Source organism: Echeneis naucrates, chromosome 4, assembly GCF_900963305.1.
Source record: "Echeneis naucrates chromosome 4, fEcheNa1.1, whole genome shotgun sequence".
Taxonomy (NCBI): Eukaryota; Metazoa; Chordata; class Actinopteri; order Carangiformes; family Echeneidae; genus Echeneis; species Echeneis naucrates.
In genome coordinates, this window is record NC_042514.1 from 18,085,990 (window position 1) to 18,210,464 (window position 124,475).

Sequence of the window (124,475 nt, forward strand, 5' to 3'; positions counted from 1 at the left end):
TCTTTGAGTTCTCCAAAAGGACTCAAGCAAGCACACACTGTGGCCCCGCACCATCCAAATGGGCTTCACTCCGCCGGTTCTTATGCTTCACGCTGCACACTTGTCTGTCCCAAGTGACACAGTTAGAACTGAGGCTTGCATTGCACACAACTGAATGAAATTATTGTATCCTATTCTATCTCTAGCATATTCTTCATGGAGGACTCACTAAAGTGGATGTTATTAAACAGAAGAATTGCATGACAAGTACACAAATTTTGAAAAAATAAAGGTTCTAGCTGTGTGGCAGGTTCTGACATGGGAGTCAGTGATTAGATCAGTTATTGATTATGGCTGCGTATGCATGATGTTCAGCGCAAAGTCAGAAATATTAATATTAATGTGTGCCATCAACATCATGGCTATGGCGGAATTCCCCTTCTTTTGGGCATAATTTCTTTTTTTTTTCTTTTTTTTAGTTAGCGGTTCCAACATGTCACTCACAGTTCACTTTCTTTTTTAGGAAGAACAGCAGGTATTGGATGTGTTTTCTGACTCACTATGTGTTTATGCTCTTCGCAGCCGTAGCCGTAACAAAAAAATGACTGCCTTGTGAGTTGTGACTCTCCATCAGGTGGTGTATTTTAGTTTGTGCTTCGGCTGCACCACAGTACCTGGTGTAGTCAGTCCAACTGTGCCACCCAAACAAACAATACTCCTACAGGGTTGCACCAATAATCTCGAATGGCATTCAGGCCAAAGAAAGAGTTGTAATGCCATCCATTGTCACCGTTTCACCCATTAACAAAACAAGGCACGAGAAAAGGAGCCTTTAAATACAGCAGAATAATTAGGGCCAATAACAGTATCCAGAGTCACAGCTGCCCAGTAGGGCTAATGTACAACAAACCACCCGGCTTTACACACGTATCACAGTCCCTGTGCACACAAAGAAGCTAAAAACCAGAATGAACCCAAAAGAAATAAGAAAATAAAGTTGAACATTTCATTACTACATCATTATTTGGGTTATGTTTTCAGTGTTGAAATGCTAACCTTAAATCATTTTTGGTTCAATACGCGCCACATATCAGTTTAAATATTCGAAACTAAACGAGAAAAGGAAAAGAACCGTTTTAAGGGGTTGAAGGAGACTTTTATTTTTCAGAAAGTGCTTTTTCCCCTGTCATACGCAACTTCTTCTTGCTTTCAAATGACAAAGCGAAATTCCTTTTTATGAAATGAGAAAACCACTAAAAGTCATATTTAAGGAGAAACTATAAAATAATATTCAGCCGTCCCAACTGCCAGACGTTCTCATCAGCTCTCACCAACCTGTGGGGAAGGGGTGAAGCCTTACTTATACTGTAGCTGAAAGTTGGCAGGCCAGAATATTCAACTGCTTTAGGTTAGCGCCACTTGTTCACGCTAAGATCAAAATGTTTTCTTAAAATATGAACCAGTGCCATTACCTTGGTGTCGTTGCAGTTAATGCTGTAAATGGTTAGCTAAATTCTAGCTGACCATACTAACGTGGCCATATTAGCTTCTTTAAGGTGCTAATGTTACTCATTGGCATGCATGATCAAATACCCCCTTTTTTTCCTGGTGCCACATCCAGGAATGCAGACGCATGATAAGGTAACATTGCCCAGTGTAAACAGTTAATATCAGTTAAAGCAGTTCACCTATCATATCATTACCCTCGAACTGTAGTTGTACCATTAAATGTCACCTTCACACCAGGCAGTGTCTGAACTTGGTAACTGTATATGTCAATTTTCATACTTTTAGAGAAACAGGATCCTTTGGAAAACATTTTGAACACATCCCTTCAGTTACAGGGAAAAAAAATCTTTTCCCAGATTCCTGTTGATGGTATTTAAATTTGAAACGGGTTTTCAAACTGATGGGAGCTAAAAGATTTAATTTGCACCTGTCCTTGTTAATGATGCTATGTGAAATCAATTTTATGTAAAGACAAAGTTTCTTAATATTTTTTGGTCTTCGGGATGACTAAACCACATACCTATTTATTTCAATCATTATTCTACCTGTTTAGAAAACATTTATGCATGTTTGATTAGACAATGACAGCCTGAATGGAACACGCAGTCCAATCGGCTTAATGGCAGCTTTTTTTCACATGCACACCATTATCACAGGTATTTATTATGCAGACGAAGCTTAGAGGGCTTAATGAAGATAATCATGCATTTCTTTACAGTTTATGCTACCCCTTAAACAAGGAAATATAAAATGTAAAAGCCCAATTCACTTCCATTCAGAGTATAGACAGGTAGGTTGTTTTAAAACAGAATAAAAATAAAGCAAACCACACACAGCTGTTGTACAGCTCAGCACATAACACAAAAAATCTGAAATCCTACGACCGATAACAGCAAATGTCACTCAGTTTAAAATTATGGAGTCTGTTGGTTTTTATACTTTCCATGTGTTATTTATTTATTTATTTTTTAACTTTGAATGATGTCACACTAAAACTTAAGTGCAGGCGGACTTTACCTAGACTGTCAAAACAAAGCAGCACCTCAAGCTAATCCGATACATGTAAGCAAGCTTTGACGGGGTGTGTGTGTGACGGTAACATGGTCTCAAACAATCTCAAAAACACTCCACATGAGTCATCACCACCTTTACGCTCTCAGCTTTGTGGGTCTGGAACCACAAAACTGGAAAGTGGAAAGTGCACAGGATGATGTGTGAGGCTATAAAACTGTTCAGCAAAGGCACAAGATGAGCTGGAACATTTCTGACCAGCTGAACTGAGCAGTCGTGCAATAGAAGCTGGATTGTGTCCATGGACCGCTCTCAGCGAACGAGAAAGCAAACACACGCTTCTATCGCCCACCAAACCTTGAAGTGTGTGATTCCGAGAGAGACTAGATTTCAGTTGGATAAAGAAAAGCTTTCAATTTTCAGCAGGTTAAAATCGATTTTATATTGCAGGCAAGCAATCGCACATTGTGATTCTGTCCTCTTTTAGCCTGATTTAGCCTTTAACAGCAACAAAGCCCTTCTATTGACAGCCCTTGTGTGGGCCATATGTGCCATACTAAACATAATAAAAACAAAATAAGGACAAACAAGTACACAATCAGGCATGTGTTGCACATGTTCAACTCCAAGCAATTACTGTTCTACTGCCTAAAATCCAGTATCCTATAGATGTTTTTGCTTTAAATACAGTCAAACTACAATATTGGCATGGAAAAGTTCCCTCCATCCTGCATTTATTGTATATTATATAGTATAGTGTATTCCACTCAGTTAAACTATGATTTTCACAGAAATGGACAGGCATTGCAAATGGGGAGGGGGATGCAGATGATGCAGTGAACCCAATAATATCTGTCAGCCATTTAATGATGCCTGAACTCGCACAGAAACTGACTTGAGTTGTTCCGCTGATTGAAGAATGCGTAAAGTGCTAGCACATTTTCACAGGGGTGCAAGGAAAATCAGAACACAGGATGTGATGGACAAGAGCAAGAAAAAAAAGCTTTGGAGCAGGACAGAAAAATACTGAGAAGATGTTTTTGTTTTTTGTTTTTTTTATGCCACCATTACTCTCGCCCTTCTGTCTGTTTTATTAACTCAGACATCGTTGCCAACTTTTAACAAAGAGACACCCTGTCACTGTGCTGTGGCCAGTGCAGAAAACCTGGAAGATCTTCAAAGAGTCCTCCAGAACCCCGATCCAGTAAAGTTAAATGACTTTTACCATGCATGGTTGCAATTTTTAATAATCATGTCAGGCTATAAGCAAAATGAAGTTGATGGGCATCAGCAGCCAAAGTCAAAAATGATCTCAAGACTTGATCAGCCTCAAAGTGTCTTCCAGCCCTGACACCTCTTTCACTCCTCTGAGGCTCCTTATTACAATGGAAACCATGTGAATGCAGCTTAAGTGAAAATGATACGGCTGTTTAAACGCTAAATTAATAAAGGATGCCTCAGAAGGAGCTGATACATGTCGTACATCGCCTCACACGTAATCAAACTGTAATCAGCCATGCCTAATTTACTCCGCTTTGGCAGTTATTTTGTTATTTTGTTTCAATTTTCTCTCAGTGTGATATCACTGCAGCACAAATGGCCCCTGTTGTGTTCATTCAAATATCACATGAAATTACACGCATGCGCAAACAAACGCTTTTTTTATGCTGTCCAAATGAAACTGAGATCGTACAAAAAAAAATTATTACATTAAGCTACAAGTTAACATATTTCAGAGTTCAGCCCATTATGCTGACAATTCAATTAAGTAAAGAATAATGTCATGAAATTAATAAGAAATAAATTAAATAAAAGTTCCACTTTTTAAAGAATGTTATCCAACATATTAAATTGAGAGTGGACACTCAATCGTCATTAACAAATGAGCTTCAGTTTCTATTTACACGTTGAATTGCTAGAATTGACCACAATCCATCTTTTGATCTGAGCTTTTTGGCAGCTGTTGGAAAACCGCTGTCTTGCATCCCCCAACCCTCATAATCACCATATTCTTAATTGCCTCAACCACTGAGGTAACGGTAGGCCAGGGACAGATGACCTGTGAATGGAAGTTTGGAAATTTGAAGCGCTTATTCCTCCCATCTCACACTTGGACGCAATTTTCCATTGTACTGGCTAATGGTTTAGCCAGTGTCCAGGCAGCAGACTCTGCCGGCATGTCTCCAGGGATGACTCTGCATGTGTACAGAGGAGAAGGAAGGAAAGATTTTTTTGATTAGCACTTCCCAGGGGGTAGTCATCGCCAAAGTCCTGGACCCCTGCGTCGGATGAGCAGCAGGGATATCACAGATGTAGCTGTGACACGTGTGAGCAACCCGGCACACACACTCTCAGATCGTCAATCAAATAATAATGTGGTCTAAAGCGTTATTCATACATGCTATTTCTTCACTCCTTTAACAGTTAAATCAAAACATACTTCAGAGAGATGATATTTCCCCTTAATGAGCAGGGGCAGGTCACAATATGGGAGAACCGGAGATGCAAAATTGCTACCATTCTTTTCCTGCCCCCAAAATGCCAGTATTAGTCTTTCAAAGTGTGCTGTGTGCACGCACACACACACACACACACACACACACACACACACACACACGCAGAGACAAAGTATGTGTCAAAAGCCAGAAGTGAGCAGAGTAAAATGAAACAAGGTGTAGAGTGGTAGAGGAGAAGGTGAGGTGGGTTAATAATACTGTAAGGCTCTGGAATGAATAATTGTGTAATTGTGTGTGTGTGTGTGTGTGCGTGCGTGTGTGATTGTTCAAGGAACAGGAAACCTTATTCTGCTTCCTCCACTCATCTGTCTTTGTCTTTGTACCTGCAGTGTATGGATGGAAATAAAACAGCATTCACCGAATTAAACATTTGGATTTGGTTCATCTCATTAGCACCAGATGTATCATTACCAAATGATGCAGAAAGATAAATTCTGATTGGTTAACATTCTCATCACTGCACTGTATTTCAGCAGAGTAGCGGATGTGCGCAGTAGCCCACAAGGCGGCTTGTTTTGGGTCATACAGTCCCCTGGTACAACATTTAAGCTCCCTTACCTCAACAGCAAACTGAGCAGCTTTCTTTAGGCTTTGTCACATTTTGAGTTTGACTTGGAGTATTAGAATATGCTCCCTTTGGTTTGGTTAAAGAGTCAACAACATCCCAAAAGCAAATGCGTTGACTGTTTTGTTTGTTTGTTTGCTTGTTTGTTTTTTGCACTCGTGCTAATGGAGGGACGAAGTGATCAGCTTCAGATCACTAAATCATCTTTCAGTTTACCATAATGTCCATTTAGTGGCTGTTCACTCCTAACCCTCTCGGCAAATGGAGTTCATTTAGATGGCAGAAGAGAAAAACCTATCTGAGATATTCACTTTTTACAGAAGCAGGTGGACGGAATATGAGCAGCCTTCCTCGTTCTCATCATCCACGGTGTAATCCACCGATAAGAAAATCCTGCAGATAGGGTGTCTTTTGCGTTTCGGCCATCAATATGTCCAAACTTCAATTTCTGTCAGGACTTCACTTCTTGTTGCTGATTGATTCGTGATTGGTCCGTGTGGAGAGCCGAGGTTCAGTCTTGATCTTCCGCAAGATCTGTTTTGCGGAATCTCATTTCAAATCCTTGAGTTCTGGGTCATGCACACTTTGGATCCAGCTGGACTGTACGTTTCTGGGACTGACCCCGTCAGCGGCGGCCCTCCGGCAGTCCCGGAAACGAACACGTGGTGGCGACACTGGGCTGATGGGAGCCATGTGGCTCCTGCGGGCACAGCTCCCCTCACTAAATCCGGACAGTCGGAGAGAGAGACGGAGTTGGGGAAAGTGAGCAGGGAAGAGACAAACCAGGACAGTCGGAGACAACCTTCCTCCAGACGCTCCCATTTTATTTTTTATTTTTTAAACCACAGAGACAATCTCTAGGTGCGCTTTGAGACAGAGCGGCGGAAACACAACTTACTGTGTTTACAAGTCGTAGGATTTTTTTTTTTTTATTATTAATATTTTTATCGTTGTTTTTTTGTGTGTGTTTGCTTTGGAGCTGATTGAAATTAAATCGTCACTTCAGTGGATGTGAACAAAAAAAAACGGACAAGGGGTTTAAGACACAACAGGAGGAATGTATCCCACTCGGGCAGCGGCGGCTCAGCGTCTCTGGAGATGTCCATCCTGCGCTCTCTGGATCGCCCTGCTTCTCCAAAGCGTCCTGGACTTAGGCGCGTCTGGTGAGTCCCAAATATCCCCTCCTGTTCTTCCCCCCTCGATCGGCTCCGATCCTCTGCTGGCTCTGACCAACTCTGAGGTCCATTTCGACACGCGTGACTCCAATTACGTAATCTGTGTGGATTTGTAGCGTGTACCTGAGGCCTGCGGATCCAGTGTGACTTTTTAATCAGACTACTTGGAGTCATCCGGCGTGGCTTTGGAGGGTTGTGTATCTTTGTTTTGTGTGTGTGTGTGTGGGGGGGGGGGGGGTGCATTGAAAGCATCTCACAAGCGTCCTCAAATTGTTGTTCTACCGATGCAAAGCCGAGGTGTTTGCCGTTATTCAGTCTCCTCTCACATGCAAATGCTGCCCAGTTTTCAGATGATCGTCCCATTGTGGCCCTGAAGCCTCTGCACGGGGAGAGACTTGACTCCGCTGGCGGACAATAGGGGGGCTCTTAACCTGTCAGCTGGAGGGCCATTGTGCTCCTTCAACGCAACCACCAATAATCCAGGCCAATTTAAAGATAAGGGACACATAACATGCTATTGTAAAGGCAAACAGCAGCTGCGTTTGCCATTAAGCTTTGATTGAGTGCTCATTGGAAGCCGTTGGGTGATGATTTAATTATAAGAAGAGAAAAACAACAGAATGCTCTGTGGTGAGCTCCTTTCCCTTTTCATTTGTCTGTACATTGTGGTTGTAACGAAACAGCTTGAAATCTCAGGAACTCCATTTCCATGACCTCTAACTTGTGCCAGTGTGTGGTAGTCATATCTTAAAGAAAACAGTTGTCTGGTATTATATGTGGTGGCTTTTGGTTGGCTAATATAAGTATGATTGAATCCAGTCTGAAAAAAGGCGCTTGAGATTTATTTATTTATTTTTTTGTCCTCTGGCTTTGAAGTGTATTGTAAGTATAAAACAACTTCCCCGTCCCTGATGGGTAGTGATGAATTAGCTCCGGAGATTTTCCGGGGGTTTGTTTGGATTATCTCTGTCCTCCTTAAATGGCTTTGGTGGTTATTTACAATGTAGGTGTACTGTAAATGCTGTGTTCAACGTAAAGCACTTTTCTGTGGCCTTTCTATTTTTCAGTCACTTTCCTTTCTCTATCTTCCAGCATCTCTTCCTTGCTCCGAGGCAGCGAGGAATGTTAATCCACATGACTTAACTTGGAAGAGTTGACTATAACTTTTTCAAATGGAGCTTTAGAACCGCATGTGGAGTGGCAACGTGCTAAGGCCCAGTTTCTGGAGTTACTTCATATTTTGAAATGAATGCATCCTTTTTCCAAATTCAGTGGACTTCTTCGCGTCAAAGGTCAGAGGCCACTCTGACTCACGTCTCATGTTAGTCACAAAGCCTATAGACAAAATAACCTCCTGGAAATTACACTTCATTTCATGTGCTCAAGTCAGGAAATAAAACAGTTGCCTTAAACGCAACTGCTAAAACCGCGAGAAGAGTCAGTCTGTATTTGTTGGTGGTAATCTGCAGGTGACCAGTGACATACTATCATCGAACTTGAAATAAGTGTTAGCAGTTGCGGACAAGAAAATGATCACCATCTTTGCTCTTCAGCTGCACCCACAAACCTGGCTTCCTATGCGGCAAATGACGCAGCTCCGGGATGCGTTTGTTGATGATGACACTTTGAATCTTGCCTCTCTTCCGCCTTGCTGTAGTGGGAATGGTCAGATAGAAACAACAGAGCGGTTCAACTGAAATCACATGCGAGGGGACGGGTGTGGCACCCTGTGATCAGTGGATTTAAAATGGCTGTGTGGTAGTTATGACAGAGTAAATGTGACAAGAAAGAAACTGAAAAGGGCTGCTGTCTCATTTAATCGTCAGTCTTTTCAAGCTTCCAGATGGAGGTCAGAGGACGGCGGACTGTCACTGTGGTTCAAATGGCAGTATTTAAAGGAACAATTGGGACTTCCCCTGCCTACAGCAAGGAAATTTCATTTACATGGCAGATTTAAAAAGCATGTTCGTACACTCCCAACTGCTCACAACACCCAGTATTGCGATTAACGTTCTCAGTAAATCCAGTCCAAATTGTGTTGTGTTGACACTTAAATACCTAATAAAAAGCAACATTTCCATGCTCAAACGAACAGGAGTCTGATGAAAGTTAGCGATCAGGTCAAGGCAGGAAATTACATCAGATGTTGGTACTTGTGTTCCCTTTGCCAAAAGCAGTCCAGGTATGACTATCAGCCCTCCAGATGCTTATCTAAACAAGGATGGGACTGTGCAGCACAGATCATGAGCAGATCATTTGGAGGTCTTTTTCACGCATTTATACACACAATTGAAAAAAAAAAAAAAAAACCCACGGGTAGTTTGATAGGCCCCCCCTGGCAGGAATTTGACAGTTAGGTTTATTCTTAAGAAGTCAACCTGAAATTGAACCCACATTTTGAAAAATGTAGGTTTTTTATTTAAATACAAGACACTCAATGTGCAGCGTTTTTTTTTTTTTTTTTTTTTGTTAACATAGTCACTGTCAGTCCATCTATTAATCTTTGCTCTTGAGCAAAGTTATAGTCGGTGACATGTTCATAAAATTATTTGACAACAATGTTTTCTTTTTATATAAACTGTGTAAATGTTTCTGAATGTGGGACATTCACCTCTGAACGTAAAGGTTCGTCTGCAAAATGTGAAATTTGTTTAGAGTTGCATTTAGCCTTTTAGTAACATTCAGGAAGGCCATAAATCATGTTGGGTGGAACTGCCTCAGTCGAGTTTTCACCAGGACACACTGTTGACACTAAAGGCACTTCACCTCTGGGAAAAAAAATCTTCCATCCGACAGACTGAGTGTGTAGGAGCTTGTCCTGCTTTCCCTGCTACTGAGATGTCTATCTGTACTGTTATATGTCTCCTAGCATTTTATAAGGCTCGTGTTAAGGGAGTAATTTCCAAAGAGGTAAAAGAGATGTCAAAGTCCACAGTCAAACCTTTCAGATATATCTTTATTAAATTTGTGCTTATCAGCACCCCCTCAGGCAATTTCTACTTAGTTCTAGTTACTCCGCTTCGTCATTGCAGGTTTTCTATGATTTCTCTTTTACCTATAATTCCATTCAGCTTATTGGTATTTTATCCAGATGTTCTGGGAGATCTTAGTCTGAGATGTACATCTCTTTCAGATAGGTAATTCTTCTGCGTTCAGAATTAACTCCCACTCTGCACAGTTCACGCTATACCAACTCAGCCATCAAGTGGTGTGCACCCCTAAAAGTTTTTGGCAGACAGAGACGAATGTGGCAGGAACAGTATGTGTGAAACAGATGTATGGTCTTTTTGTGGGATGAGGGGGTTGACTCTCTTCTTTTTTTTTTTTTTTTTTCAAGAGTTCGACTCCACCTTTAGTATGTGAAATGGCAAGAAAGTTTGTAGACATTAATTGAATCAGCACACATCCATACTCTATCACGTCACCCATTTAAAAACACTGATGTGTAAACCATGTTATGCTTTAGCTGGTAACTTCTTCTCATTCATTATTAAGCAAATGTGTTTGCCAAGGCTCAGTGTGCCTCAGTGTTGCCATAGAACAAAATGCTTTGCAAATATTACTCATTAATTGTTTAAATTATGGAAAGCAAGTGGGCCATTTGCTTTCCATCTGCTAAATGATTGCCAGTGCTTTTTTTCTGCTTGGAGGGTTTTTTGTTTTTTTTTTTTTTGTTCTCGTGTTGTAGTTGTTCTTTGAGAACCAGGCCTACTCAATTGATACCTGAAGAATTCACCAAAGTTATGATTATGATGAGGGCAGTACGGTGGCAGAGTGGTAAATGTTGTTGAGTTCACACGTTCGGTTCCCAGCCTGGGGCCTTTCTGTGTGCAGTTTGCATGTTCTCTCCATGTCTGTGTGGGTTTCCTGCAGGTACTCTGGTTTCCTCTCACTGCCCAAAGACATCATGTTTGGGTTAACTGGTGACTCTAAACTGTCCGTATGTCCGAGTGTGAGTGGTTGTTGGTCTCTGTCTGTCTCTGTGTGTCGGCCCTGTGATGGACTGGTGACCGGTCCAGGGTGCACCCCACCCTCACCCAGAGTGAGCTGGGATTGGCTCCAGCACCCTCCATGACCGGGAAACAAATAAGCTGTTGACGATAAATAAATGATTATGATGTGTAGGCCCAGTAAGCACTACAGTTGTTTTCTGTTGAGTTTCTGGCTGGAATGTAGAATAATATGTTGCATGGTTGACAGAGGAATCCTGGAAGTAGCTCGATTTAGGTTCTCGTTTGTAGATTCAGTTCACGCGAAGCCAGGAAAAAGCTTTTTCTCTGAATGGTACGAAGTGTAAATTTTCCTGCATTTGCGTAATATTGGCAGGAAAACGTTTTTATTTCCACTAATCAGAGTCGCGCGAGGAACACACTTGTTTTCTAGCGGTCTGAGTTCCTCGGAGAGGCAGTGTTTAATCAAAAGCTAAACACAGTTCACTCTGATCCACGTTGGAGATGTTTGATAAAGTTTCTGCCACTACAAGCTGTAGCCAAGCGTGAAAACCTTTTTCCTGCAATTTACTGTCTGCACAGGAGGCCAGTCTGTTAGAGGGAGAAAAAAAAACCCTCTACAGGGTTCAGTGAAATGCAGCGGTGGATTAAGTGAAGGAACAAAAAACACTGGTTGGGTTTTAGCGATGCAGCTGAGAGGACCGTGTGTAGATCGCAGTGTGGCACCTCAATGATTTTAACAGAGGAAGAGACTTGACTGACTGTAAAAATAGGTGCAGCAAAGTATAAACTAAACTATATAAACTCACTTTACAGGTGTATGGTACAGTAATGGACTAAAATTGTCTTTGCCCTTTTCCTTCAATTGCCCTATCAACTATGATTTAAATAGCCGTCCATATCTTTTATTCAATATTTTCTAGGTTGATGTCTTTTGACTGCTGTCTGGAAGACAAATTACACCTGCCACATAAAAAATGTGCTCTGCTGTACTTTATAAACGCAACACAATGAGTCCTTTGCTGCAGTTGTAAGGCACGCAGTAAGTGTAAGAGCGTGCTGATGACAAAGTGACACTTTAATGAGTCTAATGGAATAAGCCACACATAATGCATATCAATTTCCCATATGGACTTGGCGCAGTTGAATGTTGAGTACTGGAGGGAATCGCACTGGCTTAAAGAAGTCTTAACTTTCATTGAGACCACTCATCATTGCAGTTTTATCAAATTACTGCTTTGCTAGCACCCTTCACGTCTAGCTTTTCTCCAGCTAAATGTGTGGCGATCATGCTACATTTCATTTAATAGGAGGTAGGATGAAACATGGATTGTTCAATTCCCGTATATGTGTCAGAGTAAATCTTTTTAAACTCAGTTTGCGTAGCATTAAGGACTTCAGAAACTCCCAACGCAAGCAGACAGGCAGATCTCCGTCCGCCCACAATTAGGTCTTTGTGCAACACCACAATCCCTCCAAGGTATTAAATACCTCCAACTTTATGGTCTTGCCTGCCAAAAATATTAGAATTTATTTTCCAGAAAATATGTGAAGTTTATCAGTCAGGGCAGGGTTTTATTTCATTTTAAACTGTTAGTATAAAATTGGAACTTTTTTGTTTCCAGAATTTCCATTATTTTCTCAATTCTCTTTCAGGATTTTTGGACAAAACACTTTTATTTGAGTGGGTAAATTCCAATTATCGAACACCAATGACATCAACTCGTGTATGGTAGATGGAAAATTGTAAGGTCTGAAGAAGTAGTCAAGTATTGGCTGTTTTTTGAATATATGTGTATTTTTATTTATTTTTTATGAACTCTGCATACTTCTTCAACCCCTAAAGTCAACCCTTCCATCACATCTATCAGCATGACATCAAAACGGGCACAAGACGAATGCTGGCACTAGCTCTGTGTGTGTGTGTGTGTGTGTGTGTGTGTTTTGGCTGTAGTTGGTGGCTTACACACACACACTGTCCCTTTCCCTGTCTGTGTCTGCAGTACATTCTGGCTGTTGAGTGGCTCCTCCACTTCGCCCTTCTGGCCTGCTTGACTGACATGCTGCTTTTGGCTGCACTGTATATGTTTACTCAACAATAACTGAGAGCATGTTGGGTCCTTACCAGCTCCTGCTCTCTTCAGCGACTCATACTATCCCTTGGCAATGATTTGTCAGTATTTGACATTCTCAATTTGAGCAGCATATATCTTTTGTGATGTAACCTGACGTAGAAACACTTACTTCATACTTTTAGTCCACTCATTCCTTTTAGTAATGTCATGATTATGAAAGGGAAGTATATGGGGATGAAGTTTAATCAGGGTTTGGCTTCCTCAGTATCAGCTCAGATATGTCTTTGTGGCTCCACGTTCTCTCTTTTGCCCGCATGATAATGTGGTTATGCTGCAAAGTCATTGGACCATCAGTTCCTCTGAGATACTTATACAAACTTATAACCCCGGTGTTATTAATAGAACATCATCACACATACATCTCTTTTTTTTTTCACAGTTGTGGGTTTCCAAAATGATTCTTGGCAACTTCATCATTCATGTGTTTCTTTGTCTTTGTTTCTGTCTCTGTTTGTGTTTTTATACCTCCAACATACACGAATGATGTAAACAGCACATTTCCCCTATTGTACTGTGTAATGTGGAAAGTGTAGCTTTCAAACATCACCGGCTTTATTAAACAACAGAGTGCGGGGAATTCTTATGGAGCATCTAATTATTTGTGTTCAGTGCAAATTCGCTCAGTACTTCCCCTCCGAGTCTGTACACTTGAATGAAAATACATAAATATGCAGTGCGTGTATTGTGGGCTTCCCTGTTCCCTAGTTATTCACCTTTTTGTGTTACATTCAGACACAAGTGTCTCGAGCTGTGTTTTGATGCTTTGTAATTACAATCTGTTACAAACTGAAGTTGAGGAATTCTGTCTTTTGAGGATTAGTTCCTCTAAATGGGTTTTATTTTCAAGCTGCCACTTTAACAAGTCTGCTTTGGCCACCAAACAGATTTGTGGATCTGCTGAAGTAATAACAAGATGGGGAACAACTAAGCCTTTTTCCCCTTCATTGTTTTCAGCTGGAAATGCTGAGTTGAGATGTGCAATGAGCCTACAACCTCGGGGACTTTTGATTAAGGCCCCCGTGTCTTGTTATTATTACATATATTATAAACTAATCCAAATATTTCTTTTTATTTGGCCTGCATCCATATGCAGATTATGCAGTTTCATCAAAAAGTCTGTTAGAATATCTGCTCTGTGTTGTAATAGATCTTGAATTAGTCATTGCCCTCGTGTTGCTGACCATCAGAAATATAGTTTTGTTTGCACTGAATGTATGTTGTTCATTTGGGTTTGTCTGTTCCTATTTTATTCCATTGGAATATTTAACCTTTAAATGAGATTTTCATGATTCTTTACTTTGCTCAGTGTTATTTCTTAAAAACAAACATCCAATCTGTCAGACTGTCAATCCTGAAATATATTATTTTAACTGTCAGAATGTGTGGATGAAATTCTTAAATTAAATCAGTGTATTAAGGAATTTACAATGGCTTAGAGTCAACCCTAACCCTGAACTGTGTTTTCTGTGCTGTCACACTGCAACCATTGCAAAATGACTGTAATACATTAACATTAGCCACAGGATAAACATAAATATAAAGCACATCAACTTATTCTGTGATTGTTATTCAGGAATTGAAACTACAGTGTGCCAAAAATTAGAGGGAACATGAATTTAGGGGGCTCATTGCAGACACTCAGCTGTGCTTTTAACCTTCTAAGACCCTGCATGCCCATATGAGGACATTACATTTTGGGTTCTCTTCAATATTAATACTTAATTTGGTTAACTTAGACCTGTGAGCACTTTACAGTGATCAGTCTACAGTCAATATGGCCAGCACGTCCCGCCGACATGCATATCAAACAAAAGCTGGGGAGGTTAAGTTTATCACCACGAGAGTGGACGTGGACTTGTTTGTTTAAAGGCTTTGTCACATTGTTCTATAAGTAAGCTCTCTATTGCCCAGCAGCTAGTGTTTGACCAGCCACTTGATTCCCCACACAAAAGACTCGAGAGGTTCTGCCATGATCTAGTGACTCACTTCACAATAAGCAGTACTGCCTTTTACCCTGCAGACAGAACCAGCCAGCGCAGAAGTTTTGCTATAAGTCGCCGTTAAACGGTCTCAAACTGAACATCCTCCATGCCAGTACATTGTCATGTACATACATATTCAGGAGCAAAAATTTGCGAGAAAAACCAGAAACCGTAAATAAACCAGTGACTTAGCATGAACAGAAAAAGGCATCAAAGGCCATACGAATTTTGACTTAAATGGAAATTCCCTTTCTATCCATTCTAAGCCTTTGTGACCACACTGACCAAGGAATCTGGAGTTAAAGGTCTGACTGGCTGTAATTCTGAAGTACTGTTAGTTAAACGCTCATCTTGCAAACCACTGCTGGCTAGCCATCGGTCTAACTCTGCACCAACGGCCAAAATAATTTCATGTGTGGCATTAGAAGTGGTCAAGCATTGTCTTCTGAATCAGGCCTTGTGATATGGACCAGGAAAGAATCTCCAATGACCGAGTTAGATTTTGGGTCAAATTGAGATTACTTTGCTTCTTGCATTAGCGTTTTTATATTCTAGATGAAGCTCATGGAGGATTTTTTTTTTTTTTTTCTGTTCCAGAAACTTTAGTTGGCGGTATGCAGTGTGCAGATGATGGTATGCTTAGCACTAAAGAGCTTTGGCAAACCCTCAAAGCTTTCTTCAGTCTGTTACCATAACCGCACAGTGGTGGCCTCTTATATCCATTTTGGCTTGATTGCGTTGCCATAAGGCAGCTTCTTTCAAGGCAAAGTTATTGACCCCGACTTAGCCAAACTCTCCAGATTGCGAATCTGTTTTAAATGGAAACAAAGGAGTGAAAAGAATAGCAGGATGGAAGGACGGAGGCTGTCGTTCTGCACTAGTGACTGTCCAGATGGTTTAACCAGAGGCTCATGGGATCGCAGAGGGAGTTGTGTGCGTCTTGACGACTGTGAGGATTCAGGGTGAAATCTGCAGAAGTGATAATGTGGTATAGACTATTCAGTGCAGGAGTCTGCCTTTGTTTTACTGTTAGGCTATCTTCTTCACCTTTGTGTCCTTCTTATTCACTCAGGGTTTAGCTCATGTGAAGAACTGGGATGCTCTGAAGCAGGAATTTCATACATTTATCGAATCCTGCTCTAACCAGCGGCTCAATCTTTCTCGATGATGTGAACAAAAAGAAAAAAAAAAAAGATGGCAAGTGTAGTGGGAAAGTTTAGTTCATCCATTAAAACAGCCCATTTTTCTATATTTTCGTACTTTTATTTAACTTCCAGGTTGATGTGCCGTCACTGTGAGCCAGAGTTTTAGTTTACTCACTGGTGTGGTTGTGTCCTGCACAGCAACAGTCCCTTCACACTTCACTGTTGTTTCCTTGTCTCTCTATATATCTGTCTCTGTCGTTCTCCGACTCCCTCCATGCTAACCCCCCCTCCCGGCTTCTCTCAGAGAGCATTGATTTCAGCAGGGCAGGAAATGAAACTGCGTTGCCCTGCGACTCTCAGCAGGAGAGGGGGGGACCTGGGAAGGGAGAAGGGAAGAGGTTCACAGAGTAAACGAAGTCCAATGATGTGGTTTTCTGTTCGTTTTTTTTTTTTTTTTTTAAAGAAAGGGATGAAAAGACTGACAGTGTGAGGATGTAAGAGAGGACTGGAATTGGAACTGGTTCTGCACGACGAAAGCCGAGAAAGCCAAGAAAGATATTGAGATGAGAAAATATTTTCATAATGGCGTTTGACTGACAGCAGGTTTAAATGAACTCTTATCTAGCCATATGAACCAAGACTCGGAGACGTTTAACTCATGGAAAAACACACGTGGAAGGAAATAAACAGCCACCATGGAAGAGTGAGGGAGACTCTCACTATTCAAGGACTGGTGGCCCCTTTATCTTTGACAGCTCCTGACCTTCATCCCATCATCAGAAGTCAATGATCTTCTCCTCAGAGGGGCCTATATAAGAGGCTTAGACCCGCGTGATCCTGCTGCCTGTTTGTTTAACCTCTGCGTGGCTGCTTTAGCAGTGCTAAGCTTTGCCCGCAAGAGCTCATTACCTCCCAGGCTCTCTGTCTCTCTCTTACTATTTCATCCAGCTGTCATATGTGGGGTTTAGAGTCTGAGACTAAGTACACTGTAAAAATAGAAGTTAAACTCACATCAACACTTCTGCTTGAAATATGGGAACATTATCAGAATTAAATTGGGAAATGCTGAGCAGTACATGCAGACAACAGTTTCTTCAGAAGAAAACGGGCTCCCAACAAATCACTGTCCCACAGTAATCTTTAGTAGAACATAAAACCTGTCATGTCATTACAACCATAATTGGAGCAAAGGAGAGATGGCACAGCTTCAGCATTTTTCCAGACGTTCAGCCGCAGTCCCGCTGCACTTAAATGGAATATTTATTGAGCATTTCATTGAAATGAACAACTGTTTATACTGTTGCATGCATTGTGTAATGATGTTTTGAGACAAGGCAGGGGCCCTTCCATGTTAACGTATGCTGTCTGGAGGGTCCTGCTGCAATGACATGGGAGGAGAATTGGGGAAAAAGATCCAGATTAAAGGTATTGTGGCTTATTATTCCTGACATGCTCTGCTGAAGCACTGATTCGAAATGGACCAGTACTGATAATTCAGAGGGGAACATCACTATGGCTGCGATTCATGACCATTTGAGTGGGAGTTCAAACAATAATGGAGCCAGTCTGCAGTTTCCCCTGCTGGCACCAGTCAATTGTTTGGACTACCGTCAGCTCACGGCAGGAACTTGGTAGAATTTGGAAGGACAAGAGTTTATCTCAGCTTTCTTTCTTTTCCACTTCTTTTTTTTCCTGCCCTGTCTTGGGACTCTCGTTCGCTCTTTATTCATCATCTGAAAAGCTCGTCTAAAGCAGATTGTTATGAAAAGGTGTTTGTATTCAAGTTATTTTAGTTATATCCCGGAGCAAGTAATGTACTGGCTCATTGTCGTTGTGTGTTCACAACCAGACACCACACTGTCCTCACTGTGCACCCTACGCTTTGTTAGCCCATTTACTCTTTAATTTAAACTTGATTAAACTTCAGCCAGCTGGCTGACCTAACCTCAACCCATGATAGCCCCAAGCAGACATGGACATTATCTTGATATTTGCTTCTGTGTGTGTTTCTGTGTTTGTATGTGTGAGCGTGCAGACGTTCCTTTATAACATTCATGTGGACGGTAACAAATTTATTGTATAGTAAATATGTAGTGAAGCCACTTTACTTCATGTAAAAACCACGATTTACTTATTTATTTATTTTAAATGCAGGTTGCATCGGCTCTTCTGGCTCTACAGCAGTCGAACTTTGAAAGCAGTAGTGAAGAGGGATGCAGATCATAGCAGAGAAGCCTTGGTTTCCTAGCAGATAACGGCATGCATGTTTGCTGTTGGCCTGCCCTTATGCAAGTAATGCAGCCAAATTGTGATCGGTGGTATGCATTTGCAAATGTGCACACCCCATGTCCCAGTGTTGGTGGTCTTGGAAAGCCACCAAGATCACCCGGCTGCTCTGTAATGTGAAAGCAATTAGCAACCAGCGGTTTTACGCAGTGGCAGTATGTGTGGGATAACAAAGGGGAATGTAGGTCAACCATGAGCCATAGGTACACTGTGTAGCCAGTGTACTTTTGCGGACAGTTGTGTAATTATTTCGAGTGTGCAAGTATTGTGTAGCTAACTTGCTATTTCCTGACAGACATGAGTTCACTGCAAGAAGACTTGCTTGCCAATAACAATTAACGTTAATATCCTTTCAAGAACAGAATAGTTCCATACAGCAACAGGAATGCAGCGAAAGTACGTATTTCAAACTTTTCATCTTCCAAAAAAAGCTATTTTTGGATTCTGCATTGACTTCATGGTCAAGTCCTTGATGTAAATGGTTTTGTAGCAGGTTTAAACCCAGATTTGTTCAGCTCCCGACAGGCCTCTTTGATGTCTTCACCCTCCGTTTATTTCATCTGACATTCATTTTAATGAGACGGAGACGGATAGAGATCTGCCTCTGACTTATGTAGGAATACAGTAAATCAGCACAACACGCACTTTCACATTAGTTTTAGAACGAGTTACCTCCGTGTGTAAGAGTTTTGTTTTGTGTATGCGTGCGTGTGTCTGTTTACAGTGTGTCAGAAGGGTGCATGCCCTGTGTCACATCTGGCAGCTTGTGGTTTTTTTCATGACCTGCTAAATGAGGGGAAAAATACTCCCAGCTGCCCTCAGGAAAACTCACCTGGTGCAGAGACGCTCGAGTTCCATGTTTTCCCTCTTACACTTTTTGGTGCTCAGAGCTCTCCCTCTTTCACGTTGTTCTCAGCAAAACATGCCGACATAGTGACACAAGCAGCCCGCTGTGTTTGCATTTTTCACTTTTAATACCACAAACAGAATATGCCCACCTTTTCTTTTTATTTTGCCCAAATTAAGAGTGCACAAGCATGAAAACATGCATATGACCGGCAACTTTATTCTGAAGTAGGGTATTCTGTATTTACGTCCTAGCTTAACCTCAGAATTCTGATTAAGACAAAAAACAAATGTTTAGCAAGGCTACATGCAGAGCAGGAGCAACCCTCAGCCTCCTCACATGGTAAAATCATTTTCACCTCGGCCGCTGTGGGAAGGAGGAGGCCAGAGGCAAAACATCCATCCCTCCCACCCCTCACCTCAAACTTCCAGCCAGCATATTTCGGTTATCTGAAGGGAGCAGTGCTGGGAGATATCAGTCCCGAGAGCTGAAAAGCAGCTTTTGTCTCAAGTGATCTTCCAAACTTCTGCCTGACTGCTCTATCAGTAAATCATAAACTATATGACACAACTAGAAACCCAGAAGTTTGTGCTGAGCGGGGGGAAAAAAAAACAAAAACAAAAAAACTGGAGCGGAAGAAAGCAGAGAGAAAAATCAACAAGGGCAAAGACTTGAAGTGCCAAGCAAACAAAACGGAATAGCTGCCAGCTATAGATCAAACACTCACAGTCATATAAGCCTATGCATGGTGGATATGATGACCTTGAATGATTAAACAGAACAGCAGGAGTCTGGCTGTGGATCTGAGACAGCGTTACACGTCGTTTTAATCCTCTCTTATTCCACATCCGTCATTGCTTCTAGTGTCGTGCACGCTTTATATACTGGGACGGGGATTTCACAAGTACCTCTGCCCCTATCCTTACTAACAGCACCATGATACACTATCAGTTTTCTGTCTACGATCTGGACCTTGCCATTTAGCACTGACATCCAGAGACGGGAGGCCCCATCAGCGCCTATCTGCACCTCTTAACCTTTCAGGCTGCTTACAGACTGGATTGTTTGCTGTGGCCATGCCGTTCTCTTTTCCGTTATCGTCATCGCTGCAGCCTGCAATGTTTCTGTCATTCATATCCCGACAGCCTTGCTCCGCTCATTCACTTACCGGTTTGATGTAACTTTTTTGTAATTTCCTTTCTCATCCTCTTCTACTCTTTTTCTTGCCCCAACAGGAAAGCTGTTGTCTTAGCTGGGGAGTACCTGTAAGTTTGGGCACCATGTACAGGGAAAACAAGACTCACAGCTGAGATTTAGTCGGATTACCGCCTTTCACTCTTAACCCGTCATTTCAGGATTTCCAGGTCTCACAGAAGTGGCTACTGAATAAACAAGGAAACAGCGTTGCTGACACACAACAGTTACTGTTACAAGGAAAGTAAGACGAGATTTAAACAACAGTGTGATCCCGTGCTGTTGTTTTACACATGTACACCGATATGTAACGTTCATGTATTCCAGTTATTGACACAGTCAGCCAATATCTCAAGCATGTAATCTCATTATTAGACCTAAACAAGACGTCAGGGATTTATTAACACCTTATTACACTTATCTTATTATGTGCAAGCAAGTGCAAGTCAGTTTCTATCCCACGGCTAATGTTCTTTGTACACAAGAGCAAAAGTAAAAGGAATTTGAAGATCTCAAGTGCAGCTTCCCGTTGAATATTTATTTGTTTTTTTAAAGGAAGGAAACAACCCTTTTCTATCCTTGTTCAGTCTTTTTCCGTTAAATGTTACAGCCAAAATTGCCCTCCACAATCTGTTCTTTCTTGGTTTTATGTTCTGCCAATCAAACAAATCCCAGCCAAGTAAAGTTTTTCTATTTTCTACTGATTCTAGTTTAGTCCTGATATTGATCTATTCTTTACAGAGATGCTACAGATCTGCTCTACTTTACTGCTATAAATATTATTATAATTTTTTTTTTTGCCTTCGCACCGCCTGTTATGAGTTAAAACTGAATCGTGTACAAGTAGCTTAGCTCATCATTTGTCCTGGTGGTGTACTGTAGCAAGTAGGAAAGCCCCTGTTTGACCACAGGACTGGAGTTCAAGAGCTTGTGTTGGTGAACACCCACGACCCTCAAGTATCTCTAAACAAGACAGTGAACGCCTACCAGCGCTCAGAGACCTCTTCAGTAACTGACCCTACACTCTGATATCCCTGTAGGGTGGGGGGAAATGAAAAGAAAATGTCTCTACTGGGATCTATAAAGTAGCCCATGCGAATCGGTAGACTTCCTCAAAATCTGACTCAGCCTGAAGTGCCACTGGCCCACCAAGCTTTCAGTTAGACCTTCCCTGGGACTTGCCTCCAAAAGCCTTAGATAATAAGACATTACTCAACTACCTCTATTTTTCTTTTCAGCTGAATGCTAAGTGAAGTTATATGACTAACTGCATAAGGCGGTATCTTAGCCAATACACTCTACACAGGCTTATTTCCTTTATTAATAAGCATGTATTTCATTTCTTTTTGATGTGCTCCTTAAATACATTTGTGTTCCAACACTTCCAAAAACTCTGATGTAAGTTTCAACTGATTAATTTAATTTGCTTGTTACCTCGAATTTGCTTCCAATAATAAAGCTGTGCAGGAAGGTTTTGGCTTTCGCTAATGTCAGTCCACACGTCAACTATTTTCTTGGTGTATCTTTGACTTTGCTGTTTTAAAGTGAAGAGAGAGAGAGAGAGATTGACAGAACATAAAAGCTGCTGGAGTGCCAGACTCAAAGCATCTTAGTGCTATCTTTTTAATAGAGTCTCCCTTTGGGATGAGCTACTGTATAACACACCGTTGAGGGCCAGTGAACCCTCCAGCTCATGTTGTGTTTATGAATATGTGTGTGTGTCTCTTGCAGAGGCTCATCTACAACGTATCCACTATAGTTAATACAAACAGAAACGGCGGGATATGACTTGCAGACCGGCTCTGCAGATATGGGGCTAATGGCCGTGTTTTCAGCTCTATCTTTAGTAACCATCCATGAATGGAAAGAAAAGGAGAGAGGCCAGCAGAGGGTAAAAGGAGGCATGCGGAAAAGGGGCAACAGCCAGACAAGAATGGGAAAGATTGGATAAAAAAAAAAGGAAATATCTAAATGTGGTCTTGTAGGTCTGATTGTGTTGATATACTTTTGGTGACTGTAAGTCACACTGAAGCCCAGCAGATGGAGGAAGGAGGGTTTATGAGGTACTGAGCTGAAGAGGTGAAGAGAATCAGTTAGAGGAAAAGGACTAAATGAAGGGGTGGGGGGAGAACAAAGATGAGAGTGAAAGAGAGAAGGGAGAGAAAGTTGGGAAGCGAGTGGCAAATCCTTTATGAGGCATGGAAAATTGATTGAAAAGAGGAGAGAAGGGGAGTTGAAGTATGCAGTCGGTCTGAATAGGGGGACCCCCGTGTCCCCTTTAATGTCAAGGGAATAACTCCTGACCTAACACAAGGCCTGTAATTGGTATAACCAGCAGTCATATGTTGTTCTATGGTGGCTATATTGTGGGAAATTGAGAAAATAGTCAGTTTCTGTCATCACTTTAAAAATTAGGAACTGGAAATTAAGTGTTTGTGAATGATGACGTCATATACGTGTGTGTGTAAAGGTGACGCAAATACTTGATACTGGATCAGTCCCCAGAAAGTAAATCAGCAGCTGTTTTTGAAACGTCATTGTTTTTCCTTCTGCTAACCTATGAAGGTATGGACATGTATGATCCACGGTTGTATAGTTTGTACCTGTAATTTCCTTCTCAATCTAAGAGGTCGATGTGAGTCAGTAATAATATTTCTTCTTCTTCTCATCACAGGTGTGGTTTTTAAAAAAAAAAAAAAGCTTGGCCCATTCCCTTCTAGGTGTTTGCCCAGAAAGATCTCAGAATATGGAGACCTTCCGTGTTTGGGGAAAAACAGAAGCTTTGGGCCTGTGAGCCCGTGAATGCTGTGGCGGGTTTGGAAGCAGCGGTGGTGGCTGAAAGAGGCAGCTCAAGCAGAAAGAGAGGGAGAGGGGTTAAGTGGAGGCAGGTGTTCCATGACAAACCTTACAACCCCCCACCTCTCCCATGCTCTGGTTCCCTCCACCAGCACAGGTCCTCTGAGAGTACTGCAATCTAGCCCAAGAACAGACACTTGTTAGTCATTTCCCTCTTTCTCTGTTACCTCCTTTTGTTATCCCTCATCCGACCACCTTATCCGTCTCATCTAATCTATCCTCCCAAATTGCACCCTTTTGCTTTCATCCCAGGATCCCTTCCACCGTCTCATCTGTGTGTTTTTCCCCATTGCTGCAGGACCACCTGGCTGTGTGGTTTGAATTGTATAAAACTTTGGTTGCTTTCAACAGATAGACAGCTTTTCCCGCTGCTCCAATATGCCTGGCCCAGCTGGCAAATTAATTTAGATTAGATCGACATAAAAATCGCAGTCTTTCATCGTGTTCCAGGGGTTACTAAGCTCCAGCTCAGCACTACAGCACGATAGTACACAAATCCAGTTTTGATTGCTGGAAAAAAAGGGAGAGCGCCTGATTGATGTCATTTTGTAATTTGGTTAAATGAAATTAAATTAGTCTGTGATTAAACATCTTGCCCTTTTTAAATTTCATGTGGGAAGCGTCTCTTCCAGTGGTGCTCACTTTTGGCAAGTCGCTATTACATTTTAATAGATTAATATGTATAGTCTAGGCAGTTATTCTTGATTAAGGTCCCCTTCTCTTTCTCTTACTTAGTCCATCACATACAATATCCCAGACTTCATTCATCGCACTGCTAATGTATGCATCTATGGAAAACCACAGATTTCTTTTGTTCCGTTTTAATTTCATTTCATGGGCGTGTGTATGTGTAAGTTTCGCTATTGCACACAAAGCCAACATTTGCATTAAAAATTGTAAACTTACCAGTTTTGCGAGGAGCTTCAGCAGTTGTTGTGTTTTTAAATGAGGAAAATAAGAGCGTTGCATAATTTCTAGAGGTGGTGAGTAAAGAAATGAAGCTTGATGGTAAACACTGATAAATAAACAGCTGTTACTATAAGAACTATAGTATCGTCGCTGTAAAGACAGATTTTTAATAGCAGACATCATCGCTTTCAACTCCCCCCCCCCCCCCCCCCCCCCCCCCCCCCCCCCCCCCCCCCCCCACTCCAAGTATGACACACAGAGCCTCTATTGTGTGAAGGATGTGTGTGTTCCCATTTTACATGACTGGAACGCTTGGAAATGGGTCTGACAGACAAGTGTGCATCTTGGGAGTTGCCAAAACATGGCGTGTGTCATAGTTTAGTCTGTGAAATGCTATGAATGTTAGTCCTGTGGTGATGGTAGTCCTTGCTGTGTCCTCGAGCAACTTCAGTGAAACATCTGGAAGAAAGACATCGCGCAGTATTTGGTCTGATTATCTAAATCACCACACATAACACCGCCAGACTCAGACTCACACTGAGATCATCAAGCCCCAACACACAGCCATACCCACAACCACCTCTGGTTCACTTTCACTCGGCCTTTCTTTTCTTTTTTTTTTCTTTTTACAATAGTGACTTAATTAAAGAGTTGCTCTTGTGGTTCGTTCTTGTTTGGAAGTCTTTCCCCGTCTCTATGTTGCGTAAAAACGGGTTACAGACTTCGGGCCAAATGAACCCTGATTAATCTGACCAAATAATCAGAGTAAAAGTCTGGCCCTGCAGTTCAGCTCAGACATCTGGTACTGCGAGGGGTTCACAGACCTCCATCCTTAAACCTCCTGAGCTGCTCGCGAGTTTATTTGGGCTGAACCGAAAATATCAAACATCCCTGATACTTAATCAAAAATCAGTTCTGGGACTGATGCTGTTGCCAAACAATTAAAAATTTTGATTAAATAACGGAAGGTTATGCATGAATTACTATGGCTTACTTTAGCTTTAGATAAAAACATGGATCTATCATCATTATAGCCTACAGTCCAAAATAACACTCTCACTAGCACTTGTTGTGATGATCCAACATCTCACACTCCCCCACCCCTCACGTTAGAAGCTGTCTCGAACCAGGCCCATTACGCATACTTTTTAAATGGTGGGAATTGCCTTTTTAATGTCTTACACGCATAGACACACAGTTAAACACACACTGAGTGAAAGTTCAGTCAATGAGCTACTTACTCGACGACGGAGTCTTCACACTCTCCAGTCCTCTCCAGAAGAGAGCAGCGCTCATAAACACAACTGGATAAGAGGGAGACCAAAATAGAAGCGACCGCAAATATTTTACCACACGAGTCAGAGAAGAATGCAAAGTCTCTTGTGGTTGATGGAAGCAGCACCCACTGTTGGCACATATCGATGTTGCTGTATCAATGCTATTGTGTTGACATTATTAAAACAATTCTAGCGGTTTAACATCAGCATCCAATCTCAATATTGATAGCTGTTTACCGCTTGTCCCAAATTTGTCTGAAAGAAGGCACAGTTATCAGTCTTTTTAATAAATTCCAATGACTCGTAACTGACTCGTATTTAGTTTGTTTGTTTTTTTTTTCCTTTAGCTGTTGTATTAACGTTAAGGCTTGTGTGTTTTGGGCCTCCCTCTCTGTCTTAACACACACACACACACACACACAAACATACACATGCACTTAAGGCGAAATGGTTATCTAAACTCAAATAAGACAGTGATAACAAGGTCGCCACTACATGGTTGCTACACTACCCTAACTGGTGCCCAATGGTGATAATGGGAAAGACCTTATCTGGGTTATCACTCACAGGAAGAGAGGCAACGTGCCAGAAAGCAGTAGTTACAGAAGAGGCAGATGGAGACGGAGATTATTTACAAATTTCTGTATGCATTAGAAACGGCCGGCAATAATTCACTCTTCGCCCTGCTTTTTTTTTTTTTTCAGGCAATGTTCACTGTATGTGATGTTGATTTTCCCCATGAAACAATTTTCAATACATATAAAGTCATCAAAAACATTTTTGGTTGTTGAACAAGCAATAAATTGTGTTCCAATATTCAGGGTAAGTGTTGTTTTGGATCTATAAGAAATAAATCCACCTCATCCCCGAGGCGGGGCAATACACACACGCACACATACACACACACATATATATATATATATATATATCACTGAGCTTCATAAAATGGGACAAGATATCAACTAGGATTTAAGTTTTGGCCAAGTTTCGACCTTTTGTTTTCCTGTACGTACTGTGAAGACAAGAATCAGATTTCCTGATGACATTTGCATGCTGAGTCGAGTGAACAGTGAATGCCTCTGGGTTTCATGCCTTCAATGTTCTATTTAATACACTTTGTCTTGTGAAAACACCTGTAAACCTGTCTGAAGCATCATCAGTTACACTGTAGAATGATTTAATCACCACAATCTGTATGAAATAACTTGGCAATATCACCCAACCTCATGTGGTTTGATTGGCACGGGGAAACAAAGACGCAGTGACCCTTCCCCCTCCAACATGTATTGGTAGGCCACATGCTTGTTGTCGTAAACAGATTGTGACCAAAGATGAGGAAGGCTTCTGGAAGACCTCCAATGTGTGTGAGAAATTTGACAAAAACTGACTAAAACAGGAGGAGTGGTCAGCAGAATACACACTTGATGTGTGAATGGTCATGATTGGATGTGTTTTATTTCTGTACGCTTGTCTGGATTTGAGACTGTGGTCTAGTTGTCAGTGAGTTGGCCGTCAGAAAAGTAACATTACGTCAGAAAGCGTTGAGTGAGGCAGAGAGCGAAGGTTGAAGATGAAGTGCAAGTGAGAGCCGATGGTCGAAAGCCAGGCACCTGAGGTGGCTGTGATGGAGGGACTCAGAGGGCAGGAGGTTATTTGATTTGCTCTGGTCAGTTCCAGAAATGACTTTTCCATGACTGCAGGTATTTGATCCTGGCTGAGCCCGGGGATATCCTCTGTTTATGCTCAGGCAAAGACCTGCAGATTAGGCCGCCTGGTATTCACCTGATTAAAATGACCTTCTTGTGTAAACTCAGCTTGAGAGCAATGTGCTCGATCGCGAACGCACATATACACACACACACACAGGACCTTTTTGAGACCTGGACAACATATGAACAATTTTGTGTAATTAACACACACACACACACACACACACACACACTCGTGTCCATACTGCAGCAGGTCAAATCACCATGGAGATTAAGATGTAAAGCCCTATGGAAGAATCATGGTCTGAATAAAACTATTAACCTCTCTAGTATTCAACACAAAGAGCTAAGGGGGCTGGACTTTTATCTGAAACAGCAGTGCGCCAGTACTTATCTTTGTCCACACTATAGGTCTTTGTGTGTTTTCTATCCTGTGTGTGTGTGTGTGTGTGTGTGTCTGTTGAGACCAGGTGAAAGGATTAAACTGTGATAGGTCAACGCCCGAGGCCAGAACACTCTTTTTTTTTTTTTTTTTTTTTTTGGGTATCCATCAATCATCTGTCTCCTACTCATCTCTGCTCCCTCTCAGGTTACCTTTTACCATCACCGTGCTATACCATACCCTTTGCTTCAGTATGTCTGTCTTTTACTATCTTATCTCCCCTGTAGCTGTTCTTTTTCTCTCTCATTTCCTCCCTGTTGTCCTTTTTATCCTTGTTTTATGTGCTGAGGTCAAGTAGTGTGCATGCACAGACATAAGCATAGATCAGAAAAACCAAATCCCACCATCTCCAGACTTTGTTATACAACTTGTGCTTTTCAGGTTTGTGTGTGTGTGTTTATATGCATGGTGCAGCTATATCCAAATGGCTTGTTCATCATGGCAGATATCTGTGATGTTGTTTTTTATTGCAGCAGCTATACCTATGATATCCCTATTTTCCCTGCTCTTGTAAATCCTTTGTAGTCTCAGCCTCACTATAGCTTTTAATGACTGCTTGCATAATAGTTCTTGTACAGATGTAATCACGATATATGAATCCAAAGCGAGGCCCCAGCTATGTTGACTCCAATAATCTAGTTAGCTTTTGTTGAACAAAAGGAAAACCTTAAAACTGAAGTCTTTCGAACAGTCTGTTGCTGTTGCAAATGTGACGGTCTGTAACAGGTCATATTTAGAATAGAAGTCAACGTTAGGTAGCTAATGGTTACAGGAGCTTGATCATGCGAACATTTTTCTGGAAAACATCACTGCATACTATACACGAGAAAAAGCAGATGGCCCCAGTAAACAGTTTTCTTGTTCAAATCTGTCTGCCTTTAAAGGTTGGCTAAATCAGAAAGGCATTTTGCCGAGTGAACAAAGCAAACATTTGATAATTAGACTTGCAGCCAAAATGTGGAGAGGCTCAAATGTCAGATGGAAATATTCAACAGTAAATTCTTTTTATTTCACGTTGGGAAATGGCATTTGTTGGAATGGATGTTTTTCTTTTTTTTTTTTGGTTGTGAGTTCAGAGGTCAGAGGGCTTCAGAACAGTGGGGAGGTCTGTTAAAATAGGTTCATGTCGTTAAAATTTTGAAAACACGACACCTAAGAGTAATAGATTTAGTGAATGACTACAACAATATGCAGGCCTCCCCCGATGGGGCACAGCAATCTGTGCACAGTGCAGCTTTCCTCCATTTGAGAATGTGTATCAGTTACCTCACCCTCATACAAAATCTCACAACAGGCATTAGAGATGGCAAAACTAACTCCAGATCAAAGTCGCTGCAGGACACCCCCAACCTCAGGTCTGAATTGGAACAAGGCTGCAGCTCTGCAGGCGTGACCTTGTCTAAATGTTGGTAGTATTGAGCCACCAGCCGCTTTGACCAACCAGCAATCCATCAGTGCATTATATATGGCTTTATTGCATCTGTCTAATAGTGATATGATGTCATAGATAAAATGAGTTACATTTGATGGAGGGGGTGAAGGAGAGAGCCTGTTGCCACTTTATGGAACAGTCGGTCTTCGTGGTTGGACGCAGTGCTGCAGAGGACACTGGGAGGAGTGGGAATGTCAAGACAAAGACTACCAGTAGAGAAGGAATGTCGGTGTCCTGCTGAGCTAATCCTAGCTGGAAGAAAAGAGAAATGTGGAACGCGAGGGAGAGAGGGAGGAGACGAAAGATGGCAAAAGGAAAGTCTAGGGGTTTTGGGCAGAAATGGAAAAAAACAATCCTCTTCCCATTCAGTACTTTCTCCCTCTAACTTTCACCTGCTTTCTTTCTATGGCTTTAGGGTGTTCTCTTTTTCGCTGGTGGTCCGACTGGTCTCTGCTCAGTTATCAAGGCATTTGGAGTTAATGAGACAGCTGTACTGTTTGAGAGGTGAAGTCCTTTAGATCAGCTTTTCTCATTCTCTATGGCCCAATGATCACTTGTCTTTTCAGTTCTGTCGGTGGTGAGTAATGCCATTTTCACCCTCAAGGGCCATTTATATTGAAACAAATACCTACCTCAGTCTCTTTGTTTCTGTCTGGATGGATGATTTTAGATTAGATCAGACATTTTCAGTGAATCCAGTTAATGATAATTCCTTGTTCACATTTAGTAGGCTGTGCTGAGAATCTTAAATCATGTCCATGTTTCTGATCCTGAGATATTTGAAGAGTAGAACTTGGCAGGTGTATCTTTTCTTTTTTTTTTTTTTTTTTTTTAGATACCCTTACTTTCCCCCCCCCCCCAAATGGGCACATAAAGGTTATGGATTTGCTGTCAGGTAGTTAGATTGTTGGGCTGGGAAGCGTGCATGAGCAGTTATGTTTTCAATCCAAGCATGAGAATAGACAGAGCGGGTCTGAGCCTTTTGATTTAAAGCAGATCTTCAAAGCCCCTGTACGAATGCTGGAGACGGCCACAGCATCAGATTGACCCCCCCCCCCACCCCCAGATAGGAACCAGACCACTGGGAGCTAAAGGAACATGGACCTAGACTTATCATGACCTAGGGGAAAAAAAGGGCAGGCAAAATCGTACCATTTTTTTAAAAAGTGATTTTGTGAATATAACATCTGATAAGACCTGGAAAAAGAAAAGTGCTACTCTGTCTACTTTCCAATCATGTTTACTTTAAAATAAATATATCAAACCCCACTCCGCTTCCAGGAGAAACCAGCATGTTGCCTATCCGTCTGAATCCAAACCATTTCCTGTCCAACTTCCTGCACCAGGCCTCCTGGTTTTGTCCTGTCTGGTCCAAGCTTGAAGCAATTACGAGCGGCTCGAGGGAAATCACCTCCCTCCACTACGCCTACACTCTGGCTCATTTTTCACAACACCGGCAACTCTTTTAAAGTGTTGACAGGGACATTAAACATATAAAGGTCTCCGTCACCGACACCAGGTTTCAGGACAAAGGCAAGTTCATATCAAACTAAGACAGAGGATGACATGGAGATATTCAATTTCAGGGTAAGTGACAGTGAACAAGAGGCCGTTTGCCATCAGTGAGAATTTAAGCACTGTCAAATCACCTTTTATGGGGGAAAATAATAAAATGAGTGGGAATGTTGAGTTGTTTGATAATGACAGCTATTTGTCAGTTTAGAAGCTGTAGGTCTCCTTTGACATTTTACTTTTTGTTTTTCTTGTGAAATGCACAAAAATACATGGTGTATTGTAGGAATAATGCAAAAAAAAAAAACATGCAGAGCTGTTATCGTTCATTTTGACTGCAAGTAGAGAAGATTGAAAGGGTAACGTGCACAGAGAAAGTAGAGAAATGTGATTCATAGGGTTGAATGTTTGTTGTGGTGACTGGTAGAGACGCATTTCCACAGCAGATGGAAACTGAAGAAAGGATTTTTATGGTCCCGCCACTTCTCACTCCTCAAAGTCCATCTCACACAAAACAGAGGTCAGCTTTTCCTTATCCTCACTGTCTCTGCTTTTCTTCCTTCTCTTTCCTGCCTGTCTTTTTTGATTTCTGCATTTCTCTGCCTTTTTTTTCTTTCTTTCTTTCTTTTTTCCTTTGCTTTTTCTTTTCTTGCTGCGTTTTGGCTTAGGAAATTTGTCTTACTTAAATCCAGAAGGCCATATGATTTAAAGCCCTGTCTCTGCTTTAGGCCAAAAGCTTGTTTAATGTCTTGTTCACGATTATGTGTAGGCAGGAAAGAGGGAGTATTGTCCATTATTCCCAGGATTTGAAAAAGAAGTGTTGTCAGGAACATCTTGCCATGGTTTTATCCTTTCGTTGGCTGTGAAGTTCATATAGCTTGAGGTGTGCTCGCTCAGATGAATGAATTCCTCGATGAAACACAAATCTCAACAGGAGGAAATGTACTACCCGGATGAGGATGTGAAGAAAAGGAGGAGGACGAGGGAGGGGTGGTCGGGGGTGTTCGGGGCTGGGAAAAGCTGGTGAGACACAGATTTCATTAGAGGTCCCTGTGTGAACGGTCCTCCTCCAGGAGAGAGGGCATTGTTCTGCTCTCTGCCCCCAGCTCAGAGCTCCTGCCACAGGCAAGACTTGTTACAGAGACAGCCTCCTGGAGAGGAGGCTGGACAAGGGTTATCAAAGGACAAAGGGGCCTTTTGCTGCGCTGACAGGCAGACAGGTCAGATGGTGTGTGTGTGTGTGTGTGTGTGTGTGTGTGTGTGTGTGTGTGTGTGCGCGCGCTAGGGTGCAGGAATCCCTCTTTTGCATGTTTTTACGTGCTTGCTCACAGCAGTTAGTGTGAACAGAGGTTTGTTGATGGACATTGGACTGATCAGCTCCCAGGAGACAGACATCCTGTGTGTGTGTGTGTGTGTGTGTGTTTGCTTATTTCTGATGATGTTGATCAGCGCTGTGGTCTAATAAGAAGAAGCCTGTGTCCTGGAAATCGCGCATATACACACTCTAACAGCAAATATGTTCAATCAAGGGCAGTCACAAGAACTGGCAAGGATGCGAAAAGTCTGAAACTTTGTCTTTGTTTTTCTACACATCACAGGTACAGCAGATGTCATAGCAGGGCAGTGTTCTGGTCCACCAAAGAGAAGGAGTAGACAGTGACAGTAAGCGAGAAAGCCACACAGAACAGCAGTACAAATGGGTTCAGCAACAAGTTAAAGCCAGCGTTATTTTCCTTTTGTTATTTAAAGCCATTACAGGCGGAGTTATGGATACCTCCAGTCTCTGGTGTGACATCTGCTCCGACCAGCTCCCCGTGAATCCACTGCTTTCCATCAATGTGCAGCTTTATTCATTAAAACCTTTGATCGCCTCCAACAAAATGCCTCTGCTGGTGCAGCATAGTTGTTTATAAACACTATTTCTACGCTTGGATAAGGATGACAGAGGGAAAAGTTAAGGCGAATCCTTGTTTATCCTACCAGCAGCCAGAATAAATGGCGTGATCTTCCAAACAGCAACAATAAGTTAAAATCACACATCTGCTGATGTGTTTATTGTAGGATCTTACCCCGCACAGGCCGTCTAATTTTTTTATTCTTTCACAGAATAAACAATAGAGCAGCTGTAAACTGTCAGTCTTAGAACAAGGTGTGGTAACAAGAACTGATTGTAATGAACTAAATTCTTATTTCTGCTGGACCGCTGCAGGAGAATCCCTTCGACTGGTTGTTTCAGGTCTCCATGCTGCTAGCGGAACATTAAAGAAGGAGATTTCGACTGATCAGGATGTTATTCGTTGCTAAACGAGACTGTTGGAAATACTTTGGCCTGATTTAAGTTTTTTATCAAAAGTTCACTTTTCACTTACCAGAAACAAGACTCAGCAGCGTAACAAAAGTCGTCATCGAAATTTGCTCTCATGTCTCTCTCTCCGTCTCCTCCTCACTTTTTTTTTCTTGTCTACATTTGTCCTCACAATTTTAGACCATAAGGACTGTCAACCTTTTACGCAATTGATGCAGCTTAAGATTTCAGAATTTCTGGGCGTGTCTGTGACCACCACCAGCCCCCCCTGGTGGCTAGTGTGTCAATGTTTACTGAGGGAAAAATCACTCAGCGCTACATCACTGCGAGTCCAAAGGCGAGAAACAAAGGAAAGATGGGAACGTCATAAGATGAACTAGCGAAGGGAAGCAGACAGTGCTGGTAGTATATAGTGAAGGTTGCTCTGCCTTTTCCTGCCAGCCCCCCTCCTCCACCCACCCCACCCACCATCTTTGCCATCTTACTGCTCACTGGATCCCGTCACACTGCAGATATATGGCCAGTAGTTTGACCAGCCAAGTTCAACCTAATTCTAGGAAGGGAAGTGACTTTTAGTAATCTCATTTGGTTTTGATTATGTAAAATCAACATTCTTTTAATTGATTTGATGGTTATGAAAATAGGGAGCCTGCTTGTTAACAGCTTGTTTTACAGTCCACTGCTGCTGTGTGGTGTGGTATGTGCTTCCAGATACAAAATACCTCAATGCTTGTGCTTGGACATTTGTGTTGTAGTAATTTATGTTTCTGGTGTTTTTAGTTTGCAGACATTATGTAACTAAAAGATTTTGGTATGTATCTCACAACTTATTTATTTAATTTCCTTACTTGTCTCCTGCTATATATATATATATATATATATATATATATATTTTTTTTTTTTTTTTTTTTTTTTTTTTTTTTTTTCGCAATGGAGCTTTGTGGCATTTGTAAAACTGTATTTTATTTTTTGTTTCCGGACACCAAAGGATTCTTGTGTAACTCTGTGCAAAAATGTTCACATTTGGAACATAAATAAATAAATAAATAAATAAACAAGATTAGTTCATATTTCCATGTTCCTTCTAAATTGGTTTATTCCCCAGAAAGGCGGGGGTTGGAAATGTCTGTATTAATGGATCGTTGACTGTAATGGGATTATATATTATAATTATAGGGCAGACCCATGATATGACTGGCACACAATATGTGTCTTAATCCACAAAGCCTTAATTTGCTCTGGTTGTGTATGAAAGCCTCCGTGCCTCCAGCGGTGACAGCCTTCAGTGCTGGATGCTGGGGCACATTGATGGATTTGGTATGTTATTGGGGGAGACATGGGGTGTTACAGCCCTATCCTTCCCGCCATTGCTTGTGTGTGTGTGTGTGTGTGTGTGTGTGTGTGTGTGTGTGTGTGTGTGTGTGTGTGCGCGCGCGCCTATGTGTATATGCATTAAAGGCTAGGATTTTTCTCTGCCATATTTCATGCTCATTGCTGTGAAATGGAGCCATTTTTTTTTTCACGACTGCTGAGAAAGACCCAACCACTTTGGGAAGGTTAGTTGCATTTGATCCCATAATAAATTTAGCAGGTTTCCAAACTTCTGGTGGCAAACATTTATTATCACCACAAGATCCTGTATGCTTTTTTTAATCCTTTTATAGCCTATTTTAATGTGACAGAGGAGAGAGTAACTAATTTTCATGTGAGCACAGTGCTTTTATTAGTGCTGCTGGAAACGTAGTTCTTTCTCGCAGTAACAACAGACTTTCATTGATCCTGATTTTTTATTTTTTTTTTTCTGTCGCCAGGTTTTTCTTCTGTCTTTCATATACTGTTGTCATTACAGCTATGAATTATGGATGAAGGTTTAAATTAATACCATAAAGGAAATAACTGACTCACTTGCGGGAAGTAAGGGGGGAACTTAAGTGCCACAAAAAGTGTTTGTTTGTAAATCACTGAATCACCTTGCGTTTCAAACTTAAACGTAAGAGCTGCCCAGACCCAAAACCATTGTGGATTCCTTCTCGGAATAAGCACAATCCCGTAAACCTTGGTGTTAAATCTCATGCCCAATCAGTTGCATCAAGAGTGATTCTCATGGGGCAGAGATGTGGACTGGCTTTTTTTTTTTTTTCTTTTTCAGTTGTAGATAAAAAAAATAAAAAAAAATCTAAGTCAGCCACAAGATTATTTGGAGGTTGTGGGTTTGGTAAAGAGTGCTGTATGTTTGCAGATGTTTCTTTTTAGGGTGAACGCCTGTCAGGATGTGTGCTGAGCTTGAAGCAGAGGTTAAAATCTTTCCTGCACTGCATTTACCGTTTTATGTCATCCTCCAAACCCTGAAGAAGCAATGCATGGATAAACATGCATGGATGCAAATATGGATCTAACATGTCAATTCATGGAGGAACATCAGTAACGTCACAAAGTATTAAGAAGTTTCAGCTTAAGATATATGATCTTTAACTCATTGTTTGATCGTCAATATCGTTTTATTTTTCATTCAGGGACAAAAGGGAAGAAAAAGGACCACCCGTAGTCATCAGATAAACATGCCTCTATATGTCTCAGCTTCTCAAAGCAGACGTAAAGGATTTTCTCTTTTGGCATGAATACTCGTGCCAAAAGAAACACTCGTGACGGGATTCATTTAGACAACCTTACAACACTGATAAGAGAATAGATGTCTCTTGTGTACACACAATATGTGTGTTCACTCATACATGATGTTAGACATTTAAATACAACATCGTATACTCAAACATTCAACCTCTTATAAACACATGGTTCCATATTTGCCAATCAGCTGATTTAAGAGCAACTGCTCATCTCCTTGGTTTACCTACTGAAGGCAGACTGGAGTGCCAAGCGCCTTCTGCTGCAGCACGACCCCGGCATGCAGATACTTGACAAGTGGTTTGCAATGCATATCAGCCGCGAAGCATTCAACCATCACTAAATTTCACTGCAAATCTCACAAACAAGGAGCTGCTTCGCTTCAGGGTGGGCCGTGATTGGCCGATCGCATCGCTGCAAAGCAGCACCAGGAAAGAATCAAAATATCACAAAGCAATGCAGCATGTTAATGTCCATGTGGGGATGTGAACTAACAAGGTTAGATTTGTGAAATGAAAGCAGTATGAAAAAACAGCACCCCCCCAGGTTAATAGTGCTGGGTGCGAGATGAAAAAGTGGTATGAGAAAGACCAAAAACAGGTTTGCAGCCCAGAAGTAGCTCCAACACTCACTTAATAAAGATTATTATCACATGTGATGTTTCAGGCCATGGCTCTTCATCAGACAATAGACTTTTTTAAATGCTAGTAATTATTTTAATTGCTGAGCTCACAATTTCAGCTACCAATTATGTGTTGGATCATTAGATTAGTTGTTTTTCTGTGGAATGCTGGAGCATAATATAATCCTTTAATTATCATCTGTCAGAGCTATTAGAATTCAAATCTATTTAGTGTGATAAAGAGCAACAACAAACCTCCCAACTGAAACCACCGACTGATTGGTATTTGAGATAGGAAAATATTACTATGAGGGCTGGGCTTAAACAAATGCATGATACAGTAATTCATCTTCAAAAGTTGTCCAAGCTTTCTTAAAATTGACTGTTTGTAGGAAAATTGTTGTGATCGCAGTGCAAGAGAGATTTCAATTTGTCCACCAATAACCCGACTGCAGAGCGGAGAACTAGGAGGAAGAGTTTTTATCTTCCATACACATACAGACATTTACTCGCCCCCATAGTCAATATTAATAAGTGTGCCAAACCACAGCTGCAGTTGAAGAACGAGCAGCGAGAGAAAGTTTCTTCTCCTGTCTACGATATCCGCCTCTAAGCTCCTTTCTCCCTCATCTTATCGTTTTTCACGTCCGCCTCTTGTTTCTGCGGCTGTAGCCGTCGGAGAATTGTTTTAGCAGTGCGAGTGGTGCTGTCATGTCACGCTGAGGGGCAAGCAAACGCAGCACAGCAACATGTGGCCTGCACATGAATTTCAAGTCATAAGACCTTATTATGCTTCTTCTTGCTTTCAAATCTCTCTTGCTGTTTCCCTCTTGCCCACTTGCCCCCTTTTTTTTTTCTCGTCTTTGTTTGATGGCCCTCTGAGGGTGTTTTTCAAAACAGGCATTATTGACATTGAAGCCATAATCAAATGCAGGCATTTCTGCCTAACTGAAACCAGGAGGGTGGGTCAGGGGTGGGGGGGGGCTTGGACTCAACCCTAAGAACATAAAGCATAACAAGATTTTCAACACAAGTTGGTCAAGTGTATCCAAGATCTGTCACTGTTTTCAATTGTAGAGGCATCATATTTGTGCTTTAGAGGGAATCGTGTTGATCTGGTCGTGGGCAATATGGCAGTTTTATATTGGTATCAATCTTAACGTCCACTTTTCAAGGAAACCACTGAGAACGGGACTTTTTTACAATTGTACAAACTGTACTCAGCTTGTGGCTCCACCCCAAGTTCTCAAAAATGATTTCCTACTAAAAGACTGTGCTAAATTATTTCATGCGTTTTCATAGAATGGGGGGGGGGGGGGGGGGGGGCGCAGAAAAAAGGAAAGCAATGTCAGCAGAGTGGCAGTAGCCAAAGATATGGGGCCCTTTATCGATCCAGATTTTTGATATGGGGACTGATACTTTGACTTCAGATTTTTAACAAATTCATCAAATGAACAAAATGAAGGTTTGATGCAATAAGAAGTCACTGAGTTTTGTTCCTATCTAACCTACACAGTGTTGGATTTTAGAGACTGAAACACATGAATCAATTTTAATATATATATATATATATATTTCCTAAGGGATGCATTTATAAAGAAATCTGAATAAAATCTGGACAGCATTTCTTTGGATTCTAATTCTTTGTTGAAAAAGAATGATTTCTGAAATGCTGAACTTTTGATGAGACAAATTCACAGTGGGGAAAAAAGTAACGGTTTGTTTTACATCCTGGAATCATTTATTCATTTGGAGGTGTTTCATCTGATATATACCTTTTCATAAATCAAAAATATCTCATGTTGTGACTTCTGTCCCTGCTGCATTTCCCCCTTTTCTCTTCTCTAAATACTTTTATCCTTTTGGGAACTCGCTCAAATTATTCGAATTGATCACTTTTAAGCAGCGTTCAACATATTGCACCGACCTCATTTGTCCTCATTTAATTTTACACAGTTTGTTTTCTAAGTTAGAGCCACTCTAGATTTCGCTGCACAGGGTGTTACAAGAGTCTACAGAAAAGTCTTGGCAGAGAGCTTAGCAGTTAGCGGACAAGTATTTCAAAATGGCAGCAACAGGCAATAATGCTGAAGGCGTTTTTTTTTTTTTACATCTTGCTGGTCAATTTTTATTTATTTATTTTTTTACCCCATTTAAAATTAAAAACTTTTTTTTTTCTCCCAGATGGCTAGTTTCAGGGTGAAAACAAGTGGGGAAACTTTTGATTTATGTGTTGGGTGACTCAGTGAGAGATGTGATAGACCCAAAACAGCATATGTTTTCATAAACTGCATCTTCCAGTGGGTTTTTTCGTCTTTGACAGTTCATCCTACTGTTTTGGCCTCAAAGTGGGACTTATGTGACATTAGAGCTTTGCAGTAGCCATAATGTAATGTAATGGTGGGAATTTGACTGGAACCCTGACACACTGAAGAAACCCAGTGCTGAGATATTCCTCTCAGGGTGGTAGACTGGTCAAACTGTAGATTCAATCTAAGCTCTCCCTGTTTGGTTTCGCATCGTCTCACAGTTTATTGACATTGCCGTGCATGCCTTACGCGGTATAGAGTACGGCTGCAGAGACGCACACACACTGCTGTTTTTGTTGGACTTGGTGAGTCTGAGACCTGCAGTGTGTCACTGTAACCAGGGAGGGAGAGAGAGAGAGAGAGTGAGAGCCAGAGACCAGGTGCATTGTGTCCCTGTATGTTTGTGCAGAACTACGAGACAGATAGGCCTGGCCTTGTGCATGCGTGTGTGATCTCCTGTATTCCCGGTCCTGTCTCGGTCAGAGAGCACACTCAGGTCTCCCACACAGACATATCTTTCTTTAGCTCGGTTATTGACCTGAGCTGTAGCAAATAAGCCCGACATTAATTTGCCTTCACGGTATTCTGCTTTGTATCCCTCTCAACTCAGACATAGAGGCACATACGCATATTTTTAGGCACTGAAATCTCGGCTGTGTGTGGGGTTAGGCGTACAGCTGGACATTAGTCAGTGATGGGGGGGGGGGTTATTGTGTTTCATTACATTGAATACAATGCAGTTTAGCCTGAACACATGGGGAACACCTTCACCTGCTTAAAAAAAAAAAAACACCTCAACCTTTGCAAAGGAAAGCAGCGTTACATACATAAACTACACATGACCACATTTACAAGCCACTTCAAAATGGTTCACATTATCTGAATTAGACACACTTTTTCCTCACTGTACAAAAGAGTTGTTCTTATATGCTGTGTTTGTTTCTTTGTTTTTTTGTTTTTTTTATTGGGCCCCCAGCATTGAGATTATGGCTGCAAAGGATAAGTAAGGGAAGTAAAAGTATGTTTTAGAAACCACACATACGCAAACTTCACAAGCTGTGATACCCCCCTCCCCCCAGCTTTTTAAGCTTTGGTAGAGAAAGTAATGAGTGTGAGTATGTTGTAGCTCTGTTGTGAGCTAAATGACAGGGTGGCAGAGCGGGATGACAGCGGGCTGTTTGATAGATGGGATGTTAATGAGAGGAGAGCAGGATTAACGCTGGAAAACAAAACTCTACTACCGTGCTCGCATGAGACCAGAGCTGCAAGAGCCCTCTTCCTGCCAATGGGAATTTCATAACAGGAGCATAGCATAGCAGGAGAAAGGATTGCTGTAACGGCAGAATGTCAGTAAGTTTTTATACATTGATACAAATTGTAGAATTTAAAATTCGGAGAGGCAGCTATATTGGACCCAATCTGAGATAAGAGGGAACATGCTTTTGGGCTTTTCTCATCACGTATTGTTCAATAAATTTGTGACTCAAACAAAAATTTTGTGCATTACAGTAATAAAGACACAACTTGGTGATGTGTCTGGGGAAATTGTGGAAACATTGTACAGTATGTGTCTGAATGTATGCATTTGTTGTATTTAATTGTAAAGAAAAGCATTACATTAAACAGAGAGTGCCTTGACAGACTGGTCCTCTGACTTTCTTTCTAAATGTTTCTGATACCATTGATTCGGTAGCCACACTTGGCCATCAGCCTACCTGTTTCTGGTCCCTTCCTCACATGACAAGTAAAGACATATGCTTTTAGTGTTCTGGTTCAAAGGCAAGAGACTAAATGTCTCCTCTTGGTCTAAGGCTGAAAAAAAATTTTTTTTAACAGCCCTCATATTAAAGGATAAAAACAGTGCTTTAGTATGGTGAGAACCGGGCTAGGACTCAACAGTACTGACCACATTTTGATAGAACTGCTTATTCTCTCTCTGATACACTGTATAAAGATTCATTTAATGAGAACTCTGTGTATTTTGAATAAAAAGTCACCTCACTACCAAATAAAGGCAATATTGCTGAATGCCAATCTCAATCTTTGTTACCTGTATTACTTATTTACTCTCCCATGTCTTATTTAACCACAGACGCCCCTCCAGTGGACTTGAGGCCATCCTCACAATACACTCCTTCAAACCTTTTCATTTTTTCCAGCTTTGCAATAAATAGTTCAAAAAAGAGCCCTGGAACTAGTTTCTGGAAGTAGTTCGTCTTTTTATAATATATGAAATCGTAAAATGCAGGGCTATGATCAGTTTTGTGTATTCATCTGTGCAATGGAAAATAGCACAGTCCCAAATTACAGTTTCAACAGCTTTAATAGGTTCCATATCTTTTTTTGTGTGCGTGTGGGGGTATTTCTGAAAAAATCGAATTGCTGTATATGGTTAAGAACAACACAGACATTTAACTCGGAGCAGGAGGGTCCAATAGGAGTAGGGGATGGGCGCTTGGATGTTTTCACGGTGTTTGTGGCAGCGGTGTTGACAGGGGTGTCATCTGTCCTCTCACCCCTCAGAGGCTTTCTGAATCCTGGTCACAATCCCCATAAAGAGCATGCAACCACTGTCTGTCAGCAAAATCGCTTATTAAAAGCATGTCTAACTTTTGAGAGCAGCCCCAATGATCCAAGACTAAACTATAGAATTGGCAGTGTGTTTGGTCGATCCTTTCCTGAAGCATGCTGGATGCATGGAAATACAGAGTGAAGTTAAAGAGTGAAGTTTAAAAAAAAGAAAGAAAGAAACCGTGGCTGTGCTGTTATCGGTCTGCTATTTTTGGCCATTCTGTGACATACAAGCAAACATCCAAGACACCTGTAAGAAAGTAGTGTGTTCAAAATAGTTTTTTTTTTTTTTTATGTATCACATTAGCCATTACTGAGGGTGAGAGTGGCGTTTCACCTGCCTGCTGACATCTCCTCTGATGGATTTAAGGAACAAGACAAACTTGCACTGATGGACAGCTCAAGTAGGGGCCAGGCAAACGGAGGATATTTGTGTTCTCATTTTGTGGCCTGGACCTTGTATTTGCATGTCATTACTGACCCCCACACTCTACAAAGTATTCATTCATGCTCGCTGTCCCTCTCTGCACTGCACAGTTACTTCCCTTACACCGCTACCTTCCTCTAAACCCTGACTCCGAAAACCACCATGCCCAAAGGCAATTAGCTCTTTAACTTCCACTTGTTTTCCATAGGAATGGATTATAACTCTTTCCTGGCATAAATCATTGGAGGCAACTTATTATACTGGATATTCAGAAAATCTAGAAGTCTGTTGTATGTAGGTCAAGGGCAGGAGATGCAGCCACTGGACAGGGTTGATATTCAAACCGCTTGTGGATCTGTACAATGTTGACAGATGACAGATGAGGCCGGAGAGGTTCTGGTTTTCCAGTCTAATTGTTTTGCTAGCCCCGGAGACATTAAGGCTCTTTGACCCAGAAGCCTCCGCCCATGCATTCTATGGAGCTCTTCTCTAAAGTTTGTCTCCTTCACTGTCTCCTGTCTCCTGTCTCTGCCTGCCTCTGTTGATTGTGTGTGTGTGTGTGTGTGTGTGTGTGTGACAGCTGTCATTAATGAATCTAAATCTGGCAGAAGGCTGGCCCTTAACAACCGGCTGCTGGCGGGTAGAGTAAAAGCGAGAGTGCCTAGTTAGCATGTCGGATCCAAAGTGCTGAAAACGGGCTGGCTCAGAAATAGTGCCCCATATGAAACTGCGACCACTTCATACAAATACAAACAGGCTGAACACATGCGCGCGCGCACACACACACACACACGCGCGCCCATAAAGTGGTTGACGGCACTTGTGGACTGAGAGTGCTGTGGAAAAAAAGAGGGAGAGTGTGTGTGTTTGCATGTGCATGCATGTCAGGCTTGCATGCTGACTTGCATCACGAGTGACCAACATTCTTCTACGGTTGGCTCATTTAACTGAGTTAATGTTAGCACAGATGCAATACTTCAGCAGTTTATGACACACACGAGTCCGACTTACACCTCAACAACTGAGCTTGTTAAGATACCAGGATTTTGGTAGGACCAGAAGGTTTTAATATTTTTTGCACTGATTTCATAATTTTGGGCTGCCCCTCGGAAAATGCAGCATGAGCCAAAGAGTCAGCATCGGGCGTAAAATTAGAAGATGTGACGATTACTCACTGTGTTTAATCTATGTTTAAATGACCTGCTTGTGTTCTTTGGTGTTACAGAGGGTTGGACCGGTATTAAATCAGTGGTATCGAGGCAGAGGTGCCCCGAGGAAAGAAATGTGGGAATAAAAGTTGCCTGGTTGTTCAGAATGACGTCAGTGAATTATTCTGGCCTCTGTGGCCTTGGGGGGGGGGGGGGGGGGCTGAATGATGAAGGAGACTGGAAAGAAAAGAGAAAAATGAGGAATCATTCATTTTTAAAAACTGAATAATGTTTTTGAAACATATATTTTTTTCCTGTCGCAGCATTAAAATTTAATCAGAAACAGTGAAAGCTGGACAGTTTTGAAAGAGAGTTATAATCAATAATATCGACGTTGATCGGAATTCCAAATAAATACCAGTTTCACTCCAAACATATGAAATTTGATGCTTTGATGCGCAGTTACACAACTCCCACCCCCTACCCCCAACTGTGCTTTCACAAGAGCGAAATGCATTACATTCTCCATAAAAGAATAATAAGAAAAGAAAGCATAATAAAACGTGCTTTCAGTTTGTCAGTCTCACATCCAGCTCCTCTAACCTCGTCTTTGTACTTTCCAGCCTCAGTAGCTCAGAAGTCACACAGGCCTTGCAGGTCACGCACCAGCAGTGCTCAGGGACTAATGAGCTCTCAGTTACCAGCCCCAGGGTCAGTGCAGCAATCAAATGGAGTTCCCAAAAAGCCAATCTGAGGTGGCGCTGGCCAATTAGAGAGCCTCGTACATACACAGCTGCACACATGGAACATTCCACAGGCAGGTGGCAGGAGGGGGACCAACACCGTGTCTTAGTCGAGGCCAGCTGGGGTGTTGTGCTGTGTGGATGTGCCGTGCTGCCGTCTTAAGCATGAAGAGTGGGTAAAATGGCCACAGAGTCTCTGTCGTCCCCATTTCAGACCCTTTCCACCCCGGCTGCAGGGTGCTTTAAGCTCTGTGGCCATGTCAGCTCTTTCTAAAACTGTTACCGTAGATGTTATGGATCCCAGTGTATGTAATCTACCAGGCTGAAACAGGCCAATGTTATTTGTTTCCTATGTCAGTTCGCATGGAGCAGCAAAGTCTTCTTGCCATCTTGAGGGGCCCTTCGTGTTTTTACTGTAACTGTGACTAACCACATCGAGTTTGTGGTTTCGTCAGAACTAACTGAACCAAAGTGACCTGAATAATGGGAACCAACTATGACAAGTGTGGCAATAAATAGTATTTCAAAGCAAAACATATTTTATACGTATATATTGTGCAAAAACGCACACTGATCTATGTCTTTCAGGGGCGTGAGAGCATTCTTATTTAAATATTCATGCTGTTATTTTATGACATACCTTTCCCTTTTATAGACATATTTCATACACGTGTGTGTTTGTGTGTGCATAAGCGTTTGAGCACATTTATTGCTGTGTTGGAAAATTAATTGCGGCAGCTAAAAATTGAATGTGCAGCTGTGTGCCTTTTCCAAATTCATATCTTTTGAAACACAAGTTCCTATAGGCAGATTGTAAATGTTTATTAAAGATGTGGGATCGTGTAATGTTGGCAGCAGCGTGCTATAATGCAACGTCAGTGCTTAGCTGGGCCAACACAGGATCGCAATAGAAAGAAACCCAGGTTGATCATTTAGCCATATTTAATGGAAGATGTCTGGAAAAATAGATAGTAATTGTGGAATGACTGACAAATGAAGTGGAATCCCAAACCAAACACACACACACACACACACACACACACACATATTAACACATACATCAGAACATTCAGTGTCATCTAAGAACTGCCCATGAGAGGCAGGCAGGTTTGAGTCAGGCACTCTGCACCTCCCTTAGCATCTATTTACCTGCTTATCTTGATGTGATGTCAAATCACCATTCTTCAACATGAACTTAAGAGCGTCAGGCTGAACGCCCACACATCATCTGGAGGGCAGAGTGGATGGCGTGGATTATGGGTAATCAGAGTGAGCCTCAAGATAGAGACCGAGGATGAGCGGGAAAGGAATGTAGGAGGGAGGGAGAGATGAAAGAAAAAAAAAAAAAAGAAGAGGGAGAAAGGGCTGTCAAGGATAATGGAATAGCAGCATTTATCTGTCTCTGGATCTGCGTGCTGGAAGAAGGGACAGAGAAGGAGGGAGGTAAGGACGGGGAGATGGATTTAGGGAGAAGGGGAGGGCAGCTAATATGATGGGTGAGTGAACAAGGCAACACAGAGGTCAGGGTTTGCTCCACTGAGGTTTTTCTCAGGTTTAACAAGCCAAAGAAAACTGTGTGCTCATGTTTTAGATATGCTGTTTGTTAAGAGACTGTCAGTGTAATGGAGCTCATCACCGGGGATTATTATTGTTGCTTTTTTTTTTTTTTTTATATGAATAGGTTTGGTCTATTTCATCAGGCGTATTTCACAATAAGTTTCCTTAAGCCCAGTGCAATGTAGTCAGACAATCTATTTTTTCCAATTACCAGACCAAAGATTGTGTTAAAGATGGGAAATGTCTGCCCATGTTTAAGTATTTATTCTCATTATTGAAAATTTTCATGATCATTGACTGACAAATAGTACCCAATTTAGTCTAAATCATTACTCAAAATAAAACTGTCTGCTTTTAATTTCATTATTGGTTCATTTATGAATTATTTTACAATTCAAAATGACAATAACGATTTTCAAGAATCAGCTGACATGTAATGACATTCATTGTTTTGGCCTGTAGATAAAAATTGAATTTACATTTTAGCCCTTTCAAAGATTAGTTCCAAAGATTTTATTGTTAAAAAAAACAACAAAAAAACATAATTTGCTTTAAGTAAATATCAGATGGTGAGTATAATATATTCACCTGGAGGCATTCAGTTTAAGGGAACGTAAAGGAGCCAGTGAAAGTTTGGGAGCATGGGGATGAGACGGTGACAGTCCCTGCGGTCTAAGAGAAGAGAGCCAGTCACGCTGAGAGATGGTGGAGGAATGTGAGTGAGCGGGGAAGGCAGTGACGGATGCTGAGTGTGTCAGGGTGTGTTTTCCCAGACCTCTTGGTGTCCCCTCAGTTTGACCCTGTTTTATGGCTCTTTTACAGCCCTTGCTTACTGTAGCTGTCCAAATTCACTTCATCTACTCTCCTCTCCTTTTGACTCCGAGCCTCAAGCAGGGTCAGATGGCCTTTAACACTTTGTCTCTGATCCGCCCCCCCCACCCGCCCTTTCTGATTCCCCTCTAACTCACACCAGATCAGATATGAGCCCCCCCACCCGTTTTCCTCCATTGCTTTGAGCCAGCATCTGAATGACACGTGCTTTCTCAGAGACTCGTTTATCAAGACTCGGGCCAGTAAATGTCATTGGAAAGCAAGCAGGTGTTTCTTATATTGATCCATTAATATAAATGAATTGTTCAGTTTAGACTTTCGTAAGTAAGGAAACTTTATAGTTATTCGCTTTGTGTGCAGTTGAGTTTCCATCCTTATCCATTATCTGAAATGTTTTGGCAGAAAGAGCTGCAGCAATAGAACATTACAGTAATAATTCAACTACTGTACTTCAATACAAATGTCAAGTGCTTACAATTAACTGAAGTATTTTTTTTACGTTGCTCTCCCACTTTGTTTTTTATCAGTCCACAACATGTATTTGTGAGACATACCTAATTCGAAATACTTATAAAACCATGCTAACAGATGCTTCCAATGCTGTTTCTTCAGCCTAATAGTGCTCATTTTTATTTCATGCTTTTTTTCAATTTGCAGTTAAAAAGCCTCATACAGTTGGGATGTATTTTTGTACATTATGTCCATATGTATATGAAACAATTCTCCTATTTCCTCATGGAATCATGTTGCGAAGGTCCCCCAGCCTTTACGCTTCACTTATTCACTTACTGAGGATAATTTATGGGCTTTTTCCGACAAAGGTCCTCAGCTCACAGTTAGATGGAGTGGACCTAGATCTGGAACAGTTGATGAACAGACCTCAGTTTTGTTTTTTGGATGTTTTTTGGGGAGAGGGGTTATGTCCAAAGGCTCATGCACTGATAAATTTAGGTGCTCAAGGTCTAATTTGATCCAGTACAGACTGATGGACAGTTCAGCGTTGTGCATGTGTGTTAGAAAAGGCTCCACTCATATTTATCCCTGCCATTTCTCAGACTGTACAGAGCGCTCCCAGTGCTCTAGTCTAAGTTATAGCCTGCTCACTTTAGCCCTCACGGAGTCTGCTTTAGTCAGTGATCCAGGAACAGTCCCAGGGGAGGATTACTAAAGCACAATGACCTGCCTGCGCCTGAAATGTACTCATTTTAGCCAATCCAAAGTTTGAAACAAGCTGCAGATACAGGGGGTAGCTCTTTCTCACAAAACTCAAGCGGTGCACAGTTAAAGGCTAAAAGCTCCACTGCCGATACTGTATAGAGTTTTTCCTCACAGTCTGTAACCTCTCCCCAGCGAGCTTCATGGTGCAGAAACGCCCATAGCAAAACAACCCCGGCTCTCACGTTTAATAAGGTGAAAAGTGGTTGGGAGGAAAAACCCCCTTTTCCCCTCCAAAATGAGTTTCTTGAAAATACAGAGAGCGCATGCAGTAAATTACACTAACAAGGGAAGGCCATCCCCTTATCCTATCTTAAATCAAAGCTGGCTGTGCGCACTCTGGGAACAAACCAATTAACAAATACATCTCAGCAGGGGGAACAAACAGCAAACAAAACCAGGCGCGCACTCTCACAAACGCACACATGCATAGAGGATATAGACATGGGTCCACATGAGTACACAGTGCTTTATAGCAGCTCTGACACATATGGGGGTATTGAATGACTAAAGGCTGTTTTGAAATGCAACTCATTTTTACACATGTGCACACATCCGTGCGTGCACACACACACACTTTGAAGTGTGCAGTTTCTGCTGCAAAACAGGGGGATTGTGTTATGTTACCACACATTTTTATCACATTCAGATTGGATGTGTTCATGGATGCCACACTTTGCTGCATACATTTAGAATGACTGGAGTAATGCCAATGGGAAGTAGACAAACAGGGATGCAGAAGAGGAAGTGATTCCAAGACTTCAGAAGGATTGTGCTGCCAAAGAGTTATATCTACTTATTTCATTCGCTTACAGTATGTGGACTTCTAAAATCAGCTAATGCTCCTCGTCCTGACACGGTGATTTTGCGCATTAACTTTTTCTTTGCCACTCTCTGTGACGCACTCACCCTCTAATCCACTCGGCTTCACACTCCCTCTCTATCTCTCGCCTTATCTTGTCAGACCTGTCCTCTTCTCTCGATCTTCTCTGCCCAGTGAACTCCTGCTGACCTCCATGATTAATGTCCCCCTCCTGTACAGCTCCTCAACCCACTGAGGGGGGGAAAAAAAAAAACACAGCCTTAATGGAGTCAGGGATCATAGTCTGATAGTTTGCTCCATAAGCTGCTGATAGATATGAAAGGCATAAGAGAGATGAGGTTGTACAGTCTGTGTCTGCACTTATTCAACTTAAAATTATTAGCAACTATTAGATATCACAATGAATCTTCCCCAGTTGATTACTCATATTTGTCTGAAATATTAGTCTATGTCTGATGATCCAAAGTCTTCATTATTTACTGAAATATGCATCCATTCCCGTTCTGAACAACTGGGCTGAAATGATTCCTTGAATTATTAAATCACAGAAAATGTTGAGGCAATTTTCCTTGAACTGAAGCTTCATTTAATTCATTTCACTGGTATGATATGAAGTGCTTTGCTTGCATTTCACACGGACGTGAGAACACTGTGCAGTGCATCCACTGTATTGGAACTTGCAAACCTTCTTCAGTGATGTAACACTGAAAGCACTGAAGTCCAAAGAGCAAACCAAACATAACATCACACAGACATGTTCATTACTTTTTTTTTTTGGTCCCTCTGTTTTTACCATTGCTTTTTAATAAGGCGAAAGAATTTATTTGATTATGTCAGACATAATCAGACCTGAAATAATAAATACAGTACTCAATTACAAAAACAGCACGTAGCTCAGCGGTAGAGCACATGCTTTGTATGCGGAGGCCGCCCGGATAAATGGGGAGGGTTGTTAAATCAACCATGCAAGTTTCGGAGCTGACTTGCTGTGGCGACCCAAAATAGAGAAAAAGCTGAGAAAGCTGAGGGAAAGGAAAAAAAAAAATCCCATTCACAAAAATAATCGATAGCTGCAGCGTTACTGAAGAATGGACAAAGCCACTTTAATGTAAGAGTCAAAGCTTTGTATAAATGGGGTTTTGGAAATTAGTTTTTTTTTTTTTTTTTATCATTTCACAAATCAAGATAAAAGAGCAAAAATTCCATCTCTCTGAGTGTGTGTGTGTGTGTGTGTGAGAGATAAATCAGGCCTTCAGTGGTCAAACTGCTCAGTAAGAACCTTCAACAGTACCACCTTCAAAATGTAAATAGGAAAATAATAGGAGATTTTGTTGGTTTGTGAGTGTTACTGATGTGGAGTGGGCCAAATGGGAAAAAAAAAAAGATGACTGAGGCAAGCTGTCTTGCCTCAGTCATCTTTTTAGAGGAAAGCTGAACAATGGCAGAATTATCAAGCTGTCCTTCCTCTCTTAGATCGAAAGATCGAAAAAATGATCAGAATCCTTCACTTTAGGCTGCAGCTGAAGTGAGTGTGCTGCATTGAGGTGTGCATGAATAGCAGGTTTGTGAGGGTCCTCTGATCTCACACAAACACACAAATACTCTTGAGCACACATACCTGCAAATATTCCCCGTCCGAATGCCAGCCCTCTGCCGTCTGCTCCGTCGCGGCAGAAAGGGCTTTCTCTTTTTTCTCCCGCCGTGGTTGCTTTTAAAGAATACCAGACCACCTGTTGGCCGGACTTCAGACATTGAGACAGAAAGGCTGTCTTTAGGTTGACATACACGTACACACTAAAACGAAGACAAGCAGATGGAATATCAGCCTGTCTCCGATGATCCTGTTACTTCAATAGCCAAGAATGTTAAAGAGACATTTCATTTCTACTTGTGTCCAAAGAGGAAAAGTAGTTCACCTCTGTTCATTTAAAATATGCACTCTGAGCTGAACTACTCACTCCACTTCTTTAAAGGTTTGTGATAAAAGATTGATTAAAAATGAATAATTGTGTATAACTGCCAGTGGACTTTGATTTTCTGCTATTGTATATGGACAAGACAGTAGTTTAGTGAAATTACTTGGCCTCTCGCTCACCACAACTATTTGCTATGAAATGCAGCACAATATCCAACATTACATTTGGATTCTCATTTTGTTAAATACTCGCTCCTCAATTCATATAAATAGCACTTGTTCCTGCTCCCTTGAAAGCACAATGGCTTGGAAGTGTTATGTTTCCTTCTGTTTATTTAGCTCAATGTACACCCATTCATATATATATATATATATATATATATATATATATATATATATAATACATAGACATTGTTTTGAAGTGTAATCCCACAATGTATCCCATCAGGCATCACCTGTGCTTTTCCCTGAAGCCAAACACTTGGAAAGTGTTTCACTTAGCTCTGATTCCTTTGACCCCGCAAAGATCCCCTACACTAACTGATGGGACATGACGCTTCAGGCCTCTACGGCAGACACTGACAAGGAGGAAGTCCCGAGACAATTTGTCCCCCGTGACCCCAGCTAACCTGTAGTGGCAGGTTTCACATAGCTGGAGGCCTCTGATCTCCCCCACCCCCTTTGACAAAGCTGCTGCATCCCCCTCCTCCCCCCAGACTCCAGGTTGCAGCAAGTAAAGAGAGGGTGGAGAAGTTTGTGACGAGCTGAGTTTTTGTGAATAAGGTTTCCAGGCCTGAGTAGAATGGACTGACTGCCGGAGGAAACAGCTGGGGGAGAAGGCAGAGATAAAGGCTAAATAGATTGGAGAAGATTTAGTAGCGATCGGGGAGGTAGAAGGGTCACCTTAAAGCTTAGAGATGAATGAAACTCTCTCCCGCTGCATAAAGGTTCAGTCCATATTTTACAGCCTGGCCTCTTCTTAGAAACAACTATCTCCTTGCAAGCCACAGTCGTGCTCTATTGTTACGTGAGCGCTAGTTGCCATCATAACTACAACGGGAATGAAGTAAGAAGTTGGTAAAAAAAAAAAAAAAAAATACAGAACAATGTGTACTTTCTGAGGAGGTCAGGGTGGATGGATTTCAAAGAAAGAAATGAGGGACAATCATCACGCAGCCAATGGTCGAATTACTTATTTTATCGTTAAGGGAGATGCAGCTTCTTCATGCTAACTCCATCGAACAAGACACTGAATCATTCATTTTAACAGAACATTGACGCATTAAACTTTGAATAATTCATTGCTTACCTCCTGAATGCCTTTAAACACTTTTTTTTTTTTTTTTTAATCTGAAGACATTAGAGTTACAGTAACGTGATGGGAATTTCTCATTATTATTGACATTCAGATTATTAACAAGATAAAATGTCATCTGCTGAATGTAGGACATCAGCTGCCTTTAGCTGTCCTCCTTGTCATTCTTCGTCTATTTGTGTGCCAGAACAAAATGATGACATTACCTGTCTTAGAGATACATCTAAATATAACAGCCCTGGGTTTATCCAGCCCCGATGTACCCAGGGGTATTGGACTCCAGAAACCACTTAATCAGCTTATGGTCACAAGTGCTTTAAACTGAGTATTTGTGCAGCTGCACAACTTGAAGTCGAGCCAGAAGGTTTTTGCATTGCATATTGAGTGTGATTGGATTTTACAGTGTAATGGAGGCAGAGCAGGACTCTGAAAGTGACCAGGACTAATTTGCTCACAGAAAGGGGATAGATGATCCGTCAAACCATGCCTGCACACACGCACACACACACACACACGCATGCATGCATGCACCGCATCAACATGCAGCAGGCATATGGCGACAAATTAGCATCATTGCACGCATGTGAACACATATAACCACATTCACGCATATTGCCGCCATCGCCTCGCTCCCTCCGTCTTTCTGTGTCTGTCACCACCAGAGGATTATAGAGTGGGATACCTTACACCACTGTAACCAAAAAAAAAAAAAATGTAGCCTGGAAAAGCTCTACCCTGAGTGAAAATACAACCATTCATCTCCCTCCATCTCTCCGCTCCCTTGTTACTCCCGCACTCTTTCTTTTCCACCTTCTTTTTGTTTCTCCACACTTTTCACCGTCTCAAGTTCTCTGTGGAGCACCGCAGATGGATCGCTGCAGTGGAAAACCTATCCTGTTGTTTTGTGGATGCCTATTTAGTTACATGGGCATTTGGGAATACCAAAGTTTAGATTAGTGTAGTTTCGCTGTGCTAATTATGCCGATGTCAGGCTGTGGTTTAGTGATGATACATGAAGGGGTTACACCAAAAAGGAACATAATTATGACTCACTATTTAATTATTATACGCACACACTTCCACTCACATACATACATACGCATGAAAAACAAGGAAACCTGCACGCTGCAGTTACAGCATCTGTCTGTATACTTATTTAAAGAGGCCAGCACATATTCAGCATTGCATTTTTCTCATTTTTTCTGTATCTGTTATATCTTCATTTCATACTTTCAATCAGGTTTAAAATATTATGCAGCTGTTCAGTAATAGAGAAGAAAACAATTTGTGTGAACAAAAATCTAACATGTTGTTATTGTTAGCCAAACCAACTGCAACCAAAATGATCATACAAAACAATGAAATGTCAGCACAAAGATGTAGCTAACATTTTGACAACTTGGGGAAAAAAAATATTGAAATGTGTTAATAATAGCACAGAATTCCCCAGAATGAGGATGTTCTCTTCCTCTAAGCAGCTGACACACATTTCTTTGTTTGTCTTTTGTCGGTTTTCTGATGGAAAGCAGTTTTTCTAAACGCAGTGGATTTTTTTTTTTTCTTTAGGACTACCCATGAAACATCTGCAACATCTAAAATCACACCCAGCATGATAACTGGCATGTGTTCCTAGCCCAGGGCGCCCAGAGAGCTTCTAGTTTCCTTATGTTTGGTTATGAATGCTGTGACATGGTCTTCACCCCCGTCTCACTGAACTCTGCCTATTCAAAACTTGGAGGGAGGGAGGGGGGGGGGGCGGTGGTCTGCCCAGGTAATCTGTAAAATCTGTCTAAGAGCAGTAAATCATAGATGTGTGTGTGTTTGTGTGCGCGCATTAGGGGGGAAATCATATCCAACCCCGAGGTGCCGTCTCAGAGGCATAACAGACAAGTCCCTGCACATATCCCTCTCTGGCTTTCACACAAACATAAACAACGCGCGCACACATATTCACACACACAGTGTTCTTCCTCGTTATCCTCTGAATCTCACTGCTGGACGCCAGGGCAGACCTTAGAGCTGGAAACAGCACCGTGATAAGGTCACTGTTGAGGGAAGCACGCTGACAGAAACATGAATTGATTAGCCCCCATTATTTTCCAACTTCTCAAATGCCTTTTGTCAACCTTTGTCTAACCCAACTAACATCTACTCTCCCAATGCCTTCTTTCTCATGCTCTCTTGGTCTTCTACCCTTAAAAAAAAAAAAAAAAAAAAAACATACACAAACACAAACTACATGTGCACAGAGGAATTCCAGGTATGTTGTGTCCATGCAGGCCAGAGAAGAAGAGCTCTGTGTATGTGAGTGGAGCTGTCCTGCTGCTTTGGGCTGTGATATGATGAGCAGATAACAGCACAGCAAGATGAAAGCTTGGAAATGTCTTTATCTCTGTTGCTTGTTCGTAGCCTACATGCCTTTGTTCTTGCCTTCCACTCCACAAGTGTAATGGAAATTGTTCGATGTAAACATCAGCGCGCAGTGTCTGTTTTGTCTTTCCATAATATATATATTTATTTTCCATTCCAAGTTCCTATATATATATATATTTGTTTCAGAACATTGTCGATGACTGCGCATTAAGCTTCAATAATTTCATGCTATTACATTTCAGTCGATCTAGTGTTCATCAGGGCAAAATTTCAAAAAATAATTGTGTAAATATGCATACAACCAGAATAATCTGACATTAAATCAAATTCATACTCATTCAGTCCATACATGTGTTTCAGAGTATACACACACGTTAATAAAATACATTTGTTTTACAGGTCAGAAAATAACTATTAAGATAGATAAAGTGGGTTGATATGCAAAAAGATCTAAAAGATCTAACTTCGTCAGTAGTGAAGGTATCCAACTATGAGAAGCTTAAGCAACAACTCAAGCAGAGTTTCACTCTTCACAGGGTCTTTCTGAGAAACATTTGACCTCTGCTTTAAAGCTCTGACCCAGACAGAAGCAGGCTGACATGAGAGAGAAGCTCTGTCACGGCTATTGGCCCCGGACTTATATGGAAACTCTCTCAGACATGATTAGAAAGTTTAAATGGTACAGCGCCCCACAACTTTCATTCATATCTGAACGTCATGCTTTTGATGGTACTTTACAGCTTTCCCTGTCATGATCTTAAGAGGGAATCTCTTTGTGCGCTATCGCCTTTCTGTTGCTTTCTACTTTTACCACTTCACTCTCCTCGTGGAGCGAACTGACATCCTTTTCTCTGCTGCTGCAGATTGACTAGTTAGAGATCCGGTTATGATTAAACTTGAATTAATAGAATGCCATTGCTGCATTCAAGTTCTCCTCAGGCTTTTTTTTTTTCCCTGCTTGCTTGCTACCAGATGGTTACTGACCATAGCCGGCAACAGAAAGACATCTGCTGCACCTGTATGCTAAAGCTAGGGAAGTGACACAGTAAATGGCCCATCTATGAACTCCTGACCTGCTTAAATAGATCCTTATATTGTTTGTATGGTTTGTTAATGCATGTGTGTGTGTGTGTGTGTGTTTCTTGTTTTGTTGTTTTGAGTGCTGGAAACTGATCATTTCATGCTGGTGGTGTGGTGTTTTGGCATCCATCAGGGACTTGATTGTGGCTGGGGACTCTTTTTATGTATTTATTTATTTTTCTTTTCTTTGGTTGGTTTTGGTTTTAGACTCACTCAAAAAAAAAAAAAAAAAAAGAAAAAGTTCAAATGGATTTCCCCAACACTACTTAAATTCTGATTAGGCCTGGCGTCGTTGCATTGTTATACAATCAGTTTCATACGTTCTTAATAAGTAAAAAAAAAAAAAAAAAAAAAAAAAAAAATTGAATGTTTGTTTTTCATGTCGGTGTGAGTCCAATAGGGAAGGAAGAAGGATAGCAGGACCTCTGTTGGAAAGTATCTCCAAATAGATGAGGATGAAGCACTGATAGGAAACAGTCATATCATATTTGCAGAGGCACTCTTGGACACTGACACATGTTAGATGAAAGGGCTGGCTGAAACAGATGATCTGTTTTAACCTTGTCTTATCCGTCTCCTTGAATCCCTCCTGACTTACCTCCCGGCAGATACGGTATTGTACTGCATGTGGACATCTGAACCTATTTATCCATGGTCGGTTCCTTTCAAAATATGGTAGACTGCAAGGTTAAAATCAAATCGAATCAAGTTTATTTATATAGCGCCAAATCACAACAAAGTTACATCAAGGAAAATAGCAGCCTGTGGAAAGACATGGAAAGCTTTCACAGAACTGAACCACGACAGGATAAACTTGCAATTGAGATTGTTTAGTTTGCTGAATTAGCCAAAAACTCATGTTGTCAACTAATCTTTTCATATTAATCCTGACTTAAATGACTTTCCGTAAAATGGTTTTTGCCATAAACATTTTTTTTTAAAGATCTTATTGATCCCACCTGCAGTGCAAGCAGCTATATGTTGCATTTCAAAGTAAAAAAAAATCTTCCCTAGGCCGTATTCACATTCAGGGCACAATATAAGGATTAAATAGCATTTAAATGATTACAGCCTCACTTTAATCCACTTTATCAGGTTTCAATATGTGTGTTCTTAGGCTTTACCTCCACTGTCAAAATGAGCAACAGTTCCATGTGGAAATAGTTCGTCGTCCTTTCATGTTATTCATCTTCCTCTCACTTGCCCCTCCCTCCTTCATGTCGCCCCTCTCTACATTACCCCCACATTCCCATATGTGCCCAGTGTCTCTGGATGTGTAATTTGCCATGGCTCTCTTCACTCTGACTAAATGCTTCTCCTGAACCACGTCTTGCTATGGTCTCCCTACTGCTGGCCAGCCAAATCAAAGAACATGCATCATGTCCGTTTGGATCTGCGCCTTGACCCATGTTGCTTGACAATCTCAGTTTTCTGCCAGTTCCAAACTTTTTATAAGTTCTAGCACTTAAGAGTGAGGTCTTTTGTGAATGTGTCCCCTTTTAACGGCATCTCTTACCTGATGAATGTCTGTGATTTTTATGTTAAAAAATGTTAGTCTAAGCAACAACTTTTCTCATTTTCCAAAGAAAGTTCAGGCTTTGGCCCATTGAACATTTATTCAGACTAGATTCAGTGGTCGTGGATGTTTTCAGAATTTTATGCTATATAAAGCACGTGTCCGTGTTTTTGCGTGTGTGTCTGTGTGCGTGTGCATTCAGTGGTCCCAAATCTGGAAATAATTTAACAAAGATTAGGAACATGGGTTCCTAAAAGTAAACCCAGCATGCGACAAAATTACCCACCTACCGCACACGTGATGCACATTTTCACACACACCCCTACGCGAAGTCAAGCGGTGCATTGCAGACATAGAGCATGGTGCAAAGCCTTTAATACTGCTGGTCATCCTGTTATATTTGTTCCATTACTGTGTTTTTCCAACAATCAGAGGTGGCTGTGGTCTCCCTAATAAGGTGTGTCTATGTATACTGCTTCCTTTCTCATTTGACCTTTAATTTCAACATGTCTTTGTAGAATAAAGAGAGGGAGCAGTGTAATGCATGAAGAGGGGAATAGCTCTTTGGTAATAAACCCCCAAATACACACACATAGACCCTCGCACACACTTCAACACAACCCTCTCTTTCCATGCCCATCTGTCCGAGGTTGACCTATTAGGTGTGACCTTTCGACGCATGGATGCATGGATGCAGTTGGCTGTTTTATTAGTAGGTATCAATGTCACAATCTCACACAAACTGCCCTACCAGCAGCGATCAAATGTCCAGTTTCATGAAGACTTTGGACCAGGTTGTGTGCTCTCTCTTTCAGTCTGCTCCAGCTTGACTTTATTACGAAGAGCTGTTACCACACTGCATTCAATGGGCCCTTTGTCATGTGTGTGCTGCGCGTGTGCGTGTGTGTGTGTGTGTGTGTGTGTGTGTGTGGCATTAGTGTGTTTGATTGAATGATACATTGTCATCTACACTGCCCTGTGTTCATTACCCTGGAGATACAGACTTTGGCCGTCTTCATGATATGTGATATAAATATGGTTTCACACTGCAGTGGGTGAAAACAGAAGACTGGGTAATACCAATAATATCTTAGAATGGTATGTCTGTGTGAAATTATAAGTTGGCGTCTCTATGATATGCTGGGCTAATTAAAGGGTATTGCCAGTTTTTTTTTTTTTTTACTTGAAGTCAATATATGTTGTTGACCTGTGTGTCTCTCTCTCTCTATATATATATATACAGTGTGTATATATATATATATATATATATATATATATATGTGTGTGTGTGTGTGTGTGTGTGTTAAATGAGAAGGGGTCTTAAATTATAGTATTTAGCTATGAGAAAAGTCCCCAACCAGCCCTGCAGAGACTCAGGGGTTGTCATTTGTAGAAAAGGTTTATCCCATCCAAGCATCCTTCCAAAACCCAAAGATTCTTGCTCTACTATTAAATTTGTCAAATTACATACCGATACAACTGTGGGATAAACAAGCTGCCCGACACACAATTTCGACTGTGGCCACTTTGCCATAATCACTTTACAGCTTGGCGCAGCTTGTCTTTATCACAGCACAACAGACTCTTATTAGAAGTTTAAAAAGTTGGCTGTCCAGATTTGGTAAACAGTGGTATTGCTACTTCTAGTTATGTGAAGTATTCCATAGCGTCGTCCATTCGTGTTTATTGCAAACAGGAGGTAATGATGCAGAGACGAAAGAACTGATTGTTCAGAGTCTATAGACCAGGGTGTTTGGACTCCAGTGATTCATTAGCTGGACATCATCATAATTAGATCGGAATAGCCGTCACATAAGTGGATTTGTAATGTTTGGGCTTCATTCAGCGTCAGTCTCCACAGTGCCGTCACTGGTGCTGGTAAAGAAGACCCGCTGGTGTCTTCCATGATCAGTCAAACGCCACCTCCCAGATGCAGAACAGCATCTCGCTTACGTGCATTCTTCCCTACGGCTAGAAGAAACACAAGGCCCTGCTCGACGATTAATAATCAGTTGCTTTGACAAGAAAAAGAGACAAGAGCAAAGAGATAGATAATGCAAGGATGTGTAATCTCTCCTGCATTTTTACCCTGAGTGTGTGTGTGTTTGTGTTTGTGCGCGTGCTGGACAGTGGCAGGGTTAAAATAAAAGGAAGGCAGCTGAATGTTGGGAGAAAGACAGTTGTAAAACAAGCAGGAATGTTGCTGCTGGGTCCTGTCACGTTTTCATCATGGTGGGATGTATAATGACAGTGGCAGGGGCTAACCCTAACCCCCGCAGGAAAACAGGAAGGTGATACATGATACAGAGAGCAGAGCAACAGCTTGATGGATAGAAAATGTGAAGAACTAAGACACAGAGCAGCTACCAGTTGAATTCCACGACAGATCACTATGTTGGCGCGCGGTCAAAGGGATGAGTATTTGTTCACGTCGGCAGGTCTGCCAACGGCTCGCAGCTTCCCTTTTGGATGTCCTGAACTCCTTACCTTCCAGAAAGTGACGTGCTGCAACCAGATAAAAATGGAGAGGGCCAGCTTGGAGCCGACTACTTCTTGACCCTTTGGTCTGTAAAGAGCTGAGTGCTGAGCTAGTGAAGATAAAGAGGAAATCCCATGATATGTCCTTCCCTCCACTTATCCACAGTAGCAGGGGGGAGGAGTTAGAAGACGTAAAGAGCGCAGTACTGCAGTAAATACTTGTCTAATTGGTTTCCCCCTGCCAGGCTCTTCAATCACCAAAAGGCTACTGGAAATGCCTAGATAATGATGGATGAGTGTGTGTTTTGTGTGTGTGTGTGTGTGTGTGTGTGTGTGTGTGTCAATTAATTCAATTTTATTTATTTAAGAAATGTTCTGTTTCATTGTGGGTTCTAAAAAGTTTGTATCATGTCCAACATTTTTGGGATCTTATGTCATGCTAGCGGTTGTATTTCCTGTATTGCTCACAAACACATGGAGGTAATGGAGATGTCCACAGTAAACTCGTGCAGACGAGGTATTTATCTTATTAATCATGTCTGACCCGCCTGAGCAGAGATTCAGGAAAAAGTGTGTAACTGGATGGATATTTGGACAAGAGCCTGGTAAAAAGTAGGAAGGTGCCAACGCAAGGAAGCCCGTATAATTCAGGTTGTTAAGAGAAAATGTACACTGACCTGGTCCAAAATTTACAAGGAGCCGAGATAATAAAATAATGATGCACACAAAAATGGACGCACACGTGCAACATGCACGTGGTGAAAAGTAGACAGGCAGCACAACTCAGCCAAATTAGCTACATGCGAAGCAGAACAACTGCCCTGAGGGGAAGTAAGTGAGAAAGCGAGCAAGCGTGCAGAGGGTGGGGGTAATATGAACTTTCCAGCTGTTACCGTATCAAGTTTGACATCAGTGTCTTATTCTCCACCCAAAAAAAAGAGCCCACAGATTGACACACACCACCAACAGACACACACATGGATTTATTAGCCTCGAACTGCCTCAAGGCTAGTGTCTTAAGTAACTCTCATCTCACACATAAGGCTGTCATACACAACTATATGCATCCATGCACTAACACAACCCGACTCGTTTGCTGTTGAGCATTTAATTTCCTCGATGTTCAGCCTCTCGACGAGCATGAACTTACACGCTAGGGTTGAAGATGAAAGACCTCTGAGTCAGCGACTTTTAAAATTGAGTGTCATCTAAATGATTCAGCATTTCGTAGGCAAACACACCGACACCTAAATACAAATGCATGGTTCTTTCTTTCTCATCTCTCACATTAACACACCCACACTTGTAAGCACATCAAGTCACACCGCCAAAACCCAATGATCTCACACAGCCCCTCCTCCAATACCACACAGCTTGCTAACAACTCTTCACAAACACTACTTACCTTGACACACCTCCAAAAACACACACACAGACACGGATGCCTGCTTATTGTAAAAGCGTGTCATGTCTGTAGATAGAGCGGATTATATGGAGCATTAAGAGATCAGTAAAATTTTCATGTCCTCACCTCGGTTTGTTATTGTTAACACAAGCTCGTGTGTTGACGTATTGTTGTCTAAGCCCCCGCTCTCGGATGTGTGACAAACAACACATGCCCCACCTGCGATCACACTCCACAGCCTGGGCAGGGTCGTGCGGGTGCCTGGGGGCCCTCGCTCCCGCCTCGTTTACACGCCCGCTTCCCAGCTCTGCCACAGCAGCTTGTAAAAGTCACAGCAAGTGTGAAAATTAAAGAGATGCATGCAGATTTTATGAGCTTTCTTTGACTTTTTCTTCTGTCTTGGATCCCCCCCCCCACCACATCCAATATGTCTGCTCACACATTGAGATTTGTGACATTTTGACAGTACTTTGTAGCACATAGTTTAATTTGATTAGTCGATAACACTCGTTTCTTTGGACATCTCTCACAACCTTTTATTCCTCCTCTGCTCGTCTAGTCATCTAGGGTACAGTTTACAGTTTAGGGACCTCTCTGAATTTTCTGGTGACATTTTCAACAGCGCAATAAACCCAGATGATTCACTCTGCAGTAAGCAGTCTGCGCTAAAACTGAGCCCTAAATGAAGTGCAAAGCTCTCTTCAAAGAACCACAAGTTTCATTTTACCACCAAGTATGACAATGAGAAAGATAAAGACGGTTTGTTGATAAGCATGACAAATACAGTCAGAAATATGGCTACAGAATCAACCTCAGATGGCACCAACTGTCAACCACCATTCATAAATCACTGAAGGAATGATCGCCAGTCCTCAGTTATTCCTGCTTATTATTTGCAGTTATTCTAGAGCATGAAATTTCTGGAGGTCTCTGGAGGTAATGATAATGTTGCATCGTGCGTAAAGCCTGCAATCGGATCTGGCTCCACGCTGACCAGCATTGCCGGGCTGTGCGTCTCAGCAGACGGACGGAGAGCGATGCCAAATCTGTTAGACAGCAACGGCAGCATGGGAGACAGTTCTTTTCCACACGCTTGGCAACTCAGACTGGCGATTAGGCCTTTTGCTTTTTATAGCCATCCCTCTGGAGTGACACATTTTCAATCGTTAAAGCCACTCAGCAGGGGCTCAAGTGCAAAGTTGCTTCGACGGCAGTGGCATCTAAGCTGATGTGTATGGTGTTTCACGTGCATTACGCTTTCCACAGTGGTCACTGCGCCATTCTGGTTTCACTTAGCACTTTTTTTTTTGTAGGTAGTTTTTCACAGTTTGTACGACTCTATGAAAGAAAATTTATACATACAGCAAGTATCAGTTCTCATAGTCCTACTTTTGACTAAACAAGTGATAATTACTTCCATCCCAAGTGTTATACGCAAGTAACAGCTAATGTTACAGTGTAAAAGGTCCGGACGCACATATTTGAAATTAGTTCCAGAAAAGGTTGATATACTATCAAGCTTCGTTTTCAAAGCCTTGTTTTTATCCAAGGTAAGTATACTTTACAGATGCTCTCTTCCATCAGCACTCTGTTCCGGTCTCTCAGTATAAAAGTATAAATTGCGATATACAGTATATAGTGCGTTCCATGGTTTGCTTAAAGGCACCGCGTCAGTAGGAGAGCTGCTTTTTGATTGTTTGGCTTTTCCGCTGTAGTTTGATCCCTATGTGACCTAACTGACGGCTCAAACTATCACACAGCAACAATATAAATTTAACTGTGACAATTTGGGCTGGTAGTTGAAGCCAGGCTGTTGTCAGCCTGTAAAAGTTTAGGAGACCCCTCTTTATGGGACTGTACTGAGAGCTGGGACTTTCTTGCTGGAAGCAGCAGTTAAAGTCTGCTGCTGTCACACCTCTTGACTTGGAGCAAAATGGAAAATGAGAAATGTATAAAATGTATGAAGTTAAGCTAAACCGTGACCATCTTTATGTTTACATACACGCAAAGCACTGAATGCAGTGCGCTCTCACGTAACAGGTGTACGCACAGAAACAAATGCAGTATGCAATAATACATTGCAATATGTCTGCCAGCAACACCAAAAAATGTCCAGGGCGCAGCAGACAGGGAGTGAAAGGGTAGAAAGGTCCTTTGAGCAACATTAACAGCCCACAATATGCTGTGCAGGCCCAGACTCTGGAAGCGTTTGGACTATTTTTATGGCCTAACTACCTGTGTTTGCCCGCCACAAATCCATATTACCCACCGTCATGCACAAAGCTTGAGCAATTTTTTTTAGGACTTCGTAACATCTGGCACTGGCAAAGATACATAAATAGTGAGATCAGGGCTTAGCTTTTAAATGGTCCAGGTCTACTAATGTTACTAGATGAAGAGTTATGGGTGGGTGAACAATTGGGTGTATATTACAGCAGCACCCTCATTATGTGTAACTATAGGTTCTGCCGCCCGCAACAGTGAGCCCATACAGACTGTCGTTGAACACACTCTGGCTCTTTTCTCGGAAGTCTTGACCTGAACGGGTCTTTGTCTCAGTTACTATTGAGTTCAATGACTTTGGATATTTTCCATGAAGTCATTTTCACCAGGCCTATCGATTCAGGTGGTCAAAAGTACTTTTGGCGACACATCCTTTCATTATTGTTGAGCATTTTCTTTTCGTGTGGAAATATATATATATATATATATATATTTTTTTAAAATACTTTATCAGTTTCCCACCTTTCTAGGTCATAAATTGCTTTGGTCTTATTCTTTATCAGTAAATTGGATTATCTGGATTTTATCAGTGTAGAGGGTCAGCAGGTCAGAGGCCATGAGTAACTACTTTCTAATAACCATTATTTTGCACTTGATGGTGGTTAATGGTGCGAGCCCAACACTGTTGGTATTATGGCTGGTATTCTTAGCGCTGGTCAGTGACTTAGTTTGGCCTCTGGGTGCGTGTGAACGAATATGTCTAGGCTCCGGAAAATCAGACGTAGCTAATATTGCAAGAATAGAGTTTTCCATGGGGATTGAAGTCTGCAGACTTAAACAAACAGAAGGATTAGAAACATCAGGGCGAACAGGAGGAGGGCAATGCCTGCTCTCAACCATTCATGAAGGTTTGACTGCTTTGTGCTTTTATTGGTCTTTTTATCTAGGAGGCACAGTCGTTTTTATTTCCTCAGAAATACTATGAAAATCTGAAATGGCAGTTTTATCCTGTGTTCATCTTATATGTGACGTTTAGCAAGCCGCACTGTTAAAGCTGTCTAGTTTTGTTTTGTTCATTTTTATGGAGTCCATCGAGCCAGCAGATTTTAGCAAGAACAAAAATTGGCTTTCTAGTGTTAATGAAAGCCTTTATTTAGATCTGAAGCCACTATCTTAACTTATGTTGCTCTACATAAACATTAGTTTAAAACAAATAAAAGCTGAACTATAAATCGAATAGCAGGAGGAATGTTTCTCAAGACACCAGATAAGCCTTGTGCTCCACAGCTGAAAGAACAACACAGGACTGGATTTGGCAGCACAGATAGCCATCACAGGTAATGAAAAGTAATAAAGTGTGTGTATGATGGAGTCTGAGTGCAGGCGAAAAGCTCGGGGTCATACACACACAGATATTTTATCTGTCTGCATGTGCGGAGAAGATGAAATTAATTTCAGTGGCTCAGCTGTTGTGTCTTTTCCCCAGAATTCAGAAACATGGCTCATGTCTGTATGCTGGACTGCTGCTATAAATTACTGTTTTCCTTCTCTGGAGTTTCGAGTAGGGGCGATGATTTGAAGTGTCAAGTGAAATGTCCGACTTAATGAAAGAATAATCATAAAAAAAAAGAAAGAGGAGAAATCTCTCCTAAGTGGATTTACTGCATTGTAAGGGGGAGGAAGCACAGGAGACACACAAATGGAAATATAGAAAAAGACATAAGAGGTGTGTGGGGAACCCCGCACAACGGCATAGCTGTAATTCATTCAAACAGCTCAGCTTTTGCCCCTCAACCGCAGTATTTCAAACTAATTTTACAAAGAAGGAGTGCATGCGCTTTCTCATTTGTTTCTTTATTTTTTATTTTTCAAAGCTACACATTACGTGTGGTGCTTTGACCACTATTCCAGGGAAGTATCAGTTGGTCCCAGTTGCAACATCACATAAATCTGCGCTTTAGTTTGCCTTTGGGAAGCTCAGCTGTCAGGTTTAAAACTTAACCTGAGCCATATTGATATAGACGATTCATCCTTTTTGGTAACTGTAAAGGAGGAAGATTTACATTTGCAGTCGAAAACAGTGAACAAACTAAACATCATGCTTCGTTTGCAATATGTCAAGTCCAATGAATTAACTTCAGAGAGGATACTAATTACTTCATCACTTTGTCATGACATGGGAAAACGTCTACAAAGAGGAAACTTGGCTCAGGCTCCCCCTGAAACAAAATAGTCCACAAGCACAATAAGATCATTTGACTTTTAAAAAGAAATGAATCTGATTAGCACAACAGTGTTCCTGGATTGCAATGCTTGTTGTTTTTTGCAGTGTTATCTTTGGGATATATATTACTTGAACAAGCCAATCCAGGAATATAAAACTGTATATTTTTTGGTGAAATAACAGAGGGATGAAAGCCCCTGGAGTGAGCTTGAATTAAAAGCTGTGTTTCGCCCCAGCGTAGAGCGTTTCATGAGGTTTAATTCACACATGTTAATTATTTAAAGATTTGTGTGATAGTTGAGTTTCAGCATCATATAAACAGTTTATTGTACTGCGAAGATGCTGAATTACGGCTAGTCTGCAGAAGATAAAACATTTCACCTTCAAGGTGATAGTCACGTGATCACACCAGTGGGATATAAGGACACCATTTTTAGTCCAGGGAATACAGATGTCAATAAAGATCTAGATGTTTTCCAGAATGTGTTTGCAGTCATTGTGTCTGTGTACAGTGCGTCCTTATTTTGGTCCTCTTTATTGTCAGTTCTTGCCGAGCAGCTGTAGTGGTTGTCTTCTCCTTCCTCTCCAACTGTTGGAGAGCTTCAAAGACAGAGCAGGCATCAAAGGCTTTGGGCCCGAGTGGTCTCCTCCTCTCATCCCCATGCCTCTCTTCTTCTCTGTCTTTTAGTCTCCACTGTTCCAGCTTTGTTGTTCCTCCCCTCATGTGCAAGTGATTAGACAACAGGACCGAAGGAAAACACCCGCTTTGTTTTCAAGGCAGCGGGCACACTCAGAATTCCAGCGGATTTACAGCAGTGAGGATCCTTTAGATCCTTTCCTGGTTAGATGGGACTCTGGAGAACCCTCCTGCTATCTGCTAACACCGTTCGGGCCATTCGTCTCCCCTGTTTTGTGGATGTCTCCAAGTTTCTTTTTCATCTCTTGTTTCATGATCTCCTCTCCACTGAAGAGACGATAAAAAGATACAGTCACAACAACTCATTTTCTCTTCACTGCCGTGTCTCACTGTCACTCTCCATCTTATGAAAGGTCTGACGGTCATGAAAGGTACAGTTACTGCCATTGTGCCTTCATAGGCAGCGTTTGTGTCTGTTTGGTTATCGGCCCTGAAAGAAGACACAGAGAACAAAGAGTCCTAATATCTAACAGTCTGCCCTTGTAGTGACCTTGATAAATATGAAATATTCTTAGTCCAGCTGAGCAGCTCCAAAGTTGTTGTGGGGTCCTCGTGATTTGGCTTTATTATGGAGGCATGCTGACATTGGTAGTGACCTAATGTTAGGATCGAGTTGGTGGACCAGCTGAACGACCTACACACTGGCGTTGCCATCCCTAAGGCCACAATACCGTGGCGAAAAAAAATGAAAAACATGTCCCATCTCCAAAAATATCAGTTTTCCGTGAACAGCCTTGACAGAAAAGCGATCCTTTCCGTTAATAAACCCAAGGGTTGTGGAATTTATAACCTTTAGAGATGCATGAAATCCTCCAATTTAGTTTGAAATGCAAAGATCACAGAAATCCGAGGAGCTTTTCATCAGGCATCAGGTGAAACGCTTTGGAACAGACCACCGCATGCACAGACGCTCCCATTTATCAGACCCCAGCCGCGCCGCACCAATAGGAGAGTGCCAGTCAGTGCAGCAATTTCTACCGAAAACAATCAAAGTAAGTGAAGTGTGGATCATAGAGTCCCTTTGGCAGACCCGTGTGTTGACTGGAGAGTGAAGAAAGAATGTAAAAGGGCCTGGGCTCAAATCATGTTCCAGTCAAACAAAGGAGGAGTAATAAGGCATTTGGAAAGCAGTAGAACTCTGAGCCTGCAAGTGATTTAAATCAGGGGGCTGACAGTACAGTGTGTGTGTGTGTGTGTGTATGTTGGCGTCCATGTGTTTGTGCTCATGCATTGTGTATGCGGTTGCATCCAGAACAAGAGGAGAAATAAAGGATCTGATATCCAAAAGAAGTTTCTGTGGCCAAGCTTGTTTGTGCGTTTCCGTCTTCGCATGTGCTTGTTTCACAGTCATTTCACTGCATTATATGGCTTTCTTGATCTGCATGGTTAGTTGTGTGCTTATACACAAAGAATGAATAAACACACACCTCCATGCGCATGCCGCCCTCCAACGGTCTGTGTCGAGTTGCAGCTGGTAGGCCGATGAAATTTGACCATCAAACTGTTTTCAGATTTCTGTTAAAATCTGATCAGCGTCATCCCTTCGCATTTGGTAAAAAATACTTTGATCTCAGGGCTTATTCCCAACATCTTGTTTTGTATTCATTGTGCTGTGCAGACCTTTCTTGTCGTCTTCATCCTACTGATTTCGCTGTCATTGGTTGGGTAAAGTGACGCTGATTAGTCCTGTTAGAACTAGTTTTTAATAATTAATAGGATGTTATGGCTTTTTTTTTTTCTTTTTCTTATGAGAGTTTGCACATAAAAATCAAACTTTTTTTTTTATACTAAAAAAGGAATAAATGAAATAACAAACCACCGAATAAATTGGGATTTAAAAAAAAAAAAAAAGATTTTACAATATGGCAAAAAAGAATTCTCTGTTCCCATGCTGCCAAGCACTTAATAGTCTTAAATTGGTACTTCAGAGAATTCTTAAGTGTAATTTATATAAGTTGGAGGAATATGGGGCCAGGTCAGTGTTTGTGTGTGTGATTTACTACTGTGTAAACTGTTTATTTTGGTCACATTCTGAGTTTAAACTGTGTACAAAGAGCTAATCTTGGATCTGCGCCTCTACCGCTACCCTTGCAAATATTACATTTTGTTGACAATTTCAAAAATTCAATTCCTTCTTTTGGTTTCTTTTAATAAAATCTAAGCTATCTCATCTGGCACAGATTCAGCAAAAAAAAAAAATAAATAAATAAAAAAGACAATCTAAGCAAAACATTATGAAGATAATTTTATTCGCCATGTCAGACATACAAGACACATCAGTCAATGTCTATAATTAGCTCGATAAAAGTGAAAATAATATTATTTCTTTCACGTTCCAAACTGTTTTTCTCTCCTGTGGGAAAAATTAAGAAATTAGTTAAGTGCAGTTTTAAACTCTTGCTCAACATGACAAGCATTCGCCAATAGCATTTCACAAACCTGAAGGGGAACATTCAAATGAACTGTAATGCCATGATTAAATCTGTAACGTAACTTGCAGAATCCATATACGTATTCCTGTAACACCACTAATAGTGGCCATGATTCATTTCTATAGTCAATCTAAACATTGACATTAATCATCACATTTATTGACCATTTGGGATCTTTCTACCAAGAATTATCAAATCTAAATAAATCCCCATCAACATTTTATCACTGAGCCTAAATGTGAAGCAACAATAACATAGAAATAGTTTTATAATTGAACTGTTAGTATTCCCAGTGTAAAGTGAATAACTGGCAGCTGTCATGTCTCATGTCGCTTGTTAGGTTGTCACACCCACTACAACCAGCCAATAACAATGCTTTTATGATGAATGTATCATTTTTAAACATTCTTGAAATAGATTATTATTTTCAAAAGTGTAGTAATAACTTTATTTTTTATATATACTTTTAGTAGACGTGAGAGAAATGTGGAGGGTGTTTGTTTATTTGTTTTGACTCTATGGGATTCGACTCATTGTGTTAACAGAATTTTATCATGCAGCTTCTATTTCACATTGCAGCTCGAAACCCGAATTAATTCATTCATTTTTTAAATAAAGAAGACGCGCATATACAGGAGAGACATTTTAGTGACTGTTATTGGTGTCATGTAGCTATTCGTGGTGTTGTAAATTTCATCAGTAACAGTTTGGACTCTCTTGTCATTCAGGAGGAAGTCACCTCTACAGCAGACAAGCCATGACCCTGGAAAACCTCAGGATGGAAAAACTGAGTTCACAGAGGGAGAAATGCATTGTTTAGTAAACTGTCCAGCCAGACAATAACCAGTTAGGAACATTTAATAGCAATTTCTTGGCAAATGATACAATCCAAATGACATTATCGTTTATCCAATCAAATTACCATTTACAGCGATGGGTTTCATATCCGGTTCCAGGCCTTACTGTGAAGCCCGGGGCAACACAGTGAAATATTTCCATCTTTGCTATGTGGGATTTGGAACAACAAAGCATGAACTTAACCTTCCAAATCCTCAGTAAGCAGCAGAAACATATTTTAAATGCTACCGATGTGCCTCATATTTCTAGGAAGTCTTTGTCTAAACTGTCACAGGGGACAGCTGAAGAAACTGAGCCGACTGACTCATGGAAGTAGCAGAACAAGCAGAATACGGAATCTGAACCGCCCCGGCACATTACACCACGTTTAGGTTCCCCGTTGTGAAGGTCCTGTGTATATCAAAACGTGTCGAAGCAATTTATCACTACATTCAAGGCCTTTCCGTACAAAGTAATGACAGCTGAACATTGAAAAATAGTTGGTAGGTCCAGCTGATCTGCAGGTTTTCTGAAGCAACGCATTAACTTTCTCCTTGACTCTTTGGTAGCTCTCTATCACCCCCATTTCTATCATCAGGGAGCTCTGGATTGTCTTAAACAATACAATTTATAAACCCAAATATTTCTTCTGAAATTAAAAAAAGAAAAAAAATATCCTGCAACTTTTCAGCCTTCCCAAGTCCCTCAACCTGGCTGTCACATTTTATTAGCTGGAAGAAAGGTGACCACGCTGTACTATCCCTGCAGTCTGAAAACCCTTGTTGAGAAAGAACTGCGCCACTTGTCCTTTTCGGCGACTGACCTGGTGTGTCGGCGTCTGGTGATTGTCAGCAATGGCTGCTCAGTTGAAAGGCTTCGCACGATATGATAATATGCAGACAGATGAAGCTAACAGAGTCAATTCACCAGATGTGGAGTCAACGCACTGCAGTGTCTGCGCTGTCTGTCTGCAGCCTGCAGCTAGACAACAGTCTCTGACAAGCTGGAAGCGCACACATACGCGCTGACATGAAACCGTAGACTTAATACTAGATTCCTCCACTGTGTCGCTGGGAGCTTAAACTGTCATTGTTCGTCTTTGTCGGCTTCTTTCTTCCTTGCGCATTCCCTGGAACTGACCATTCAATTATCTGTAAACCTAAAACTCGACGGGGATCTGGCTTCAGCCTATCCCTTAAATGGTTTCCTCCATCCCAGACATCAGTGTCACACCTTTCATAAATCACCGAAGGAATAATTGGCATTGCAGAGCTGTGTGCGTCATTAGATTCCAACTGCATCATCAAAGGCTTGGATAGATTTGGGGAAAAAAATTCCTTCATATTTGTCCTGAATTGATGATGGATTGTTGGGTGCTCTCGCGCACACGACGCAGCCACTTTGATCCAAACTCTTCTTGCGTCCGCATTTTTCGCTGGGGATCTCAAATGAGTGGACTCTCGGTAGCCTAGCAGCCCATTTCTCAACCTCTGTTCCTCCCCGCCTTTTTGAAGAGGTCGGAAAATTGTTTATGCTAGCGTGAACCAGACCAGAGCACCTTATGGCTTTTATAGCTTCTAAGAGCACACTGTGTGCTGTGGATTAAAGAGAGACACTGTGTACAATATAAGCTGGTAGTTACTGCAAAGACATTCTGTTTGAACTGTGCACGGCCACTTTCCTGCACAGAGCACGGACGAGAGGGGAGGCGACCACGTGGAGAAGGGAAGACTATGGGCCACATTGCGATTTGATGAGACGTTCTGATCCGCCAAATCAAGCATCACGATAACATCAGGGCCCAACGACATTACTGTAAACATGTTCCATATGCTTTCACTGTCTCCTTCTCAGTTGTCTTCTTTTCGCCGCCCTGCCTGTCTCACCACTTCTCCTTTGATCTCTGTTCTTTCCCCTTTTCTCTGTCCTTTTCATTCACTCCCCTTCCCCCCCTTTTGCTTATTTTATACATATATATATTCAGTGACTGGTGGACGCCTAATCAAGGCCAGAGCACGCTAAGCTGCTGCCAATTCTATCACATACATGAACACTGCACGTGCATGGACTCACACATACACACATACACACACACACACACATGTGCGGGCTTGCTCATGACAAGCACCATCACGCAGCTCGCCACATTTGAAGGCTTATATTGCACACATTTTTCTCACCCCTCCCTGTCTCTTTGACTTCCCCTCCACAGCAGTCTAAAAAAAATGGATATTAAATAATAAACAGCAACCTTTTTTTTTTTTTTTTTTGTGACTTTGACTCTGGTGATGTTTAAGAGCTAAACTAGCTCGTGCACCCTTCAGCACCAGCAGGAAACCATTCTTGATTTTCTTTTTCTCTCCTATTTACGTCATTCTCTGTGCACTGAAGTGCTTTCTAATAGTTAACATATGATAATATACTACAGATACACTCCGCACAATACAGTTATAAATATTTGGAACCTTAACGGGCAAATTGCCTGTTTTCTATTGGCTGAAGCTGAACCCAGCTGTCACTGGGCAAGGGTAAGGTACATCCAGTTGCCAATCTATCACAGTGCCAACCCTGGGAGGAAGTAGAGTGTGTGTGTGTGTGTGTGCGCGCACATACAGCTTCGGTTTTTATGGTGCAGGTTCTACAATAATTTTTAGAAATGGCAAAACTTATTCACTCTATTTAGAAACAATCAAAACTAAAACAAAGAGTAATGAGTTCACACTATAAAAAATGTTTTCAGCATATAATGTGCCATCAACTTGTTGTGTGTTTAGGACATACAAGTAAATGATGTAGATTCTCATTGACATGACAAGTTATGCCGTTTCTATCCAAAAAGAAGCAAAAAAATGTTCAAAGGTCAGGGGCAGAAACAGCATAGGAAGGCATGCGGGATCCTGGACTCAGAGGGATTTAGCAGACTTCATCTCTGCAACCAGGGAGATTCTGAACAGGAAATGAGCTAATACAATAGAGTTCTTTGTGCCCCCGGTGCTCCGTTAACACCTCTTTCTGCTGTGCGTCACCATCTGCCTATCCTCCTTTCTGTCATCTGGGCTGGAGGTGGATTAGTTATGAAGTGTGTGTTTGAGGGAACCAGGTTTAGGAGAGGTGAAGTGAGACTCTGTTTGGAGAAGCAAGCTGGGATGCTTTACAAGGTGTGCCTAGTCAGCCCCCGTGTCGGTCGTCTGGTGAAATGGGATGGAAATGACAACAATCTCTGGGAGTCTGAGAGGAACTGTGATCGTCTTTGTCCCTTGTTGGAGATTTTGCATGTATGTGTGTGTCACTAGCTCTCTCTCGCTCCCTCTCACTCTCTGGCACTTTCATTTTTGCTCTCTTGTCTATATTGTGCCCACGCTAATGAAATCCAGGCTTTCTAAATCCCCTCGGTCATCCTCAACCCCGTTTAGCTTTTTAAAAAGATCTCTGTGTTCAATCCAGAAAGATGTCTCTGGGTGGAAGTGTTTTCCTAATCAGCACGTAGTTGCAGCCAATGGAAACTACGTCAAATAAAGCGAGATCAGGCATGATGTTCCACCCAGCGGGCCTGTTTGTTTTGAGCTGCGTCTTTGAGGCCTTTTCCATTATAATCATCATATTCCCATATATACTGAATATTGACAGGCTAGGCTAAAGCAAGCAATTCCCCATTAATCTCGGGAATGCCAAGCCCCGATTCTCTTACTTTTTGGCCAAATATTTTCCTCAGATTTTTCTCCTTCAGATTGCCGTTGCTTGCTTCCTGTCTTATTCCACACTAGCTTTTCCGTCATTTATTGCTGTCTTTTGATCTCACTGTGACTTTACGTAGCGCCCTGTCAGTCCTTCTTCTCTTTTGCTACTTTTCAGGTTTTCTTTCTTCACATGCTGTTATTTTTTTTTTTTTTTTTCCCTCCTCCGTCAGCGGTGATTCCTGGCCAACCCAGTAAAAATCTAGTTCCTCATTCAGTGGGTTTCCCCACACCGTCACGTTCAACTCGTATCATCTCCACAGTTTTCATCATGTCCGCCGGACTCCTTCCTCTCTTTTTCCCGTTTTGCACTTCTTTCACATTTTGTTCCCCCAGTTCAGTCGAAGTTCAATCAGAAACGGGGATACTTTCTATCCAAAATGCACATGTACAGATGTACAAACACATACACATCTGGTTCTTTACTCATTAGGCCAACTGGGTGCATTTGATTACAAGAGAATCCCTTTTGACAAATCTTTCTCAATAAGGATGCTTTTCAGTCCCGAATCACCGAAAACCTCACTCTCATAGACAGGATAAGAAATAGTGACCTTTTTTTCTTTTTTTCTTTTTTTTAAGATTGGTCTCTGGTGGCAATAATATTCCGTATGGCTGCTGCCAGCTCAGTATGAAGTGGAAATGCTGGTATTTTGCCAACACTTTAACTCTCCTTTTTCAAGGGAGGTCATTTAATGAGTGAAATTAGCCTTGCATGAGACTTGTGTGGGGAACGTACGTGTGGGGAACGTACCAATTGCTTGTACCCTTTTTGATTGATTGCATCAGTTTCTTTACATCCGAGTGTAGCATGTGGTTAATGCCCCTCAAACTGTTCAGCACTGATGTCTTTATTCTTTTTTTTTTCTTGTGGGAGCAGTAGTATAAAACTTTTTTTTTTTTTTTTTTTTTTTTTTTTCATTTATTTATTTTATTTTTAATTTTTTTGTTCAACGTGCTGTGTCATCTTGAAGTCATGGCACTGCTCCGTTATTGCATTGTCTTCATTGAGCAACAGTTTCACCACCAAATGAGGCCACTTAGTGTTTTTCAAAACAACCCTGAAGGAACATTTCTGACCCACGTTGGAGGTAAAGTGAGAACATTTGGAATACATTTGAAGAAATAATGATAAATAAATTACTATTCTTAATATATTTTTCCAATAATTTTCCGTTTTAATGCACTTTCAGAATTAACAAAATGCTCAGATTGAAAGTTCATTAGTTTTTGTATATTTGTATTTCTGTCTCAGCTTTTTGAGGTGTATGTAAAACCTGTTTATGAGAATACTCCAATTCCCCAGACCTAAATATATTTTCCTAGAGAAGTAGAAAGTGATTTGGAGGCTGACAGTGTGGGCTCATCTCCCTGGCTGGTTTTCAGCTCTGTCTTTGGAGACATAAAGCTCTCACTTAACTTTCCCTGTCCTTGTCGTTCCTCCTGTCTCCCTCATTAGTCAGGTGCCTTTTCCTCCAAACATGTACAGGAATGCTGGAGCTTATTTTCTTAACCTGGGATGAGCAAAAGGTTCCTGTTGTGCATCAGTGTGATTGACAGGGAAGCATGCTGGAAATGCGCCAAGTTTTTTTTTTTTTTTTTTTTTTTCCCCCCTGTCTGTTCGGACTCTCGCCGTTGGCAGCTCAGACAGGGCTGAAAAAGCAAATAATAAAAACACAGCACGTTTTCATTGGGAGAAATTTTTCTTCCACTTACTTTCGTTTCTCTTTGTCTCCACATTACATCTCTATTTCACTCTTCTCCCCCACTTCTTGTTCTGTTCATATCTCAGTTTCAATATGTGCCTTACTTATACTTGGCCAGACTACATCTGAATCCATCGTACAATATCAGTTATGACTAAGAGTCATGACTTGATGCTTCACACCTCGTTTCCCAGAGGCATCCCAGAATTATTCAGCATAGTAAGCTATATCTGCGCAGTCGAAGAGAATTTGCAAAACAAGTTGATTAAACAAATGTAGTTGTAATGGAAAAATACTATATTGAGATAGGAGTACTCAGAAGATTTTAGATTTACAATCCTGTAATATAAAAAAAAAAACAGAATAATAGACTTGATTCATTCAGAATGTAGTCTGAACCTGCTGAATTGAAGTAGAAATGAGGGGCAGGATGTGGAGGTGTGGAGTAACAGGGTGATGATCTTACCAGACATGCAGTCCTTAGCCCCAATGGAACCTGAAACAAGTAATGTCACATTTCATCAGCCTTCACACTTTTCTCACGCATTCATATGCAGTAATATTCACCAAGGCAGTTAAAATGTCCCCCGACACCCTTTAATTAGCATGACCATCGGAAGCAATTTCTTGTAAAAACACAAACATTGAGATACACTAGACGTGTAGTGAATTGTATTATTTGATGTATATGTGTTACTCTGTGTGTCTGCATATGTGTGTGTGTGTGTGTGTGCTCATTCATACTTAAGAGTCAAGGCAAGCATGACCATGGCCTGATGGAAGACAGACCTGCTGCATTCAGGCTAATAATGCTAATGTTTTCCAAATTACACCATCTGGGTGTTTGGCCTGTCGTTTAATTCAAACACCATTAGCCTGAAATGGTTATTCTCTGTCTTTTCTTAATACTCTCATGCCTAAATACTCATCATTGATTTAAGTCGGCCTGCCATCACAAGGGGGGATTCAGGCCGGCAAATTAGGAAATGCCAGCAGACCTACAGAATGGTTTTTGGAACGTCGCCCAGCTCAACTGTAGTCACACGATGTCCAAATCCAAGTCACGTTTGAAAGCCAGCAGCATTATCCATCTGCTACAGGGCCATCCTAAAGGAATCTGGGAATGCCTGCAGCGAGCTGAGGGAGTGTGTGCATGTCGCCAGCTGTACCTGAGCATATATTCAGACACACACACACACACACACACACACATAGACACAGAGATTTTCCTCCTGACAGCATGTGCCATGATGATACGCTACGTGTAGAAAAGTCACATACAAAATGTCAAGTGAGATGATTGTGAATGTATTTATGTTTCGCTCACACACAGCCTGACCGACTGACTCTGGCTTTAGGTCTTAAATCTAACATTCAACCCCCGACCCATGACACATACCGCTCAACACGGGCAGAAAATATAAATGTGCACCGTATTCATGTTAAAGTGCTGCGCTCATCCTTCACTGTGCGCTGAGTTGGCGATCTATTGGAGTGCAGTGACACAATAACGTGAGGGTGCGATGACTGTTCACATTCCACAGACAGATGAGCAAACAGGCGGCTGCATCTGCAGATTACGTCTCAGGGATCAGCCTATCTGCTTGGAAGCGATCAGGTTTTCCAGAAAGCTGAGAGGACATACACACACGTACAGAGGCAGACACGCTTGTGTCAGACCTGTCAGGTGAAAACGGATGAGCTACACAGTAGGTGGTAACATGCTTATGCAGATTCCTCACCAGTATGCTCACACCACGTGTAATGTGAGCTGGGGAGAGATGGAAGGGTTTTTTTTTGTTTGTTTGTTTGTTTTTTTTGCATTGGTCTCTTTAACCTGCAAGGCCAAACAGTCAGAGTCCGGGCTTCTGCAGCATCATCGAAGAAGCATGAAGTCCCTCCAAGAGAAAAGGTGTCACGATAAAACTGACAAATGTGTCAGACACTGCAGTCTAATATGTGTCTTAGCACCCTGCTAATATTTCCATGCAGAGGAAATTTGAGGAATTATTTGTACCGTACATAAATCCAGATTATCCTAATAGTTTAATATTCCTACGCTCTAGAAACTGTGTGCTTGCATTGATGTACTCAGTATTTTATCCAAGTTTCAAAGGCATAGGATAGCCTGGTGGCCAGGAAGTTATTAATCTGCAAACTAACTGGTATGACTCAATGCGGGTCTGACCAGTTGACAAAACTACTTTGAGCTGTTTTATATTTTTTGAATATTATTGTGTATCACGCAAAGCCACATAAATGTTGTATTTTAAAATACAACTTGTTGGGAGTCATTATTTTTCAAAATAAGGAACAGCTCATAGGTTCATAGGTCTTAGTTATGGTTGGTGTTAAATTGCTTCCAGCAGCCAAACCACCAAGTGCTCTCTTCCTGTTTTCCTCTTTATTGCACTGACATTTATATGTTTCTTATGTCCTTTCCAGGAAAAACGGTTCATCGACAAGGTTTTGAAATGCTTTTAGTGCTGTATCTAACCTGATGGTATGAGCATCATGCTATTTTCATTTTCTTTGTAGGACATAGTGTTGGTATGCTTTGTTGTGAGAGAGATACTGCTATAGAGTTTCAGAGGAATAATGGGAGCCCCATCCTCCTATTTATACGATGTGTGTGGTCAGACAGAGTGGTAAGAGACTGGTTGATCGTATTAACGGTACGGATGAGGAAAATCCCCATAAATGGAAGGATGGATGTATGGAAATTCACATTCTGTTTGTCAAGTTAGGGTCCAGAGAGGTCATGCTTCAGCTTTGCATCCCAGCAGGTTATACGCCACTCAGACGTGCCTCGCCGCCTGACCTGACGAATGCTGGGTAGTGGCAGATGTCAAAGTGAGCCTGATGCCGTGGAATAATTTGTGAGGTGACATGCTGCTGTTTAAAGTTCCTTCTCTCTCTTCACGCATTGCTCTACATCATCCTTAGCTTAAACTTGGCACGCACTGGTTTCCTCCGCCGTGTCTCGGCTGGAGTTGAAAGGGAAAGGATTCGAAGCCTCTGTGGTGGTTTAGAGTCAGTATTCAAAGTTTGATAGCTTTATGGAACAGGACAGGTACATGTAATCAGAATCACTTCAACCCCTTTTGAATGCACACAGCTGCTGTCAAGATATATTTTTAAAAAGCTTCAACTTGAAATTGTATCCCTTCATGTTAATATTAACATACCCCAATATTAACAAAAATGAAAACTTGTAGCACATGTTGCAATCTTGGCTCAAAGACAGAGCTTGCGCTTGTTTCATAATTTAACAAGAATTTGAGGTCAAGCTGAACTATAATTTCAAATGCAATGGCGCTTATCCAAAGCATGTAGTGAAAGTTATTTGAAACATCCCGCCTGCTCAGCTCCGTGTGATTTTTGTCAAAGAAGCAACAGTTTTCACTTTTTATGTGGGTTTTTTTTTTTTGTTTTTTCTCGCTTTTGAGCAAATGTCCGATGCCATTTGAGCCCTTTCTTTTCCTTGTTATGTATGGTGCTCTATTCTTCTTGTCTTCAACCCTGCTGATCCCCGACCCCCTCCCCCGTCAGCCCTCCTGTCTCCCTCTTCCTAACTCCCTTCTGTGGTCTTATAAGGTTAAAGAACAGAACTTTCTAAGGCAATACACAAGTGCGTGTGTGTGTGTGTGTGTGTGTGTTCTTTGGTTCATGGTGTCCTCATATCAGTCCCTGAACTGGGACTGCTTTTTTTCCTCTGTACACGCAAGCTGAGCCTGGGAACAAACACCTGCATGCACACAGAGGTGCAGCTATAGAAGACGCGCACACACACACACACACACACACACACACAAGCATTGCAAAACCGAAATTCTGAACACATTACGATTACAAACACGGCGGTCCAGAGCATTCCCCAGGTTTCGTTGAAAAATTAAACAAATAAAATAATTTGAAATGTCGCCAGTATGTTTGAGCCAATCAGATTTTATTCTTGATGCTTTATTTGTGCCTTAAGGAGATATTTAAGACGAGCGAGGTTGGCATACACAAACAGCTCACACAGACACATATTAGCTTTTTATCAATTTGTGTGTTATTAGAATGGTATCATGTATTTTAATTAGCTGCTATTACATTTGAATTTCCTTTTTGGGGATGGGTAAAGTAATCTATCAAAAAAACACGAGTAAAATCTGAATATTATAAAATGACAGAAGTGCTTCGTTTCTGCCTCACCATTCTCTCTAAATGAAATATATTTTGATAATGCCTGAAGTTGTCTACAACTTGTCTGTCCTAGAACTGATGTGGTGCAGTGATTTTACCCTGTTGCCATACCGCTGGTACGTTTCACCATCAAAGTGACAGAAATAAGAGTCAGGTTGTAATGAAACCTAACTCTGAATTTGAGTGCCTTCAGATTTCTGTCATTAAGGTCAATTTCCATCTCCTTCCTCCCTCTTGCAACTGCTGTTCTGCCTTTGAGGCCCATGTTTGACCATTCAAACAGTAATTCACATCAGACAAAATGACAGTGAATGAAATCACCAACATAAACAACAACATAAATCTGCACTGTGCTCAGAGGGACAGAAGCCCAGTTCCTAAAAAGCAGGGTTTTTTTTACGAGCATCTTTACTCTGGGTTTGTTGAGAAGCTTTTCTTTTTTTCCAGTTTCTGTTTTGTTTTGTTCTTTTGGTTGTTTTGTTTTTTTTTTTTTGTTTTTTTTTTTACAGTCTCACATTTTCCAAGTCTTTTTACTTTTTATCTTTGGTTCTTCAGATGTCCCTTGCTGTCCTCCCTTATTTTTATTCTCTCCATTGCTCTCTACTGTTCTTCTTCCTGAAAAAAACAACTTCTTATAGCTTTAACATAACCTGCTTGATTCTCTTTTGTCTGGAACAGAACATTTGAATGTAAGAAGGGAACTCATGTCCACATAAGACTTGTAATTACAATCATTGAGTGTGCGTGGGGAAGTGGGACAAAACACTGGTTGTTTAGGGGAGTCAAAGCAAGTTTTATGCAGCGACACCTTAAAAAGAACAAAACCTGGACGGCGTTGGCGATTTTAGGCAAATTTGAGAAGGAGACCTGAATTTTCTTCATCTGTATCTCACTTGTTTACGGCATAAAATATGACTGTTATGTTGTGAAAATAGTGGCTTCCCTGTTCTTCCAGACTTACATCAGCTGTTCGACCTCTGAGTTAGATCAGTTTTCCAACTGGTGGAAGAGGGGTGGAAGCGGACATTGGGGAGAGGCCCTAATAACAGAGCGGGAGAGCTCATACATCAGGCTCATTCCCCACACCAAACACACTGCCCCAGGCCATATAACAGCATATTAGTTGCTATGCATACCCACTTAGATTGAGCATTTCTGATTTGATTCTGCTTTGAAGCCTCCCCCCACTTTTCTCTGCTCCATTCCTTTCCCTCATTCCCATGCCTTTGAGCTTGAAGTTCTGCGCTAATTCCCATATGCTGCTGTCACAGTAAAGTCACACCAAATTCTCTGAGCTTTATAGGGGTTAAGCTCATGTCCCTGCGTGATTTTTATCATCATAAGCCAAATACAGCTGGATGGGGATCAGAGGCTGCTCTCATGGAACTTCCTCTGTGGAGATTTGCTGTCTGGCCGTCTCAAAGGAACCTTCATCTCAACCATTTACCGTATATTCTTTTGTCAAAGGGATGGCAATTGAATGGCAACCATTTGCAAATGAAAGAAGAAGTTCCAAAACTTCCATTTATATATGAAATACGCCATATCGGCCAAGAGGGGCTTTCAGACATCCAAACTCGTGATGCATGTTTGCTGTCATACCCAAGTGGTCTAAAGTTAGCACGTAGCTGCAGAAATGCTATGCAAATATGCACACGGCTTTATGATCCAGGTTATATTGGTTTTAATACAGATTGGATTAATACAGCAACATTATCATAGAATAGCAGTAATCGTTATTTAAAAAAAAAAAAGAAAAAAAAAACAACGCACAGAGATGGTATCAGTGCACAATAGCTTTTGAGCAATGCAAAAATCTTAGAAATGCATTAGATTAGAAACATTAGGTTAAATCAGTTATTTCACCTGACATGAAATAAAAATGGTTATGTCGTGTTTGAAATCACCGAATAGAAATAGATACATAAATGATACATATACGACACATGATGCACTATTTCTCTGTGACTACAGCTTCTTTTTGCGCACCTTTGGTCATGGCAAAAAGAAACAAGTAAAGAATGTTGAGTAGAAAACAGATACTAAGTGAATTGTCAGCGCGTCAGGGCAATGTCAGCGTTTGTGTGAGACATGATCTGGAAGTACGTAAGGAAATTCACTGTAACGCTTCCTCTGATCTTCAGAAACCAGGGACTGGAATTCATTTCACTGACTCATATTGTCAGATGTAGATCTCTGTAATACTGATTTAGTTAACATATGAGGAACTATCAAAATCAGGATCATGGGACGATCAAGGATCACAACCACAACTGCAAGAAGTGCTGATTTAAACTGACAACATCAAAGGTCTTTTTTTGGTTCTTTTCTTTTAGCCCCTCATTAACAAATGGGCGTAATACATTTTCTTCCTTCAGAAGCTGAGTAACATTAGAAAGATAATCTCAAAATTACTCTGCAGTTCATCCCCACATATTCCAAATGATTGTCTCAATGAAAGAAAACTAACAGATGTGACCTAAATACAGGAGAAATAAAGTGGAAAAGAAATAGAATAGAAATTTGAGTGTCTGTTTGTCTTATCCAGAGAAGTAACGGTAATAAAATCACGCTGTAGTTTATTTGTGGAAATAAAAGAATGCACAGATCCAATTAATTCTCGAAAATGCTGTACATTTTTTCTAAAATTTGGACAGCTGTGTCTCCCTCATGTTGATGGTATAGACCTTGGCATGGTGCATAAGCGGTAAGAGCCTCCTTGCTCTTTCCCTGTATCCTCCACTCACATGTCCAGGCCCCTTTATTGGACTCTCACCTGGCTGTGCTTGACTTGTTTCGTGCTCGTGAAACTACCGAGCTTCATTTCCCTCTCTCCTCTGTCTGCTCCTCTCGCAGAGCTCGGTATCTCTTATAGTCTGTCAACTCGGAACGCAGAGAAAATTTAGTCTCACACTGGGGCCAAGACTCGCTATATTTCACTGTCACGTTACAAAGCCTGAGGAAAAAAAAACTGGCAAATCATTTTTGGAACAACCCGCCAGAGAGAACAATAAAGATATACAAGAGGATACCAGCGCAGCGTAGCCAAGGCAGTTTGTGATATTGCCTGACTGCAATATCCGTTAAATATGATCATGCCCAAGTTGCTGGTTGCTGCATATCTGTAATGATACCAACCATAACTCATAAAGCTGACAGACTCATATTATGAGTTTGTTGCTAAGCCTCCAGACTTTCTCCCTAACAGGTGCTGAGGCCCAAAGCGCTGCTCATTAACACAGCTCATTTCACAAGCACCACCGCACAGCCTTAACCGTCCTGACACAGCACGTGTGAAACAACACATTATCACCCAATTAACATGACCCCGAGTGTCAGACAGCCGGTCCTTTGCACACCCAACAACTGTCACCTCGCATGCCACACACATAACACATAACAAGTTGTTAATTCAGTAATGTAAACTTTCAGTAACGTGTTTTTCAGTGTTGCTGCTGACACGCAGAGGACAGGTTAGGTTCGAGGACGCACACGTGCACACAGTTGTCATTTCGTATGTTTGTGTTTTTTTTGCATGTGCTTGTGACTGTGGGATGCAAGTGTTTTGTTGGCAAGCGGCCACCTACTCATTCATCATGTTAAACTATCCCAGCCTGCCCCAACAGACACACACACACACACTGTTTGTAACCGTGGGATAAATATGTGTTGAGTCTTGGTGCCCTGAGAATCAGCACACATAAAATTATTTCAAGCTCCATGCTTGTCGGCTCCGCATGTTTTCTTTTTGTGTTTTTGTTTTGTTGTTTTGTTTTGTTGTTTTTTGTTTTTTTTTTTAAGTGAGGCTTTTTCATTTGCCAAGAATCACCTTATGACCTGTGGTGGTGCACACTGAAGCTCATTTTCTGTCTCCTCTGTGCCATAATGAAAAGCAGAGGGCCACTCTGTCGTCAGCTCGTAATAACACAGCATTAGGTCCACATGGCCTGCTGATAGGCTCATTGTTGTACATTCAAACCTTTGATCTACAGTACCACATGTACTATGCTATCATCAGTGTTGTTTAACATTAAGGCTGGGGAAATCTTAAAGCGGTGTCCGTCAGAATACTGTTTGCACAAACAAACCGTTCAGCTGTTTATTTTGCCAGTTAATTAGAAGCATCCCATTTCTCTCTAAATTGTGGACACACAAACATGCTTACTGTGTTTATCATTGAGCCTGTGGTGATTGAAATACTCAGCTCTGTTATTTTCTCCTGTTGCCACACTTTGTTTTTTCTCATTCGAGGCCTAACGTCTTGTTTAAGTTATATCATAGAGGATTGAGAAGCCATTGAAAAGTTTCCTTAATCTCATCTTTGGTATTTTGATGCAGTTGAATTGAGCCAAAACTGCTGTAGCTACTTGTTTAATGAGGCAATTGAAGGAAGTGTAATAGGTCGTCGCTCCGGTGCATCAGAGGACATTTCTATGCTCTACTTCATGCCACTTTTGTTTCATTGAGTAGCAGTACACAGCACCAAAGTGTCCTTTGGCGTTATTCACTCATCATTCATTCATTCACCAAAAGGCTAAAGGGTCACAACTTGAGTTTTTTGACATCTTGTCAATTCACTCCCTGTTTTCTTTTTTTACTGTTTTCAGTCCAAAGGAAAAAGACTTGTGGAACTAGTGACAGGGCCTAACCCAGAACAACCTCAGAAACATGCTAATAGTTTTCTCCATTTCCTCTTTTTGCAGGGTCTGAGTTCCCCCAAGACCCCAGTGTGCTAGCTACCACTTCATGGAACACCTCTAGTGATGGTAAATGCACACACATAAAGACACAGTCATGAGAAGCAAGGCTCAGTTTCATGTCTTGACCCCGTTCTTCCTAAAAGAGCTGTTGAACGCAACTTTTACTGGGGATTTGTTCAGCGTTAATAACACAGCGTTGAATTGTAACTGAACGTTTGCAGTCTGAAATCCCGAATTGCACAGTGAGCTTCTCAGCATGTGGGAATACAGCCACAGGTGCATTGCCTTTCGCTGATTTCCACTGACCTACTTTTAGTTCTCTCTCTCTTGAGCAAAAGCAACCAGTGGAGCTTCAAGCTTCCAGTGCCTTTACCACGGCTTCTTACACCGCACATATTCAATGAAACTATCTTTCTGCAGCCTTTAAGCCACATTATTTTCATCTGCTTGTTCGTTGTGCTTCATTTTGCCTCCGTTTTTATCCCTCAAAGTTTACTAGAGACATTGAGAACTGTTTCTTACATTTCTGAGAATGTGCATAGCATTCCTAATCCGTCTCACCCGATGTTTGTATATGATGAGAGGTGATCATTCGCAGAAAATACTGCACTGGACTACAGAGACCCAAGATCCGTTGACATTAGACAATCTAGCAATAACATCTACAAAGGCTTGTAATCTTGTCCAAAAATCTCCTCCAGCCTCACACACGCACTGGCAGAAAACCCTCCACCCACCGCCAAGACATTGTCACCGTGATGCAATATCGAGATGAGCATGTCTTAAAGGCTTCTTGATTCTCTTGCATAGGCTTGTTCAATTTAATTCTTCCCTTCCTTGATCTATAAGGATTCTTTCCAGTTTATTACAATTATTTATTCTGTCGTGAGGATGGTCGCGTCTACCGGAGCTACCCCGCTTTAGATCAGCAGATCCTGTGGAAGCATATAAAACAGCTGTTCCTCTGTCAGCACCGCAGGAATAACTGAGTCAGAACCTCATAATTTTCTAGATATTTTCTGAACACTGCTGGCCAGAGTTATAAGTCAAATCCGGCCCCCTTTTTTCAGTTTCCCCTGGATTTGGAGAGTCGACATCCGCCTAATCCCCCACGAAGACACCCTTGACTTGGAATAGCTTCAGCATAAGACTGTATCAATCTTGACCTTCGTATTTGCTCTTACATTTTCCCCAATTTCCTCAGTTCAACTCTTGCAAAGCCGGAGGCCCTCGAGCATCCGCCCCACCAAAGATCCTGTGTACACAAAAACAGACATTGTTAAACATGCGGGCAAGGCTGAAGACAGTAGTTTCTTGGCCTGACTGAGCAGTTTAGTCAAGATAATGAATACGGTGGCCAATCAAGGATGTTTAAAAAGTCATAAATAAAGTGAGTAGTTACAAACAAATCAGACAGTTGTTTTTTTGTTTTTTTTTTTTTTACACAACATGAACCATAAAAATCTACAAAGACAGCACGTGTGCACGAAAAGTATCCAACCATGTGTTCAAAGTAGTGTATCTGTGTGAGTGTGTGTCATTTTGAGCTCGTACCCATGATGAACATCTGTTTCTTATCTGATGGATGAATGGTGATTGCACCACTTGTTTTGACTGCAGGCAGGGAATGGTTTTGATTCACCAAGCAGACAGCATTCAGGTAGCGTGGCTCTATCAGTATGCATCAGTAGCAGGAAGTCATCATGCTGAAAGAGGCTCATTATTGGGTGAAAATCAGGGGTGATGATAGTTTACCGAACTAATTTCCCTCCTGGCTTCTTCCTTTCTACCCCTCTGTTTCTTTTTTGTACAGTTTCTTTCTTTCCTTTTTTTTTTCTTGTCTTACTTCCTTTCCCCTCTCCGGCTCTCTGTTGGAGAGTGACCCAGCTTTAATGAAATTCACCTTCAACCATAGCTGGCAGTGTTACAGTCCCAGCTCCTCGGTGTATCTGCTGCGTATGTTTAGTTAGCTGTGCGGCCGCTCAGGTTTCTTAGCCTGTGTCTTGCTGAGAGCAGCCTGTCTAGCGCAGCTTTACTGCAGAGTGTGTTATTGAATGTGGACACGGATAGATATACATTGTTGCTGGTGACACAAGAAGGTATAGTTTAACGTGGCCTAGTACCGATCCTGGATCATTTGTGTGTGTGTGTGTGTTGTGGTTGTGTGGGTGTGCGGGTGTTTACATTTGTGTGCTTGCGTGTGAGCGTCTGATTGTACAAAAACCTCGGCGAGAAAATGCCGGCTGATGACAGCGCACCATTTAGTCGCCGGCCACATTAAAGGGACAGTCTGCAGCCAGGGCTTGAGTTTCACCGTGCTCCCATAGCCAAATACCACAACACTCACCGCGAGACAATTACGTACAGAGTGGCTTTGTTACACAGACATTGGCAGGACATCTTTGCAGTTAAATCACTCATTGCTCCCTTTCTCCTCTTCACTTCTCTTCCCATCATCTCCCCTTGCCTCCTCTTTCCTTCTCTGCTGTTTTGTTCTCGATTATTATAACAGCTAATGAAGTGTGCAGGGACACAACCCCAAAAAGCCATTTTCTTTTCCATCAACTCAACTAATGAGACGGCGATAAAGTTACTCAGTTTGTGTGACCTTCTTGCCTTTGGCAAAAATGCACGTCTTTTAAAGTATGGTCTGATTTAATATATGAGGTACATTTCTGGTTTTAGAAAATATAGTCAGACTCAACTGGCACGCAAAAGCAGTGAAGTGTTAGATCATCATGTAAAGGAGGGTTCAGTTCATTAGCCTCATAACAGTGTGTAGGAACATATTTCCACTCATGATGTTGGGCTGATAGTTGGGATTCAAATCACAATTAAAGCACACACTTGCACAAAGAAGTAGACAAGGACACACAAACCTTAATGTACTCTTTCAAAAGAAAAACATAACACCCAACAGGAATGTGTGTACAGTGTTTGTGTCTACCAACTTCGTGACGGGTGCCAGCATGTCCACAGTGAGCAGTGAATTTTAGCGCTGGCCATGCGAGGTAATGATCCATGACTGTGGGGTGTGTCGCGACATTATTCCCACCGGAGTCACACATCGCACACCCCCACGGCTGACCGAGAAGCATGTTGCTCTGACAACACAAAAAGGTACAACTTGACACATGACATGTCATGACACGCTGTCACAATCACAAATCTGAAAATTAAAATGAATGAACTCAGCAGTCAACTTGGCCAGACGCAAATTATTTATTAAATAGAAGCGATTTGCCCCCACATCTTTTTTTACCTTCCATAAAATGCCCCATGAGGCTGGAACGATAAATGAGCGCCGCAGCAATCAAGAGAACAGATGAGAAGTAGAAGAACGTTTCGAAGCTGTGCCCTACAGCTGAGAGAATTTCCCCACCTCCTACGCTGATGAGACTGGTTGTGAAACCACTTGCTCTTCGGAAAACAGAACAGAGTAAAATGTTTTTACTGTTTATGTCTCGTTACATGGGAGAGCGATCGCAAGAGGTAATATAATCAGACAGTTTGAACAGAAAAGCAAAGCAAAATGCAAGATGTGGCAAAACAGTTGGGTCAACAAGTTCTAAAAAGAAAAAAAAAAATGTACAAACACTTTGGCAGACTTTGCTTCACTCAGTCTTACCTGTGATTCAGTTCCACGCTCACAGACACACACTGAACAAGTGCCCTTCTGTCATTTATGATCATATCAGTTTAACTTGACTATCGGCGCTCTGCAACCCTTCAGTTACACGTCCTATTACATTTTAGAATCAGATTTCGCCTCAATAGTGCGTTTACAAGGCTTGTTAAAGCAGACAGAAAACCCTGCAGCCAGTGTCTGGACCTGTGGCTCCGTTTGCAGCACAGTGTCTGTGGAGAGAATGTACCCTCCACACGCACGCACACACACACACACACACACCAGTGAGATATGGCTCACTGTGCAGGTAGGTGAGAGAGAGAGAGGAAAACGCAAAGTGAGACAATTTGAAGTGGAGGAGATGTGTTGGGTGATTCTTTGTAGCAGTCAGGTATGTTAGTAATAAAGACACTTGGCCTTTTTTCTAACATCCCTCCCATTGTTTTTAAAGATTGATCTCGTGGTCTCCGCCCACTGCAGGTTTTGCTCTGACTCCTAATGAAATATGAAGAGACAAGCATGTACAAATAAGGGAGACCTGTGTGTGTGTGTGTGTGTGTGTGTGTGTGTTGGGTGAGATGGGGAGGGCCATGATGATGATGGTGGTGGTGGTGTGGTTGATAGTGGAATCTCATCATATTGTCACATACTTGTGAGTACCACATTGCTATGTTAAGCCTGGGGCTTTAGGGAGGACAGCAGACACACACATGTACACACACAGGCTGTGTGCCAAAACAAATGTGCCTAATTCTTTTTTTAGCAGACACATCGTAGACGCTCGTTTTATTCCACCTCATGACAATATGTTGGCAGTTGGCGTCGGATGAGCTGTATATACAACCACAAGGGTTTCTATAGTTACAGAGAGTGCCAAGTAAGGGCACCAGCATGCTTGAACCTGAAGTGTGTTGGCACGAATCAGTGCAGCTTTAGATACATTTGTTGCCCCAGCTTTTGAGTTTCTCGTCATTGTTTTCCCTCGAAATGATCAGACCGATCACGTTAGGGAGCAGAACTCAATCAAACTTTAACCTAAATAAACTAGATGTCTTGCAGTTGCATACACGATCAAGTGACTTTCACAATCTGGCTTCTCAGGTTTGTCTGTCCTGTGACGGTGTAGAAAAAAAACCCTGCAGGCTTGGAGCTGGTCAACAGCATCATTAGGCATTAATATTTGATTTTATGTAGTTCTGTTCTTGCACCAAAATTAAATGTCTGTTCATTATCTAATGCCAGAGTTAATTATATGTCAAATACCGGTGATAGCTGGCGTCAGTATTTTGTATTGACATTCTAGTCGTGAGCAACACCCAACATCAGCAAAATATCACAGTCAGTTGTGTCAGTCCAGCAGTGTTGGGTTTTGACATCCCATATGTTGCCAGAAAGAGACTATGTTTACAGACAGCTTCACATCAGATATTATAGGAATTCACTTTGTCCTGGAATTCCACTGATGAATTTCCTTCCTTAATAACAGTGCAGCAACGCTGGAGAAGGCAGCAGTGTCCTTGTAGGGAAAACTGGTAGGGAACGAAGACCTGATTTCTGTCAAGTGTTTTGGTAGTTAATCATCCAACAAATTTAAACCTCTGAGGCCGCATTCCTGACAAATATGTTTCTCCAGCTTACGATTTCATCGTGAGTTCTTGTGTCAAACGATGGAAAGCTGTGATCATTTAAAATGGCCAGAAACGGGGTGCCTCGGTCAGATCAGGTACATTTAATGTTGGCGTGTTCAATGCAGTGATAGCTGAACTAATTTGCACGGCAGGGGAAAGAATTAAATGTGTGGGTGAAATTCTATTTCTCTTTTCTCAAACTCTCTATTGACACACAAACTGAAGTTCATCTGACTAGTATTTGAGATTCCCCTGTATGTGCTTTTCCTTCTTTGTTTGTTTTGGCCAGTTGGTGTAACCAGGAGCATTTCTGCATACCTAAAATGGGTTTTTGGGGTTGAGGGAACTTTCCAGAGGTATTTCATGACTATAACACTAATGTTTTTCCTGCACATTAAACTCTTAGGTGGCCCTCCAGATTGTTTTTTTTCCTGACCACCTTGAGGAAAAAACGTGGTTCTGGCAATAATCATGCAGAAATGTTTTGCTCTCTCCTTTCCAACGCCGTCCGAACACATCGGCAGAGCATTGCACTTTTACACTGGTCTTTCTTTAAGGTTATTTATTTACTCCCTATTCAAAGTCTTCACCCATTACGCAGGTGGCATTGCCTCATGAAATCGTACGCGAGCCGGGAAAATCCTTCTGGCATTATACAGCCATGATGAAAAGTGAAATTAGGTGTCACCACAGTGGCAACCACAAAATAACTTTCAAAACCAGACCTTGAATATGTGAGTCTGAATACATTGAGTTGTTTGACCACTTTTCTTTTTTTTTTTTTTTTTCTCATACAGCAGCATATGTTTTTTCTTTTTAAAATTTCTGGCTCTGATGTAGCACAGTAAGTGTTGTTTGATTTATGCCTTTGTTCTTGGCCTTGTGTTATACAATGTCTTCCCTCTCTTATTGTCTGTCTCTCCATCAATCATCTGACTCCTGATGTTTCCTCTCCCTTGGCCCCTCTTTAATATTTTTCCTTCTAATCCTCTTCATCCTCTCATGCCTCTCATGCCTTTTATCCAGCCCCCCCCCTCCTTCTCTTCTCCATTCATGTCATTCATATTCTTTTATCTCCATCATGTTTTCCAGGGCCCTTCTTCATCCATCTGGAAGCTCCGCTGAACAACATCACCACCTCGCTGGGCCAAACAGCTGAGCTCTTTTGCCGTGTGTCAGGCAACCCGCTGCCTACTGTGCGCTGGCTCAAGAATGACGCCCCCGTGGTGCAGGAGCCACGGCGCATCTCCTATCGGTCCATGCCGTATGGGTCACGACTCCGCATCCGCAATCTGGACACCACCGACACAGGCTACTTCCAGTGTGTGGCCACTAACACCCAGGGTACCGTGTCCACGACAGGCGTGCTGTTTGTCAAATTCGGTAAGAAGAGTTAAAAGTGTCAAAAGTTTATATTTGATCTACAGCTGCTCAAGACGTCTGGAGTGCAGATGTCATCGTAAAGTGGCTCCATGAGGAGTATTTTTGTAACACACGGGGACATTTTATTACTCCTTCCCATCTTTTCCTACTGGAGATCTGCCTCATCTCATCAAGGCCCGTCTCATCTGATTCCTCCATTTATCTGGCATCGGAAACAGAGAAAAAAGCCTGGGAACAATATTGTTTATCCTCTTATTAATAAAAATCCCCTTGTCTTCTTTTCCAGACCCACTCCCAACACCTCTGCCAGGAAGACCAACGTAAGTTTGTTTTCATCCATCTATTTTTCTTTCCATCGCTCTACCAATGTTGTACCTACAACAATACAGCATAGGGGACTGTCTCACTGAAGGGATTTTTAAGCACCGCTCAGACAAAAATGATGAGAGGGAAGAGCCACAAATCCTATATATACATATCCGTTTCAGCCCAGACAATCCAAACTCACTCTGGGTGAGGGCGGGGTACACCCTGGACAGGTCACCAGTCCATCACATGGCCAACACACAGAGACAGACAGAGACCAGCAACCACTCACACTCAGAACTACGGACAGTTTAGAGTCACCAGTTAACCCAAACATGATTTCTTTGGATGGTGGGAGGAAACCCACACAGGCATGGGGAGAACATGGAAACTCCACACAGAAAGGCCCCAGGCTAAACTGAAGCCGCGACCTACTTGTTGTAGGGCTACAGCTAACGCGCTACGCAGCCGTGCTCTTTGTTTGTCAACATGTTGTCTGAAAACTGGAAACTTGCAAAGAGCTACCCTAAAAGGTTCTGTCCTGTAGTTTTCCCTGTTGTTGACGCAGTCTCAGTCTGCCTGAATGGAGTTTTTATTTTAGCCTTTAACTTGATCTTTAATGTTGCGCTTTCGGCTCAACCGCAACGGCTCACGTGGTTAAAATCTCAATAGAGATCGTGCACATTTGGAATGTGGACCATGTATCACTGTTTGCTAATCACAAAACATCGCCCAAACCATACGGGTCCTTTAACGTGTTGATCTTTCTAGTGCTAGTTATAACTGGCTTAATTTCCTTTCATCTAAGTCTAACGAGACCCATAATGCTCACAATTTGAAAACTTGTGCCATTCATTTAATTTTAGGCACATAGCAAGACATTCGTCTGTTTTCAAGGCTATAATTACATTATTATAATTGAGAGGGAATTACCAATGTCCGCTTGGGAGTTGAGTTGATTAACTGAAGTTAAACTAAAATAATATTGCCTAAAATTAACTTTAAAGAACAGTTACCCATATGTGCTTGTGTGGATTCAGTTATACGTTATATATTTTCAGGTCATCCAATTAGCTGCCAGCCCTCTCAACATACAGCGAAACTAATCTCAGTCCAGATGGCTTAACGTGAGCATGCGTTTCAAATGAAATATCTCAAAAACAGCAAATAAAACTTAATTATAGAAAATATTTTTAGAGAGCATCTGAAAATGCCTAACGCTGAAGACGGCTCCTCGGTCTTGTCTGCAGCAATGCCGATGTCCCCAAATCAAAATTTAGTTTTAAGCCTGGTGAGCCTCATGTGCTTTGTTTTGATGTCTCCTCTGTGTTATGGGTTAAAACTCTATGAACTTTCTCAGCTCGTTTCATCCCTGCAGGATCAAAGGAGTTGAGCTGGATGGTTTTCCCCAATGACATTATGGCAAGGCACCCTGCCATGTTCCATGCAGCGTTCTGTGAATCAAAACTGTTGGCACGAGGCGTACATCAGACACTTACTAAATCTACTCACGCGCATGGGAATGAATGCCCGCACTGCCGTACACAATCGCACATACCTCCGAGCACATACACCAGCGCTCTTTCAAACATCTGTTTCTGCCATTCCTTTGTTTACATGTTTTTTTTTTTTTTCCTTTGTGCAATTTCAATTAAAGCTTATTTCCTAGGATGACACAGTTGACTCACAAAGAATACGCTCTGGAATTTCTTATGGAAAATACCAATAAAGCAATAATAAGAGATTTGGTAACTATTAGGATGGCAGCTCATGGCTGCCACTTCCAATGATGTTAGTATAATTTTTAACATCTAGACATTTTAAAATGGATGATAAAGTTCACGTTAACAGATTCCTTACCTGGAAAAATGTAAGTCTTTATTGTCTTTATTTATATGTCTTAAAAGTTTCAAGTGAATCAAGACAATAATGAATTTTTCTCACTTATTAGATGTTGCAGACGATTCTATCCTGCTTCAGCATAACAACTTCTAAGATTCAAACCCAAATAAATGAAATACTGCATACTACGTTACACTTTGCGAGTTCAAATATTAACTTCTCCCCGTGTTTTTTCTTTTTTTTTTTTTTTTACCCCTGCCAACTTGTAAAAGAAAGTGTTGCAGTCAAGCGCAGACCAGCATGCAACTGGAGTCTCATTACGGTCATTACAGACTTCATTTAAGTAGACAGGGGCCTCCTTTGACGGTGGTGCAGGGCTGTGGTGGTGGTGGGCAGATCGTCACTGCTGCTCATCATTAGTGTCACGGCCAACTTATTAACTAGAAAGTCAGGGTGGCAGCCGTCAAGAAGACAAGGTCACCTAATGATGACACGTGATGACCTGTGCCTGCTTACCTCATAACGCAGCTGTTCCAATGTCAAAACTTGTGCTGCTTCTGCTTCTCAAAGTTTGGAGAAGGACATCTGGCTCTGTAGCTTGTTAGTTTAGATGAAATATTTTCATTTCCATTCCACACATTTTTGTTTTTTTCTACCTCTCTCCCAAACTGGAGAGCACAGTGACTTCCGTTTTCTTAGGATAAATTAGCCACAAATTTTACAAAAAAAGTGTCTTGCCACCCACCTCGTTGAACCTGAGCATAACATGAATTTCATATTCTCTGTGTTGTCTTTACTTCAGCCTGTGCTGTGATTTCCATCTCCTCCTGGCCTTAAGTTTACACTCTCTGGTGTGTGGGACATTAGAGTGTGTGTGTGTGTGTGTGTGTGTGTGTGTTCATATATATATATATCATCAGGGTGGGATTTTTGAGAGTAGCCACAGGCAAAGCTTGCAGACAGCCTCAGGGTTTTAACTGCAATCCAGGCAGCTTGCATTCAATGTAACTACTTAAAACCGGTAAATCAGAAATACAGTAAAGAGGAGACAGGGGGATAATCTGAGATGCACACAGAAAGAGGGAAGAGAGAGGTTTCCTTAAGCACAGATATTTTTCCACACGATGCAGCAGAATTTTCCTATCAGCACTGTGATCATGGTGTTTCACTTAGTTGAGACCTTTCTCTTTCAACATACAGGCCTAATAATGAAATATGTTTGGGACAAGGTCTATACTCAGACAAAAATGATGAGAGGGAAATGCCACGAATCCCACGAAGGATTCATTCATTCATTCATCTTCTACCACTTGTGCATTTCTGGGTCATGGGGGGTGCAAGAGCCAATCCCAGCTCACATTGGGTGAGAGCAGGGGTCACCCTGGACAGGTCACCAGTCCATCACAGGGCCAACACACAGAGGCAGACAGAGACCAACAACCACTCACACTCAGACTCAAACCTACAGGAGTTTTAGCTCTAAGCTCAGATCAGCCAGTTAATAACTCCTAACACTAACCATACTAACTGAGCCCTGTCCTTTCCTTTTGCCAGTATTCCTTTCAAACAAATTAATCACTTAAATCAATCAGATTTGTAAATTGCTCGTAGTAGTTCCCCTTTTCTTTTCCTGCTTTTTTTTAAAGCCATTTGAACTCTGCACAGAACAACCCCAGACCCGGGAGCCAAACCCACGACTTTGTTATTTTGGGGCGAAATAATATATTTCCCAAAATCCTGAAAGATTACTTTAAGTCATATCCTCTTTTTGTGTGACTAAATTCACCTCTAGTTTTGTATAAACATCCCAGATGCAAATAAATTTCAAGTTCATCAGATTACCAACTGTTGTTACTAAGTATGAAAGGTTAGTTCACCCCCTCTAAATAGTGCCCACACTCCTCTACATTCTCCTCACTCCATCCCCTCCCCTTTGGAGATATTTTCTTAGAGCCAGAACAAACATAGGGTGAGGGGAAAAAGTCTGGCCTGCCAAAATCAGACCCCCAACTTTCATCCATCGCTCTTTCTCTCTCTCTCTCTCTCTCTCTCTCTCTCTCTCTCACTCTCCCTGTCTCCCTCTTTGCGTTGCCACACTTCTTTCATTTGCAGAAAAAAAAAAGAGAGCGCGACTACGACGGGAGGGTGAAAGGAGTGAAAGAAAAACAGTGTTAGCAGAATGGGAGGAGGATGGTACCATTAACACTCCGGGCTGCATGTTGTTCTTTGATTCCCGGGCTCTGTGGGGTCGGCAGCATTCAGGTGTGATTAGCAGGGGGAGCCAACGGGAGGTTTAGCTCTAAGCTCAGATCAGAGTCAGTTAATAACTCCTAACACTAACCGTACTAACTGAGCCCTGTGCACAAAATGGCTACTCTAAACACAGGATAAAAGTGTCCCTGATGCAATTGTATGCTCGTATCTTTTAGTCAGTATTCCTATCAAAGACATTAAGTTAAATTCTGTTAATCAGATCGTAGTTCTTTTCCTTTCCTCCTTCTTTGAAAGCCCTTTGAATAAGTTTCTAAAAATGGTGGCTTTCTGGAAATGGAAGTGTTAATTCTGACAGCGGTGATAAACACACGATGCAACACCGCCACTGATCCGCAGAGTTCTGTCTGTGTTTATAATACAGGGGTTTTCTCTCTGTTTGAAAAGATTAATACTACTACACCCTGGCTGTCAAGGCTGTTTAAATTTCTCAAAACTTTCCCCACCACTTTTCTTTCAGCATGGTCAAAAAAAAAAAAACGCAATTACAAAAATAGCTGGGTTTTTCTTTCTCCCTCTGCTGTGCCTTCTTACCCTCTCCTCTGTCCACTTGGAATAAGACAGAGGCAGGTTTAACAAAATACAGATTCTTTATGACCTTTTTTTTTTTTTTTTCTTTCTTCCTTTCAAATTTCTTCTTCGTCTAAGCTTTCTGTTCCTCGCTTGTCCAAAGATGAACCGTAATTCGGTCCAGCGTGTCTCCCTTCTTCTAAAATAAATGTTGCTTCAGCCCTACCTGGTGGAAGATGCGCGCTGCTGATTCTTTTATTTACCTTACTGAACACCAGCTGAGCTTATTTCAATCGTACATTACTCTCGTATTTCAACCGAAAGCACAACAATAAGCTGTGCCTGAAAGTTGATTTGTTCATGGTTACATTTAGTGTAGCATACGTACATTTTCATAGGTACAGCTCTGAGTAAGGTCTTCTGTAAGTTTGTGCGTGTTTGTTTGTGTGTAGCTTGATGACTGCACAGCGCCTCTAATTAGATATATTCAACTATGATACTATATAAACCTACATGAACCTCTGTTTTCTTTGATTTTATAGAGACACTGTCGCGTGTGTGTATCGGCCACAGCAGTGCAGGGGTTGATTGACAAATTAGTTGAAGGAAGTGATTTCCAAAATGTGTAATAACATGACGATGTCACACTAAGTTGATCTTGAAGCTTGCTCAAACTTGTTCAAAGGTATGGCACTAAAATGTATGTGTGTACGAAGCCCCTTTCTGTTCTGCAGCGGCAGCAGCTGTTGTGAAAGGCTTGTATTTACAATGTCTCTGTAATTAACACATGATTTATTAAGGTGGTTGATTATACAATTATTGCCGAGGATTGTTGTGTTCCGCAACTGTAAATGGATCAAAAGTCGCTTTCATGTAACAACATGTCTAAGTATTTACTTCTGCTGCAATAAAGATCGCAAAGCTTAAATTAGATCTAATCTAATCTATTCTATCTCATTTTCATTATCCATCTAAAGATGTAGACTGACAAGTAACCAAAAGACATCGGCATCTACATGCCTTACCATTAGAGTGGTTAAAAAAATACGAGTTGCTGCAAAGGAAATATCACATTAATAAAGCGCTTGCTTCTCAATCAACATCACTCTGAAGTTTAATGAGCACAGAGACACAAATCACTGCTGCTCACTGACATGACAATATCAGTTCTTGCCAGATATTGTTGCCATGCATGAGTGGCTTTTTTTTTTTTTTTTTCTCCCAACTCCCAAAAGTCTCCTTTGTGGAGCCTTCACTTTGAAATCCACTGTCCCCATGTAAAATGCAAGGTCAATGAATGTCAGCCCAACCTGCACGATCCCCATCCTGTTTACCACACAAAAACAGCTTCTGCGAGTTGTGGTATTTAGTGCACGCCCCCGTTTATATCGGACATTTCAGATAATACTTTTTCTCAATTTTTTGCCAAAGTACAATTAAAAAAAAAAAAAAAAAATCCCAACTCAATGTGTCTATATGGGCTCGAGCTGGTTCGCCCTGCCAAGCACAGAGACAGTCTGAGGGTAAGAAAATCTACTTAACTCGTCTAAAGCGCACTAGTAACAGTCTGTACAAAAAAGACAGACAAGAGGATATCAGTCTTTCTCATCAGATTCTCTGAATGGGCATATTCAGATGCGGCGCTATTGCTTGAAATGCATTAAGGAGAAATAGCCATTCACTGATGACATGCTGCTTGACGAGCTGCAGCACATTGCTGCTGTGTGGTTCTGATAAACTTCATGCCCCTCCCTCGGTGCAGAATTTGAAATGAGGCATGAGCGTAATGCGCCGAGTGTCGTGCTCAAGGACAGTTGAGCCGCATGCGAGTTTGAACCCGGGTCCGCTGTTTGAAAACCAGCCAGCCCCGTCTCACCCCACCACCCCGCTCCCTGTAGCATAGAGCAAGTGCTGTTTTGGGTCACAATAGCCTCTTAGCTCAGACTATGAACGTGTTTGCTGTCTTGAGAAACCCTGGATTTTGGTTTCACTTCTCCTCACCTCAGTGCCAGTGTCAACAGTACTGTGGTTCTCAGATTTTGGCTTGGACTGATGATGATTTGCTCCATGCCACAAGCATGGCACCCATTCCGACTGAAGGGATGACGAGCCCGCTCTTTTTTTTTTTTTTTTTTAATGCACCATTCCCCTGCCACAAAATGATCCACTTCAACACTCTACATTAAACTATGAAACTATTTTAATTTGGGATCCAATTTGAAAAAAAAAAAAGAAAAGAAAACTGGCTGTGGCGTTTCTTCAACCCATACTTTAACCAGGAGTGGAAGCAATAGCTTCTGCAATATTCCTAAAATACGCAGCAGTCCTGTTAACTGCCAAACATGAAAAATGGATTCTACTTTCTTGGCAAAAGGTAAAGACGAGACGGTGTTCTGTTCATGTTTGCATTTATTTTTGGACATGGTTTCAGTGGTTAAATGTGTGTATATACTACCACTGTGTGTATGTAGTCATACTGATAGACAAGGAAAAACAAAGACGGCTCACTGAGACATTTTTCACTCCTGTCCTCCACACATCCAGACTTAACTGGGATTGTCTCACTCTGCTTTTCCCCACATGCAGTCACCCAAACGCACAAACATGCACTTCTACATAACGCACTCAGCTAATCGTAAAAAGCCTAGCTCTCACACATGTTTAGTTAAGTCCTCGCTGGGGCTTGATTGCCATCTTGTTGGGGATTCTTTTTAGCATGGTGCTGATTGATTGGAGATCAGGGCCCTAATATGGCTCATTGGGGACAGGCCCTTTGACATGGCTCATTCCCAGGGCACCAACTCCATTTGAAACCAGAGATCCTACCGCAGCTCCCTCTCACGAGCCTGGATGCCTCTCTGCTAAATGCTGCCCAGGTCAGAGGGTTTGACACGCATAGAAGCCGACACGTGAAGATGTAAACATGCGCATGGAGATTTTGTCAGCTTTAACTATTGATGCAATTCGCACTTAGCCACACACGGAGAGTTTGCGACACAACTCTCTATGAACAGAGCTTTCTTCACACTTCGCTTGGACAGGGCCCACTTCCTGTTTCCTGTTTCCCAGAATCCCCTGTGTCTGCCTGTTGGTGATCTTGTGGGCAGGTCTGGTCAAGGTCAGGTCTGGTTAAGTCTGTAGTTTGCCTGTGTGTGTGTGTGTGTGTGTGTGTGTGTGTGTGTGTGTGTGTGTGTGTGTGAAATTGAATCATAAGATTTCCCTGAGGCTTACAAGGGCTGGATGGGGTATGTGGGGTTTCCCTGAACTCTGACCTAAACCTCCAATGAACACACACACACCAGAACACACTCCTGCACAGAAAAAACACACATACATACAAAAAAGACAAGTATGCACAGAAAGTCTTCTGTGACCTTATTGGTGGCGGTGAAGTGTGTGAGAGAAACAGAGGGAGGCTCAGTGTACCTTTAGTGTTTCTGGGTATAAATAGAGGCTCTTGTCTGGAGTTTGAACTTGTACCCTGTGAGTCTAAGCCTGGGGATGTTTAGTCATTTGTAGAGCTTAGCAGGATAAATGTAGTTTAATGTAGAGTGTTGATGAAAGATGCCCTTTCCCCTTATCAGTTGATATTGGTTCATCAATCAGTTTTGTAGTTATTGGTCCCGTCACCTGGCAAATTGCATGCATATGACTGAGGAGTATTTTGAGTTTTGAGTCAGTACTTTAAATTGATGACTGGTGTGGTAGATGATGGGAGAAATTAATGTGAAGGGGATTTTGTTTCCCAGAGAGACACAAAATGAAGAATAAAAAAAAAAACAACTGAAATAGTAATATGGAATGAATCAAACTAAGCAGAATTTATTTTGGTTTGTCATTGAGATTATTATAGAACCAGCCATAGTGTCACCATTTAAGACTAATTTAAACTTATGAACTGAAAGGATGATGGCTCTGGTCCAACAGCCTGTCTGACAGTGTTGAGGCTAACAGAGGGTGGGAACAGAGAAACAAAAGCACTGAGCCTTATAGATGACAGAATTCAATGAAAGCGTGGCATTTTGTGCATTTTTTTTTTTCTCCTCATTGTTTATTGTCTAAATGTATTTAACCTGTACACTACAATGGTCCTATTAATTCACAAACCAGGAATACACCTTAGCCATACACTGATATGGGTATCAGATCAGATACTCACCGTAATAAGCAAAAAAACCATGATGAGGGAAAGGGGTTAAGGTTTCCATAGGCGATCCTGCAGAGGGAGTATCACTCATGATGTGACTGGTCCATCCATCTACTCCCGCTTTTCCGTTTCCGGGTCGTCTGGGGTGCTGGAGCCAATCCCAGCTCGCTCTGGGCGAGGTCGGGGTACACCATGGACAGGTCACCAGTCCTTCGCAGGTGATGCGACTGGTCCTTAATACAAACATTTCCTTGTCAGTGTCATTATAAAATTGTGTATTTCCATTATCCTCTAAACTAATTCAGTATGACAGGTTATTCATTTCAATCCCTGGCATAATGTTGTCTTACATAGAGATATAGGTATTTGATTGGTGCATTCCTAAACTGGACCTCCAAAACAAATCAGATGTTGAAAGTGATGTGAAGACATACACCATACATACATAGACACACTGGATTTTCTTTTATGAGAATGTGTCTTTCATCCATCAATTATGTATGTATTGATTTATTTATCTTTCTATGGAAACGGCCATTAGTATGACGTTAGTAGGAGCGCATCGAAGAGCACACATAGGCAAATACATGTGGACCATGTTGTAAAATATGGGTGACAGTTTAAGAGTGTGCGTCTGGCCCCTGTACCAACTGAATAATGTGCTAGTTAGTTCTGTTTGGTTTTAAGAGGGCAGGAGCCTGTAAATTATATTTTATTGGAAGATTCAGGAGCCATATCCTGTCCAGTCTGTTTTGAAAAGTCAGGACTTCTCAGAAATATTTACTGTATCTTCATGTACATGTCAGTTCTTTTGCCCGAATGTAATTTTATCCTTTGGACAACTGTTTGGTAAAACATACATAAATATCACACACAGTCTTTCTGCGAGTCTTTCAGTGTTGTGGCCACATTCTTTCAACATGTCTTCTCCACTTCAGCTTCATATAGCTGTATCCTTGATGTGTGTTGGTTCATTCACTCAGCGCTAGGTGTGGGATTTACATCACAATTGGTCGTAGCTAAGTATTGCATTGTCATTAAAAGAGGCTACTGTCAGTGGATGAATTCACAAAAGCAGAGAAAGTAGCCAAGAAAAAGGAACTGGCATTAAATTGGATATTTTCCCTCTGCTGATTTGTAGCTATTGACGTTACATCAAATTGATCCATTGGGCAAAGATATACAAAGCCTAATGTCAACAGCTTTGTTCAACTCTGAATGTATTAAGCTGTATATCCTTTAGTCAGACTTGAAGCCTTTTCTGTTTGTTTTCTGTGTCCTGCAGACACCTTTGACAGTGGTGCGTGTGTAAAGAGGGATTATTTATGGGTTCCTCGGTGTGACAGTGTTTTCCTTCGCCCACAATGCCTGCCTTAATCGCTCTCATCAAGGATTATTCTACTTTCCTCTGGAAGCCACACTTGTCTTCGGACGTGTGCAGTCTTGTTTCTTCAGTACCGTACCGGTAGCCAGTCAGCCAGAACATGTGTCCTCCTGTCTCTGTTAAGTGTCTGTCTTTATGTGTTCAGTGTCTGTTCTGTGATCTAGGCAACACACTGCCGTAAATCATGCAAGAAGGTGGGGATGTGTATAGCGCAGGGTGGTGTTTGGGGAGGGGGTTTGCTCTTGGCTATCTCTTTCCTCTTTACTTTCTTACGATTTACTTTTCCTGTTGTTATTATTTCCATGCGGATGTGTGGAAGAAATCTGGAGTCGAGTAAAAGAATGCTAATGGTAAAAAAAACTTGATGAAAAAACTGAAATTTGTAATATCAGAAAATACAGCTGCCATTTTTTTCATATAATCAGTGCTATAAAAAAAATCACTGCTCATAAATTTGAAACATCAAATTCTGTTTTGCATGAAGTGTTTTAATGTTTGGACTGTTACAGATCGACTGTCTGGAGAAGTATCGCAGAGATTATCGATATTAGCTGTCCCCAACTATTGCGGCCATGAATTGCCCATAGTAACAATTGGTTAAGCAGTTGACTTATTCAAGGAATTATGGCGCGTTTGAAAGAGGTCGACAGAGTCAGGCACAACATGGCAGCTCAACATTTTAAACCTGCTGCAGTGGTTCGCAATGTAACTGTGTCACCTACAAAAACTACTTGCAAAGAAAAAGGGTTTCCTGAAGGATTCACCTGTTCGGTAAACGGACAAATGATACAAATGCAGCTTCGAAGTGCGACTATTCTGTCCGACAACATTTAACAACCCTTATAGTGCTATAGCAAACTTGGTGAGCAGCAGCCTGAGATCTTTTGGCTGGTGCTTGGGCGCTGCCACCAATTTAAAGCAGGGAAAGATGGAAGTTCTGTCGCTGCCTCAAAGAACCTTCGCTGCTGAAATACAGTTCTTCAGCTTTTATTGCCACCAATCAATTCCTAAAACAGCACGCACACACGTATTTGTTACAAATTGTGATTGTTATTATTTCTCCGTCTCTTTCCTCCACGGTTTAATTTTGTCTCTATTGCACTTCTTCCTTCCCCTTGCTTGCGTTTATTTATTTTCAGGGGTCTCTCCACCCCATGAGTCAGTGATTAGTTAAACTAAATCTTCCCCTCCTCTAAGTTACCGCTGTACAAAGGGATTCTACCGTGTGACCCCCCATGCTCTGTTTGTTTGTGTGTGCATGTGTCTGTCTAAACACTGCTAGGTTTATGTTAAGTTTTAGGAGACATTTTGCCCTCCTGTCCTGCTAATTGACAAGATGATTGACACCCCCGCTTGCCAAACCCTCCCCCAGCTGCACCCCGTGATACCCTGCAGCCCGCAAGGGAAGTGATGTCACCAGATCAAGAGCATTGTGAGGAGTGACGGGATTGATTGTAGGCTCCTTCCATGCATGTCAAACCACAGAGTATGTGTTAACCCTGTTATTAAAACTCTTCAACTTCATCCACAGTTGTGACTTCCAGTCTGTGTGGGCAAAAACTGGGCCCTGAAACAAATTCCTCTGCAGAGCACAGTCCAACACTTCAAACACCAGCGTCTATATCTGGGAGTCGTTCTGTGCGCTATTTTAGATCCGATTGTTATCCAAGGCACATTCAGTGAAATGTGAACATGAATGAATGTTTAGTTCAATCTGAGATCAAGAATAATGAAACCATGAGCATTTTCAGAAATGCTTTAGAATTCACCATTCGAACCTGGCAGTGCCAGCTGTGCCTTTAGTGGGGAAATTTCCTTCTTGTCTCACTGGAAGAGATGCGTTTTTACATTTCTGGCAACAGAAACAGACGCAGTACATGGTGTTGGGTGTGAGCAGAGATAGCTGCCATGTCTTATATTCAGGCAGCATTAGTCCTTCACGTAAAACTCTAGCTCCTGGAGTCCAGTCTGCTGATACAGGTTGCAGATGTCTTCAAAATAGATAAGATAGGCTGAAACTGTTTTGGCCAATCAAATCGATTTTCCAAGCAGATTTTGTAGTGGGAGAACTATTTTTGCTGTTTCCCAAGCAAAGCGTTCTGCAGAAATAAAATCCTGAGCACGAGTTTATACATTTTATTTATGTGTTTCAAGTCCTGGCAAGGCCGTGCAGGAGCTGTCTTTACCGTTAGCGCTGTCACTTCACAGCAGGTAGCTTGCTTCTGGGTTTAAATCTGGCAGCCAGCTGGGCTTTCCTCTGTGGAGTTCTCATTTCTTTGCTGGTATCCTCCTGGTTGTCCAGCTCCCTGCTACAATCCACAGACATACAGGTCATGCTGATTGCAGCCCTGAATGTACTGTAGGTCAAAATGCAGCCTCCACAACCGGCTACGATGCACTGCATTATCATGCAAGTGCTCGTTACAGGTGGATGGTTTTTGTTTTGTTTTGTTTTTTCAACGATTTCACCACTGCAGTTGCTGCAGTTGCTTTTTTTTTTTTTTTTTTTCATCATCATCTTATATGTATCCTTGTTTCTTTTTTCTGACACTTACACTCAGAATCTCTCCGACCTTCTCTTTGACAGAAGCCCCCATTGTTGCACTCTGTGAGCATTAGTAACATGAGGACCCAGGAGGGCCCTCTCTCTCTCCCTCTCTCTCTCTCTCTCTCCATTGTATCTCAATGCAGCGCCTCACTCACTGTTCACTCCCAATGTGGTCACGGGCCAGTGGCAGCCACAGACCCCAGTCAACCTCAGCTTCTGATGGACATTTTGGCTCACTGTCAGTGATAGAGCCCTACAAACTCATTCAATCTTCAATTCTACTGATTACTGAATGGCACTACGAGTTGACACCAGTATGAGAGCACCCAAGATCTTCATCCCTGATCCAAAAGTTATTAGCATAATTCACCAATTTTGTGTGGATAAAAAAAAAAAGTCAGATCTTGGGAACAACTCAAGTTTATGTTTTCATTTGTTCTGAGCAAGTTGAGTTTCATCATTCTTCTTTTGTGTCAAACTTGCTTGTCGGGTAGAAACACAACCTCCTGAGGACAGCAACCACCCAGTTGTCTGTTGTTTTCTTCTTCTCATTCTTTTTGTGAGACGTATACTTGATTTAGTGTCATCTCTTAAATAAACATGTGCAAACACATGATTAGAAGCTCAGAGAAAGCACAGTTTTATGTCTTGCATGTTATTTCTCCAGTAAGTCACCATCTCTCACTCAAGTCACGTGAAGTAATATAAACCTGGCCTGGAATCATTTTACTGATCTAAAATCTGACTACAAAGTATCATTCACATTTTAATATCACATACATCCTCTTCAGACATTAATTTCTGTGCGCTAATTTCCCTTGGGTATTAAAATAGATCATTCATTTGACAATAATTGGACAAAATGGAACATACACATCATTTATTTTATTTTATTTAGTTTAACAATTAATTTGTTAATTGTTAATTAACAAATTTGTTAAATTTGTTAAATTCGAGCAAATGCTCGATGATTAAGGAAACAGGTTAGTCTGTGCAGGAAGATCATTTAAATCCTTTCACAATAAAACAATGTTTCAAAACACTTCATGAAGATACGATATAATGCATCTCGATTTATAAGTAGGAATTAGAAATACCCAAAAACACTAGTAAGGCACTATAAAAATACAACAGTTAAATCCCAGATGTTCCTACTGGCATATCATTGTTTCATAAATAACAGCAATTCATAGCGACATATAACTAACTTCAACAGACAGCTGGGAAGTAAAATTGGTCATGTACGCAGTGAAAACACTGGCGCAGTCTTAAAACCACACACATATGACACAAACTGTGGGGTATCCCCAATCAGGAAGCAACAGTTGTGACCTCGCGCAGCTCGTCTCCTCTTCACTCAGCACCAACAGCAGCTCCTAGGAGCAAACCTCTCAAATCTAAAATGTCATTGAGCTCCACCCTTCATCTCCTCACCCTGAAATTACATCCTCTCCAAAGCCCCTCCAACATTGAGTGTTGAGTTTCACATCCCCCTAGTCCCAAAATTCAGCACAAACCCATCATCCCAACCCACGGCTTTTCTCCATCATCAAATCATCAAACCAAAGTCCAGACCCATCCAAGAGCTCTGCCTATTCTGGAAAAAACATTATTCTGGAGTTTGCTCTCATTAGTCTTTCAAGTCATTCTCACCTGCTCACAATGATGCAGGATCAATTTTCTCGCCAACAAGTTTATGCCAGTTTGGCGTTCATTGGTTTCCGTCTTTTACTTTTTTTCTGTATCCTTTACTTTGGTAGCTTACATTGCTGATTTATTTTTTGCATATTCTCCGAACAGTCCTATCTCAGAGTCTACACAGAAAAAAATTAGAAAATGAAGAAGTCATCTCTACGAGAGAAAGGTTGGACAGGAGTTTTGGCTGGTCCTGTGGAGAGTTGACATCTTGATTGATTATGAGTTTTAAAATAATCCATCTGTTTTGACTTTCCTGCCAAGTGTAACTTCTTTTTTTTTTTTTTTTTTTTGGGGCGGGGGGGTAATTAAGTGTGGAGTCAACTAAGAATGAATCATCCCTTTTTTGTGGGCTGAACATGCAACCTCTTCAACTTCTCTTGCCTGCTAATGGTTCATTTTTCACCATGAATTTATGTAACCTTCAATAAGCCTCATTCCCAAGGTCAGCGTTTTTGTTGTTGTGCTGTTGTGCCTGTGTGTGCACATTTTTACACAGGGATGGACAGTGGCAGTGTCATTTGAAAGACAGTTTAACTCCACTACATTACTACATTTCTATTGGTGGTGGTGGGGTGTTGTTATAAAAAATTTAAATGGCTCTGTTTGTCCTTCTATAAGTAAGTTAGTGCCTTCGGTAGGGGGTTAGGATTAGGGTGAACACCAATCACCACCATTAGTAGTAGCAAGAACACATTAGTTCCTTTCAATGAATGTTGCCTGTCTTGTCCTTCACACTTTGAAGTAATAAATTCTGGAGCACTTGAGTAAAATATTACTAATGAAGCAATTTATATTTAACTCTACCCATAGATTGTTTTCACACACCTATTTCTTGATTAAAAGTATTCGCTCACTTTTAACGTGCTTGTTAAACGTTCCTGTCTTCAGGCAGGGTGAAGCACTGGAACTGCAATGTTGGTCTTATTGGCACCAGTCAGGTGTTAGCAAATGTAACCGTAGGAAAAAAGAAAGCATGGCTGTTGTAGCAAGTGCTAAATAATGTATCATGAGGTTGGGGGAAAAAAAATGTAATTGGACAATGAATCGCTATCCTGAATACATTGTTTAGGTTCTGTGGTGGCACTTGCCTTTCTGTTTAGCTCTGGATTATAGATCAGGTCTCAGACAGAAAAGCCTCTCCTTGTAATTAAATATTATAAAACATTACACAGAGGGCCCATGGCGTTGGTGTGTAAAATAAAAAGGCCCAAACAGCCATCCAGTGTTTACACAAATAGCAACCACACTTGGCTCTCCCCGCCTGGGATAGCTTACACAAACATATAAAAATAAATGGATACTCGGGAAAGATTTTCAGAAAACCTCAGATGTCTCACAGTGATACCCATTTCTCCCTTTAAACATGTTATAAGTCAAAAATGCTGTATTGGACAGGATACAGGCACTTAAATATACCATTCAGACACAGCTTCCAATCTAACTCTACTTGGTGGAAAGTGAAAGAAATTCAAAAACAGAAAGTAGTGAGGAGTGATTTGTGATTTGGACTGAGCTAGTTTGGTTGAGGCCATATTGGACTATCTTGAGCTGTAATTTGCCTACAGGGATCTTGCTGTATTGTGGTGGATTGTCTGCTCTCCCTTGTCATTTGCTTGTCTGTGTGTGGCTCGTCCTTATTGTAGATGTGTGTGTCCACCATCTTTGGTGACGCACAACCAAACTAAGCTTTTAGCTGCTGGACATACTGTGCCCTAGCTCTTTATCCTCCTTGTGCGTTTTCTCATGCTCTGGATGCATTTTTATATTCTGCTTCATCATATTTAAAATTGTAGTTCGCAGCCCAATCAAACAGCAGTCCCTCAAATCATTCATTATTTCTCACTCTGGTGGGATTTTTTTTTTTTTTTTTTCTGGGAGAGTCTCCACTTCCAGATTTATAGCCAGACATGATATTCACCTAAAGAAAAGGAGCCCTCACCAAAGGAAAAATATCTGAAGATGTAAAAGGTTGTGGTTTGATGAAGGGGTGCTAAGCCATCTGCAGGCACACCACAACATGAACTCATTATTACTGATATCCACATTTTAGTAGGAAATTACATATTCCAAGGATAAAATCTGCCTAAACCTGTATTAAGTTGTAAATGCTGTGTTACCATGTCTCTGGGGAATTGGAATTGCCAGTATGCAGACCACTGCTCTGTGATGGTGGGTGGGTTGGTGTGTGTGTGTGTGTGTGTGTGTGTGTGTGTGTGTGAGTCTGGAAAACTTACTTAAATCTGTACAGACAGGCGTAGAGTCAGAGATCTGGCCTTGGCCCCAAACACTTAACGCTCCTCAGAGAGACGGAAAGTAACAGCCCTGGATTTACACCATGCCTGCAGACTCCTGGCGTTATTAAATTGTGTGTCTGTGTCCACGTTGGTGCTCAATCATTTGTGCCCACACCGTTGTCACCTTGTTTTCAAGTGCGTCTTCAAAGCATTTTATTGCTGGATTTTCGGTTTGTGGAGTCACAAGTGTTCATTCTTACGTTGTGATATCACCTGTGAACTGATTCCCACCAACAGAGGCACCGAAACTGGATATGTGATAATGAAGAATTAAGCCACAAGACACTCTGCTGTCTGTGCGAAGCACAGAAACATGAGAAACACGGAATTAGCGAATCGAAGTCTAAAATGCATATAAGTTGCAATATAAGTTGCAAGTGGTTGTGTTGTTGATGTTTAATGATAATATTTGTTATAATTTATCATGTGTTTCATTTAATATAAGTGTTCAGAAGAAAAATATTAACGGCCTCATCTGGTTAAAATAGAGTCCTTGTCTTTGCCATGACATGAGCAGCTTTGGATGTTCTTTCAATCAGATGCAATATAGTTCTTTTGTACACGGTGGTGTGTGTGTGTGTGTGTGTGCGTTGTGCCAAAATGCACTCTCCTATATATTGTGGTTGGGTCTGGTCTTACAGTCTTCATATGGCACAACTTAAAGTACGTGACACAGTGATCTCACACAGAGCAAATAGCCTTGTAGTCAGCATGTGGTTTGTGTGTGTGTGTGTAAGTGTGCATACATGTGCATGTGAGTGTGTATTCATAGTGAGAGATGTAAAAGACTGAGAAAGAAGAAGAAAGTGAGATAAATGGATCGAAGTACTACAAGAGCGCATAAAAAGCTACTATACTGCACGTAGCCTGCAGTGAAATCCTTCAGGCGCTAAAGGAAGACAAACTTTTCCAGTTTTAAAAAGAAGCTCATCAACCACTTCTCTGTCTCTCCCTTTCCTCATGTTTCAAATTATGCGTCATGATGACATCTCTGTGTCATAAACGTCGAGCAGCCAAACGTTGAGTCTTAATGCAGTTTATATCTGCGGTATATGAACTGGGGGGGGGGGGTGTTTGCCATGAATGGGACTTATCTTTAGCCAAGTGAAGAGAGACTCTTTGTTATGGTACCTACAACTCCAAATCTCTCTCCTTTTTTCTCAGAAGTGCAACCAGATAGTTCCATGTGATATACAAAGACAGAGTGACATCTAGCGGTGCTTCAGTGTATGGCAGCAACTTCTGGCATTTGTTGTGCCCTCAATAGAGCAGAGAGATATGTGACTGTTGTGCAAAGTCATTTCGGTCAACTTTAAATATTGCGGCTCCATTCTTACTTTCTGTGTTTCGTTTTGTTTTTTGTTTTTTTTTTTGTGTGTGTTTCTCAGGGAGGAGTTTGACGAGGAGGGCTTCTGCCAACCGTACAGAGGCATAGCCTGCGCCCGCTTCATTGGCAACCGCAGCATCTTTGTTGATTCATTGCAGATGCAAGGCGAGATCGAGACCCAGATTACAGGTGAGAAATGTGTATAAATGGATTAGGCTCACTTCAAAAAAAAAAAAAAGATTTTTTTTTTCTGCAGCATACTGGTATTACTTTCAGATGTTTCCAGATGTTTCCAGACTTTTCTCTGGACAGATACCATATACGGTGTGTCACACTATTTTAAAGGACAGCAGTTTTGAGTCTGAGTGTTTCCATCTTGTGAGTTCAGATTCATAAAGTGGTTCTGTCCTGACTTAAATCTGCTCACATGCCGTAGTCTCAGGGCCGATGGCTTCGAAGGTAAGGCTTAGTTAAAATGCAGGGAGAAGAAAGCAAACATCGCTTATGAGGAGTTCCGCTGTGTCACCAGTTTGAACGCAGCACACATGGCCCACATACTGTTTCATACTCTTCTGCTTGTCTCTGTCCCAGCTGCTGTGTTTTTGTTTTGTGTAGTTGCATGCATATTTACTCAGAGGTCAGATTAATGTGCATGTTATGATTACAGTCGCGTAGCTTTCAGCATTTTCCCCCGGATCAGTTCGGGGACAACACGGCCATGAACCCAGAAGGTGAAACATCAAGGACAGATGATAATTAAGATTTATGGTGCCACAGAGCTGTATAATAAGCCCACTTTGGAACTGCAGACATTTCCCATCTACAATGGAATGAATTTGTTTTAGCTTAAAGACCTACTGTAGAAGCATTTGGATGATAGCCATCTTTACTGTATAATTGCTTGCTTTTCTTTGCCCGCCACAGATATCCTGACTGACAATGACAACCACAGAGGCATATGTTTGCAATAAACGTGCAGTATGCCCATGAATCATTTCTGTATGATTCAAACTGCTGCTTCAGTTGTCCGTTTCCTGCTCTAAGTTCACATTTGTGGATTCATTCACAAAAAAGAAAAATCTCAATATTCATCAAGATGATAAAGTCATTGATGAACTTTGATGCCAAATTATTCGTGACTCTTCATGGCCTTTATCTCCTGTAATCACAACTCCCACCTCCCTCGTTTCCAGCGGCCTTCACCATGATTGGGACGTCCAACCATCTGTCCGACCGTTGCTCCCAGTTTGCCATCCCTTCTCTTTGCCACTTCGCCTTCCCGACATGTGACCGCAGCTCAGGCACGGACAAACCTCGGGACCTTTGTAAGGACGAGTGTGAGATCCTGGAGAACGACCTGTGTAAAACGGAGTATATTATCGCCCGCTCAAATCCGTTAATCCTGAAGAGACTGAAGCTGCCAAACTGTGACGACCTGGCTGCTCCTGACAGTCCCGAGGCCGCAAACTGCCTGAGGATAGGCATCCCCATGGCTGAGCCCATTAACAAGAGTAAGACAAGTTGATTTAACAACCTCCTTTATTTATTTATTTCCACTTTGGACTTTTCCCTGTTCAGGGTCGCCAAAGCAAGTCAGTTCTGTGACTTGCATGGCTGATTTGGCTACAGTTTTTACGCTTAATTCCCCTTCCTGTCGCAACGCTCCCCATTTCTACGGGCCTGGGACCAGCACAAGCACTAGTTGTGGCTGGGGTTTGAATAATGACCTCCTTTACTAAGTGATTATATTTATATATATTTTTTATTTGTTTCTCTGTATTTCCACATTTTGAATGTACTTCATGAATCCAGGAAACTGGATTCAATCCAGTTAGAAAGACAATCTTTCTAAAAGAAAGATGTGTTATGTACTATTAACTTTGACAAAGATAATCGCTGCACCTCCAGCCAAAGACTGAAGAATAGCGTGTTTGAAAGTGATATTCCAACAAAATGGTTTGCTAAGATTTTAGGTATCTGGGTTCAATCGTGTTCACTGTCAACCATCCAAAAAAGGGTAACACAACCTCATCGTACTCCGCAGATCACAAGTGTTATAACAACAGCGGCACAGACTACCGTGGGACGGTCAGTATGACAAAGTCGGGACGTCAGTGCCAGCCATGGAACTCCCAGTATCCTCACAGCCATTCGTACTTGGCGGTGCGCTATCCAGAGCTGAACGGCGGACACTCATACTGCCGCAACCCAGGCAACAAACTTGAGGCCCCCTGGTGCTTTACGCTAGATGAAGGGGTCCGAATGGAGCTCTGTGACATACCCATCTGTGGTGAGGACCAGAGTACGTTTTGTCAGTGTTGTATGCAATGAATGCGAGATTTTGTGTTAATTGTCTCTCTCCATCCATCCCCATAGACCACAAAGACAAGTCTGGTGGCAGCAACATGGAGATCTTGTACATCCTTGTTCCCAGTGTGGCCATCCCATTAGCCATTGCCTTGCTGTTTTTCTTTATTTGTGTGTGCCGCAACAACCAGAAGTCCCCCAGGCCTCCTGCCCCCCGCCAACCAAAACCTGTCCGAGGACAAAACGTTGAGATGTCCATGCTCACAACTGCATACAAGCCGAAGGTACTGAGCGCCGTAGTCTCAGCACACGACTGTGTGTGGAAGCAAAGTAAATGTGAAGGGTTCTTTGTGGTCCTTACGCCGTTCAGTTCATCCACACAACTGACTTGAATTACCGTTCATGAGGTCCGTGTCTATTTTCATCACTTCAGTCCTAATGAAGTGGAAATTGAGTATAATTTTATATGGCATTTTGGACTCGAGGTGTGAAAGCAGACACAGGAAGGAGACAAAAGACTGGCGCGGACCTTTATGTGTCAACATGAGATATGTTGCAGCATGCCAGGGTTACGTGTGTGAGTGTGTGTGTGTGTCGGTGTGTGCAACTTGTCTCAACGAAAGTGTCAGATCCCTCTCATGTGGGTGCTCAACATGTCCAGCAGTATTCCACTGCAGCTCTTCTCCCTTCTGCTCCTCAAACTCCTCTCCCTTACTTCATCTTTCCTCCCTCGGTCTTGCTCTCAGTGCCTCTGGAACTCGTTCCTATGCCTCACTCTCTCTCCCTCCGTCCTCCAGAGAACCTCTTTGTAATGTAGATGAGCCACCACATCGCTCACATTAGGGTCTGTATCAGATTTCTTTCAAGGTTGCGCAGTCAGTCATATCATGTCTGTTTTGGAGGTGGCGGTGGGTGGTGTGGTTGTGGTTGTGTAGACGGCATGTCTGCTTATGCAAAACCAGAGCGGGTTCTCAAGGTAATGTGTGTGACATTACCATCACCAGTTCTAGTGGGGACTGCAAAACGTCACAGAAGCGTCAGAAGCTGTTAATATCTCCAGCTTATTTTGTTTTTTTTGTTTTGTGTTTTATTTAATTTTGTTTGTTTTGGGTTTGTTTTTGTTGTTTTTTTTCTGGAATGGAACAAATGTTTCACTGACCTAAAGAAAGGAATCTTTCCTTGCTGTGTTTAGACGACTTGCATCTGCACAGAGTCAAGTTTTACAGTACATCAAAGAAGGTTTTCCAGAGTGACAGCCATGCAGTTAAGGAATTATACAGTTGATTTCAAGTGGTCTTTGTGAGCAAGTCATGTGATATGGTTCACACAGGCCCGGACACATAACCACCCATTTTAGGATTTCTAAAATGGATGGATGGCTTTCTATTAAAGCTTTTTTAGCTTTAATAGAAAAGCTAAAAAAAAAACCTAGCTAAAAGCTAAAAAAAAAATCTATTAAAGCTTTTTTAGCTTTAATAGAAATGTATTAAAACCTACAAGTTAGTTTCCATCTTCTTGAAGAAGGAAGAACCCTCAAGCTCTAAAGTAATTTATGTATATTATTGCCAAAGTGAGTCACACTTCTGTACCTTATCTGCACCCTTGTGTTGGCTTATGGTTTAGCTACTACCCAGCAGGCTTTGCCACAGGGTCATCAAGGGGTCATTTGCCTGTGACAATCCATCCAGACACACGTAAATCTACATGAACACACACACAAATCTGCGGTGGTGTGAGGAGGATCTGAAGGTTTGGGTGTGGGGAGAAAAGAAGGGGTGAAACAAACGGATAACTAAAAACATCTGTGTCTCTCATAACATCAGCAGGCCTCATAGTCCTTATACACACAATCAGAAACACACACACCACCCCCCTCAGAGCTCATAGAGGCCTGTGTGTGTGTGTGTGTGTGTGCGTCTCACTAAAGAATTTCATTATTCACCTCCAAGTTCCTGGAATCCAAAAATGTCTGCCAACGTCCTCACCTTTTATCTTCTCCCAAGTACAGTTACACACACACCACACACACATTCCCACAGTCTTCTGGGATCACCTGGACAGCGCTTAGATATGAGAGTTTGCTGGACTCACTAAGCAATCCAGTGAAATGGACACAGGACAGCTGCACACTCATAGACAAACATACTTGTGTCTGATTATATAGCTCCTAATTGTACAGTTCTTTAAACAAACAAGAATTCATTGTGCATGTTTTACGCATCTCTGGTTTGTCCCAGAGAACAATTATCACAATGGAACACAAAAAAAATGTCAAACAAACAATTCCCATGAAAACAAACAAACCTATCTATCAATACTTTTAAACTTCCTTGTCCTCTCTGTTACGCTGCCCAAACTCTAAACTAAATGTAATGTCATTTCAGAGGAGTTTGTCTTAGTCGAATAACTGTACAGTTACGTTTTCAGTAAACATCACTCAAACAGGAAAAGTTGTGTTTTCTGAACATTAAGAACAGTCTAATTTCTAAAAACATGAATAAACCTACCGTCTTTTTATCCTTTTGTAGGGTTTCCGTTGAAACACTGTTCTGTCTCTTATCATGAACTCACCAAGTTTTATTAACTCCAGTTCAGTCGTTAAGATTTCTTGTCATGTGGAAACCCTAAAGTCCAGCCCAGCCTTCTTGGATTGAACTGTACAAATAAACTTCCAGTCTGAGTCCCTCTGAGTGGGCATGAAAGACTAAGAGGTCAATGCCATCCCTCACAAAGAAAGCTAAAGCTCTTTGTTATTTCTGCAGCTGATTCTGCAGTTCTACTGGAAAGAGAATTAAACGCTTAGCCGCTCTAAATGCTTCCAACCTGTCAGATGCATAGTATTTTTAAGCTGCCAGATTTCACCATTTTCCCACATCGCCCTCCAAAGGCTTAGAGGGAGTCATTAAGAGCTGACGCAATGGATTGAGTCTAATTATGACAATTATGAACTCTCCAGGATATATATATATATATATATATATATTATTTTTTATTTTTTACATGCAACAGCATTAGCCAGCAAGCCAGCTCAAACACCTACTTGGTGTTATATCAGGCACGTTGCCTGCATCGAATTAGAAGCAGTAATGTAAACTTCATGTCAACGTTTCACTTCTCCATATGAGGATAATCATGAGGAGAGAGTGCTGGCCCAATAAACTAAATAATGATCTAATTTTTCTGTCACATCGCCTTTACTGATTTCATTCCTTCTCACGTTTCTCTCCCCCTGCAGAGCAAGGCCAAAGAGCTGCCTTTGTCAGCCGTGCGCTTCATGGAGGAGCTTGGAGAGTGCACTTTAGGGAAGATCTACAAGGGTCACCTGTATCTACCAGGCATGGATCAAGCACAACTTGTGGCCATAAAGACCCTGAAGGATCTCTCCAGTGCCCAGCATTGGGGTGACTTTCAGCAGGTACATAATGGATCGTTAAACCTTCATTATACTTCTGTTTTCGAAACAAATCCATTTATATATAAAAGTATAAATATTCCTCAAAAAAGATTCAAGTTAAGGTTCTCAGCAGCAGCGCTAAGTCTGAAGACATGTTAGCTGTCACTTGTTTGTGGACTGGTAAAAGGAAACGCGATTCTGAAACAACAACAGACACACTTCCTCCTGGAACAGATTGCTCCTCCCACAAGACTTGAAACATGACTTGTTATATCCCCACAGAAGGTAAATGTGGTGGTGGATGAAAGGGCGCATATGGCAAAAAAAAAAAAAAAAAAAAATCACTGCACACCAGATGAATGTGCTTGAAGGAGTTCCAAAAGTATTCTCTAATATCAGCAGGTTGTCCAGATAAATGTAGGTGTTAAAGAGGACTCGGTTGACTTGTATAATACGTGATCCTTAAAAAAATAGCCGCACTGGATTTAGGAAGCATCACCAAACCTCTTAAAAGCCTTTCTTTTCCTGCAAATCATTCCTTTTCACCTTCAAAGTCTTCATTTACTTAACTGGTTTCTTTCACAGGAGGCTGCAGTGCTGACGGAGCTGCAACACCCAAACGTGGTGTGCCTGCTCGGCGTGGTGACGCAGGAGCAGCCAATCTGCATGTTGTTTGAGTTTCTCCCTCAAGGTGATCTCCATGAGTTCCTCATCATGCGTTCGCCGCACTCGGACGTCGGCTGCAGCAGCGATGAGGATGGCACAGTGAAGTCCAGCCTCGACCATGGAGACTTCCTGCACATGGCCATACAGGTGGGACCTGGAAACGGAACAGTTTGTGAACAGCTAGGCAACCTTTAGCTGCATATCTAATAAAGTACACTGATTGCTTTTCTCACCAACCTTATGTAGGTGGCTGCTGGGATGGAGTACTTGGCCAGTCACTTCTACATCCATAAAGACCTTGCTGCTCGCAACGTTTTAGTGGGTGAACAACTTCACGTCAAGATTTCAGACCTGGGCCTCTCCAGAGAGATCTACTCCTCAGACTACTACTGCCTCCAGCCCAAAACCTTGCTGCCCATCCGCTGGATGTCCCCCGAGGCCATTGCCTATGGCAAGTTCACCACAGACTCCGACATCTGGTCATATGGAGTTGTGTTGTGGGAGATCTTCAGTTACGGCTTGCAGCCCTATTATGGCTTCTCCAACCAGGAAGTGATGGAGATGGTGAGAAAGAGGCAGCTGCTTCCCTGCCCGGAGGACTGTCCACCAAGGTGTGTTCACGTTAATATTACAAGCCATCATAAAATGTTCTGTGAATTATGAGGAGGGAAACGAGTCCATGCTGTGCGTTGTTTCCTGACACGTCGGTTACAACGCCAGCTAATTTTTACTGTCTCTTTCAGAAGTTTACGGCCATGACTGTTCAGTCTCTTATCTGTAAAAATGTTAACTCTGTCATACGAACACGCCGTCACCTTTCTCGCTGTGTCCAGGGTTAAACATATTTCTTATTTATTATTTTACTTTTCTGTTTTAGTCTAGACACTTTTATGCAAAAAATAATGATCAAAAATACGTGGACTGTACCAGTGTATTGTCCACAGAACATGCCTTCCTGCAAAAAAAACAAAACAAAAAAAGCACGAATTTTTTAAGGATTTAAATCATGACACTAGCTATGAGTGGTAACAGAACAAAATAATTTATTCCTCAGATTTTATGGTTTGATGACGGAGTGCTGGCAGGAGGGACCAGGGCGCAGACCAAGATTCAAGGACATCCATGCCCGTCTGCGAGCCTGGGAAGGACTATCCTCACACGCAAGTTCCAGCACACCTTCTGGGGGCGGCGGCAATGCCACCACCCAGACCACGTCGCTCAGCGCCAGCCCTGTCAGCAACCTGAGCAACCCCCGCTATGCTGCCGCCGCTGCTGCAGCTGGATACCTCTACCCAGCCCAGGCTATTCCCTCACCGGGCCAGATGGCTCAGATTCCAGCCTGGACGCCAATGGCCGTGCCCCAAACCCACCAGCGCTTTATCCCTGTCAACGGTTACCCCATCCCACCAGGATATGCAGCTTTTCCAGCCCACTACCCTCCACCGGCTCCACCCACCAGGGTAATCCAGCACCACCTGCCGCCTCCTAAAAGTCGCTCACCCAGCAGCGCCAGCGGCTCCACCAGCACAGGTCATGTCAGCGGCGTACCCTCCACCACGGGTTCCAACCATGACGCTAACGCACCGCTGCTCTCCCACTGCATCATGCCGGGGAGCGGCGGAGGTCCAGCTCATGTGTATGGACAAGTCTCCCAGAAGGGGGTTGGACAGCTGGACCACGCATCACAAACATCAGCACTGCTCGCTGCTGATCCTGACGTACTGATGTACAACGACTCGGTCATCACCGCAGACCTGTAAAAATAGATACAGGGAAAAACAAACAAACAAACAAAAAAAAAAAAAAAAAAAAAAAAATCACACTCTTTTTGCTCTAGGGACCCAAATATGAGATGTCGTGCCTCTCACCCAGGGACCTGGTTTAATAATTCTACTCTGGCCATACAGAAACTGAACGGAAACAGGCAGCGCATCTGTGTGTGCGAGCAACACTGTCGCAGCTACACAAATATATACACAGCCGTCTGACCTTTTAATGCCTTATTGTCTAAAGAAAGTGTACTTACTACCATGGATTGAAAATGTTATTCTAATCTTTGTAAATAAGGTACATACGTCCTGAATGAATGAAATACAAAGATATATATTCAAAAGAACTTTTTATTATCTAAAAATTCTTTAAGGTCCATCCTGTGTCCTTACGATGTTCTACAATCTGACGAAAAGTTCAACAACTCAAAGGGCTGAGTCATGCAGACACTGACATTTATATCCTGACCCTTCAGGTGCCCTGCAGCTTGCAGAGGTGTCCCCTTCTTTTTTTTGCAGACATTGTAATGCATTTACTTGTACAGGTAAGGAAATTGCTTTTATCAAGGGAGCAATATCAGGAACAGCAGCTCGAACAAACCAGGCACCCAGCACCGAACTGCCAAGGTGATGTACCCTGCTATGAAGCTGGACCCTAAAGCTTAACTTTAGGATTTTAGATTGTTACTAAAATACTCATTTTCTTATGAAACCCTTTCAGCAATGACACCTGAATGTTTTTGTCCAACGTCAACATGACTATCTGAGACTTTTAAACATGGACACAGGCCTCTGCCTTTTTCAACCCACACTGTATTGCAGACTGTCCAAGCTGGGAAATAAGGAAGGAGTTTTTTGTTGTTGTTTTTTTTTTTTTTGCATTTCCCTGTCTTCCTTGCAAAACTGTATAGACCAATACTGCCTCTTATTCTTCCTTTCATACCTTACCTTACGTCCACGAACCAGCAAATCGAATTTCAAGGCTGAGAACAAAAGACAATTCACACGGCGTTTGCATCATTCTCAGGCTTCCTCAGCTAAACTGGGCTGCTCTCAGGGCAAAAACTTCATTCACCATGAGAGGGCAGGGGTCTGTAATCCAAGTAGAGATTTCATACCCCACAAAGAACATTTTTATTGTAAATCGGCTGTAATATTTAAATTTGTTCGACAGCATTTGTTGTTGTTTTCTTTTTCCACAGTAATTAAATTCCGAAGGAAACTGTAGATTTTATTCACGCGAGTCATCTTTCAGTCTCTGTTCTTTTAAATTCTCTGAGCTGGGGAAAGATAAAAGTGCAGCCTGCAGAGAGATTTATATTGCTTTTGTCTGGTTCTGCATCAATAAATGGAAATGTTTTTATTACACTTGGCACCAACTATACTAATTTGAAGTTGATCCCAGTAAAGACAAGGTAAAAAAAAATAAAGAAACAAACAAAATTAGTCTATTCTTTTTGAGTCAATTAAGTATGGCAGTATTTATATTTTAACATATCCAGCGTTCAATAGCATGTAATTGCCGATGATTTGGATGCAATTACTCTGATAAAGCTTTTGTGATATGAAGAAGTGTGTGTGTTTTGTAAAATGAGGGATAAATAATTGGAATCACACAAGTGCTATGTTTAGTTTTGTTAATATATCGTTATAATGAAAAATATGAAGCTTTTATTACTGTGAAGTCATAGAAGCAATCCCCCAACCCCATTTCTTGTCAGGTAGACAATCAGTTTTGGACATTCAAAAGTTTCCAGCTGTATGTGTTGCACTCTTTTTTTTTTTTTTTTTTTACAGACTAGTCTGTTACCAATCAGCTGTATTTGTTCAGTCAGCACACATTTCATTGGTTGTGCCAAGCATAAAGCACATTAAAATAAATAGCTTACCCAGTGCATTGTTGAATGGCCAACTTCTCAGTTGAGGTTTTTGTTGAATGTAAATCTTCAGTTCATCTAATCTACTTTCCCCTGAGATCGTGTATTCAAAGCAAACATCGTGACAGCCAATTGCAATATGAAGGGAGACGCGTTTGTTTCCAGCTGTTCCTCATATTTAATCCATGCCAAGAGTATGTGAAACATTTTTTGTGAGCTTTTCTATCAAGGATTTCATCAAGGTTCTGTCATTTCTATCTTCTGTATCTCTTTACTGTACTGTTTTTTTTTCTCTCTCGCATTTATACACCAAACTAGATTGAGCTACCTAGGCGTCAGAGTTTGTACACGTGACTTCGGCCATCTAAAGGATGTAGGTAATGTGTACTACTTACAACGGTGCAAAAAAACCACTTGTACACAAGACTGTGAATCTTAATCAAGTCTAGGTATTTTTATATTTGGCAAAAACATTATTGTACTTTTTTTTTTTCTTTATTCTACATTTTTATTTCAAAGAAAAAAAAAAAAAAAAAAAAGACAATTCAGTAAAAGTATGCCCATCATGAGAGGTTTACATTCACAACGTTTTGACCAAGAGAGGCCTTGTCTTTGTATCTTGTCTGGACATTTTTGCACAGATGTTTTGTATTGCAAAATCATTTATTAAATGATGTTGTTTGGTTAAGCTTGCCGTCTGCAGTGTCATTACTTTTTAGGCAGCCACCGTCTCCAATTTTTTCAGAGTTGTAATGGCAGTGTGAATCCACTGGGCACCACCAAAGCACTTCCACCATGAATGTCCTTGTATTTGGGTATAATCTCAGAGACTGTCTTGTGCCAGGAGGTGGCAGTCATTAGTTGAAGTGTGTCATGCAGGTCAAAAACAACTGGAAACAATATTCTCGTTAAAAGTGGGGAAAATCACCACAGCAAAGCGTTCCTCTGTATTTTTCATGTTTTCTACTTAAAAACAGCACCAGCATCAAATTACTTCGCTCACCAAACAATTACAATTAATTTGGTTTTGGTTCCGCTAAATTGCAAAAAGCATTTAAATAATTTTTTCAGTTGTGACCAGTTCATTCAATTAGAGTTGTCAATCTAAAAAGTTTCATATATATTTTTTTCAGACTTTTTTTTAAATTAAATCTTAATCTAAAGTATATATGCGTTTTGTTTTGACATGAAAAGTTGAAAAGCAAGTAAAAGGCTTTTAGTCACACTCAAAACTCACTCGTGACACCATTTTATGCTGCTGCTCTGGTACTGTTTATACTGTGAATCAGCATCATTAGCAGAGGAGTAAATTACCGTTGCACAACACTGAAACAATTGAATGTAATTTCTTCCAAGAAAAGAGCTAAAACTATTGTCATGCTCACAAGTGTAGCCAGAGAAAGTGGGAGAGGAGCAGAAATAGGAGACAACATAGGAATGCAAATTATTTTCATCAACAAATCAAGTGATTTGGGTTTTTGTTATATTCTGTGAATATTGGGATGTCCATATTCAGCCTATATTTGAACATAGTTGATATTCCAGTCCCTGTCTATGACGTGATAAGTCCTGGAAATAGACAGTGGTTCCACTGCAAATCAGGGACAGAAATGAACAACTGAATTTGATCAAATTTGAATTTTCATGATGGTAGACGCTCTGCAATCTTTCCATAGCTGTGCAAAAACTAAAAATATTCTTCTACCGTATACTAATAAATCTGGGGGGCAATCGTGTGATTCACTTTTTTTTGGCGGGGGGTGTTTCTCCAAATAAAAGAGAAACAGTAACCTAAAGAAATCCAAGGAGTTTGAAGGAGAAATGAAACAACTCATCTGGAACATGTCAACTGGCCTCAACATGTAAAAGGTCAAAAGCCAAAAAAAGTTACGACACACCGGTGTACAGAGCATTTTTTTACTTGAACTTTTATGGATAGTGACAAGTGGTAGAACATACAAACAAAGCAGCAAAGCAGTAGAAACTGTCAAAATCCTGCTACTAATGTTACTGCCTAGCACTCTTGGACAGACAAACATTACCCCCTCAGTCGGTGTTATTTGGAGCGGGTGTGTCTCGTCCCAATACTTAAATTCTTCTGCTTCAAGGCCAGGACTTCCTGCGACAGAGCATGTAACTGAGGACGACCACTACCTCTCCACCAATGACATACAAGACCTGAGGGCACTCTCTGCTGAAGGAGCATCATTCAGCCTTTTGAGTTCTGCGTGTAATGTCCTCATTGGGTTTTGAAAGTAAAATTTGGCATTTCGCTCAATGTTGCTTTGAATGAATAAAGGGAGTAAACAGAGGGAGGAGGGTAGAGTGTTTTGAATATGTGAGAGGGATTATGTGCGGGAGAGAAGAGATCATTAGAGTTCAATGTGTGTCTGCTTTACCTTGTGGTCTTTACATGGCATCTGTCATTGAGTCAGTGCATCCGTCAGGGGAGTCATGATCGCTCCTGCTCAGGATGAAAGTGACTTTCAGTCTTTCCCATTTTTGCATATGGGATGAATAATCATTCAGTCAATCAGTCAGTCAGTTACTCAAGCAAGTAATCATTTCATCATACCCTACCAGAAATGGTAGCCTGGCCTCACAAACCAAGATGTCAACAGCCAAATTACAAACTCAGGGCAGTTCAAGTTCAAGTTCCAAGATGCAGAAAGGGTCTGCTGCTAAATGGCACTATCTTATGTGAAATGACTAATGATATGATGTTAATAATGGGGGGAAAAAAAACTGTTGGTGTAAAAATAATGTAAAAATGTAAATGGCAAATAGCAAAAGCGAAGCACTGTGTACAAAAATGCACTCATAAGTCATCTACTGTCGTGCCTTCTAGGTTTCATTGTGACTCCCTATAGCGTTATAAATATAGCTTTGGCCCGAGAGATTCCTCCACTATATGGTCGAAGGAGCCACTTTTAAAGCTGAACACCCTCCAGCAAGTTTTATATTTATCTATAGTTCCTCTAAGGACAGCAGGGTTGCATACAGTTATTAGTACAACAGCCAGTGAGAAGGTGCTGGGTTCAATTCCCAGGCCTGTTCCCTCTGAGCCTTCCATTCCATTAGACACGTGCTGGAGCAGAAATGCTGAAGTAGCAAATGCAGAACTTTCCCTTCTGACTATGCCACGGTAAAGTGACTCATGGTGAGATGGACTATCAGTCTGTCTTGTAATTACAGTAAATTTCTTTCATTATGTCTGAGCATTACTATTACATGTGGAAGCCTACTTTTTTTTTTTTTTTCCTGTGAGAAATCATTGTGCCATCAAATCTGTCAGGGCAAAATGGTTGTGGATGAAGGGCCAGACAAAGTTACAAGAAAAGTACTGACTGTCGAGTTATTTCTTTGAAATTTTTGATTCTTGAATTCTTTGATTTGCTGCGTCTTTGAGAACTCATATCCTTCTCATCCTTTTTGTTGAGGTTTCAATGTTGATCTAAGCTATATAGGCTGATAACCTTCAACACAGCAAAATAAACAACCCATCAACGCAAATTAACCTTTGCATACCACCATTTCTTTGTCTTTAACGGGTACATTAAATGATAAATTTTTCAATGCAATTGATGATATTCAAATAAACTAAAGAAATTATCAAATGCATACAGAAATTGATAAACATAAACATTTCTATTTGAGTAAGTCAACAAACAAATCACACTAAAATAAACTAACATTTTTGATATTCATAACCAAAAGGAAGCAAACATACCAATAGCATCTCCAAAGGAGTCAAACCACATTCATTCCTGGGAGTGAATTGTTTGTCCCACACACATGCCCCGATGCTGCTCTGGCTCATCACAGGTGAGGTGAGTTTGGTGATTGTATGACCTGGGACCTGGTGAATCCAGAGCTGACATTGCTGCTGCCCCCTGCTGAGACACTCCATACAGCCGGTTTTTGTTTTTCCTTTCTTTCTTTTTTTTTCCCTCTGGTTTCACTCTGATGGTATAGAAGAATAGGATCCAGATTACCCAGGCCTGGGCCAGGAGCCCCGGTTAGCCCGGCTGGGTTAACCTGAAAGAGTGGCATGGGTCTGTTCTCCCACAAGCCCACCATTGACGGGAGCAACTGCGGTGGTCCAGTGACCCAGGACCCCCTGGAGTGGTTGTATTTCTCGGCTGGCTTGGGAACACCTTGGGATCCTCCTCGGGGAGCTGGTGGAAGCGGCTGGGGAGTGTCTGGGCTTCCCTCCTTCCACTACCCGGAACCTGTTAAGCAGTTGAAGACACGATGCGACAAAAGAGAAATCTGTGCATCTGCTTCAAAACATCCTCTAAATTACATCCCAAAAAATTGCACACAGAGAGCACAAGGTTCCATGCATCTGCTGTAAAATGAAATTGCATTGAAAAGATCAAACACGTTTCAAAAACAAATATTTGCGCCAGACATTTTTCATGTCATCGCACGGAAATTTATGGCTCTACTTTGTACACAATACATGTTCTAAATTAAATCTTCTGCATTTAATTTACAATCCCGTGGAGTACGATGCAGTAATCTGCAATGTTGCAACACAAAGTATTTATTTCTCTAGGATGTTAGTGTTGTGAGTAGTTGTGATTAGTAACATCATGTGTACCATAGTGTGTATTGCTCTGTATCATATGGGGATTCGTACAAAAAGTACCCTTCCATCCCGTCCTTCAAAGCAGTGCAGCAACTGGATGGCTATAGCTGATATATTTTAAAGTAATACTGAAGTAGCTATACCTGTATGGTTCTTGTAAACTGACACATGGTGAGTTGGGCTCTGACACATTTAAAGCAGGCTTTGATTGTTCTAGTGGCTTTTGTGCGGGCTAATTCGTGTTTTGCAGAGCTACATAAACAGATTTGAGAATAATGTTTCTGATTTGGGAATCAAAGCAACTGAGAACAAAAAAAGAAAAAGAAAAAGAAAAAAAAAATGAAGAAAACAAATGTCAGTCACAGCTCCACAAAAATTGAAAACAACAAATCCACACGGGCTAAAGCGCATATCCTCACCTTATGGGTGCGTTACATCATGGTTCACATTGATTCTTCTCCTGTAGGAAAGTGAAAGATCCTCTAATGAACAACGATCTGCTAGCTGTGGCGTACATGAGGACTTCAGCTCTGACGTTACACTGACTGAGCGCATGGGCTGCAGAAACATAGTGAGCGAGTGGAAAGAAGAACGAAGAATGAAAAGGATACAGTTTCAACACGACCACACTCTGTCACGATGGCCCTGGAAAACTCAAACAAGCCCGTGATTGTCGGGGAACATGAGCTGTTTTTGTTGAGGGAATGACGGGTGCTTGACCTCCGCTGTCCAGGCTGCTCCATACTGACCTTGGAGAGGAAGTGAATTGAAGCCTTTGAATGCTGTCAAGTGAGCTATCACAACCTGGCTTAATTTCCCTGGAGGCCTTGATAGAGTTAAAATGGTTTAAGGTGTGTTATGTGAACTAACTAACTAACTCAACCTCATTTTAAAAGCCGATTTTTTTTTCACTTTGACAAAAGATAAAAAAAAAAAAACACGCAAATATGTGAGAAGAAAAAGAGCAGAGGAAAGGAATTTCATGAGCAGTCTACAGTTATGAAGTAGCAAATGGATATGGAACTGTGTCTGGTCCAAGTGACAAATATCTGGTCCCAGAAGGTGAAACAGGCTGGCTATAGATATCCTCTGATAACTCCTTTAATATTTCTATGATCATTAATTGTGTCTGCACTGCTGCAAAAAAAACATGTGAGGTCCCCTCTATAACAAATATTTTAGAGGAGCAATGACTACGGGCTGCATAGTGCTTAAACTGCATGTTTGGGTTAACTGGTGACTCTAAACTGTCCGTAGGTCTGAGTATGAGTGTGAGTGGTTGTTGGTCTTTGTCTGTCTCTGTGTGTTGGCCCTGTGATGGACTGGTGACCTGTCCCTTACAATGTGTGAGCTGGGATTGGCTCCAGCAGCTCCCACGACCTGGCAAGGTAGAAGATGGATGAATGCATGAGCCGTGACTACCTATGTAATGGTACAATATCGGGAGATACTTGTTGATTGAAGAAATTACCCTGAATTCCCTCTGATGTGACAGTTTCCATCCATCCATCTTCTAGCACTTTTTTCGTTTCCGGGGAGCAGAGGTGCTGGAGCCAATTCCAGCCAACGTTCTGGGTGAGGGCAGGGTCACCGTTCAATCACAGGGCCAACACTCAGACCTACGGACAATTTAGAGTCACCAGTTCACCCAAACATGATGTCTTTGGATGGTGGGAGGAAACCCACGCAGGCACGAGGAGAACATGGAAACTCCACACAGGAAGGCCCCAGGCCAGGAACTGAACCCATGACCTTCTTACTATGGGGCAACAGTGCTAACCACCATGCCAGTTTCCATTTTATATACATTACAGGCCAAAAGTTTGGACACACCTTCTCATTAAAATGAATAGGAAAGTGTGTCCAAATTTTTGGCCTGCACTGTATTTTTTTTTTTTTTTACAAAATGTTTCTTTTTGGGAAAAAAAAAACACTCCATCATATATGATATCTACATTCAACAGTCTAATTGCAATTAACTGACTTTATCACAGTAACATCACTAATAGTTAGGTAATAATTGACTGTTGAATTACCTCACATGTCCTCGTGTCCATAATCTGTCAAAAAAGTGTTTGTTATGACTTCCTGTATTGTTTAGATCATAGTGGTTCTTCACTGAGGCATATGGACACACATACACAATAAAACGCAATAAGTAACTTATGGTAGACAACTAAACTCATAATAATGACAGTAATAATTACTGCAAACATATAATATTCCCTAAATTTCCTGTCAGTAAGATTATATGGTGAAGTGCAGAGCCATGATGTTGTGCTGGCTGTATCTTTGACAGCCAATACTCAGGTCAGTTCAGGTCAAAAGCATTCAGCTGCATTTTTGAGGTTTTTTTTTTTTTATTATTTTTTATTGTTGTTGTTGTTATTGTCAGACATATATTCATACGCCCGCAGCATCAAACAGATGAATGGAGAGCAAAAGAGTGGAAAATATATTCTGATATTTTTT

The 124,475-nt window shown here is 41.5% G+C and overlaps 1 protein-coding gene across 3 annotated transcripts; it reads left to right on the forward strand.

Annotated features, from left to right (window-relative positions):
• Window positions 1-6,510: 6,510 nt before the first annotated feature.
• ror1 (receptor tyrosine kinase-like orphan receptor 1) lies at window positions 6,511-115,580 on the forward strand. Of its 3 annotated transcripts, XM_029499651.1 has the most exons (13): window positions 6,511-6,743; window positions 82,434-82,496; window positions 88,779-89,069; window positions 89,244-89,247; window positions 96,816-96,842; window positions 107,458-107,585; window positions 108,590-108,907; window positions 109,441-109,686; window positions 109,773-109,987; window positions 112,939-113,118; window positions 113,683-113,910; window positions 114,010-114,374; window positions 114,818-115,580. In XM_029499651.1, exons 1-13 carry the CDS (start codon window positions 6,638-6,640, stop codon window positions 115,521-115,523), a joined length of 2,877 nt encoding a protein of 958 aa, XP_029355511.1. In that variant the 5' UTR covers window positions 6,511-6,637; the 3' UTR covers window positions 115,524-115,580. The 3 variants fall into 3 exon arrangements, with proteins under 3 accessions (XP_029355511.1, XP_029355510.1, XP_029355512.1); XM_029499650.1 differs by lacking the exons at window positions 89,244-89,247; window positions 96,816-96,842 and adding an exon at window positions 89,356-89,389; XM_029499652.1 differs by lacking the exons at window positions 82,434-82,496; window positions 89,244-89,247; window positions 96,816-96,842 and adding an exon at window positions 89,356-89,389.
• The last annotated feature ends 8,895 nt before the right edge of the window (window positions 115,581-124,475 follow it).

What these genes read in the sequence shown, in the direction of transcription:
- ror1 (XM_029499650.1), top strand. Translation starts at nt 6,638, where the DNA reads ATGTATCCCACTCGGGCAGCGGCGGCTCAGCGTCTCTGGAGATGTCCA. An exon ending in CCTCTGCCAGGAAGACCAAC is followed by an intron (nt 89,390 to 107,457) that starts GTAAGTTTGTTT and finishes TGTGTTTCTCAG; the next exon opens with GGAGGAGTTTGACGAGGAGG. An exon ending in ATTGGGGTGACTTTCAGCAG is followed by an intron (nt 113,119 to 113,682) that starts GTACATAATGGA and finishes TTTCTTTCACAG; the next exon opens with GAGGCTGCAGTGCTGACGGA.